Source organism: Ahaetulla prasina, chromosome 4 (genome assembly GCF_028640845.1).
Source record: "Ahaetulla prasina isolate Xishuangbanna chromosome 4, ASM2864084v1, whole genome shotgun sequence".
NCBI lineage: Eukaryota > Metazoa > Chordata > Lepidosauria > Squamata > Colubridae > Ahaetulla > Ahaetulla prasina.
The window spans coordinates 51,255,312-51,369,795 of record NC_080542.1 but is presented as its reverse complement, the minus strand read 5'-3'; the positions used below and the strand labels follow the sequence as shown (position 1 = coordinate 51,369,795).

General features: G+C 38.8%; 2 protein-coding genes across 3 annotated transcripts; one reads left to right on the top strand and one right to left on the bottom strand.

The window, feature by feature from the left end:
- Positions 1-9,280: 9,280 nt before the first annotated feature.
- On the bottom strand, positions 9,281-29,127 carry BTC (betacellulin). The gene is made up of 6 exons (XM_058183309.1): positions 28,941-29,127; positions 24,035-24,133; positions 19,899-20,004; positions 17,998-18,144; positions 15,958-16,065; positions 9,281-14,794 (listed from the first exon to the last, which is right to left on the bottom strand). Exons 1-5 carry the CDS (start codon positions 28,987-28,989, stop codon positions 15,960-15,962), a joined length of 507 nt encoding a protein of 168 aa, XP_058039292.1. The 5' UTR covers positions 28,990-29,127; the 3' UTR covers positions 9,281-14,794; positions 15,958-15,959.
- Positions 29,128-54,235: 25,108 nt separating this feature from the next.
- Positions 54,236-114,197, top strand: PARM1 (prostate androgen-regulated mucin-like protein 1). Of its 2 annotated transcripts, XM_058183280.1 has the most exons (4): positions 54,238-54,515; positions 105,198-105,863; positions 109,528-109,606; positions 112,129-114,197. In XM_058183280.1, the coding sequence occupies exons 1-4, from the start codon at positions 54,458-54,460 to the stop codon at positions 112,211-112,213; spliced, it is 888 nt and encodes a 295-aa protein (XP_058039263.1). In that variant the 5' UTR covers positions 54,238-54,457; the 3' UTR covers positions 112,214-114,197. The 2 variants fall into 2 exon arrangements, with proteins under 2 accessions (XP_058039262.1, XP_058039263.1); XM_058183279.1 differs by lacking the exon at positions 109,528-109,606 and having other exon boundaries at positions 54,236-54,515.
- The last annotated feature ends 287 nt before the right edge of the window (positions 114,198-114,484 follow it).

Genomic DNA, 114,484 nt, shown 5'->3' with positions numbered 1-114,484 from the left:
ATTATTTCAACACTTTTTCATTTTTATTGGACATCTCAGAAACAGGTTGAAAAGAAATTGACTGTCAATTTCATTATGCTGGAAATATAAAATGATGGAATAGATCATAATGCAGTGGAGGGCCTTGTTGGTAACTTTCATTTATGGAATTCCAATCCTACAGAGGTTCAACCAGTTTCCTCTCAGTTGAGCTCCAACATATTAAGACATTTTAATTTTATTGAGTTTTATTTGTGTTTTACCACATTTGGTGAAATATTTGACCATGTTCTTCCTTCATTACATTAAATTAGATTCTGTAATTGTGCTTAATGTATATTTGATAGGTTATTTTGAGTTTTTAAATGAGGAAGAGAAATAAAATCATCACTGTCCTGAATTTTTATAAAAATTATTATAAAGGGGTCACCAGAGCCCTAAATGTGTTACTCATCATACTGCCAATGTAAAATGGAAACAAATTTCATGCTGTGACAACTATATGCTGTAACCTATATTACCTAAGATCTACACTAAAAGAAGGGACATCATCAGCTAAGTCACATCTTATTTCAATTGTTTTTTTCCCTGATTTTACCACTGCCAAGTAAAATTCTCCATCTCCTGCTGGAGTTCAATAAAACATCTGTTCTGCTTTGTAATTAAGCTTTCCCTCTACATTTTCTGATAGATCTCTCTAATTAATTGCATTGGATAAAACAGCAGGAAATTGGTAAATGAAGCAACTGGTTGCAAGTTCAGCATTGAAAGCAACTCTGAAATTCAACATGCATGTCTTGGGAACCAAATATTACACTAACATTCCAGATATACTGGTAAAAGCTCTTGCTATTCCCCACTGGTTAAAGAAATGTCTTCCAATCCCATTCCTAAATTTACTGTTTTTGGCAACAATATCGATATCTGCTATTGTCTTCTGGATTTAATGCTATAAGAGGTCCACCTGATGTTAGCCATGCTGTGAATTAATTTGAAATTTCTAACTTCAGTTTCAACCTTGAATGCAAGAAAACCCATCCAGAAGAATTGCTATAAGGTTTGCTATAAGAATGGAAACAATATCAGAAAGAGCATAGGAAAATAAACCTGCCTTGAAATGAGAGTTTATTAATCTAACAAAATATGCCATGGAGACAACTCAAACAAGCCCTAAAAATTTGATAATATAGCCCCACCATGTGGCATAACATCAACCACTGCTGTGTTTTAAATCTGATTAAGTCATTGAAACTCACATTTTTAATAATGTTAGTTGGAAAAGGAACTACTAGACTCCTGATTTATTTATTTATTTTGCTATTGTAGACTAACATGACTCTTTTCCTATAAGGTATTTTAAAATAAATCTTAATAAGGATTATTAACAAAAAAAGCTTCTTCCAACATGTTAAAAACAAGAAAAAAGTCAAGGAAACAATTGGCCCATTGCTGGGAGAAAGTGGCAAGAAGATGACAAGCAACAGGGAGAAAGCAGATCTACTTAACTCATATTTTGCATCTGTCTTTACACAAAAGGAAAAAACAATCCAACCTATCAAAAACAGCACTACAAAAAACAGATTAGAAACACAAGTTAAAATAGGGAAGAAAATGGTAAGTGAACACCTGTCTACCCTAGACGAGTTCAAATCACCAGGACCGGATGGATTACACCCCAAGGTTCTGAAGGAACTGGCAGACGTGATCTCAGAACCACTGAACTATATCTTTCAAAGATCCTGGAGCACAGGGGAGCTGCCAGAGGACTGGAAAAGAGCTGATGTAGTTCCCATCTTCAAAAAAGGAAAAAAAACAGATCCAGGAAACTACAGACCTATCAGTCTGACCTCAATACCGGGGAAGATTCTGGAAAAGATAATCAAGCAACGAATCACCGAACACCTAGAAGCAAACAAAGTAATAACCAAAAGCCAACATGGGTTTGTCAAAACAGATCATGCCAGACTAATCTTATCGCATTCTTTGACAAAATGACAAAATTAGTAGACCAGAGGAATGCTGTCGATATAATTTACTTGGACTTCAGTAAAGCATTTGATAAAGTAGACCATAACCTACTACTAGATAAAGTAGAAAAATGTGGGTTAGACAGCACCACCACCAGATGGATTCGTAACTGGCTGACCAACCGCACTCAACGTGTAGTCCTCAACGGAACTACATCCACATGGAGGGAAGTATGCAGTGGAGTACCCCAAGGCTCTGTTTTAGGCCTAGTACTCTTCAACATCTTCATCAATGACTTGGACGAGGGGATAGATGGGGAACTCATCAAATTTGCAGATGACACCAAGCTGGCAGGAATAGCCAACACTCCAGAAGATAGGCTCAAATTACAGAAAGATCTTGACAGACTTGAACATTGGGCGCTATCTAACAAAATGAAATTCAACAGTGAAAAAAGTAAGGTTCTACATTTAGGCAAAAAACCCAAAATGCACTGGTACCGTATATGTGGTACCTTGCTCAATAGTAGTACCTGTGAGAGGGATCTTGGAGTCCTAGTGGATAACCATTTAGATATGAGCCAGCAGTGTGCAGCAGCTGCTAAAAAAGCCAACACAGTTCTGGGCTGCATAAACAGAGGGATAGAATCAAGATCACGTGAAGTGTTAGTGCCACTTTATAATGCCTTGGTAAGGCCACACTTGGAATATTGCATCCAGTTTTGGTCTCCACGATGTAAAAAAGATGTTGAGACTCTAGAAAGAGTGCAGAGAAGAGCAACAAAGATGATTAGAGGACTGGAGGCTAAAACATATGAAGAACGGTTGCAGGAACTGGGTATGTCTAGTTTAATAAAAAGAAGGACTAGGGGAGACATGATAGCTGTGTTCCAATATCTCAGGGGTTGCCACAAAGAAGAGGGAGTCGGGCTGTTCTCCAAAGCACCTGAGGGTAGAACAAGAAGCAATGGGTGGAAACTGATCAAAGAAAGAAGCAACTTAGAACTAAGGAGAAATTTCCTGACAGTTAGAACAATTAATAAGTGGAACGACTTGCCTGCAGAAGTTGTGAATGCTCCAACACTGGAAATTTTTAAGAAAATGTTGGATAACCATCTGACTGAGATGGTGTAGGGTTCCTGCCTAGGCAGGGGGTTGGACTAGAAGGCCTCCAAGGTCCCTTCCAACTCTGTTGTTATGTTATGTTATTTGATTTTACTGCAGTCAAAAATATGGAATTGTAACAATGACCACAATAATAACAAAGTAATTCCTGGTGCCAGTTGTGATTACTAAAACAAAACAAGAAAATTAAGTTAATTTAATTCAAATCTCAGTGTATTCAGCTATAAACTACAGCTGAATAGTTGTGTAAATTTTCTGTAAATTTTTCCCTGTAAAGGAAAGAAGATTGTTCAAAGACTGATATGTATATGACTTTTTATTCGCACACCAATTTCAAGGTGTTCTGTTTCCTCAGATATGTGAAATGTATAGTTCCATTATTTGCATGTCTGTGGGAAATGTGTGTAATCCTTGGTTTACACTAGTTCATTTAGTGACCTTTTAAAGTTATAATGGCACTGAAAAAATTGGCTTATATTGGTTTTTTTACATTTTCACATTTACAACTGTTGCAGCATTCCCATGGTCAAGTGATTAAAATTCAGAAGCTTGGGACTTCTGGTAGCGACATCACAGCGAAGCAGACTGAGGAAACGGGGTTCCTTTATTCCTGCCCGATTTCACCTGTCGGGAGACTTTTAATGGTCACAGTTAACCCTGGAGGGGTTAACAAAGATAGGGGGGAAGCCCCAAAGACTACTCAGAGAAAGGCAATCTCCCATATCTTGTATTTATGACTATTTTTGTGTCCCAGGGTCATGTGATCTGTTTTGTGACCTTCTATCAAACAAAGTCAATGGGGAAGCCAGATTCACTCAACAACTGTGCTACTAACTTAACAACTGCTGTGATTCACTTCACAACTGTGGCAAGAAAGGTCATAAAATGGGGCAAAATTCACTTAACAATGGACGTGCTTAGCCACAGCAATTTTGGGCTCAATTGTGGTCATAATTTGAGAATTATCTGTAATGGCTGAATTTGACAATTTGCTTTGACTATTTTATTTAATTACATTCAACTAGTTAACAAAGTTAAAAACATAAAGCAGAGATAACGATATAACTTTAAACGTAATCATAACAATTATTTTAAAGGAAAGAAAAGGGCCCTGGCAAATTGTTATGAGCAAAAGAACACTAAAACTCACACACCTGAAGCAATATGCAGAGAAAAGAATAACACACTAATGACAGACAAATTATAAATTTAGAAATGGTTATTAAAAGAACCATGAACTCAAGAAGAATCAATAAAGAATGACATAACAAATCCAAAGTAATGTCACAAAAGACCAAGCAAGACAGAATATTCTGGGAATTCACAGAAAACCACACCAACAACTGTGGGCACGAAATAACCAATTATTCTTTTAAATACATCCATAAATAGGAAACATTTTATCTGGAATTGGATTTGTTTGTCCATCTTTGAGGAGTGGAGAGAAAAGATACAGTTTTCGGCGAACACAAATCCAACATAAAGTGCTTGGTAGAGATCATATAGCCACTTAGCAGAGCTCCTGAAATGAAAATCATGGAGGAAAGCAGCTATCTTGTGAAGTGAGTATATCAGAAGACGCATAGATGAGAGTAAAACATGATAGTTGTCATTTTTTCCATTTAAAAAACACTGAAGTAGAAGATAATGCCCCTAGACGAGCTTTAGAAGGCCAGGGCTACACAATGTTCCAAGCAAAATAGGTTGCACTGTCCAGGTGATATGTAAGAGTATGAAAGTCATGTTTCCAACCATTTAGGAAGAAAAAGCAGGAAATATAAATAAAGGAGTACTTTGCCCCTATAAACAATAAAGGCAAGAAGATACCCAGTTCCCAACTTAATAAGATGACAGAAAATGATTACCCCTGATATAGGAGTAAATTTGGGTGTGTCATATTTTAGTTACAATAATCTTCTCAAATGGGGAAGAGCATAATGAGAAGGCAGCCTCAAAAGCAGAACTTATGTGGCAATGATTATGAGCCATCAACCAGCCCCATCATTTCTGACCTGGAGCCAGCAAATGCAGAAGCTTCCTCCACCCAACCCTTGGGAAATTTGATAAGATGTCTCAAGAAAAGGTAGCGATGCATAGATGCATAGACAGGTTCAGCCACACCTGATCAAATCAGCTGTGTTTGGGCAGGGTTGGAAACTGCTGGTATTTAAGGAGGAACTTTGGCTTAGCAAAGCTACTGGAATAGCAAGTCTTGACTATCAAATCCTTTTCCTAAAAGGATTACTGTCAGGGTTCTCCCACATACCCATAGCAAACAAAACTCTGAGGCTTTGATGTCATATTGGCACAGGCTGGTGAAGACCAACTCTGACTATTCCCGCAGTTTTCACCTAATTAAAAGTAGAAGTTTTTCACTTTCTCAAAACAGTCACATGGTCCAATCAGGATGCTCTCCAGTTGCCAGGTGACTCCAGTCCCCTTCTTCTGAGCACCTGCAGGGATGTCCTTGGTTTCCAAGAGAAAGTATTTTGTTTTGGCTACAACATCCCAACTATCTCTATCCCTCCGTCCCTGTCCATCTTCTCCAGTGTATTAGTACTGAAGTCTCAAAATGGCCTCAGTCAGGCCAGCTTCAGGACTGACAATTACTTCATCATCTGATTCTTTCTCTTGCTGATTTTTTAGAAGCTTTTGGTTTTGGTGAGTTCTAATTTTATACATATGCAAAACCTTGACTGAATTTATCATCTTGAGTAACATGAAATGTTTATTGTACCATTAAATCAAATAAGAACCACCATTTTTGAGTCCAAATGGACAGTAGTCATGGGCCTGAATTGTTTTGCCATTAATATAGATGAAAAAAAGAGAGAAGTTTCAGAAGCAATATTGGAAGACGGAGATATATTACACTTTTACTGAAATGCTTTATCACTGAGCTAGAGAAAAAAGAAGTATCTTCTAATCAAAGAGAAAAGGAAGAGATGACTGCAGAGTACACTTTTATGTGACCTCCAAGCTCAAACCAGGAGAAAGCCCAAAATATGAAGAACCTAATATTGCAAAGGATTGAATTGTTTTTGGATTATGTCATCTAAGGATTTCGACTTCTGAGAAATTTAACCTACTTTAATTTGTCCCAGAGGAATTATGGAATCAAAAACTGAACAATAAAGCAGAAGGAATTAAACTCTGTATTAAGCTCTCTCAATGGCTCAGAAGTAACTGTCAGGCTACTTGGTAGGGTTTATTAGAATGAATATCATGGTATTTTAATTCATATATACCAAAAAGCAATACATGACCAGTTTTGCCATATATTTTATTTCTTTTACATGGTGTTTTTATATCCTTGTAATGTAAGCTGCCTTGAGTTGCCACATACAAGGAAAGAAAACCTTGGTTCCAAGGATATGGCATAAGCTATTTCTCTGAGCATTTAAGGGGAAGTGGGGCATATACCGGTATATTTTTCTGATACCTCAGTATTCAACGGCTTCAAAAAAAGAACCTTTGTTTTTTGGTACTTGACACATTTTGACACAAAATTTTTGTCTCATTTGTTTGGTACTTGATGCGCTGCAATAAGAACAGGAGGGCGGCTGTGGAGAATGGACAGGAAGATGATCATGCCAGGAAGATTGCTGCAAAAGGAAAGTGGGGATGGCCATAGAGATTGGACAGGGGATTGGCCATCTGGGAAAGGTTCCTGACATAGGAAAAGGGACAGACAGGAAGTTTTTCCCAGCTGAAATAAAGGATCATGTGGTAAGTTACGTGATTTGTTTGGTACTCGTTTTTAGTACTTGTCACACCTCCTGGAACCAATTAATGACAAGTACTAAGGTACTGCTGTATTATATTAGAAGGAAGCCACTTAAAGCAACTCCTTGCCCTTTCTCATCATGTGTACCGAGGAAGGAAGATTATCTATTGCTCAGGCAATGAGGGGAGAATACTTTGACTCCTCAACAAAGATATAACTCTTAATTCACTAAAGTATAAGAAAGGGGAAGATGTACAATTAGATTTGCAAGATTGTGTTATTACAGCCAATCTCAATAAAAGTAGTTTTAACCTTCCAGTGGAAGTGGTCTCATTGTCTTATCTACATAATGGGGCTGACAATATTAGACCACAGTTCTTTTTATGTCCATCGGACTTTAAATTGCGCATTTCTTTTTTCTTCTTAATGGACACTTGTTGTATACTTGTCATGTTTGATGCTAGACTGCAGTTGATCCTGAAATAATTACATTACTACTCTGGGAAATTATAGTCAAGACATGATGCCTACAGTCCAGTCAAAGGGCTTTCTCTGATGCAAGTATTAATTTGGCTATCATAGCTGTCAAGATGTGAAAAATGTAGTTGGATAGATTTCTACAGACCTTCACTAGGATTGTAGCCAGCAGAATGAGTAGAAAATAGGAATCCATTCCAAGAAAAACAGAGATCTTCAAGAAAATACTATTCTATTATTGTTGCTATGAGGAATTGGTTGTTGTTCCATATTAAGAATAAACTAACCTTGGGGTTGTTTCTACATGATTTATTGCCTTCATCAACACATGCAGTTTCTATTCATGGTGTCTCTTCTGCTATGGCTGGCTGAGCTGGTTGGCAAGAACGTTTTCACCTTCAGGCATGTGGATTGCCAGCATAAAGATAAACTTGATGGAAAAACAATGCTAAATCTGTAATGTACAGTGCAAATGAGGGCTCCATTCTTTAGTTACATCAAGGATTTCTCCAATTAGAATTGAATATGTTGGTCACAGACACAGCTCTTTGAAGGCCCAGGGTTCGTTCTAAATTATGAAGAGCTTAAGTCTACTGATGCCTCAAAAACAATTGTTAGAAAAAAGTAATTAAAAATTATACAGATTATTGGGAAATCCAGAAAAAATAAATTCTGCTCTATCATTTTGTAGATATTGTCAACTTAGTTAACAGGTTATCTAGTAATTTTTAAGAATACTAGGTAAACCACATTACATTTTTACTACTTTATCATAAGTTTGTAACAAAGAACAGTTGTTTTTTCAATTTGCTGAATGGTATTTGAATGTAAAATTTAAAGAAATTTATCCTCCAAAAGGGCCACTTTTTATCATATGTATGAACATATTCTTATCATGCCAACCCTTTCATCAAAAATATTACACTGATTTTTGAAATTTTCTTTGCATATTATTTTTCTTCTGTTCAATCATGTGCAGTTCTCAAAGAGACAAATACCTACAGTTTTCTTGGCAAGGTTTTTCAGAATTAGCTTGCCATTGTCTTCTTCCTAGGGCTGAGAGAAAGTGATGACTCAGGGTAACCCAGATGGCTTTGTGTCCAAAAATGAGAAGTCATGGTCTCCCAGTTTCTAGCCTGGTGCCTTCACCAGTAACCAAACTAGTTGTCATAAGATATATATAACGTATTATATTGTGCTATGCTTTATTACCTTGCATTACATTATATATTCTTTTAAATGTGTTCACTTTATTTCGGAGAAGATTGATTTAAACTAAGCCAAATAGAAGCTCAAATCTTTTCCATACATTTGGTGGTGATATTAAAGAAGTAAATGGGAATACCTCCAATGATTTAAAATAGCCAATGGCAGAAAAATTCTGTAATAAAAACCAGAAACAAGGAGAGTTTGGCCTCTTAGCCAAGATCTTGTAGAAGGAAAGGTGGCTCTCGCCTGTAAATTTACAGGAAGTACAATGGTATTTAACTGGTTCCCTACAAACATCATTTCATAGTAGAATATAGATATTAATCAATTGCATGTCTTATTATTTCATTTCTCCACAGCCCCAAGAGTTAACATAACATAACATAACATCAGAGTTGGAAGGGACCTTGGAGGCCTTCTAGTCCAACCCCCTGCCCAGGCAGGAACCCTACACCATCTCAGTCAGATGGTTATCCAACATTTTCTTAAAAATTTCCAGTGTTGGAGCATTCACAACTTCTGAAGGCAAGTCGTTCCACTTATTAATTGTTCTAACTGTCAGGAAATTTCTCCTTAGTTCTAAGTTGCTTCTTTCTTTGATCAGTTTCCACCCATTGCTTCTTGTTCCACCCTCAGGTGCTTTGGAGAACAGCCCGACTCCCTCTTCTTTGTGGCAGCCCCTGAGATATTGGAACACAGCTATCATGTCTCCCCTAGTCCTTCTTTTTGTTAAACTAGACATACCCAGTTCCTGCAACCGTTCTTCATATGTTTTATCCTCCAGTCCCCTAAAGTTTTTTACTTCATTTCTCTGCCTCCAATATATCATTTCCCCCTTGTCTTATATTTCTATATTTATCATATTTATAGATCACCCATGCTGAACTATCTGGCCATTTAGCAAGTTCTGCTTCTATAATGCCCCAGCCTCTAAATGAATGGTGTGAATTCTTCCCTTGTAGTGTATATGAAAATGGCTGATACTTTTCTCCCCTTGCCAAGCTATGTTGCAGGAAGTTATATACCCAATTTCCTCCTTTCCAAAGTCAAAATTCACATAAATCTCCTGTGCTCAGCCATGGGATGGCAATGACCTTCACAAGACCCCTTTATACGCATAGTGTCTCTGCTCTGCTGGATGTAGACATCATACACTTCTTTTTTAAAGTATTCTATAGTTTATTATAACACAAAAATGCAATTGAAAAATAAAAATTAAGGAAAAAAGGGGGGGAATGCAAACTGTAAGGGGAAAAAAAGAAAAAACAAAGGCTGACCCTGGCTCTTACCAATACAGTAAAATACTAATACAATTATAGATAATGTAAGGTTGAAATTATAATTATTACAAGCCAATTCTATAATTTACCCAATTCTAAATTTAGTAAATTTTTAATAAAATTTTAAATATCATTTTTCCAGAGGTGGGTTTCAGCAGGTTCTGACCAGTTCTGGAGAACCGGTAGTAAAAATTCTGACTGGCCCCGCCCCCATCTATTCTCTGCCTCCCAAGTCCCAGCTGATCGGGAGGAAATGGGATTTTTGCAGTAACCTTCCCCTGGAGTGGAGTGGGAATGGAGATTTTACAGTATCCTTTTCCTGGAGTGCAGTGGGAATGGAGATTTTACAGTATCCTTCCCCTGCCACGCCCACCAAGCCATATCCACTAAGCCACACCAACAGAATTGGTAATAAAAAATCTTGAAACCCACCACTGCCATTTTTCCCTATATAAAGCATAAAAAACCAGAAGCAACATCTCAATAGAAACAGGACCAAATAAAATTTCTGTGTTTAGAACAATTTACATCGCAAGCTTAACCAATCCATTTTTCTTTCTTTCTTTTCCATTATTGTGAAAAGTAATATATATTTCTATTTAAGCTTATTAAACTTTGTAGATGATCTTCATTCATATTAACAAAATTCACTGTACTCTTTCAATTTCTTTAACCTTACAGGGAAAACTTATTTTATATCCATTTTAAAATTCCAAATGTTTCTTTAATTTTTTTTCCAAAGTTAACAAATTCTAATACATCTTTTCTTTAACTTCCTCTTAACATACTATATTTACCTTCAAATTCTATTTCAATAAAATGTAACTAACTTTAGGAATTTTTGAAGCACTACATATAAGAAAAAGAAAGAAAAATCAAATCCATTTATAAACATGAAACCATACATTGGAACTTTCTTTCAGTTACACAAATCAGACCAGTAAAAAATCAATCTTAACTCAAATTAGCTTATTAAGTCACTCCTTCCAACTTGTCCTCATAAATTAAAATCTTTTTTATTTGGAATGTCTATCAAACAAATATAAACTTTTCATTTGCTCAGGAGATTCTTAACCTTGTTAGTATCCATAAAGAAAAAGTCCCAAACTTTTCTTGAGGATTGTTGATTTACTTGAAATAATTTTTCTTTCATTTGCACTGGAAAGCTTAACATTTAAACCATCTCATAATAGGTATAATTGATTGGTGTCAGATTTGTATTCCAAAATTACAATTATGTCCTTTGCATTGTTAAATACTTGTGGAATATCCTTTGTGGTTTGCTTAGCTTTCTGCAAATAATTGAATTTCTGCATTATTCAACTTTCTTCCAATAGCTTAAGTAATTTTATTTCTCTTGCTCCTCTTTCATACATCTTTAAAACATACCAGTAATTGACTTATATATAACTTCTTAACATCCATCCCTAATTTGGTAAACATCAAACTACCATTACAAAGCATAGTTTACATATACAATTACATTCAAGTCAAAAGGCTTTCTTAATAGCTTATAAGATTTATCATTCTTTTCACATTACTGAACACAATCTAAGTTTCTTCTCTCAAGTGTTCTGGAAGAGTAATATGCTTCATAAAAAATAATAAAGACTCCCATCCCTCCATATATTGAAAGATGTTACACATAGTGAAGCATTATATCAATAGTGGACTGCTACCGGTTTGCCCCAGGTCGGACAAACCGGTGGCAGAGGTGGTGGGAGGCTCTGCCCACCTGCCCGGACATCTCTGCACATGTGCAGAAGCATTGCACGTAAGCACGCACACATCCACGAGTGAACTGGTAGCGGCCGAAATTGAAACCCACTACTGCATTATATAAACCAAGATGCCATATATATATATGAAGCACGAAGCTGAAGCCTGAAGATGACAAATGAGACTTTGTCGAAACGTCGCCAAGACACTTCCAATTTTACGCGGGAGAAAACCCAAATAACCAAAGACCTACATATCAATAGAATATTTATATTTGTAATAAGACTTGCACTATGTACATGAACATTTAATTTAGGAGGCATGTGGAAATCACATTGTGCAACTCCAGGACATCAGATCATATCTTAACACCAGGTTTGACACCAGGATCCAGCACAATTAGTTGACAGAAGCCTCACCTCCAAGGAGGTCATATTGTATATGGTGTCAGTGACCCCAATGCAAAGTCTGGCATGCTCCTGAATGCTGTAGAGCAGGGGTGTCAAACTCAAAGCCCGGCCCGAAACCTGCCCATGTGGTGCTTAGATCTGGCCCAGGGGGCAGCCCTGGAAACAGCGAAAGACTGGCCCAGGGTCCCTCTGCCAGTGAAAACGGAGCTGCGTGCAACCCTCCCAAGCTCCATTTTCGCTGGCAAAGGGTTGCAGAAGGCCGTTGCAGCCTTGGGAACCTGTTTTCTCTGGCAGAGCACTCAGGGCACCATAGGCACCCCTGATACAAGTGACATCAAGCTGGCCACACCCACCCTGACTATACCTACTCCAGCCCCCGAAGTCAAACACAACCCTGATGTGGCCCTCAATGAAATTGAGTTTGATATCCCTGCTGTAGAGCGTAGGCCCAACGATTGTGATTAAAACAAACAAACAAAAGATTATTTCAAAATTGAAATATCATTTGCACATGTCTTACTTAGAACCTTTCAGGTACAAAAATGTGAAGCTGTACAAACATGTTTATACTTTTTACTTCAGGGGTCTTACATTGAAACCAGGGGTGGTATTCACTTACCTTTGCTACTGGTTTGCAAATGTGAGCACGTGCATATGCGCTAGCTTCACTCACAGCCGCCACCACCACACACGTGCAGAGTCTTCTGCACATGCGCAGAGCATCAAAAACAGGATGTGATGATGTCCGGGCAGGTGGGCAGAGCCTCCTGCAGTCACCATTATCAGTTCACCCAAACTGGATAGAACTGGCTGAATACCACCACTGACTGAGACTCTAGAACAGGGCTGTCAAACTCCCAGTCAATGAGCCAGATGCGTCACACTCTGGCCATGCCCATGCCTGGTTTAGCAAAGGCGGGGAAGTCCTGATATGTCATGTGACACTGCTGTGACGATGCAAGTTTGACACCCCTGCTCTAGAAAGAGTGCAGAAAGAGAAGAGCAACAAAGATGACTAGGGGACTGGAGCAGGGGTGGGTTCTACTTACCTTTACTACGGGTTTGCATTGTGCCCATGCGCGCGATCTTCTGCACATGTGCAGAAGCTTCTGCACATGCGCAGATCACTTTTATGACATTCAGGTCAATGGGCGGAGCCTTCCGCCGGTTTTACTACTGGTTCTATAGAACCGGTCCAAACCGGGGGCAACCCACCACAGGACTGGAGGCTAAAACATATGAAGAATAGTTGCAGGAATTGGATATGTCTAGTTTAAAGAAAAGAAAAATTAGGGATGACATCGTAGCAGTATTCCAATATTTGAGGGGATGTCACAGAGGGAAGGGGTCAAACTATTCTCCAAAACACCTAAGGGCAGAACAAGAAGTAACAGAATGAAACTTATTAAAGGGAGATCCAACCTAGAACTAATTACAAATTGCACATCAGTGAGAACAATTAATCAGTGGACCAGCTTGCCTTCAGAAATTGTGGGTGTCACTGAGCAACTGAGAGCCAAAAGCAAAACTGCAGCCCAGCTGAGCCAGCCTAAAGCTGCTGTTATAAGAATAAGCCCTGTCAAGGCTAGAGGGAATCCTACTTGCAGTTCAGCAGGTCCTATGACTGGGAAGGATCCCTTCTGATTAAAAAGACTGTAGAGTAGTGCAGCCGCCAAGGTACAAGAAAGAGGCCTAATAGCAGGCCAATGCTGTGGCAACTGAGATCTGCCAATGTGGTCGGTGGCAGAAGCTAAGGAAAGTGGTCACCACAACTGTGAGCCATCGCTGTGGTGCAGCTGCAAGGCAGACTAAGATTGTCTGGGAGAGGCCTGAGTCCTAAACCTAGATTAGGGCTGGCCTTAATTTGGCCTTATTTAGTAAGCTTTTAGCCTACTGAAATCTAAATCCTAGAGTTCATAGAGGGGCTACAAAGATACTCCCTCCCCCAGTTAATTGGGGAAAAAAGAATAGGCACCTAGATCTTTACAATGCAATATGGGGAGTAAATTACATTATGTACAACCAATTTACCAACAAACTATGTATCACCTCACATGCATGATGCCATCCTAAATCCAATCTAAAGCATAGACTCAAAACAGTGAAATTTTGCAAAGCCACATTACTATGCTTATATTCCATTTCTCAGTAAAGATGACAGCAAAACTAAATGTAAAAGAAAATAGGTAGTTCAAAAAGGCCACATAAAACATGAAATCACCAATTAAAATTACACCAATCCTTGGTGCTCTCTGAGCTTGTTTGCAGACATTTTGTTATCTGAATATGTAACATCTTCATTGTTACAAGGAAGTAATTTGCTCCCTGTTTATATAAACCTGCCCCCACCAACACTGACAGGGCAAATTACTGGATATAAACAAAGAGTAAAGCTCATTCTCTTCTAGTACTGAAAATATTACCTGCAAAAAAACAAACAAGCTCAGAGAGCACCAGAGACTCCACAGTTCAATTCTGAGTTATTGATATTCTCTTCTATTGATAAAATTATAGCTATTAGTGAAACTATAACTAAACATAACTACCCAAGTGCCTATTTTAGTTACTCTAGAATATGCAATACTACCAGACATTTTATCTGTTTTGACTGCGGAAAAAACACCAAGTTGCTTTTCAGGTTGACAAATTTAAGAGTGTTAAATGTCAAATACTATGCTTCTAACATCTTTCAGACATATAATAAAATTCCTAGATTCCCAATATTATCACTATTATTCCCATTATTATAATAGATTTTGTCAGATATCATACAAGTGACTGAAGTTATGTACCCATGTCTATTTTTTCTTTATTTATTTTCATATCACTAGTCCTCAGGAAAGTCATTAAAAGGAAAAGGGCACAAGTCTTTGGAATCTGTCAGCAAGCACTTTTGTTTACCTGTAGAGTTAAGAAAGAAAGCAGTTGTTAGAATTATTATTCTGTAGAACAGATGCTCAGCAGATCTTTGCAGTTGCTTATTATGGGTTACTGTAAAAATACAGAGAACCACAGATTTATTTCTCATCACTCTGGTGCAATATAATGTATAAGATGAAAAGATTTCTGAAAATTATCCTATCACAAAAAAGTGAAAGCACGATAATGTAGTTTTTCAGCAAATCATTGGGCTCATTAGAACTACTCTTTTTTTCAGCCTTTGATGGGGAAAAAGTCACAAACTGATGGCAAGCTGAATTCAGGTGAATTCGGGCTGAACATGATACTATCATCCACATGTTTGGTTTTTTTAAGTGTCTGTCATAAACTCCGAGGGAGGGGGGGGAATCTGTTTGTTTTTAATATCCTCTTTGACTACTCACTTTTCCAGAATGTATTGGATGCATGTATTGGAAGAATAACTTCTCATTTGCTTTCATTTACAAATCAAACTGAGCAGAGGGTGTATGTGCAAAATCCCTTGCTATGGTTCACAAAAAGGAGAGGCAGTGCAGGCCAGTCAGGTTTCTCTTTTTATGCCTGAATACTAAAATTAAAATGACTCTGCTGCACTCTTTCTTTTCTTTTTTTCTGCCATCATAATAAAAAAAAAATCCTCATTTTCTCATTTAATTTCACTGTGTACTTTCTCAATGGAACGTATGTATGCAATGTAAATAAACATCATCCATTTGGTATGTGATTATTTGCTTTCTCCTATGTGAAATAAAATAATATTTAGGAAGAAAAGAAACCCTCAATCTAGAAAAAATCTTAAGAAACAAAATGAAGTCATGTCCTGATTACATCTCCATCAATAATGGCTAATAAAAAAGGAGATTATAGCCACTATGTCAATAAGTTAAGATACCTGGGAAAACTATCAGTTAACTATGAATGACTTGCCTGTTCACATAGAGAAATATTGCTTTCTCAGTACATAACGATAAAACATTCATTTGGTAAATATCATTCAGTATAGTAATCCATTAAACTAAAACAAACTTGCATTAAAGAAAATATTATGAATTCAAATTAAATTTTTGGAAATAAATTTTGGAAATAAAATAAATTATCCCTCATTTTCACATTTCCAGGATGTAAAATTTCAGAACCATCTTTACCTTCATTCAATATTTGTCTCAAGTATATCATCAGTTTTCATTGGCTGCTCATTATCACAAGTCCCGCATTCTTCCTGTTTCCTCTTTATACGTTTTTTCCGACAATAACTTTGAAAAGAAGTAAAAAATTAAGTCTATGAGATACATACATTCATACATACATACATATATATATATATTTGTTTTCTGAGGTTTTCACAGGTGTTTGTATGTAGGTCTTTGGTTGTTTGGGTTTTCTCCCATGTAAAATTGGAAGTGTCTTGGCGACGTTTCGACGAAATCTCATTCATCATCTTCAGGCTTCAGCTTCGTGCTTCTGGGAGCAATGTGTGATCGCAGCTGTTTCTTCCTTTTAACTGCTAGTGGGGATTTGAGCTGATTGGGTGGGAGCTTGGCTGTGCTCTGATTGGATGGGGGGTTTTTTGTGCTCTGATTGGCTGGGGGTGTGTCCTGTTTGGGTGGGGACTTGGTGATGCTCAGTTTAGTCTGTGTTGCAGGGGGATTTGAGCTGGTGAGCTGCATTGCTGTTGTTTGGCTTCGTGGTCGTGCTACATCTTCATAGTGGGTGTCAGTCTGCTGCATGTATGGATTGGAGGTGTTTAAAATGGCTAATGTTGCAGCTGCGGTCTGGCTTCTGGTCCTTGGTCATGCTTCATGATCAGTGTGGGTTTGGGTCTGCTTTCTGGGTGGATGTGCGGTTGTGACATCCTGTGTAGACCTCGTGAGTATGGGTCTGGTGTCATTGCTCCTGTTAGGGACTCGTTTGTTAGGGACTTTAAGGTGTTGGACCAGGTAAGAAGTCCCTAACACGAGCAATGACACCAGACCCCCTTTATATATTGCTGATCTATAATTTCTGGTAGCCCCAGCCAATATGACCAGTACTCAGGAATATTAGAGATGTCATGAAGATTATTCGAGATGTCATTATATACTATCACAGATTGTCTATCCCAGGCTCAGAAAAAAGGCTACCAAATTTGCAACTGATAAGAAACTGGGAGGAATAATTAAAACAAAAAAGCAGGAATCAATATATACTGATAAGTTGTAAGACTAAGTCCAAATCAATATTATAAAAAGGATAATCTGTAACATGTTTCAGCTATAAAAATTATATATATACATACATGGATACATACATACTTGCATACATACATACATGCATACATACACTTATCCTAGGCAAGATCAAAGCTTCTAGTCCAAAATTCTACATGGGCTAATCCAGATATTATGGATCATCCATAACAGACTGTAAATCAGTAGTATAATGCAGCTATTAAAAAAGGTGAAGCTCAGATACTTTGGCACCAAATGAGAAGAGAGGACTCACTGAAAAAAAAACCTTGATGCTGAGATTTTTGAAGGCAAAAGGAGAAGGGACAGCAGAGAATGAGATGGATGGATAATATCATTAACACTGTGGGCACAAGTTTGAACTCAGGGAGACAATGGAGAACCAGGAGACCTAGCATGCTATGGCTCATGGGGGACGGCACAGTCAGACAGGACTTAGCAACTGAACAATAGCAGTTAAAAAAGCTACAATAAAAAGAAAGTACATTACTAAATTACACAGAATTCTATTTCTCTGTCCATTTATTATATTATATTAAAAAGAATTACATGGAGTTTACTATTTCTTTGGAGCAATAGTGTAATAAAAGTATTGTACTTATACCTAAAGGTATCTAACCCACTTAAAAAAATAGATGTGGAAATAGGTAGATTTATAACTTGATTCAAAAAATCTCTTTATGAATTTCTTCTACAGCTTTATGTAAACGAACAATACTGAAGAACATAATTCTAACATAGCCAGAATTAAGGAAGAAATTTTACTTCAATCGGGAATAGTAAATTCAGTTTTATTTTCTTCGTAGATATTGCATGTGGGAATGCATGTACGTGTGCATGTTATACAGTATTAGAAACTTCTATAAGTTATAATTGCTAAAGGCTGATTAACTTAGTAACTATATTTGTAGTTTCATGAAAATACATATAGAAGCCAAATTTTCATTTGGGTGTACTCACTGAGTGCAAGTGCAGATAAATGCAGTCAGGATGATAAGCATTACCATAACAGCTATCAAAGAAACCACCACAATTTGACTTTGATCTCCTCTTAAATGAAATAAGTCCAATCGCTCGCATCTTTCCCCAGTGTAGCCTGTCTCACAGCTGTAAAAAATGTAGAAAAAATGTTTTGCAAATCAGTTTTCTTTTTTCCTTTAGGACTGAAGTCTATTTCTGCAGTAGCATCTATCCCACATAGACTACACACTTGTGACTAAAGCAATCTTTCCCAGCCTGGTTCCTTCAACATGATTTAGATCACAATTCCATCACCATTAGCCATGCCACCAACCGATGATTATGAAAACTATAATGTGACACAGCTGACAGGTACAGACTGGGGAAACCTATGAGATCTGCAAACGAATTGCACATGCAGATGAATCTTAGGGCTTGAAAACTGCCATCCAATGGAGTTCCTGATCTAGAAGAGCTTCAGCTGCATTCAGGGAAATATCACCAGAACATGATAGTGTTTGGCAACCTAAGCAACTTAATGTGTGGTCTTCAACTTCCAGAATTCCCTAGTCAGCATGCTCTGTGTCTCCATTTATGCTTGGGGTTTACTGTATAAGGAAAAGATTTGGAAATAAATGAACAGTGGAAGATTTGGTATATATGCTGTTTTTCCACATGTGTTCAGTTAAGGCATTTTGTGGCTAAGCACCCCATCAGTTGGACTAAATCAGTATTCCCAGATCAGTATTTCTCAATCTTGGCAGTTTGAAGATAAGTGAACTTCAACTTCTAGAATTACCCAGATAACATGCTGGCTAGGAATTTTTGAGAATTGATGTCCATACAGTTTCAAGCTGCCAAGTTGAGTAACTCTGTTCCAGAACAACTCATCACAAAAGAAAGTAGTTCCAGTTTATATCCTATCCAAATTGAGTAATTTCTGGTGGTGTCGGAATCTTAAAATAAAGATAAATGATAATAAAATAAATTAACAATGAAGACACCCAGAATTATTTTTCTTATAGAATAGTTGGCCCATCAGGAAACTTCAGTTGTCTTTACTGAGTAACTAGTTGACAAATCTTTACTTTCTGTCAGTCAACAATCCTTGAAGCCCTACCACGGCCACAACTAGTAAGTAATGGAGAAGGTATACCATAATTATAAAATCAGGACAGATCAATTACCCCCACTATCCCCTAAGCAGATAGATAAAAATAATAAATAAAAAATTTAATAAAGTTATATTAACTTTAACTCTAAATCTTTTTAAAAAAATCTTATGCATGGGATCATATTGCATATTGAAGGTATGTATGAAATAAAGGTTGTGATATAGATATGATTAAGTCCAGAATTTTGCAATACTAAATCTAAGATATTACCTTTTTTAATCTGAGAAAAAAAGTAATTTTAAATTATAGCTTTAAAAGGTTAAAATAAATCAGCTTGCTCCACCTCATCTTCAATCTCACAGATTTGTCAATGCAAAGTGGACAAGTAAACTAGGGAGACTCCTCATGGGCATTCTTTAGGCAACATAAACCACTGCCTAAGAAATTTTATGAATTTCTTAATAAATAATAAATACTGTAAAGTTTTCGCATTTTAGCAATCATCCTTGCACAGGTAAGATTTTGTCTACTAATCAACATTAAAGAGAACATGGAGAGGAATCCATAATTGGAAGACTGCATTTAAAGAGTTCTTACAGTATTCACTCCAGAATTGAAAGAAACAAACCGATTCAAATAAGTAAGACACTTGGCCATTAGTAGAAAACAGAGTCAAATAAATACATATTTGGCCTGGGCATGACATATTCTTTGGAGATATTTGGCCATTAAAGTCATGCTCAGGTTTAACTCTTGGGAAAAGGCATGTTTAGTTTTGGAACCTACATGCAGGATGGAGTTTTTACTGCATCAACATAGCGGCATCTTCCCTTGACACAGAAGTACTTGTACTCCTCAGGACATTCAGAAAAATGCCCACTCAATCTCAAATCTAGAAATAACAAAATAAAAATAAAAATAAAAATATATATTAGATTCTACTTAAAATACTTGTTCACCTGGATTACTAGTGACTAACTTTTTCCTGCTGTGCTATCTTTAATAATTTCCTCATTTTGAAAAATGTTTTCAGTAATTCTTAATTATTTTAATATCAATTTGAGTGGAAAATTCCACACGAGCACTCTCTTTTGATTCCAATTCTGTGTCCCATTCCAAGATAGCATATAGGGTTCTCAGGAGCAATAAATAAACAATAAAGACATTAGCAGTACAATCTTATTCATATCTGCATAGAAATAAGTCAAAAGAACATTAAAAATGTGTTGAATCAAATGAAAGTCGCATCAGGTCCAACAGTCTGTTTCTGCATTTTACCAGTAAGACAGGAATGTAATGCTAACCTATGTTCCCTACAATTTTGTGAAAAAGCTACTGCATCTGTTACTGAAATAATGATGCAGCTATGATGACTTATAGCCACAAAGGAACTTATTTTTTCATTTGTTTAATTTTGCTTAACTGCAATACAACAGAATAACAAAGTTGGAAGGGGCCTTGGAGGTCTTCTAGTCCAATCCCTTGCTCAAGCAGGATACCCTGTACCATTTCAGACAAATGGATGTCCAGTCTCTTTGTAAAAGCTTCCAGTGATGGAGCGCCAACAACTTTTGAAGGTAAAATGTTCCACTGGTTTATTACTCTCAGTGTCATTGTCATTATTCTCTCCTTGATTAGTTTCCAACCATTGCTACTTATCTTCCTTGGTGCTTTGGAAAATTAGATGATCCTCTTTTCTTTGTGGCAGCCCCTAAATATTTGAACTCTGTTATCATATCACCCCTAGTCCTTCTTTTCACAAGACTAAACATACCCAATTCCTGCAACTGTTCTTCATATGTTTTAATCTACAGCCTTCTAATCATCTTTGTTGCTCTGTTACTCTTTCTAGTCTCAACATCTTTTTTACATTGTGATGATCAAAACTGGATGCAGTATTCAGTGTGGTCTTAAGGTAAAGGTAAAGATTCCCCTCACACATACGTGCTAGTCGTTGCCAACTCTAGGGGGCGGTACTCATCTCCGTTTCAAAGCCGAAGAGCCAGCACTGTCTGAAGACGTTTCCGTGATCATGTGGTCAGCATGACTCAATGCCAAAGGTGCATGGAACACTGTTACCTTCCCACCAAAGGTGGTCCCTATTTTTTCTACTTGCACTTTTACGTGCTTTCGAAACTGCTAGGTTGGCAGAAGCTGGGACAAGTAACGGGAGCTCACCCTGTTACACGGCAGCACTAGGGATTCGAACCGCCGAGCTGCCGACCTTTCAATCGACAAGCTCAACATCCTAGCCCCTGAGCCACCGCGTCCCTGTAGTGTGGTCTTACCAAGGCCTTATAAAGCAGTATTAATATTTCATGTGATCTTGATTCTCTGTTAATGCAACTTGGGATTGCATTGGCTTTTTTGGTGGCTGCAACACACTGCCAGCTGATATTTAAGAGATTATCCACTAGGACTCCGACATTCCTCTATGGTTACTGCTATTAAGCCAGGCTTCACCTGATTTGGATTCCTAAGCCTATCTCCGAGAGTGTTGACTATTCTTACCAGGTTGGTGTTATTCCTCTTCTTTTCCATCTCTAAATTATTTATGAAGATATTGAATAGTACTGAGTCGAAGATAGAACCTTGGGATACCCCACTGCTTCCTTCCTTCCATGTAGATTCCTTCCTGCCATTAAAGACTACATGTTGTTTGTGGTTTGTCAGCTAGTTACAAATCCATCTGGTGGTGCTATCTATCGTGGTCTACTTTGTCAAAAGCCTACTGAAATCCAAGTGTACTAAGTCCATTGCATTTCACTGATCCACTAATTTAGTCACTTTGTCAAAGAATGAAATAGGATTTGTTTGGCATGATCTGTTTTTGACAAACTCATGTTGGCTTCTGTTGCTTGCTTCTAGGTCATAGGTGTCAAACTCGATTCAATTATGTGATGTATCATGATGTATCACAACTTTTTGCCTTTGTGGAGCTGGGGTGGGCATGGCCTGCATGTGATACATCTGCCCCACGGGCCGCCAGTTTGACAGTTTGCGAGTTCTAGGTGTTCTCAGATTTGTTACTTGATTATCTTTTCCAAGATTTTCCCAGGCATTGATGTCAGGCTTATTGGTTTGTAGTTTAATCACATCAGCTGTTTTCCAGTCCTCTGATAGTTCCCTGGTTCTCCAGAATCTTTGGTTCCGAGATCTCGTCTGCCAATTCTTGCAGACCTCTAGGATGTAATCACTCAGGTCTATTGATTTGAACTCATCTAGAGTGGACAAATTTTCTCTTATCATTTCTCTCTTTTTTCTCCTATTTTAATCTGAATTCCTAGACTTTTATGGTTCTGTTTTTGATAGGTTGGGCTATTTTTGTGTGAAGACAGGTGCAAAGAAAAAATTAAGCAGCTCTGCTTTCTGCCTTCTCCCTGTCACTTTCTTGCCATCTTCTCCCATTAGTGGACTATTTGTTTGTTTGACTTTTTTCTTATTTTTATATGTTAAAATAAACTTCTCTTATTATTTTTGACACTTGTTGCAAGTCTTAGTTCATTCTGAGGTTAGCTTTCCTGGCTTCATTTTTGCAGATTGAGGTTATATGCTGATGTTCTACCTTAGTTATTGGTTGTTACAGCAAAAACACCTGATGAGTCTTAGCTGCAGAGAATGAAATATAAATAATTGGAAGAGAGAAAAGCAGGGCAAAAGAAGGGGAGAGAAATGGTTTTATACTCAATTAAGAAGATTGACAAGTTACAACAAGAGCAATTTAAAAACAACTGATGGATGTAAAATAAAAGAGATTTATCAAGATGGGAAATAAGCCTAGTGAAACTGTGAACTTGGTGAGGGATTAGGCAAGGCAAAAGTTGAGAGAGATTTAAATCTTACATTATGCAGAGAGTCTGATTTGGTTCTTAGAGGTCTCATCAGCAAGAGAATATACAGAACATGAACATATTTCTTTCCCTGTCAGTCTCTGCATGGCAATAATTATGTATCTTTGATCATTTTGACTTTATATTTGTTTTTTGCCATGGGTTACATCTACCTTTGAAAATTCAAAAATATTTGCATCCTCAGACCCAAGGATAGTTCTTCGAAATCCAGATATTTTCCAATTCTTGACAACCATCTCTGGGTTTGAATTAAAAACTGCACTGCTGTATTAAGGGCCTCTGTGGCTCAGACTGCTAAGACAGTCTGTTATTAACACAGCTGCCTGCAATTACTGCAGGTTCTAGTCCCACCAGGCCCAAGGTTGACTCAACCTTCCATCCTTTATAAGGTAGGTAAAATGAGGACCCAGATTGTTGGGGGCAATAAGTTGACTTTGTATATAATATACAAATGGATGAAGACTATTGCTTAACATAGTGTAAGCCGCCCTCAGTCTTCGGAGAAGGACGGGATATAAATGTAAATAAATAAATAAAATAAAAAATAATAATGTCATCTTAAATATTACATTAATACTTGAGGGATTATTAATAATTGGACAGGAAATGGGAAGCAAATAAATTTCATAATAAATAAATTCAAAGTTACTGATGATCAGTAAGAATTATGCATCTATATTTCTTTAAAGAATCATTAAAACAGGATATATTTATAATTAACATATTGCAAAATGAGCTTAATTGTGATTGCCAGTATCCTAAAATATTGTGCATTGTTACATGTAATTACAATGAAAATATTTATTCATTAGATTTCTTTCCTGCCTTTATTTTCTATATAACTCAAGATGGCAGAGATGCTAGCTCCGCTTATTTTCCCCATAACAAATCTGTGAAGTAGGATGGGCTCCTAGTTACTCAACTACCCGTACTCAATGGACAATTAGAACTCCTAGTCTCTTGTTTTCTAGTCTGTAACCTTAATTACTATGTCAATTAATCAGTTGAACAGTCTTCCTCCCCATTATTGAAAAACAATGCCGTTGTCAGGAATTAAAGTCCATCTGTTACCTGTACATGTTCCATTCATGTAATCACAGGAAAGCTTCTTGGTTTCTGGGCCAGCTGTTGCATTTTCACTGCTAGTCACAGAGCTGAAAATGACTATGCCTTTAGTTGGGGAGGAGGAGAATGGAAATTATTTCAAAAGTATATTTCAATTAACTCAAATTACAATAATATTTTTACCCAGTGTACTGTTTGTCTCTTGTTTCTAAAGATACAATTCCCATTTCATTATCTTAATCCTCTAACAATGTGGGTTTTGCTATGCCTTAAGAAAATTTTCAGTTTGAAAATTTTAGATTACTTACGTTACCTATGTTCAATAATGCTTTAAAAAGTACCTCACAACATTTGCTCTCAACTGTTTGAAAGATCTACTTCTAATAGCACAGTGGCAGATTAACACATCTTTGTTAAACAGCTAACAGAACTTCCCCAGACAAGGAAAAACTGAGAAAGTGCCCATTTTTACTCCACAGATTTGCTCTATGAGAGAAGCTTGACAAGATTTGAAGGGGCTTTATCAGCTACACGTGAATAAAGCACCAAGAGTCATGGAAATAAACAGTATGCTCAAAGCGTCTATAAATATAAATTTATTTATATTGTTTATTTATTTATGTTCACATTGCAATTTAATGCAGTTTAATGCAAACATCTGAAGATAGTAGCAATTTTCCTTATTTATTTAAATTGATAAAAAAGTACTGAAAATTGTTCACATAGATTCTGTTAGGTTTCCATGTAGATTGTTCTAATTTATTAGTTCCATTTTTCACTCTGATAGGTCTGGTGGTGTGGTGGCTCAGTGGTTAAGATGCTGGGCTTGTTAGCTGGAAAACCGGCAGTCCAGATTTGAGACCTGAGTGCCATGCGATGGGGTAAGCTCCTACCCTTGACCCAGCACCTGTGAATTGTGAACTAGCAGTTAGAAAGTATGCAAATGCAAGTAGATAGATAGGGATAAAAGCACTCCGTGATGTCATGCTGGCCACAGGACCACGGAAATGTCTTCGGACAGCATTGGCTCAATGGCCTTGAAACAGAGATAAGCACTGCCCCCTATAATCGGCAATGACTAGTGGAGTTGAATCTGCAGGGTCTCCTTTACAAACTTTTTATGTCCAATTTAAAACTACTATAACTATGTACCTTTCCTCTAAAAGTTAGCTGTTTATACTTGAGACTAATTTTCCAAAAGCTATCAAACTGTCAGATACACTAGAATTTTTTTTACAACTGATTAAATTAGTATTTACCAAACTTACCTTTCCCCACAGAAAATAGACTGTGTTACTATGTATAAATGTAGATATTTTAGCTAATTTAGCTATATATAACTTTAGCTATTTCACTGTTGAAAGTTTCAACATAAGACAGCAAATCACATTGGATCACTTATATTAATTTCTAAACAAGCATGTATAAAATTAATCTCACATTTGTTTTTATTCACTGATATCAATATAGCCTTCCAAGTCAGCCTACAATCACTATTACTAAATAATATTTTCATCACAGGAGGCCTCAAATAAACATTTGTAAGAATTTCTTCAGCTGGTGACCTGGAATTAACCCTCAATCCCCTTTATTAGCTCTTCCAAGAGTTGTTTTTTTTAAATCACTGTTATGCCCAAACATATATCAACTGTACAAACCAAGTCCCTCTTACTAAAGCTTTCTTAGACTAGATAATGATATTTATAAATTATTTTTCCTCACCCTTATTCTTGCCTACAGGATGCAAATTATTCAAATATTTCCAATTTTGCACACCTGCACACTCTTTCACAAATTTGCATGTAATGAAGAAGCCACAAAAAGTAAAAAAGAAAAAAGAAAGAAATAACTGCTGCAGCAGAAAAAGAATTCCCTGGAGGCAGTGTTATTCCCACTCCCATTTGTCAAATTGATAAATCGATGGCAATTTCAGGAGTATCCCTCTGTCTCTTTTCAATGATCGGTCCTTCTATATTAGGACACCATATAAAATTCAGTAAATAAATAAAAATTGCCAAATATCAAGAATTTATTATAATATAAATATTAAATGTCAACAAGATTATGGGAAGTGTTATAATTCCAAGTTTGGTAACTAAAATGAGAATACCGTTAAGATAAGTGCATACTTACAAAGTGCTATAACAGAAATGTAAAATTTGTCCTAATCATGACAGATGTGCAGGAAAATAGTACAAATAACTTAGTAAAGTTTAAAATATTATGTATCATTAAACTTAAATTTCACTTACGTAAATGAAGCAGTCTAATAAAATACTTATTTACTGGAAAAGCCAATGAATTCCGTAGGTATTTAACTAAGCAAGGACTGCAGCCTTCAAAAAGAAGCATAATTCTGCTCAGTCACCTGACATATTAAATATGAAAGGTTTTTATTTTTAAAATATAGAGCAAGTAAGATAATAGGGGAAAATATTGAACTAAATATGCTTGAAACACAAAGCCAGAGTATCTTTTTGAGATTTTGAAGGATACAGCAATTAATAATGTAATGAATAAAGAAATAAACAAAGAAGCTACCATATGTACAGTTCAAAACAAACACAAATATTGCTAACATTGCCATACCAGTATCTCAAAATTACCAATATAATTATAAAAAAAAATGTGCTGGACCCATACCATGGCTGAAACTTTTGTAGACAGGATGCAAATTAAAGAGTTGCATCTGTACAACAGCTGTGTAGCACTCTCTCACTTTCGCTCTTTCCCTCCCTCCCTCCCTCCCTCCCCCTCCCTCCCTCCCTCCTTCTGTTTTAATAGAGACAAGTAGGAATTCCTAAGGAAAAACTTCTGAAATTCAGCATATTTTGCAATTGCTGTTTTGAGATTAAAGAGAAATCTAGATTTTGGAAGATTAAGGCTGAATTAGGCAGTGAACTTCTGACTGCATGTTGCATTCATCTTTGTGAATTAAATAAATAGCAGAAAATATTAATATGTTTAAATTTTCAATCTGTTATAAGCATAACAGTATAATTACTGCAAGTTATAATTAAAATGGAATTATCCTCTTTCTCACACTTCCCTTTTTCCCTGGCTTAAGTCATAGCCCTGTTTATTCCATTAATTGTCTTGTTGCCAATTTATTTTCCCAAGTTCTGTTAGGCATTTCACAGTACCTGAATGTGAGTTTTCTGAGTTGGTAGACTAGAAAAGAAATATCTTGGGGAAAATATTCTAAAACACAGCAAACCACTTCCACACTATTGTCAAAGAAGCAATATGAATGTCTTAATTTTTTCTCAGGAGTTGAACTTAACTTGAGAGACACTTTATCTAGTCACCAGATATATGAACAGGTCTTTGTCCTGAAAGTAAACTTCATTTCCAGGGAAAGCAACAACACAACAGTGTCCCAACAAAGCAAGTAAGTAGGAACAGAAAGGCATGGATGTTTTTTAAAAGTGTGTTTCATCACTAAGCTTTGACTACTAGTATTAAAACATTCCAGGAGTTCCAGAAAAACATGTAATCCAGTTAAACCACTTGCAATATCTCAAGGCAAGTGTCATAGAACTAAAAAATATTCCACTATTGAAATTGCTATCAATATAAATAATGTGATGTTTAGTAAAATCAATTGGCTGAAAGTATTTCCCAAAGACTATTACTATCAGATAAACAAATCCAGACATATGTTCTGTAATGCCAATATTTTAAAATAACCCTAATTAATATGTTGTGGATTATAAATTATATGGATTCTCTTTTGCTGAAAAACAGATGCTATTAAATGCCATGCGTTTATAATGCAATGCAAATTAACACAATAATTATTTTCAACTCTCTATAATGTAATAGATTGTTAGTGATGTGTAGTGATATTATTGCAAAATTTAGTTAATAAGTAATATACCTTAATAAACACACAAGCCCACATTATAACAAAAACATTTAAATGAGAAATATTGCAAACTATTTAGGCTGGTTTGTGATTAAACCAGAGCAGTCTTTCTTTACCTTTTAACTTGTTTACCTTTTAACGTGTTCTAAGGCCCCTTAAAATAAACACACAGGATAAAAATAGACACTTAGGTACTCTATTTAATGGGTATCCTGCCAAGCAATGCTGTAGCAAAGGCAGTCTAATCTAATTGATGATATACTTGGCACCGTAAAAAATCCTACTTCAGATTTCTCTAGCCATAACAAAGTGGGTACTTGGTTTCCATAGCAAGGCCTGAATGCAAAACTTGGAAGGAAGGAAAGAAGGAAAGAAAGGAAGGAAGAGTCTGACTTTATCATTAATGAACAAGGCTTTTCAGTTGATGGAATAGATTTGACCATATTCCAAGAGGGTCGGGATGAAGTCTTGTCAACAGCAACCTAAGCTATTTTTTTCCATAGAGCTTCCTGTCTTTGAAAAAATTGATCTCTCTTTGTATTACAAAAGTTACAAACAGTCATAACTGCAAACACTTTGCTGTTCAAATAGATTGAAGACATGGATAAGTTGATTTATTTATTTCTTTTTCTGGCAGAATTCCTATCCAGGACAAGCAACAACACTGCAAGTGAAGCTGACCCTGCTGGGGGTTTGCTTACTAACTTACTTGCTTATTAAATTCATATGCTATTATTGATTTGATTTAATTTATATGACGCCCCTCTCACTTATAAGACGACTCTTATAAGCGTATAAATTGATTGGAAATCCCTGCCAGAGAAGAGAAATAATGACAGCGCGATTGAGTTAGAAATGTTATTCTCTTTTCCGACAAGGGTCCCCGGGTATATTAGTTGCATGACTTATGTCAGAAAAGGACGCACCTGTTGAACGTCTACCTGTCGTGAAGCTACCGAAGAGTGTTCTATGCAAGAACAGCAGCAAGTAGCCAGGAACCCACCCGACAACCGTGGTAGGTAGAAAGGAAACGTCAATCCTCACCCAGGAGCAGCAGAGGGCCAGAACCCAGAAGCGCGTCTAGGGCCATCATAGCCGGGATTCACCTCCACTAGCCAGCGGACTGCAGCAACTTACACGAAACAGCCACCGCCCCACAACTTGGAAAAGTCAGGAGGCGCCGCTGAGACGGAAAGGCGCAGCCTCTCCGGCAACCTGAGACAGGGGTTCCCCCGCCTCCTGCTTCTCCTGGCTGGAAGGCACAGAGCTAGCTGTTCGCCGCCCGCCCCCTTTAACGCCTTGCATGAAAAGAAGTATCAGCCATCTCTGCCATCCGGAATCGCTCGAACACCTGGCGCCCTTGCTGCTCCTACTCCTCCTGGCACGGACGGGGCGGGGGTTGGCGTCACCGTCTTTCCTTCAGGTATATAGGGAAATTTTTCCCAGTCCCTGAAGAGGATTATTACTTCTTACTCTTGAAATATTTACGCCACCGGTCAGAGGACTCCTGAAGACTTCCGTAGCGATCATATCAGGCGCAAAAAAGGAGGGGGGAGGCGATGATTAAAAGAACAGACCCAAGGATGCGCTCAGTTGGCAGAAGCAGGATCCAACCCTAACTGCAATGGCGGGAGACAAAAGCGATGAGATCCAAATATCATGTCATTACCGAGAATAGCAACTCAACCCTTTGCTCAGATTATTTAAATTGAGGAGCCTTAATGAAATCCATGTGCTGTGATTCCATCCTCCGGAAAACGCCTTTGTGGATCTCAGCTCAAAAAGCATATTGTAGAAAAGAAACAGCAAAGACGAATAGTTGATCTATAGGAAACGAATGGAAAATCATCAAGGGGAATTTTTAATTATGTAAAGAGATCAATTAAGGATATAGTTATCAATGGTTTCCCATTTGCAGTTATCAAAAAGATTCAAAGTGGACAAAAAGATTTTTTTGAAGTACAATTGTGCATGAGGATGAATTGTTAAAAATTAAACACTTTTGTTAAAATTTGATACAGAGAAAGACCAGGTTAAAGAATGTATGACTAAAAATTTTGATTACAGTATACAGATTGATCGATGGGAAAATATGTGATGAAAAACAATGAAATTTTATTGTGTTATGATCTCAAAGAAAATTGTTATAAAATAAAATAGAATAGAATAGAATAAAAAATTTTATTGGCCAAGTGTGATTCGAAAAACAAGGAATTTGTCTTGGTGCATATGCTCTCAGTGTACATAAAAGAAAAGATCATGAAAAATTCATTATCATGAATTTTAATGATAGTCATAGGGTACAAATAAGCAATCAGGAACCAATCAATATTAATATAAATCGTAAGGATGCGATTTATTGTAAAATAATGTGTAATTAATCATAAAATAATGTATAATTGGTATATGCCACCATAGAAATTATCCAGAAGGTATTTTAGATTATGTCTGTTACTTACTATACCCTGTATTCTGTTCTGGGAAGTCTCGGGGGGGGGGAGTAATGGGGGGGAATGGGGAAGATTATAAATTGATTGATTGCCATTGTACAGGAATAATGGTAGAATTAAATAAGTTGGAATGGTGTAAAGTCGGGGCTGCTTGGTAGCCACTCCGGAAGGGTAAGGGTAAGGAAAGAGGAGTAAAGAAGGAAGAAAGTAGGTAGGCAGGTAGGTAGGTAGGAAAGAAGGGAGGGGGAAGAAAGGATAGGAGGAGAAGAAGGAGGGGAAGATAGAGGTTAGAAAGGATGGAAGTGAGAAGTGGGAAGGAGGAGGGGAAGGAGGAAAGTGAGGAGGAGGATGGTGGGGAAAGTAGAAGAAGGATGAGAAGGGTAGAAAGGATTAAGGAAGGGAGTGGCGACCGAGCAGGCCCGATTGAGCATAATTTGAGTATAGGATTGATTGTTGGATAAGTGATTGTACTGTACACTGGTCAAATTGTGGGAATTATTATGGAAAATGAAAACTTTTTTTAAAAAAAAAGAAAAGAAAAGAAATTATCCAGAAGGTACGAAGGCACTTCAAATCTATCATTTTATCATGCTTGGTGAATATTTAAGAAAGCTAAAAAGTTTTGTATTCAAATACATATTTTTATATAGAGGTTTTTAAATAGTAATATTCAACTGAAGCCAGAATTTTTACTTTTAGGACTAATGAATATTCAGAAAAGAGCCCAAAAGATTATTTTAGTATATAATTACCAAGGCAAGATTATTACATATCCACAAAGATGGAAAAATCAAATGCTACCCACTATGGAGGAATGGCTGACAAAATTGAAAATCTTGCTGAGAGGGATAAACTAATTTTTTTGCTTACAGAAAAGACACTGTCTACATTTATTGGTGACTAGAAACCCCTTATGGATTCTTTTTGCATAAAAATGACTAGAAAGGACACATTGTAATAAGAAGGCAATAAGTAAAGAGAAAGATTTAAGATATAAGTGTGAAGAATATTGGAAGTCTGTATCTTTTTCTTTCCCTTCTATTCTTTTATTTTTTTTCCTTTCCAAAAACTGTGTCTTTGATTCCTTTCTCTTTTTTTCCTCTCTTTATATTTATATTAGATTGATTTTTTAAAAATTTTCTTTAAAAAGGTTTAATAAAAAACTTATGGTGTATATTTTATATACACAGTATATATACAGTATTATATAAATTATATAGGTATAAATATTATAAATAAAATTGTTCCTTTCTATTCTGAATAACTGCAGTTTGCAAGGGCTACTGATTGTAGATCTTATATCTAACAGCTTTTGGGGGTGGAAATTGGGATAATAACATCCTGCTTTCATAATACATGCAATCCCCACAGATCAGAATGAAAGACTTAATGCTTCATTTCTGGGTTTCTTTTGGGAGCAAAAGCCTGCCTTAGGCTTAACTCAGAGAGCCAGAGCAAATATGAAGAATTTTTGTGTGTTTTAGTAAGAGGTTTTGTTTTGTTTTTTCTCAGGCTGATTTTGTCTAGGCTCCTAAACTAAGCAAGTTTGGGCCTTATCAGTACTTTGATGGAAGACTACCAAGTATATCATGGCTGTAAACTGATTTAGAAAAACAAAAATAATTTTGGAAGAGCCAATGGAAAACCACTTCCACTATTATTGCAAAATAAACTATATGCATGTAGTCATCAGGATTCGAGAATAATCCCAAGGATACTTCATTTTTGTCCAAATACTTTATTTTTGTTCTGGTGAAAATGAGAGTACCTTAACTCTTAATTATAGGCAAGCTTTTCTAAAAGATCCTCTGGGACTAGGTGACTATTAGGACCTAAAGGATAAAGACAGAGTTTGGGATATAAATAATAGATAGGCTGACTCCATGGCAGAGAAGGCCTATCTCCTGGGATCCACCAAATTTAGGTCCTTAGCAAATGGTATCCAGAGCATCCCTGCCAGATCTGATCGGATGGGGTGATGTAATTAGAGAGAGATGGTCCCTTAAATAACCTTATTTGTTTGATTGTTTTCTTTATTCCTGCAGTTCATGGATCAGAGATGTGACACAGAGTATTCATACTGTAGTTGCCGACAGCCCTGCATTATGCATCATGGATGGAAATAATTTTTCACTCCCAATCTTTCACCTTTCCTATTTCTTGATGATTCTCCTTTTAAGTATGAGAATAAATATTACTGAATATGTTTTGCACAAAATCAACTTGTCTCAAAATATTTATTTAAAGTATTTTTCTTTTGGTAAAAGACTTATATTCATAAATTAAAATAATACCATTAATTGAGTACAGCAGTCTACATCTGTTGTTTAATTATTTATATTTTTAGATTTGATTCCCATCTTTTCTCCTGGAGTTCAGAGTAATTTAAATAGATATTTCTCTTCATTTTACCTCTATAGCAGCCCTGTGAGATAAGATGGGCTGAGGAAATATGACAAGCAAAAGTCATTCACTGAAGATTGACTTGAATCGTGATCCCTTGAATCTTTGTCCAATACCTTAAATAGAATAGACTAGATTTTTTTATTGGCCAAGTGTGATTGGACACACAAGGAATTTGTCTTGGTGCATATGCTCTCAGTGTACATAAAACAAAAGATACCTTCATCAAGATACAACACTTAAAACAATGATAGTCATAGGGTACAAATAAGCAATCAATATCAATATAAATTGTAAGGTGAAATTATGTGCAATGATGTCATGAAACGAGTGACATGTATTTCATGACATCATTGCACATAATCAAATATAAGCACATAAATGTGTGACTTGTATTGGATGCCTAAATAAGTTAGTATCTCGTTTGTTTATATATTTATATATATAATTGCTACCAACCTGCCTTCCATTGAGGACCTGTATACTGCACGAATCAAGAAGAGGGCCGTGAAAATATTTGCAAATCACTCGCATCCTGGACATAAACTGTTTCAACTCCTACCCTCAAAACGACGCTATAGAGCACTGCACACCAGAACAACTAGACACAAGAACAGTTTTTTCCCGAAGGCCATCACTCTGCTAAACAAATAATTCCATCAACACTGTCAGACTATTTACTGAATCTGCACTACTATTAATCGTTTCATAGTTCCCATCACCAATCTCTTTTCACTTATGACTGTATGACTATAACTTGCTGCTGGCAATCCTTATGATTTATATTGATATATTGACCATCAATTGTGTTGTAAATGTTGTACTTTGATGAACGTATCTTTTCTTTTATGTACACTGAGAGCATATGCACCAAGACAAAATTGAGTTAGAAAATCAAGGAGTATATTTTATTTATTTATTTATTTATTTATTTATTTATTTGATTTTTATACCGCCCTTCCCCCGAAGGACTCAGGGCAGTGTACAGGAAGCAGTAAAAAATAACAATACAATGTACAATTTAAAATAGAAATTATTATAATTAGCCTTGCATTTTAAAAATTTATAAAACTAAACCCCGTTTAAAATAAATAACAAATTTAAAATCAATTAAATTTAAAATTTATAAAAATTTAAAAAAAAAAAATTAAGCCAGCCCCGCACGAATGAAAAGGTGTGTCTTCAGTTCGCGGCGGAAGGTCCGAAGGTCAGGTATTTGGCGTAAACCCGGGGGAAGCTCGTTCCAGAGTGTGGGAGCCCCCACAGAGAAGGACCTCCCCCTGGGGGCCGCCAGCCGACATTGCTTGGCGGACGGCACCCTGAGAAGTCCCTCTCTGTGAGAACGTACTGGTCGGTGGGAGGCATACGGTAACAGCAGGCGGTCCCGTAAGTACCCGGGCCCTAAGCCATGGAGCGCTTTAAAGGTCGTAACCAAAACCTTAAAGTGCACTCGGGAGGCCACAGGTAGCCAGTGCAGCCTGCGCAGGAGCGGTGTTACGTGGGAGCTACGCGAGGCTCCCTCTATCACCCGCGCGGCTGCATTCTGGACTAACTGAAGCCTCCAAGTGCACTTCAAGGGGAGCCCCATGTAGAGAGCATTACAATAATCCAAGCGGGAGGTAACGAGCGCATGAGTGACTGTGCACAAGGCATCCCAATCAAGGAAGGGGAGCAACTGCCGAACCAGGCGAACCTGGTGGAAGGCCCTCCTGGCGACGGCCGTCAAATGATCTTCAAACGACAGCCGCTCATCCAGGAGGACACCTAAGTTGCGCACCCTATCCTTTGGGGCCAATAACTCGCCTCCAACAGTCAGCTGCGGCTGCAGCTGACTGAATCGGGATGCCGGCATCCACAGCCACTCCGTCTTGGAGGGATTGAGCTTGAGCCTGTTTCTCCCCATCCAGACCCATACGGCTTCCAGACACCGGGACAACACTTCAACAACTTCATTGGGGTGGCCCGGGGTGGAAAAGTACAGCTGAGTGTCATCAGCGTACAGCTGGTATCTCACCCCGAAGCCACTGATGATCTCACCCAACGGCTTCATGTAGATGTAGATATGAAATCCCATGCACCGCCTGCCCCACCACATACATTGGACAAACCAACAGAAGAATAAGTGCACGCATTGAAGAACACAAGAACTCAATCAAAAAAGAGGAACCAACTTCTTCCCTGGTCCAACACCTTAAAGCCACAGGACACGATATTGACTTTAAAAAGACCAGAACTATTGCCAAAACTGAACACTTTAACAACAGAATAATCAGAGAAGCCATCGAGATAGAAAAACGCCCACACAGCATGAACAAACGAGATGATACCTCCCGCCTACCAGCCATTTGGAAACCCGCCCTTATTGACAAACGAGTCCCTAACACGAGGAATGACACCAGACCCACACTCACGAGGTCCACACAGGATGTCACCACCACACATCCACCCAGAAAGCAGACCCAAACCCACACTGATCATGAAGCACGACCAAGGACCAGAAGCCAGACCGCAGCTGCAACATTAGCCATTTCAAACCCCTCCAATCCATACATGCAGCAGACTGACACCCACTATGAAGATGTAGCACGACCACAACCACGAAGCCAAACAACAGCAATGCAGCTCACCAGCTCAAATCCCCCTGCAACTCAGACTAATCTGAGCACAACCAAGCCCCCACCCAAACAGGACACACCCCCAGCCAATCAGAGCACAAAAAAAACCCCATCCAATCAGAGCACAGCCAAGCTCCCACCCAATCAATTCAAACCCCCACTAGCAGTTAAAAAGGAAGAAACAGCTGCAGTCACACATTTCTCCCAGAAGCACGAAGCTGAAGCCTGAAGATGACGAATGAGACTTCGTCGAAACGTCACCAAGACACTTCCAATTTTACGCGCGAGAAAACCCGAATAACCAAAGACCTACATATATTATATATATATATATATATATATATATATATATATATATATATATATATATATATATATATATATATATATATATCCAGTCATCATGGCTAGTTAATGTGATTTATGGTTTATTACTATTTGTGGATATTCATCTACATTTATTTGTATTTAATGTAGCTTATTCAATAACTTAACAATTAACCAAACACATATCAGATAACATATAAACCAGATCACAGTGAGAATAGTTTCAAATTCTGATTTCCTTACAATCAAAATGGTGGCCATTTCAGATTCAGATAGGAATAAGCCACAGATGAACTGAACTCTGTTTAATGAGTCATTGAAGACCATTTCCTGTGTCCATCCATGCTGTTTTTAAAAATTTAAGACAATGAAATTCCTTATTCTTAATTGAGGCATAGTATGTGTAAGCATTCCAGATCAACAAGTGCTCAGCTTCATACTAAAAGTCTGTAGAAATTCTTAGTCATCCACGTCATGATTGTCCCAAAGGTGCTTTTTCGGGAGACAACTAGACTTCCTTGTTTTTTGTTTTGGTTTTTCTTTTGAAGATGTTTCGCTTCTCATCCAAGAAACTTCTTCAGCTGTGAAAGGATACTGGGAAATGGAAGGATTTATATTCCTTGCAGACGGCTGGTAATTTGCATCCTTTTAGAGGGTCACTGAAGCACTTGGAGGTCTATCTGTGTCCTCAGGGTCACCTGAGTAGTGCTCCTGGTTCCTTCTGCATTTTTTCTCCCTCTGGAAATCTATCCCTACCCCCATACCATTCAAAGGGTGTTCATCCCAAATTGTAAAGCTAAAAGTCCATAGAGATTCTGAGTCATCGAGGTCATGGTTATCCCAAAGGTCCTTTTTCAGGAGGCAACTGGGCTTTCTTTTTTTTCTTTTGAAGATGTTTCACTTCTCATCAAAGCTGTCTGCAAAGAATATAAATCCTTCCATTCACCACTATCCTGTCAGAGCTGAAAAAGCTTCTTGGATAAAAAATGAAATGTCTTCAAAAGAAAAAAAAAAAACCAAGGAAGTTCACCTTTGGGTCAGTTTTATACTATTCAGCTGTTAGGTTGTTATTGTAAAGCACTCCTTTTCTGTACTAAATCTTTACAGTATAATTCCTATTGTATCATAACTCTCATGATCAAAATATAATATACATGATAAAGAGAACTGCCCCAATTTGTTTACCCTATAATTTATTATTTGTCCAGCAGTTGAGATGCAGCTGTCAGTATATTATGATAAGGTTCAAAGTTACGTTACGCCATGTTGAAACAGGGTTATTTATAAAATATAAGGAAGAGATAGATGGAGCCATCTTGGATTTTAATTATTTCTCCTCCTCCTCCTCCTCCTCCTCCTCCTCCTCCTCCTCCTCCTCATCTTTCTTTTCTATCTATCTCTCCCCCCCCCCTTTTTTTTTTTTACTTCTGTAGCTTTTATCTGGAAGTAAAAGTTGCACAGTTATCCATAGGAAGATCCTAATAGCTATGGAAGAAATGTGTCACTTCCTTAATCAAAGAACCATGTTGCTATACTGGTTTATCTAAGACAGAAGAATTAAAACTGACTCAAATCAAAAAATGATAATTGTTAAGGTCATAATAATTTCCAAATGCCAATTTAACTTGACGTTACTCCAACATGGAGTTTAATCATAGTACAATGTTATCTTCTGGGTAGCTATTTAACTGAAGGTCAGATTTGGATCACAGACCTTTAAGTAAGACAGCTGTCTTTATACCCTTGGATGTTGTGTATTGAAATGTTGTGCATTGAAAGGATCATTGAAATGATCCTTTGATTTGAAAACTAATCTAGATAAAAAGGAAAGAAATAGCTCAAATGCTGAAACAGATCTTTCTACACAACTATTCTTAAAAGTAATATATCTAGTAATTTGAAATAACAGGAAAAGGTAGGATGAGACTTTCTGCATCAACCTAGGTTTCTCTGCTGAATCTGGCAATGAAAACAAGGTAGCATTTTGGGAAAAGACTGAATAAAAATATTTTAATACTAATATGAGGGGAACACCATGAGCTACCTCAGAGCTGTCAAATTGTTTTTTAATATTTTTTTTAATAATTGTCTTTTTACATATATATATACAGGGTAAAACATTAATTTAAAAAACTTATTACATAGGCCGAATATTTAAAATAGAGATATAAATAATAAAACCCATTTAAAACCAAATTTAAAATTTAAACATTTAAAATTTAAAATTCTAGTCCAGTCCTGCAGATAAATAGATGTGTCTTAAGCTCGCGGAAGGTTCAAGGTCAGGAAGTTGGCGAAGACCTGGGGAAGCTCGTTCCAGAGGTGGGGCCCCACAGAAAAGGCCCTTCCCCGGGGTGCCGCCAGCCGCCTCTGCCTGGCCGACGGCACCCTGAGGAGTCCCTCTCTGTGAGAGCGCACGGGTCGGTGAGAGGCATTCGGTGGCAGCAGACGGTCCCGTAAGTAGCCCGGCCCTATGCCATGGAGCGCTTTGAAGTTCATTACCAAAACCTTGAAGCGCACCCGGAAGGCCACAGGCAGCCAGTGCAGTCTGCGCAGGAGAGGTGTTACGTGGGAGCCACGAGGGGCTCCCTCTATCACCCGCGCAGCCGCATTCTGAACTACCTGTATCTTAGAGTGCTGTGAGAAGAGTATTATATACACATAGCCAAACACAGAAGTAGAAGGGGAAAGGGAGAATGGTGAAAAAAGAGATAGAAAATACATTTAGTTTTCATGTAGGTCATAAATCTGCCAGTAGTGTGAAACAGAATTTCCTGCATAGAATAAAAGTTAATAAATGTAGTTTGTCAGAATGCTTTCAACTTCATTTAATCCCTGGGAAATAGTGTTGGATCTATGTATCTAAAGTAGCATATGCAGTTTTTTAGATCTTAAGGGGGAAAAGTTCTTCAGAGGAGATACTAATGTGCTTGCTTGCTGAACCTGCTGGTGTTCATTTAAAGAAATTTCATTCTCCCTGATCCTGTTGGCATCTTCTTAACTCAGATACGTATTTCCCTGGGAATGCCATCCAAGAAGAGGTAAGGCTTCTTTAAGAACAATTTTGATTGGAACCCAAGCAAACTATACTGCTTTCTTTACTCAATATGAAATGTCTCCCTGAGAATAACTTCCCTAACATCTAAGTTTATAAAAGATATATAATTTGCCTAATGACTGAGGGAGCTATAATATGAGCAATTGCCCTTCTTTGTGAGCTGCTCAGATTTGAACAGCTACATTAGTTTTTATGGCATGCCTGAAAGCTAAGTTGATCTGGTCAAACCAGTGACTGCCCATTCTGAAACCTGAAAGTGTTTGGTGCTGTTGTGACCCACGCCCAAGTAGTTAATAGGAAACTCAGTCCGTGAAAAAACAAACAAACTTTATTCAAACAGCTGAGAATTACTTCACTCCCAGCATAGTTCAACTAAATTAAAACAAATTCCTCCCAACACAAATTCCTCAGTCCTTTCACAAACCTTGGTCCAATTAGGCAAACTGCCAAAGGCATTTCTTGGCAAATGTTCAGAAGTCACAAGAATAAATGCAAGATGTAGATGAACTAGAAGACACAGCTACCAACATTGTTTTCTGGCAAAGCCCAAATGCCGTTACTGGTCTGTTTTAAGCCTTATGGGAGGGGTCAATTATCTCTTGGCCCTACTCCTGAGTTGTCTTTTTTGCTTGAGCTACTCTTGCCTTCTGGCAACTCTTCTCATGCGTGCATTAGGAACAGGCTCCTCCTGTTCCTCTGCCTCATTACTATTAGTCTCTGGAGGCTCTGGAGTCCGCACCTCACTCCCTGATGGCCCTGGCTCCATCTCAGCCTCATTGCTGACCAACTCCATTGCCAGCAGGTGGACCATAATAGGTGCAGGAGAATGCTATTAGGTTGAGCTGTTAGTTCAGGCTGTGGTCTGGCATACCTTAAAAGTTGTTTACCTTAAAATTTTAGAGAGGTATTGCCAGATGAAACATGTGATAAACTCATCTGTCAAACATACTAGCAACTATGGCAGCATTAACCCACCAAAGACAACAGCTGAAAAAAACTGGATGGTTGTTTTGCTAAAAATCTGCATCCATTTGTATTTGATCTGCTCATTATTTTGGAACAGTGAGGAAAAAAATCCGACTTACTGATTTGGCTCGTTAGAGCCAAGGCAAGTTTTATGATCCCTTGTGGAATTCTGCAAGGTAGAAAAGTACTGATAAATTAATCTAAAATTAGAGCTTTAGGGTTTTTTTCATAAATGACAAGTAAATAGGTAAAACATTGAATAAGAAAAATGTGTTGTAATTTGTGGGCCACTGATGCTATTGTTAGAAATTAAGACACTCTTCCGTTGTCTAGAAAATATAGGAACCTCTAGTTCTTTATTCCTATCATTTCTCTGCAATTGAATTAATTTATTATAATAAATATCTATAGAAACTGATAGTAGGTATTTTTGTTTTAAAGGATTTACTAAGTTATTCTAGTATCTCAGGTGTGTCAGAAACTGAGAATGCTGCTGGTCCATAAAATGTTAACAAATGTTGTAGTGCAACTATTGTCATTGGGTTTATTAATTTAAAATTATTAAATTTATATGTTGCCCATCTCCCTATCCAGGGTTACAACTGATAATTTACATAAAAATAATCTGTCCATCTCTTCAAGACCACTTTTTCATTTGGAAGCCATCAAAATGCTTTAAGATAGGAGCTGATTTTATTTACAAAATAAAAAATGAACAAATATACAGATTAAATAGCAGATGGAAATTATCAGGAAAAAATTAAACAAATTTGTAAAATCATGAGAAAAAACAGAATAAAAGTATTATTTTTTTTCTGATATGAAAACATTAAAAAATGGTGCCGGGTCATCTTAAGACAGAATTATGGCATCTTTCTTAGATAACTATTCTAATAGCATTTTCAAATTTAAAAATTGTATTGAATTTTGAATGTTCCTACTGATGGGATGGGACACTATTGAGATTCTTTGACCAGTAAGTGACACCCAAAATTTAGCACAAGTCCCAGACAAATACAGATTTTGTATGCATATTACATAACCCTACAAAATCAGTGTTGATAAAAAATTAACTCCAGGTATACAACTATTTTAAAATTCAGAAAATTGGGATGTTCATTGGTAATCTATGAATTTGTTTTACTAGTGGTACATTTGAAGAGGCATTTAAAATAAACTGATACTAGCAGAACTTTTTTAAAAATACTGTATGGTATTTTACAAGTGGTGGGTTGCTACTGGTTCACCCCAGATCAGGCAAATCGGTGGCAGCAGCGGGAGGCTCCGCCCACCCGCCTGAATCTTGTGACCATGCGCGACAGCCCGTGTGCCCAAGAGCAAACCAGTAGCGACAGGTTTTGAAACCTACTCCTGTATTTTACCATTACTGTATGATAAAGTCAAAACCATGACATTAGCTATTTTAATACTATATTACTTCTGTGTTATATGTACAACATATTTTTGATCCTGGTTCCCAATAACTTTGAAAGGACTCTGTGCACCTGAAGATTTCTTGAAGTTCACCTCTTGATTTCTTGGTTAACCAGCAAGACAATAAATCAGATTTTGGACATGGAAGGAACACAGAAAGCAATCTTTCAAACTTTTTCTGTGGGAGTATTACAAGCACTGAATAAATAATACACTGTGTTCAAAAGAGTTGTTCTGCATGGTGCAGGCTTTTCTCAGCTAGGTCCATCAGGCTATATTAATATCAGTCAACACTAAGTTCTTATTAAACATATGAAAAAATAAAATTGTCCATACTCTGCAGTTTGTAAAATAAATTTAGTGTTAAATAATTTATAGTTTCTGCAGTTTGAAGATATGCTTGGGGGAATAATCCATTACCTAATCTATTAGTCTAACCAGCACATTTACATTTCAACGTTGTGCAACACCTAGCTGCTTTGAAAGAAGCAATGGCAAGTCATTCACAGATCTCTCAGAGGGGGGCAGGAGAGGATAAATGACAAAGCATGTCATGCCATGCAAATTCCATTCTCATGTGCAATAAAGCAATGCAAATACAAATAGGTGAAACTTATATTGCAGTATGACACATTTCATCATTTCGACATATATAAAACCACTCTGATAATTCTTCTGAGAAATCTACTTGGATGGTCCCTGAAGTCATTAGGAGAGTTGGCTTTTACCTGGAGTCTTTTTGATATATGTACCTGCTTTTAAACTCTGCAGATATGTAACTATTATGAGGTGAATGCTCTATGGAAACCTCCTATAATTTCTAAAAATGTAAACAGTAGTTACATAGTAGTAGACATTTACTCCCTAATTATTGCACTGATTAGTTGCAGTATCATATAATTAATGAACCAGATCAATTTCTTGAAGTCAGGAAAATAAATGATGCAATATGATATTGTTTTCACTATCATCACATACAATGATCATCACACACAATTTGGACGAATCCAAAGCTTTGATTTGTCTTTGGTTCCAAGACATAACCAAAGTTTCATGGCCTTTAGTCCTCTTCTAGCAAAGCCACCATTGTTTCCTCCTTTGCACCTCGAGTGATGAGGTGCTGTCAAGTTTTCATGCTTTGCAGAAAATCCAAGTTCTATTTATCTCCCAGCTAATCAACACCTACATAAAAACATTGGATGAAGTCACTTAGAGACCTAAAGTAGAGTGCCATGGGTAAGCAATAGTGGAATCAATATTTGGTGATACCACAGATTTGATGAACCCCAATAATTGAAGGTGAGCGTGGATAAGATAGTTATTGGCTCATCCTACTCTAAATAGGATTCAAACTGTGTCAACAGTAAAGATAACTGAGGGGCAAAAGTTATCAACATTGAGTGATACAGCATGTAGTTTTCATGGTAACATCCCAAAGTGATTTACCTACTTTTTGAAATAACTTAAATGAATTTCCCACCTCAGAGTGCATGGTACCAAGAGAGGCCATGTACGATAACATCACAGAATAGCAATGCCTTTCTGCTAGAAGACAAATATAAAAACAATCACAATCTGCTGCCTTTTTATTTTATCTTATTTTAGCTAGATATGTCTAACCTATTGAAGAGAAGATTAGGGTGACATGAGAAATGCCTTCCAGTACTTGAGGTGTTGCCACAGAGAAGAGAGAATTGACTTATTCTCCAAAGCCCTAGACAGCAGGATAGAAATAAAGGAAGCTTGTTAAAGAAGCTTGTTAAATATTTCTCCTTAGAACTAAGGAGAAAATTCCTGACCATGAAAACAATTAATAGTCAAATAGCTTGCTTCCAGGAGTTGTAGGTGCTCCCTTGCTGGAGGTTTTCAAGAATAAACTGGACAACCATTTGATCAGATTGGTATAATGAGCAGGAGATTGGTCTAGAAAACTGAGATCCTTTTTTGTGACCCAGGCCCAAGTAGGCAGTAATAAACTTAGTCCGTGGAAAAACAAACTTTATTCGAACAGCTGGGAATTATTTCATTCCCAGCATAGTTCAACTTAAAGTAAAACAAATGTCTCCCAACACAAATTCCTCAGTTATCTCACAAACCTTAATCCAATTAGGCAAACTGCCAAAGGCCCTTTCTGTCAAATGTCCAGAAGCTACAAAAACAAAGACGTAGACGAAGCAGAAGACAAAGCAGAAGACGCAGCTACAACGTTGTTTTCCGGCAAAGCTCAAATGCCAGTGCTGGTCTGTTTTAAGCCTTATGGGAGGGGCCAATCATCTCTTGGCCCTACTCCCGAGTTGTCCTCTCTGCTTGAGCTGCTCTTGCCTTCTGGCAGCTCTTCTCAAGCATGCATTAGGAACAGGCTCCTCCTGTTCCTCTGCCTCACTACTATCAGTCTCTGAGTAGGATCAGTCTTCCCGATGGCCCTGGCCTCACCTCAGCCTCATTGCTATCCAACTCCGTTGCCAGCTCCATAGGCTGCTGACAGACCACAACATCTTTCCAGTCTTGAAATTCTGAGTTCTATGTCCTATTATAAATCAAAACTACCTCCTGAGTTTTGAGGCTAAGAAAATTTATCCCTGAGACCTGAGAGGGTGCTTGCAGGTAGACTGAGTATCCAGGAGACCAGATGGACGAGTATAAGAACATTCATCTGTTCACAAACAGCAGCAAGACTTGAAGCCCTCTAGAGCAGTTTTTCTTAGATTTGGTAATTTTAAGATGTGTGGGTTTCAACTTTAAGAATTCCCCAGACAGCTCTAAGCAGCTTTAGTTTATTTTTGCTGGGATTTCTTTAACTGCTGCTTTACCAAGTAAAGCCATGAAGTGCTAACGTGAAGAGCCTACTATAGTGCTTGAAGCAGTCACAGTATTTCTGTTTTGATCTTTCGTTTACAGTGCCTTATTTATTTTTATTATAAAGTGCTTTTATACCACTTATCCTAAGTACTTTATCAAAATTACACGTAGCCCAATGCCCATATATATATTTTAGGAACATGCTACGCAAAAAATTTACAGTGCTTTCTAGCCACTACTGTTATGATATCATGTCTTCTGCATTTGTGATTTAATGCCATAGAGATGGTTTAAATTGCCTTTGCAGTAATCCATGTTTACTGTTGACTTCTTGTGCATTCTAGGTGCTCTACTCTTGAATACAGGTTTCATCTGTAAATAGAAAATGGGAGCTGCACCTAACTATTGATTTCACACTCACTCAACAACCTTCCCACATTTACACTGTCTCTTATAAAGTGTAGGAGTCTGATTAGGAAAGTTTACTTCTCAGTAGTACTTACATATTAAGGATCAATGGATTGGGACATATGTCTAAGAATAAGGCTCATTTAATTCTGTGGGACTTATGATGATGTGGATGAAATTATGCCATTGGTTATGCAAGTAAGCAATATGTGAGATTTTAGCTTGTTATCACAGTATGAAGGTTGTCTGAATATGTTATTATTGTAAAATTTTGTTATACTACAGGTAGTCCTCAATTTAAAACAGTTCATTCAGTGACCATTCAAAGTTACAATGGCACTGAAAAAGTGACATGACCATTTTTCACAGTTATAACGTTTGCAGATTTCCCATTTTTTATGAGCAAAATTCAAATGCTTGGCAACTGATTCATACTTATGACCATTGCTATGTCCTGGGACCATGTGATCACCTTTTGCGACTTTCTGACAAGCAAATTCAATGGGGAAGCTTAACAACCAGGTTAAACTTATCAATTGTGGTGATTCACTTAACAACTGTGGCAAGAAATGTCATAAAATGGGGGCAAAGCTCACTTAACAAATTCTCACTTAACAACATAAATTTCAGGTTCGTAATTGTGGTCGTAAGTTGAGGACTACCTGTATTAAATGTGTAAGCATGTTAAAGCTTAATGTCTATGCATCCATTTTCCATCAGTCTTTCAGCAGCAATCCTTTATCTTTGCACATTGTTAACATTGAGCTCAAGGCCAAGTTGCTGTTTTTATACTTTGAGGCTCTCTCAGATCTTAACTAATCTTCCAACATATTCTTAAGAACTAAGGTGGAGCAGCTTATGGAATTCCTTCCCTCTTATCAGCAATGGCTAGAGGAAGCATCTATGTTTTGTTCAGTGCACCAAAGTAATATGTTGAAACTGTGTGTGTTTTCGCTTTCCTCTTGTGTTATATCCGCAGGTGTTTATGAGCAGACTATATATGCTCTGCAGCATGTAACCAGGAGGCGAATGGTGGTGATGGTAGAATGGAACAGTCCAACTAACTGCCTCTCTCCCAGAGATATTATATTGAGAGTTTTCTCTATGGCTCATTTTTAATTTGATCATTCTTTGGTTGGTTCTTCATATATTTCAAAGTTGAACCATTTCTCCTTGTTTTCTGAGATTATCCTGCTGGCTGATAGAGAGATGGAATCCCAGAGTTCCTAAGGCACTTTATATAGTTTCTTTCCAATGTTTCTTTTGATTAGGTCAGTGTTTCTCAACCTCAGCAACTTTAAGATGCATGGACTTCAGTTCCCATAGTTCCTCAGGCAATGCTGTGCTCGAGGGAGAATTCTGGAAGTTACCAAAGTCCTTACATGTTAAAGTTAATGGGTTGACGATGACTGGATTTCAAAAAAATGAAAAAGTGCTTTCATCCTGGAATATCCTTGATTTTTTTAAAGTGACAATCATGGAATTCATATGATTCAACTATATGAATACTAGCAGCAACATTCATAATGACTATTCACTATGACTATGCAGGGGGGGGACCTTTTTAAGACCTTTTTAAGATCCTGCTCCCCCCCCCCGGACTTTGGGAGAGACATGGCTTAGCGGCTGAGCAGCCTGGCCTAGTGGATGCCCCTGGCCTAACAGTGTAGCAGCTTCCCCCTTCCTCCTTTAACCACCCCTCGGGACTGTAGAATGAGGGGTTGGTGAAACTGACTGAATCATGGCGGTGTTATTCATCTACCGCCCAAGAACTATTTCTCAACTGTTCTTACCCGGAATTGCCGGAATTATCAATTATCATCTTGATTGGTCCAGGATAGGCTTGTTTGCCGGACTCTTATTATGCGGACATTCACAGCGGCTGACCTTCTTGCCCTGCGAGATTCCCCTCTCTCGCGGGTTTGGCCCCCTACACTATCGAGGACCCATCTTGAGGATGGGTTTTGGAACCCCGAGAGGTGGCATGCCAAAAATAGGAGACTTAGGGGATTTTTAATTAATTGTTTTAACCGTTTTTTTAAGGGGAGTTTTAATGGGAATTTTAATGGGGGGGGTGGATGGGTGGGGGGGAAAACCCGTCAGGGAGGGGGCTAGGTCCACCATGTGTTCACGGCGGTAACTTAATAGGTCCTGGGGTTGTGGCGAGGGGTGTCGTTCCAGTTTGTCAGGGTCGAGCTATTACTACGGTAAGTGGGAGAGGCAGATATGATGGAAGGGGGGGGCCACATCAGGTTTCGGGGGCTCGCCCTCACTGTTTACAAGCGATTGTGTGCTCCGGCCCCCCAGGAATTTCCCGTGACCCGAGTGGCCAGAGTAATCGGGACCTGGGCCTTCGGCTGATGTTATGTAATGCCAGGTCCGCGGTTAATAAAGCCCCCCTGATTTCAGATCTTATTCAGGAAGGGACCGCGGACGTTATGGGCATTACGGAGACCTGGTTGGGCACCGAAGGGGGGGTCCCCCTAGTGGAGATGTGCCCACCAGGTTTCCGAGCATTCCATCAGCCGAGGGCCCAGGGTAGGGGTGGAGGGGTGGCGGTTATTATTAAGGAGAGTCTCGAGCCGAGGGAAACCACTGTGCCTCAGATAGCTGGGTGTGAATCCCTCTACGTGAAGTGGGGTCATAGGACTCAGGTGGGCTTGTTGATCACGTACCTGGCTCCTTGCTGCGTGACTACAGCCCTGCCTGAGCTGTTGGAGTTGCTGGCCGGGTTGGCAGTTGAAACCCCCAGACTGTTGGTCATGGGGGATTTCAATTTGCCATCAGCCGGCGTAGCATCTTCGGCAGCTCAGGAGTTCATGGCTTCCATGATGGCCTTGGACCTGATTCAGTTAATTGACGGCCCTACCCACATCGGGGGAGGCACCCTAGACCTGATTTTTATCTCTGGGCAGTGGTCTAATGATCTGGTTTTAAATGATTTAGTTGTTGAACCTTTGTCATGGTCAGATCATTTTCTCCTTCGTCTAGACTTTTTGACCGCTACCCACCACCGCAGGGAGACGGAACCAATGCGCTGGTTCAGTCCCAGGCACCTGATGGACCCGGAAAGGTTCCTGATGGAGCTTGGGCCGTTTCCCGAGCACCTGGCCCACGACTCGACTGAAGAGCTAGTTGCGGCCTGGGAACGGGCCGCGGCTGGAGCTTTGGACCGTGTCGTGCCTTTGCGGCCTCTGACCCGGCGTCGGTCTCAACCAGCTCCTTGGTTCTCCGAGGAGCTGAGGGAGATGAAGCGCCGGAGAAGACGCCTAGAGAGTGCCTGGAGATCCAGCCGCTCTGAGGCTGACCGGAAACTAGTTAGGTCTATAGTAGGACCTACCTAGTGGCAATAAGGGTTGCGAAGCATTCCTACGTTTCCTCCCTCATTGCGTCGGCAGATAACCGCCCGGCCGCCCTGTTTCGGGTGACCCGCTCGCTCCTTCAACAGGAGGGGCGGGAGGACCCCCTACAAGGGCATGCCGAGGAGTTTAACGGTTATCTATACGACAAAATCGTTCAGCTTCGGGACGGATTGGATCAAAATTGGGTAGATCCAGGCGAGGGTTCTGAGGCCCGTCTTGTTGAGGTGGTTTGGGATGACTTTGATCCTGTGACTCCCGAGGACATGGACAGGTTGCTGGGTAGGCTGAACGCCACCACATGTTTACTGGATCCGTGCCCCTCCTGGTTAGTACTGGCTACTCAGGAGGTGACACGAGGCTGGCTCCAGGGGATTACAAATGCTTCTCTGCGGGAGGGGTCTTTCCGCAGCCTTGAAAGAGGCGGTGGTGAGACCCTCCTCAAGAAGCCTTCCTGGACCCAGCTGTTTTAGGGAACTACCGCCAGTCTCCAATCTTCGCTTCACGGCGAAGGTTGTAGAGAGTGTGGTGGCATGTCAGCTACCCCAGTACCTGGATGAAGCTGTCTATCTAGACCTGCTCCAGTCCGGCTTCCGGCCCGGATACAGCACTGAGACAGCTTTGGTCGCACTGGTGGATGATCTCTGGAGGGCCAGGATAGGGGTTACCCTCTGCCCTGGTCCTATTAGACCTCTCAGCGGCTTTTGATACCATCGACCATGGTATCCTGCTGCGCCGGTTGGAGGGTTGGGAGTGGGAGGCACCGTTTATCGGTGGTTCTCCTCCTATCTCTCTGACCGGTCGCAGACAGTGTTGACAGGGGGGCAGAGATCGATCTCAAGGTGCCTCATGTGTGGGGTGCCGCAGGGGTCGATTCTCTCACCCCTCCTGTTCAACATCTATATGAAGCCGCTGGGTGAGATCATCAGTGGCTTTGGGGTGAGATACCAACTGTACGCTGATGATACTCAGCTGTACTTTTCCACCCCGGGCCACCCCAGTGAAGCTGTCGAAGTGCTGTCCCGGTGTCTGGAAGCCGTACGGGTCTGGATGGGGAGGAACAGGCCCAAACTTAATCCCTCCAAGACGGAGTGGCTGTGGATGCCGGCACCTCGGTACAGTCAGCTGCAGATGCGGCTGTCTGTCGGGGGTGAATCATTGGCCCCGATGGAGAAGGTACGCAACTTGGGCGTGCTCCTGGATGGTCGGTTGTCCTTTGAAGACCATTTGGCACCGTCTCCAGGAGAGCTTTTATCAGGTTCGCCTGATCCGCCAGTTGCGTCCCTTCCTGGACCGGGATGCCTTATGCACAGTCACTCATGCTCTCGTTACCTCTCGCCTGGACTACTGCAATGCTCTCTACATGGGGCTCCCTTGAAGGGCACCCGGAGACTTCAGCTAGTTCAGAACGCGGCTGCGCAGGTTATTGAGGAGCGCCTGAGCTCCCACATAACACCTATCCTGCGCAGACTGCACTGGCTACCTGTTGTTTTCCGGGTGCGCTTCAAGGTATTGGTTACCACCTTTAAAGCGCTCCATGGCTTAGGACCGGGCTATCTACGGGACCGTCTACTGCCGGCCTCTATCTCCCATCGTCCGGTACGTTCCCACAGAGAGGGACTCCTCAGGGTGCCGTCAGCCAAACAGTGTCGACTGGCGGCCCCCAGGGGGAGGGCCTTCTCTGTGGGGCTCACCCTGTGGAACGAACTTCCCCTCGGACTTCGACAATTACCTGACCTTAGGACCTTTCGCCGCGAACTTAAAACTTATTTATTTCGTATGGCTGGACTAGCCTGATTTTTATCTTTATTTGATGGGTTTTTAAAGTTTTGTGATTTTATGGGGGAGTATGTTATTTTAACATTTGGGCATTTAAATTAGTTTTTTAAGGGATGTTTTTAATTATTGTGTGTATTTGTATTTTATCTGCCTGTTCACCGCCCTGAGTCCTTCGGGAGAAGGGCGGTATACAAATTAAAATATTATTATTATTATTATTATTATTATTATTATTATTATTATTATTATTATTATTATTATTATTATTATTATTTTATATTATAGATTTTATTGTATTTTATATTCTTATGGTACAATGCTGTCTAACAATTCAATTCAAATCTTATTGTCAGTGCACAACATATGTACAATGAGATTGGTTGAGCTCCCTCAGTGCACACACACCAATACAACTCACAGTGAAGACAGAAAATCCCTAACCCAATAAATCATTTTAACAAAACACCAAGTCCTATTGCACCAGTGTGAATATGTTACACATTGCACTGGCCCTGCAGTCCATCATACTACATAGTTGTGATGTTATTTCTCATTCAGGAGTCTGACAGCCCACTGATAAAAACTATTCTTCAGCCTGTTTGTGCAGCTGGCTATGCTTCCACATCTCCTTCCCGATGGTAGGAAGGTAAAGAAGTGGTGGCCAGGGTGAAAGTCATCACTTTAACAGATTTATGTAATATAACAGGACCAATTACCGAGGAATTATATAGGCATAATATCTAAAAAAGTGAGCTATTGGGTTATACATCTTTCACTCAGGACATTGGAAGATTCTATGAAAGTTAGCATCTGAACTTTTTGGATAAAAAATATGGAAAATGTTTTGGAAAAAACTTGACTCTGCTGACATGTCATAACCTCCACCCCCAAATAAAATAGAAACAACTCTCTATTTAATTTCCATTTAGGCCACCCTCAACAGCAGCACACAGTGGCAGCACTGAGGCTGAGCCTGAAGTATGGGCTCAGGCAGTGGTGGGATTCAGCCAGCTCGCACCACTTCGGGAGAACCAGTTGTTAACTTTCTGAGCAGTTTGGTGAATTGGTTGTGGGAAGAAATCATTAGGGCAGAGAACCGGTTGTTAAATTATTTGAATCCCACCACTGTGCTCAGGCCACAATTTCAGCCCCAGAGCCACATCTGTCATTCAAAAAGACCACCATGTGCCACTCTTCAAGGTATACAAATCTTGGGGAATTGTACTATTGCCCCCCCATGGCAGTGCTCCCCAGGAACTACATGCCACTTACTTTCAAGTAATATTTTCTTTCCATTGACAGGACTCTGTGGCCTACCTAAGGCTGCTTCAAGATACACAAGACCTTTGTTTTTGAAATGGCTTCAGAGAATACTCCTTTGCAGCCTCTGTAGCTGCCAAATCCCTACAATAACGTGCCCTCTTCTTACATGCTTTTTAGAGGCTCTTTGCAAATGCATGACCCTCTAGCACAACTTTCAGAGTGTCCAGAGACCACATGAGAGATCATCCTGCTCTTGCACAGCTTCCAGAACCTCCAAAAATATGCAAAAGCACATCCCATTCTCCCGTGACATCCACATCTTTCCAGGTTCATTTTGGTTAATGAGATGGGTTCTTAAATTTAATAAGTAAAATTCAAGGGTTATCCACATGGAATAAAGCCCTTTATGGCACAGGACCTGGTTCTTTGAGGTCTTCTGTCTTCCATAAGTGCTACCAATCCTATATGATCCAGAAAAACCACCATGCTCTGGAACCCATCAATTAAACAATGCCAGCTGGCGTGACACAGGAATATTTGCCCCTCTTGGATAGTATTTCCCCTAGAGATTTATGCAACCCCACCCTGTTGTTATTAAAATGAACCCTTAAGAACTAGTTCTTTCCTAAGCCTTTGACTGGGGACGGGTCTTGGATATTGTGTCTGCTGTTTTCTCAGGACTTTACTTTTTTATTTATTTATTTTGTATTGTGTGGAATGTTCTTTTTAAATTTTGAATGTTGTACTCTGCCTAGATTTATAATAGAGCTGGGCAGCCTTCAAATTTAATTCAATTTAATATAAGTAAAAATATATATTATATGTTAGGTTTCTGAGTGCAATTCAAGGTGCAGGTCACTACCAACAAACTCCTATATGGTTTAAGATCTAAACCATTTTTAGGAGCCATTTTTCTTCAGCAGTTTCTGCCTATTGTGCCCAATCAATTTGGAAAAGTCCCACCTACCCTGCCAGGAAGCATGGCAGGCATTCTCTGTAGGAGTTCTTCTGCTTTGGAACAAAACTTTCAGTATTAATTTAAATGTAATCAGAGTACTACTATACCAGAGAAAGAAAGGGAGAGCGGGGAGGGAGAGAGAGCGAGACAGACACTTAACAGTTCCCCCCTCCCAGTTCCCACATACACACACACACACACTGTTGCCCTTCAGAAAATCATTTTTCCTCCAGTGTTATGATCAGAATGGCTGGGGTTCCCATCCTGAGGGGGATAGAGGAATGTGAGTCATTGGCTGCCTCTTGAGATCTGGTTGGATTTTATCATGTTCTGTTTTTGATTTATTGTACGCTACCCAGGGTTGCAATGTTTGAGTTGGCCAGCCATATAAATTCTATAAATACATAAATAAATGTTAGATTGCCTTGTATTGCATTATATGTAAGTTGTGTTAGCCGCTTAGAATCTTTTTGATTCCATACTCATAAATAAATAGATAAGGCAAGACATTTAACCTGCAGCTGGGCCCACAACATGAAACATACTATTTTTGCAGCATTTCCCCTCAAGCAGCAACTAATGTACCAGTACTCAGTAGCTGAACTTTCCCAATGTCCAACATGTTGTGGGGAGACAGGAGTCAATGTGAATTCCACAAAGAGAGAAGTCTGTGTATACAAATGCCGAAGGACAGTTTTCAAAAGAGAATCTTATTTTTGTAATGGGTCTAAACCAAAGCACTCTCACAGCAAATCCCAAATTTCTGAGGGAATTGGCAGACATGATCTCAGAACCACTGAACTATATATTTCAAAGATCCTGGAACACCAGGGAACTTCTAGAGGACTGGAAAACAGCTGATGTAATTCTCATCTTCAAAAAAGAGCGGCAGACGTGCAAATGGACCCGTGTGTGTGCACCTGCCATTCAAAATCATCTCCTCTACTCCCCTCACTGGTCTGCCAGCCCAAAAAGTTTGGGGGCCACTGGAATAGGTGGTACCTGGCTCAATAGTATAACTGCAAGAGTGATCTTGGTGTTCTCGTAGATAATCACTTAAATATGAATTAACAGTGCTCTGCAGCTGCCAGAAAAAGCCAATTTATTTCTAGTTTGCATTAACAAAGGGATAAAATTTAGATTGCATGAAGTGTTAATACCACTTTATAAAGCCTTGGTAAGACCACACTTGGAATATTGCATTAAGTTTTGGTCACCAGAATATAAAAAAGATGTTAAGACTCTAGAAAGAATTTAGAGAAAAACAATAAAGATGATTAGGGGACTGGCAGCTAAAACATACAAAAAATGATTGCAGGAATTGGGTATGTCTAATTTAATGAAAGGAAAAACTGGGAGTGATAGCAGTGTTCCAATATCTAAGCGCTGCCACAAAGAAGAGGAGGTCAACCTATTCTCCAAAGCACCTGAAAGCAAGACAAAAAGCAATGGATGGAAACTCATCAAGAAAAGAATCAACCTAGAACTAAGGAGAAAATTCTTGACATTTAGAACAATTAATCAGTGGAATGGCTTACTTCCAGAAATTGTGAGTGCTCTAACACCAAAGTTTTTAAGAAATTGGACAACATTTTGTTTGAAATGGTATTGAGTTTCCTGCTTGAGAAGGGGGTTGGATTAAAAGATCTCCAAGGTTGCTTCCAACACTGTTATTCTATTTAGAAAAATTAAAGTAGTACAGAAATCCTAAAGGTGCTTTTTTTCAGGAGGCAACTGGATTTTGTTTTTTGAGGACATTTTGCTTCTCATCCAAAAAGCTTCTACGGCTCTGAAAGGATAGTAGGGAGTGGAAGGATTTCTGAAGTATTGCTATTTATCCAAAGTAATATGTGTGAAAACACTCTGGGATGCTTTATGCTCATGCTTTACAAGTCTGGATATTAGTTATAATTTGCAAACTATCAAATTGGAAGACAGTAATCTTTTTGTATGAGCTTGCAAAAATAAATTTGTTTTATATGATAGAAATTTTGAGCAATCAAAGCTGTGCATAAAATCAGCCTCTCTTTCAGCAAAGGGTGAGAATTGCAGACATCATTTGCCAGCTGAAACTTGCAAATTGGGGACAAAAGTCTTCGATATCACATTACAAACGCTGACGTGTTATTTTGATTTGCGCATAGGCTTAATAAACTGTAATATACTAAATTTAATTCATTTATTTGTAAGAATAAAAACTTGAGACAACTGACGGTTCGTTTTTCAAAAATATTTTTAAAGCTAAGCTATTTACTATAGTAATAGTAAAGCTATTACTATACACTATCAGGAAGCCGGCAGAAGGGGGCGGGGGATAAAACTCTGCAATTCGAAGATGCGAAGACATAATCAGCCGGAGCAGGTAGCAAGGCGTTGTAACGACCACCTATCCTCCCGACTAAGGGCGGCCAATGCCTGGTTCGACCTGCGGGCACTTGCTAAATCTGTTCCGCACCGTCCAGCAGGGGCCGCCCTGGAACAGAGCGCGGACGGCGGGGCCGCCAGCTGCGAAGGGCGTTAAGTTGGCAGTGGGCGGTGGACGGAGACCTAGCGAGGGAGGCGTTTCATTGCCGCAGTCCTGGACGAAAGAAAAAACGCTCTTCTTGAAGTGATCAGAGGAAGTGCTCACAATTCGGGTGGTAGCATTTTTGCCCGCCTCTCTCAAAACCAAACGACTCGGAAGCCAGCAAGGCCGCCTTGCCGTTCCAGGACTTCAGCTCCAGCCGGTGGATTGGCACGACCATGTCTCCTGAAGGTGGCAGGGCACCCTCCCTGCTTTGCCTGATTGTCATAGCGGCCGGTAAGGAAGCGGGAAGTGCAGTTTTGTTAAAGAAAGTTTACCAGCGAAGCTGCTCGCGCGCAGAGCCTTGTATTTAACCAATAGCAAGTGGCCTGTATTCGCACTATTCGCTTATGCTTAACTTATTCGGGTTTTGCTACAGCCAGTTTTCTGCATTTTCAGAACCCGGCGACGAGCCATAAACTAACCGGTTGGATTAGTTAGTGTATAACAGCTATGCTTAATTTATGGTTCAGACCGTCATGTAAACGCAGCTAGCGTGTCAGTGTTACGTTACAACCTATTAGTAAGATCAGAGGCACCAATTCTGGCCAGGTCGGGATATAAATAGAGTTGATCAAAAGCTGGACGTGAGTCAGCAGTTCGATGCAGGAGAAAAAAAGAAAAGCTAATACTTGGTTTGAATTAAGACGACCTTATTCGCTAAGTCATTTGAAATAGTAGCTCCTCTGGAGACTCCTACCGCACGGAGTGGGTGCATCGCAGTGAGAAGATTGTACAAATAAGTAAAAAGAGTTCAGAAGAAAGTGTGTGTTGTGACAAAAGGAAATACTGTTGTGACAAAATGAAATTAAAAAAAAGTGTAAAGTGTTATGTATTAACAGTTGTGCCTTTAAATATTTGAGCGGGAAATCAGCACGTTGCTGATTGGACGAAGCCTCCAGCAGAACTGTATAAAAGGAGAGGTTTTTCCCCCAGCCTGTTGCTGGGTTCACCATATATTAAAGAGCTGTTGTCACTACCCTGGTCTCCAGCCTCGTTACTTCCCGAACTTAACATTGGCGACGAAGGTGGGATGTCGAGGCTAAGGAGAACCAGAACCGAGCTGAAGCACGCTAGTTCCGAACCCAGCAAACTCAGGGCAGAAACGCGGAAATGGCAAACACGCCACCCGCACCGTACAACCCGGGCAAGGAGAAATGGGGAACATATATGACCCGTTTCGAAAGCTTTCTAGAAGCCAACGAACTACAGGGGATCCCTGATAACCGCAAACGGGCTTACTTCCTAAGCCATTGCGGGCGGAGGTAATCGAGATTGCGGAAGCCCTGGCAGAGCCAACGCCGATACAATCGGTATCGTGGCCGACTCTGCAGACTTTGCTGAAGAACCATTTCGCACCGGCGCCGTCCAAAATACGTGCAGCGGTTTGAATTGAGAACGTAGACAGATGGAGGCGAGTCCATCGGTGACTACATGGCCGCTTTAAGAAGAGCGTCCAAGGACTGCGGATACCGAGACTTAGGCGAAGTGCTACTCGAGCAACTCATCCGAGGTCAAGGACATCCGCCCTGGCGGCGACTGCTAGCCAGGAGCAACCTGACACTAGCCACCGCTCTGGGCGAGGCCAGAGCACACGAAATGTCTACTAAAGCAGCAGAGACTCTGCAAAGCCTCTTCAATCCAAAGGCGCAAAGCCAACGCCAGTACACCAGGAGGAGATTCAGTCCGAATCCGAAGGTGAGGCGAGGATGAGGAAGGGTCTGCCGGACCGAGAAGCGACACTGAGGACCGTGGCGAGTGCGGAAGCTGCGGAGGGCAGCATCAGCGCCAACGCTGCAGGTTTAAAGGCACATGCGGCGGTGTGGGAAGAAAGGACACTTAGCTCAGGTTTGCAGGCGGCCCAACCTTCCGCCGAAAATTCAAATCGGCCAATCAAAGCGGAACCGGAAAGGCGGCCCGCGATTGGTTCAAACAAGAAAGCGCAGTCTAACCAACGACTGTCATTATAGGCGCGCCTCAACCAAAGTGGAAAGAAGATTTTCACAAAGCCCAAGATCGAGGGAGTACGGTGCAGGCTTGAAGTAGACACGGGATCAGCGATCACCATCATGTCCTGGGACACCCTGGCGAAGTCGCTGCCGTCCGTCGCGGCGCCATCTGCAAGCACAGCGGCTACGAGTGCACGACTACCAGGGAATCGCATCCCTGTTCGAGGACCACCTCCGTCCGAGTCGATCGGCCACACAAAAGACCCTGCCCATCACGATCGTCGAAGGAACTCTGCCCAGTCTGTTGGGACTAGACTGGTTTCGTGCCCTGGGCATGGGGTGACTGGCATCTACAGAAGTGACTGCAATTTGAAAGACATTCTCTTTAACGAGTTCGAAGATGTCTTCAAGGACTGCCTGGGCAAGTACAAGGGACCCCTATTTCCTTCAACTTAGACCCCAGGTAGCCCCATTAGGCTTAAGGCGAGGAGGTCCCTTTTGCCCTAAAACCAAAAATTGATAAGGAGCTGGACAAGCTCATAAATCAGGGGTTTTGGTGCCAGTCGATCACGCAAAGTGGGAGGCGTAATCGTCACCCCATCAAATCGGACGGGTCAATTAGAATTTGCGCTGACTACAAGGCGGCGCTTAACAAAGCCTTACAGAAAAGCGCTTACCGGTTCCGTGGTGCAACATTTATTGCACTCTTTGGGGCAAGGCAAGTCTTTGCAAAGTTAGACTTGGCCCAAGCCTACCAACAACTGCCAGTAGGCGCCCGCTGGCGAAGCCCAAGCGATTGTGGCGCAGGGGGCATTCAAGTGCACCGATTGCAATTTGGGGTTAGTGTGGCACCAGGGCTGTTCAAAACCTGATGGAGCGACTACTGCAAGGGCTCCCAGGGTAGTTCCCTACTTGATGATGTCCTAATTTCAGGGAAAACATGGAGGAATTGGGGAGGCGGTTAAGAAAGGTCTTGAGCATTTTCCGGACAGCGGATTAAAAGTCAAGACAAATAAATGTCAGATAGGGTCGAATCGTCGATTTCTTGGGCTACGGATAGACAAGAAGAATTCACCCTACTGAGAGCAAGGTTAAGGCAATTAGGAAGGCTCCAGCGCCCAAAAACAAAGCAGAGCTGCAGGCATTCCTGGGATTGGTTAATTTTTACGCGGTCTTTTAAAGAACAAAGCAACCGTTCTTGGAACCGCTGCATAGGCTCTTAGGAAAAATACTGTTTGGTCTTGGGAAAGTCAGAAAATAGGGCTTTTGAAGCAGTAAAGAACCTGCTCTCAAGTGATAGCCTGCTCATCCAATATCACGACTCACTACCCTAGTGCTGGTTTGCGATCGTCCCTTATGGGGTGGGGCTGTACTCAGCCATAGACTTCAAACGGCACAGAAGCCCTATAGCGTTCTACTCTAGAGCGATGTCCTCCCCAGAGGAACTACAGCCAATTAGACAAAGAAGCATTAGCCATTGTATCAGGGTCAAAAATTCCATGAGTATGTCTTTGGGCGGAATTTTGAAATCGTGACTGACCACAGACCGTTATTGGGATTACTGGCTGGCGACCGCCAACACCTGTGGCACTGTCGCCACGTTTGACTCGATGGACTATATTTTAGCCGCTTACTCATACAAGCTGCAGCATCGACCGGGAAAGAAGTGGGGCATGCAGGCGCTTTGAGCCGATGCCCACTGCCAGGGCGACCGAAGACCCCACTCCGGGACACCCATCCTCCTTATTGACTCGTTGGACTCTGGCCCAGTCACATCAAAGGAAGTGGCTCGGGCATCATACGGGACATTGTGTTAAGGACTGTACTCGGTTGGGTACAGAGAGGGTGGCCCGCTGCGGTGAGCAGTTCAAGAATTTGTTAAAAGCGTGATGAGCTCTCGGCTCAAGGGGTGCCTGTTATGGGGTGATCGTGTAATAATTCCTGTTAAGTTAAGGGGCAAGGTATTGGACCTCCTCACGAGGTCACCCAGGCATCGTAAGGATGAAGGGTTAGCTAGAAGCTATGTATGGTGGCCACTCATGGGCGCAGAGATTGCTGAGAGGGTAGGGAAATGCCAAGCTTGCCAAGAGTCCAGACCGCTACCCCAACAGCCCCAGTCAGAGAATGGGAAAAGCCCCAAGGGCCTTGGTCAAGAATCCACATTGACTTTGCTGGCCCTTTCACGGCCAAACGTTCCTAGTGGTGGTGGACGCATTTTCCAAATGGTTAGAGATCATACTATGAAGTCCACCACAGCCGAGCAGTAATCGCAACCCTGCGCCACCTATTCGCAACTCACGGGTTGCGGACACTCTGGTGTCCGACAATGAGCCCCAATTCACGGCAGCCCAGTTTGAAGAGTACCTGGCAGAGGAAGGCATCCGACATGCCCTCTCTGCACCTTTCCACCCTGCGTCGAATGGCCTTGCAGGCGTTCCGTCCGGGCGCTAAGGAGGCGTGTCAGGCTCAAGCCAGGTGACTGGCAAACAAAATAGACTTTCCTAGCCGTCCAGCACAGAACCCCAAGCACAGCCACTGGGAAAAGCCCAGCCGAATTGCTAATGGGACGAAAACTCCGGTGCCCACTTGACCGTTTGAACCCCATTACACACCGAGGGTTACAAGGGGAGCTAGAAAAACAAGGAAATGAGCATAGGCGACCGGGTGTGGGCCCGAAACTATGGGGACGGCCCTAGTTGGTCGCAGGACAAGTAACAAAAGTAACAGGGCCAAAATCGTATGTGGTAGAGCTACCAGACAACCGAATGTGGCGGCGCCACATAGATCAGTTAAGGAAACGAATAACTGACCAAACCAAACCAACAGAGACAGGTAATGACCAATACCACTTTGAATCCACAGCTGACAATGACCGGGAGGCGCAAGACTTAGCTGAGGTCCCAGAGTTCCAGCGACGCCATCAGGTCCCCGAGGGAAACAGCAGGAAAATTCAAAATTAATCCAAGGCCGGATGGCCAAGAAAAAGTCGGCCAATAATCCAGAGCCCGATGGCCCAGAGAAGAGCTGGGAGGAAAACAGCCCCTCCGACCAGCTCAAACACCACCAGAACTGAACCGCGCAGGTCAGAAAGAACTAGGAGGCATGGGTTATTTGCGTGACTACGTCGAAAAATAACATGTAAATAAATATGTAAATAAGACCAAGTGTTTTCTGGGAGGGAGGAGTGTTATGTATTAACAGTTGTGCCTTTAAGTTAAATTGTTGCTGAGAATTGGCTCTGTCTAATATATTTGGCTTTGTCTAATAGGTGTATTACTGGAGGCATATATTTTAATCTATTCTTTATAAATCCATATTAGTTTGCAGCAATTTAGAAGTTTTATATCATAATAAAACAATGCATTTTAGTAATAATCATATGTATAGTCCAACATTGTAGTTGTAAAAAATATTGTATAAACTTCTGAATATGTTTGTGAAAATGTACTGATGAGTCCATTTTACTGTGGTACAGCAGTTCTGTTATTTATATTTCCATTAGCATTTTCTCCAATAAATACACTCTGATGTACATATACAGCTAGTTCTCAACTGGGACCAGAATTTCTGTTGCTAAGGAAATGATCATTAATGGAATCAGAACTAATTTTACAGCTTTTTTTTTTTGCTAGGGTTGCTAAGCAAATCACATGGTTGTTAAGTGAATCTGGCTTCCCTGTTGACTTGTTTGTCAGAAGCCCCTCCAGAAGGTCACAAATAACAATCACAGGCCCCTCCCCCAGGCACTGTAACCCGTCCAAAATACATGCTGGTTGCCAAGTGCTTGAATTTTGATTGTATGACTATAGGGAACTGCAGTGGATTTTAAGACACTCTGATGGTCTTAAGGGCAAGGATTGGTTGTAAGTCACTTTTTTCATCACCATAATAACTTCAAACAGTTGTTAAATGAATGGTTCTAAGTAGACAACTACCTGCATATGAAACACACCTTTCTTCTACTTGCCACATTCCACATATATTCCTACAGTTTGGAGAGTTGAAGAGCAAGATAACTAGAGAAAGCTGTTTCAGTGGATAATGAGCAACTACTCAGGTTGACATGCATGCAATTGTACATAACAGAGGTAGAAAAGGTCTCCCCATCCAATAGCTAGCAAGTATGCATGGAGAGTTCACATCTATGATGGCACAGCGTTATTTTGGGTGACCATTAATCACCTATGTAATTGCTTAAGGTTTTTTTAATTGGGTTGAAGAATTACTAGGGAAATGAGCATAGGCGACCGGGTGTGGGCCGAAACTATGGGGACGGCCCTAGTTGGCTCGCAGGACAAGTAACAAAAGTAACAGGGCCAAAATCGTATGTGGTAGAGCTACCAGACAACCGAATGTGGCGGCGCCACATAGATCAGTTAAGAAGCGAATAACTGACCAAACCAAACCAACAGAGACAGGTAATGACCAATACCACTTTGAATCCACAGCTGACAATGACCGGGAGGCGCAAGACTTAGCTGAGGTCCCAGAGTTCCAGCGACGCCATCAGGTCCCGAGGAAAACAGCAAGGAAAATTCCAAAATTAATCCAAGGCGGATGGCCAAGAAAAAGTCGGCCAATAATCCAGAGCCCGATGGCCCAGAGAAAGAGCTGGGAGGAAAACAGCCCCTCCGACCAGCTCAAACACCACCCAGAACTGAACCGCGCAGGTCAGAAAGAACTAGGAGACGCCCAGGTTATTTGCGTGACTACGTCGAAAAATAACATGTAAATAAATATGTAAATAAGACCAAGTGTTTTCTGGGAGGGGAGGAGTGTTATGTATTAACAGTTGTGCCTTTAAATATTTGAGCGGGAAATCAGCACGTTGCTGATTGGACGAAGCCTCCAGCAGAACTGTATAAAAGGAGAGGTTTTTCCCCCAGCCTGTTGCTGGGTTCACCATATATTAAAGAGCTGTTGTCACTACCCTGGTCTCCAGCCTCGTTACTTCCCGAACTTAACATAAAGATGATCAGCCGCTAGATCAAAGCCTATAAGGTGGAACTGAGTGGGCATGATCAACTCTGAGGAGAGAGGAGGTAGAAAGATGAGCCTGGATGGCAGATATTTTGCCAATATCCGAAGCCTCTTGCGCAGGTTTGGGCAAAGAAGGCAAGGTTGTTAGAGCGTTGGGGGGGGGGTCACTATAGCGGTAGCAACTGTTTAGCTGTGCCGCCAATTACTACTGGAGAGGGATCTCTCTGCCCGCCCCGCCCCCCCGCCCTTCTCGATAAAACAGCCATCTGTTGGACAACTAGTATTTCTGGATTTTTTACATTAAAACAGTACTGTAACCTTGATGGCCTCAAAAATTCTCATGCATTCTCTGGCAAGTGAACATAAATGATTTTTTTGAAGCTGCTAGCCAGTATGAGTCAACTGAAGATCTTTTCAGTTGATTTGTTGTGTAAAAAAAATAGAAAGTACTTCCCCCTCTTTTCATTTTAAAGCCTACAAAGTAAGAAAGCATATTCTATTTACCAAGCAAATAGAATATGCTTTCTTAATAGAAATGCTAGAACTGAAAGATAATGTCAAAAGAATATTCTACTTCAAGTTCTCTTAAAAAGAGAGCGTGTGATGGGAGGGAAGAAGAGGGCAGAGCATCTAGGGCAAAGCTCTTCAAAGAAACAAAACAGAAATCAAAAGGTGGAAGAGATAAAGTTGGAGAAACCAAAACTTAAACCATTCCAAACTACTTTCATAATGAGAAAGAAGTAAAGAGCAGGAGATCTAGATGATGATGGCTTGAAGAATAAGTACAAGGATTCTATTTGGTCTCCATTTAAGTTAAATTGTTGCTGAGAATTGGCTCTGTCTAATATATTTGGCTTTGTCTAATAGGTGTATTACTGGAGGCATATATTTTAATCTATTCTTTATAAATCCATATTAGTTTGCAGCAATTTAGAAGTTTTATATCATAATAAAACAATGCATTTTAGTAATAATCATATGTATAGTCCAACATTGTAGTTGTAAAAAATATTGTATAAACTTCTGAATATGTTTGTGAAAATGTACTGATGAGTCCATTTTACTGTGGTACAGCAGTTCTGTTATTTATATTTCCATTAGCATTTTCTCCAATAAATACACTCTGTGATGTACATATACAGCTAGTTCTCAACTGGGACCAGAATTTCTGTTGCTAAGGAAATGATCATTAATGGAATCAGAACTAATTTTACAGCTTTTTTTTTTTTGCTAGGGTTGCTAAGCAAATCACATGGTTGTTAAGTGAATCTGGCTTCCCTGTTGACTTGTTTGTCAGAAGCCCCTCCAGAAGGTCACAAATAACAATCACAGGCCCCTCCCCCAGGCACTGTAACCCGTCCAAAATACATGCTGGTTGCAAAGTGCTTGAATTTTGATTGTATGACTATAGGGAACTGCAGTGGATTTTAAGACACTCTGATGGTCTTAAGGGCAAGGATTGGTTGTAAGTCACTTTTTTCATCACCATAATAACTTCAAACAGTTGTTAAATGAATGGTTCTAAGTAGACAACTACCTGCATATGAAACACACCTTTCTTCTACTTGCCACATTCCACATATATTCCTACAGTTTGGAGAGTTGAAGAGCAAGATAACTAGAGAAAGCTGTTTCAGTGGATAATGAGCAACTACTCAGGTTGACATGCATGCAATTGTACATAACAGAGGTAGAAAAGGTCTCCCCATCCAATAGCTAGCAAGTATGCATGGAGAGTTCACATCTATGATGGCACAGCGTTATTTTGGGTGACCATTAATCACCTATGTAATTGCTTAAGGTTTTTTTAATTGGGTTGAAGAATTACTAGGGAAATGAGTCTCTAGAAATAGGCAACCATCAGTCTTCATCACTTGATTGTGCTTGAACAATGTGGCCTACCTTGCTTTTTAGTGAATTTGCATAATTTGAGTTTTGTTTATCATGAACAAGCAAAGGAGTTGTCCTGGCTTAAAAGAAAGCTTGTTCAGTAACTTTGATTTCAGCAAGTGCTGAAAGATTAGAAAAGTAGTGTTGTTTTTTTAAAAATGTCAAATAACTAAGAATTCCAAAGTGTTCAGTTACTTTTGCTCTCTCATACTGTTAATAAACAGTAATGAAGTGAGAAAGAGAACGACAAGAAGCATGAAGGAAGTACATAAGGTCCTCATTTGGAGATTCCAATTGGGAAAGGTAATTTGGTTGTTAAGCAAAGCAATCACTAAGTAAAACTGCAGCTATGCTTATGATCTTATTTCAGCTTTCCTTCACTTTTATAGACCTATTAAAGTTGTAAATGTGACTATTGGCTGTAAATTTACTTTTAATCGTCATTGTAAAGCCAACAATTGCTAAACAAGGAGTTGTAAAATGAGGTTTATATAACCTGTGTACGGAAATTACCCAGAATGTAACCCCCATAATTGATGTGACTTTGACGTGGAAACAGAAATTTCCTCAGATGCTTGAGCAATGCCAGAAGAATCATCTTTTATTGGATATTTCATACAATTAACAGTCAATATACAAAATGATTGCTTTTAGTGTCACCATAATGGATTAAAGTACCTAATACTGTGAAAGTGTTTCCTTTCCCCTCAAGAATTCATGGATTGTCAATGTACCTTATTTAAAATATCCAGTAAATATTGGAAAATTGCTAATATTATAGCAGTGAATCAAAATGTTTATCTCAGTACTAAATGAATTGTAAGTTATTTTGAGGCCAAGAATTGATGTTACTTAATGTCTGTGTAGCATGTACTAAGCATGGCATGCCTATAATTCTCTAACCTTTTAATCAGCTGACCTATTCCAGGGCTGTCAAATTTGTGGACCGTGGGCTGGATACATGACGTGCTGACGACGTTCATGCCCAGTTAAGTGAAGGGGGGCAAAGTCCCAATACATCACGTGACGCTGCTGTGACGATGTGACTTTGACACCCCTGACCTATTCTATAACTTCATTCACTATCAGATGTTCAGTTTATTTTAATAAAATTGTTAGGATGCTTGCAGATTTTTATTAGAGCATCAGTTCAAGGAACTGATAATTTCAAGGAAATTATTTTTAAAATGTTTCCTCTCTTATTATTTTCCTGGTTTCAATTGTCCTAATTGTGAGATTAGTTAGTATAGAGGGGAGTTTTGGGTTATTGTTGGGTTTTGTTTTGTTTTGCTGTATTATGCCAATGTTGTTTATTACCTAGGATATTTTTTTTGTATTCCACCCTGTAAGGGAAAGATGGAGAGAGGAACCATTTTGCCATTAAGGTGGTTGTTGCCTCAGATGACAGTTGGCAAGAAACTGTTGCACATGTATCCTGCCCTGCTGCCTTTCCATCTGTTTGCTTAGCTGGCTTTTACAGATGGATTCAAAATGGGATGTTGGCTTTTTCTGTGCTTCAGACTCAGTCCAGGATTAGGAGAAAGGCAGGGGTGGGTTTCAAAACCCGCCGCTACCAGTTTGCTCATGGATGCTCGCACACGACACTTCTGCGCATGCGCAGTAGCATCCAGGCAGGTGGGCGGAGCCTCCCACTGCCGCTACCGGTTCCCCTGATCCAGTGCGAACCAGTAGCAACCCACCACTGGGGAAAGGAAAGGACACCAAGGTTAAGCATCCATTCCCTTTTTTCATCCTTGCTGCTTCCAAAACAAACAGAGACCTTTTCAATACCTTAGCGTTAAAATAAGATTAGAAAATATAACTGTGAAAACTTTATACCAAATATGGTTTTTTATTAAACAAAGAAAAGCTAGGCAAGAGAGAACTAACTGAAAAATAAACTTCAAATGGACAGAAGCAGAGGAATAATGTATTGATTTATGAACAGTGAACTAACCAAAGCAGTCTGTGATTGGGCTTCATTAATGATGTTTATTGAAATTTTTAGGACAGATATTTAATCAGCTTGTACATCTCCAAGTGACAAGTTTAGCAATTTTTCCCACCATGACAATATCCTTCCAATATTTATGCTAAAATTTATAAAGATGCTGTGGTTGCCTGGGAACAGAAAAGCTTTTTTGCTTGTTGCCATAATTTGGGGTAATTAGTCCTTTCCTGTGTTATGACAATATTGCTGTTTTGTATATAAAGCAGCCTCGGTACACAAGACTTTCATGAAGGTTTGAGACAAGGCATATTTGGTGAAAAGAGGGTAACAGTTCTTGCAGGCCCCCAGAATTATACATGTTTGCTTAAGGCTGATTCCTTTCTCTCCAGTGTGCTATATAAGGTAACAGGCTAACAAGGACAACTAGTTATACTTCTCAGATAATCTGCTCTTGTCACTCAGTTCTTATCTTGCATTTGGATTCAATATAGGAATGGCATAGGAGTTTAATCTAGCAACTCCTGTGTTTTATTGCTTCTTGCCAAAGAGTGTTTATATCTGTATTGAGATAAGTATGTGTGTCCATCTGCCAATTAAACGTTACAATAATTCTGAGTATTATAATAGTACTGAGTTTATAATACAGGGTGGTTGCTGTGAAGAAAATAAGAAATAAGAAGAAAATAAGGAGTTGTTTATAAAAAAGATGGAATATAATTTAAATAAATAATAAGACAGGACAGGCTGCACACTAAAGAGATATTATAGCAATAGCACTTAGACTTATAGTGCTTTACATCTCTCTCTGAGTGGTTTACAGAGTCACCATATTGCCCCCAACAATCTGGGTCACCATTTTACCAATCTCAGAAAGATGAAAGGCTGGGTCAACCTCTTAAGCTGTTAAGAATCGAACCCCTGGAGTGAGCAGTGAGTTAACCTGCAGCACTGCATTCTAACCAATACGCCACCACTGCTTTCATTATGAATGCAGTTCCCATAATTCTGAATCATTTGATGCCCCAATGCATCTGCAAAATATTAGGTAAAGGAAGGTTACATTTCCGGTAATTTTGAAGCAATTGGAAATATGGGATGGGGTTTCAAACAAATCAAAAATTAATAGATGTTTGCTTTTTCAGATTTCATAGAAGTTTAAACAACATTTTATCCTTAAGTTTCTTTTATATTTTATTGCCATTATTAGAAAAGCCCTCAGAAGCAGAGGAAAGCCTTGCATCTTAGAGTTGTATAATTTGTCTTCTGTATAGGAAGTATAATGATTCTGAAACTGTACATTGTCTTACATAAATGTTTCTGTACAGTATTTTCTCTTGGGAGGGAAACAAAAACTCCTAGAGAACCATTCTGCCTTTAAAAATGGAAATATTGGAACTATTGCCTTAAATTCATTTGTTCCCGGTTCAAAAGATTCATAAAGTGATGCTTTGGTTTTTGCACTGAATCTTGTTTCAGCTCAAATACAGCACTTAGTATAAAATGCAGCAAATTGCTGGCTAATTTGGTAATCTGCTCTGGGTTGTTCATCCAATAGATTTGCTAAATGTTTATGATCAAGTTTCATCAGGGAGGAAATAGGTTCCTCCTTAAGGAAATTTGTGAGTCTTGTTTAAATCTCTTAATGTGTCCCATTTAAAAAAGGCATAGGAAACAGTCCTTTGGGTAAGTGGCCATGGTAGTGGACAATCAGTTTACTCATTCCTTACAGTAGTCCTTCACTTACAACAGTTGTTTAACTATTGGGCAAAATTGTGATGGACTTCTTAAAAGCTTATGACCCATCCTCAAACTTACAACTGCCAAACCCCATCCTGTGGTCATGTTATTGTATTTTAGGTGTTTTGCAACTGACTCACAACTGATTGCAGCATCCTTTGGTCATGATTTGTTATTATTATTATTATTTTTGCCAATTTCCAGCAAAAATTTTCCGTTCAAAAGAATAGATTTGCTTAATGACCTTGTAATTCACTTTACAACTATCTGCAGTAATTTGCTCTACAAAGTGCAAAAGCAAAAATGGCCATTGAATCGGGTCACATGATACCTTGACTTGTAATCAAATTTTCTGGCTCCGTTAATGGTTATAAGTCAAGAATCACCTATATTGGCTCCTTTCTTACTGTACTAAATTACAACTGTCACTTCTTTGGGGCTTGGATTTGATTTTTAATAAAGTGGACAAAAGTAGATAAAATAATTTTCCTAAATGATTTAAGGAAGCTAACTCAGGTCACATGTAATCAGTCCATTTACATTTCTCATTTAGCTGAAAAGGGAGAAATAGTTAACGAATCCCTGATTACAGACCCATTTTCTAGAATTTCAGTTTTCAAGGCTATTTTAAAAAATCTCAAATAAAATATAGTTAAACAAAAAAATAGAATCAACCTCAATGATTTGATTCTGGCATTAATTTCTTATACTTTTAAATTGATTGTCAATGTAATTTCTTGGCAATAGTGGAGTTCTGCAAAAATAGTCTGTAGCAAAAGTAAACATAGAAATCAGGGCTTCATGTTACACATAAAAGACGATGTGACTACAGTCATATAATTGCAACCACCGTCCTGAATTTTTTACAGTCCCCAAAGATGTCCCTGATTGTGATCATTATAGGTTTATAAACCTCAATTCCTAGGCAAATAGTTGTGACTATTAAATATATTAGAAAACTGAATAGAACTGTGTGGACTGATTTATTAACCATCAGTTTATGGTCAGTTACTCCAAATTATATTAATATTCCATGTCTTTTATTGGTTTCCTACATGCTGCATTTATCAGTCATCAATGTATCTGAATACAGAGATACATTGAATTGAATTGATAATGAGGGGAAGTTTTGGCACTCCCTGTAATTGTGATTCCAGAATATTGTTTCTTGCTAGACTGACTAAAAGGCATTCAGATTTAATTTTATAGGAGAGTTTGTGCTGTAGATTATTGTTTCTCTTCTAGGCATGTATAGTTTCATTTCTTATCCAGCAACAGACATTTCCTGTCTTGGGTATGTTTCTGTCCTATGCCTTTCAGTCCTCACTGTAATGAAATCTCTCTTTCAGCAGATCTGCCCCACCCAACCAGGCAATGGAAAGTGATGCAGCAATTACTTATTTTAGCTTGCGTTGTGTTAATACCTTCCTCCCCAGGTCATATGAGCAAAGTCCAAAGAAAAAAAATGTCTTCTCCTGTGTTAATTGGGAATTCCAGGAGATCTTTATTATTTATTTTGGTAGTTAATTTGGAGAGGCCTAGGCATTTTGACCCATGCTATCAGATTATAGTTTCAACAAACACAAATAGATATGAAGGGGGAAAGTATTTGCAAAGCAAAAACGAACATTTTTTTTTAGATTTGTTTATCAAATGTTACTATTTTTATAAATAAGTCAAGGTGACATTCATACCTAATATTTGTTCTTCCTCCTATTTTCCCCACAACGACAACCCTGTGAAGTGAACTGGGCTGAGAAAGAAAGTGACTGGCTTAACCGGTTTGCATGCCTAAGGCAGGGTTAAACTTGCAATCTACTGGCTTCTAGCCTGATGCCTTCACCAATAGACCAAAGTGTCTCTTAAAAAAATTCAGAATATTTTAATACAATAAAACAATCAAAAACTAACATGGTTGCTATCCACAGTCATAACAGGAATTGAAGGACTCTCAAAATAAAATAGTCTTCAGAGACTTGGAATGAAAGGAGAGTCAAGATCAAATTTAACTTGGTTGGTTGGATTTCAAAATACAGATGCTACAAAGGCCTAATGCATAATCTGTATCTTGTACCTCAATGGGGTCAATACTGTTTTCTAGCACATCAGGCTGGATGGGCAGAATCACACCTGACAGGGCACATCTTGTTGATAAATACATTTTAAATAATATTTAGAGTTTTTAACAATCCACGCAGCAAAGGGCCAAAAATGGATGGGTTTTTTTTTTTTTAAGATTAGGCTTCAGAGAGGCAGAGTGACCCAAATAAGTCCATTCAAGGAACATAAAAATACAACCATTGAAAGAAAACATGCCTTATGAACGTTGCTTATGAAACACTCCCCCCTCTTTACATGCTGTCGTCACAGCCGTTTTCAAGTGATATGCATTATCTGAGGAGAAGAATTATCCCATGTAAAACTTAAAGCCTGCTGTGCTTTGTGAGTTAGGTCTCAGCTTATTACATAATTCCTTCTAGATCTTTGATAAGTGATGTAGTAAAACACTCCAATTTGCTAATCACAAGTCATGCAATATAAGGAAGTAACAAGTAGTCAGAAAGGAACAATAGATCACTAGATTTTTTTCCCTGCTATCTATGGACTAGTAAATTTAGACAGCTTTTCTGTGAAATGGTATATTTAAAAAATGAAGAGTTTTGCCAGTTTTTCTTTTGAGACAGGTAGCAAAGTAATCCTGTTGTTGTTTTTCAGGGTTCTGTTGGTAGGTAACCCAAACCAAAATTGAAGGGAAATTAACAAAGAGGGAGTGAGATAGAAGGTTTCTCCATGGAAACCACTCCTGTAAGAACCACCAAGGAAAGAAAAGCAGTTTGGGCTTGTTTTTCAGACACAAATAGGGGAGGCAGAAAAGCTGGGAATTCACCTGTCAAGAGCTATGGTGACTTCCATCTAGGCAGAACATATAACCAGAAGAGTCAAGCTGGAGAGTGGATTGAAACTTTGGAGCCTTTCTTATGCCAGCTGCATTTCCAGCTCATTTGAGATGGGAGACAAACAACTTAAGTCCATTATGCAATAGAGCCCTTAGATGCGTGAACCAAGTCACATGATCTTTGGCAAGTATCGAAAATGGCATTTTACTTTTTCAGTCACAGAGGTATTAAATTGATCCCTCCCATTTTGGAAATATACAAAGGAAAGTTTTATCTTTTGTTTTTCATGGTGCCCTTTTGAACATTGGCTAAGAGAGCACTGCTGATAAAACTTGGAGTGTATCAAACCCAATAGAATAGAATTTTTATTGGCCAAGTGTGATTGGACACACAAAGAATTTGTCTTGGTGCTCTCAGTGTACATAAAAGAAAAGATATGTTCATCAAGGTACAACATTTACAACACAATTGATGGTCAATATATCAATATATGACAGGCCTTAAAATTAAATAGCTGGTTTTAAAAGTTTGCAGTGCCTTTTTAGTTAAAACTATTGTTTTTCCTCATTAGCAGATCCTTTTACATTATAAATTATACATTTTTAAGCAATGGTTCATAACCTTTTAAATTTAAGGGCTTTGTTATTCTCTTTATTGTCTAGAGGTAATGTGAAGAGACCAGAGGGATCAAAACTTTCACAATATGCAGCTTAAACTTTCAAATAATGTTAAAAGCTGTACATCAAACTGTACATAAAATGTTTCTTATAGGGATTTATCAACTGATATCAGTTTTGAAAAATTGCTGGACTTTGCAGAAGGTTAAAAAAATTTGCTAAATCTCCAAGGGCCAAAGTATTATATAGGCATAGGGACGGGGGAAATGTAAAATTTGTTACCATTGGTTCTGTGGGCGTGGCTTGGTGGGGGCTAATGTGACTGGGTGGGTGTGGCCAATTTATTTTTTACTTTTAAAAGCATTTTTTCTACAACCTCTTTGGCTGAAGAGATTGTAAAAAATGCTTTTAAAAGCCTCTGATCAGGCAACTCAGCTGGAATTGCCAGAGGAGCCTTTTAAAAGCAATTTTTCTACAACCTCTTTGACCAAAGATGGGGGGGGGGGAGAAAGTTCATGCGCAACTTCCGAATGGACAGGAAGTGACATTTTTTTATGTCCCCTGCCTCCAGAGCTCTCTAGGAGTTTCTGGAGGTTGGGGACAGCAAAAAACATCACTGTCCAACCGGAAGTTAGGAAATGGACCATTTTGGGCCTCCAGAGGACCTGGGGAAGGCTGTTTTCGCCTTCCTTAGATGCATAGAGAGGATCTGGAGCCAGGGGAGAAAGAAAAACGGGCCTTCCTCACCCACCACAGGCCCTCCAGAGGCAGGAAACAGCCTGCTTCCCTACTTCTGGTGGGCCCAGAAGGCCCAAATATCAGCTGGCTGGCGTGCCATACGTTCGCCATCACGGGCCTACAGTATTACTAAAAATGATGGGCAGTGTTCTCCTTCAAGCTGACAAAGCGCTGAAGCTGTCAGTGCTTTCAGGAACCTCTGAAGCATACGTTTTAATACTGTCCACCAGTTCTAGCAATAGGCAATCTGTTTTTAAGTACGATTTTCATCTTAAATACAAATTCAAGTTAGACAGAGTTCAGGAATAGGATTCATTGTTAACCCAGAGATTACCGGTAACAGAGATGGTATCCAGCCAGTTCAGATCTGTTTGGGCGAACAGGTAGTGGAAATTTTAACTGCTTCACCGAACCGGCAAATACTACCTCTGGCTGGCCCCGCCTGCCCAGTCGCCACTTGCCCCCACTCATCTCGCCCCACCTTACCCAATATATGTTGCCTTCACCCTGCTAATCACTGCACCTGCTAATCACTGCACCTCACTCACTCTGCTCACCAAAGATAAGCATGCCACCCACTCACCATTCACCTTCGCCTGATTGGGGAATGAAAAACGCCATTCCCGGCTCTGGCCTTCCCCAGGGCCTCTGCCCGCATGCCATCTGCTTGCCCTCCATCTTGCTCACCTTCATCCACACCTTGGTGGGGGTCCCCGGCAAGGCTCAGCCAGCAAGCCTCCAGCCACTGGTAGATTTTGGCTGCTTCCAAACAGTTCCACTGCAACGCCGTCCCTCAAGTGCAACAGGCCCTTCTCCTGGCCAGGTCTGGCCATGAACTGGCAGGAAATGGGGTGCACGTGCGCGGCCGGCACAAAGAACAGGGTAGCAATGGCGGTGATGGGACTTTTTCAGGCCTCTTTTTCGGCCTGTAGTTTTCCGTAGTTTTTGGCACAAAAAGCCTGCAGTGGCTACCTCTTTTTTGGTGCAAGAAGCCTCTAGCCACCACTGCCGGCTTGGTTCTGGCTGGCAAAGAGGCTTCTCACGCCAAAAAAGAGGAGGCAGCTGCAGGATTCTTGCGCTGAAAACTACAGGCCAAAAAAGAGGCCTGAAGTCCCGTTGCCACCATTGCTGCCCTGTTCTTGCTGGCCGCACATGCACACTCCATTGGCTGCCAGTGCACGTGTGCAGCCGTACCCCATTGCCAAACCCAGCCAGGAGAACAGCCTGCTGTGCCAGAGGGATGATGTTACAGCAGAGCTGCTCAGAAGGCAGCCATACTGCAATGTCCTGTTAAAGTACTTCAACAGGGGAGGCGGGACCATAAAGGGGCAGACTGCAGGAGCTGCCTTTTCTGCTGGTACTGTGGGCGTGGCTTGGTGGGTATGGCTTGTTGGGGGGAGTCATGTGACTGAGTGGGCATGGCCAACTCGCCACTCACAGCAAGGTGCTGCCCCACCAAGCCACACCCACCAAGCCACGCCCACAGAACTGGTAGTAGAAAAAATGGAATCCCACCACTGACCGGTAATTAGGTTATGATAAATATTTTCTAAAAAGTGGTTATTTTTAGTTTATTAATGGAATGTCTGTTTTATCCATTAAGGAACCTTTTTTTTTTTTATTGAAAGAGTTTTAAAAAAAACAAAAACATTTTCCCCCTTTTTTCCCCCTCCCTCCCAAAAAAAAAAAAAACAAAACATCCCCCTCCCTCCCCCACCCCCGGCTTCCCGGGTCAATCACAAGGTAAAGTCCAATCCAAATAACCACATCCAAAGCTTTTCGTCTCCCAACCCCCTCCCCATTACATAAAATAACTTTCTAATTATTCAAAGGCAATCTGATATTTCTTAATCTGATATCTGTTTTGTAGATAATCAATCGATTTTTCCATTCAATTAAATATCTTTCCTGCGTATTGTCTTTTAAAACGCTGAGATTTTAGCCATCTCAGCCAAATTAATAACTTTCAATATCCATTCTTCTATTGTAGGTATCTCTTCTTTCTTCCAGTATTGTCCAATCAACAGTCTTGCTGCTGTTATTAAGTTCAAAATCAGTTTAGTCTCAATCCCTGTACAATCCATTATAATTCCCAAAAGGAAAAATTGTGGCAGGAACTTTATCTTCTTCTTCAGTACATTTTGAATAATCCACCAAATTCTTATCCAAAAGACCTTAATTTTCTTGCAAGTCCACCAAATATGAAAATATGTAGCATCATCACAATCACACCTCCAACATTTCGCTTGGATATTAGGATACATACATGATAATTTTTTGGGATCTAAATGCCATCTATAAAACATGTTATAAAAATTTTCCCTTAAATTCTGTGCTTGTGTAAACTTAACATTTCTAACCCAAATTTTCTCCCATGTTTCCAACATTATTGGTTCCTGAATATTCTGTGCCCATTTTATCATACAATCCTTTACCAAATCCTTTTCCGAATCTATTTCAAGCAACACATTATACAATCTCTTTATATGCTCCTGGGTCTGATTTCTAATTTGCTTTATTAAATTTTCCTCCCTTTGCATTATACCAATTTTTTGATCTTCTTTCCATCTAGCACTTATTTGCCCATATTGAAACCAAGTATAATTCCTCCCTTCTTCATTTAATACCTGTAATGATTTTAATTGCAATCTACCTCCTTCAGCATACAAAAGTTCTTTATATGTAATCATTTCCTGTTTCTGTTCTATATTTATATTCTCTATTGCATGTCTAGGGCTCGCCCATATAGGAATCTTATAATCTAATTTATAGGAATATTTGGTCCAGACCAAAAGAGCACTTCTCAACACATGATTCTTAAAAGCCCTATCCACTTTTTCCATAAAATAAGTACGCATGCCATCCATATAACAAGTCATAACCTTCTATATTCAAAATTCTTTCCTCTGTTAAGTTAAACCAGTCACTTATTACTGAGAGGGTTACTGCTTCATAATATAGTTTAAAATTAGGCATTCTTAAACCACCTCTTTCCCGTGAATCCTGTATTATTTTCATTTTAACCCTCGCCTTTTTACCCTGCCATATAAATTTATTAATCCCACTCTGCCAATCTTCCAAATTTTTATCCTTTTTAATTATAGGTATCATCTGGAACAGAAACAAAAATCTAGGTAACACATTCATTTTAATAGCCGCAATCCTTCCCAATAGGGATAACTGCAATTTCTTCCAGCCATTCATATCATTCTGAACTTTTTGCCATAGCAAGTCATAATTATTCTTATAAAGTTTCTTGTTCGATGAGCTAATATAGACCCTAAATATTTAACCTTTTTTACTACCTCAAATCCTGTCATTTCCTCTAGTTTTTGTTTCTGTTGTATAGACATATTTTTAATTATCACTTTTGTTTTTTTCTGATTTATTTTAAATCCTGATACCTTTCCATATTTATCAATTACTTCCAACAAAAATCTACTTGAATTTATAGGATTCATTAACGTAACCACTACATCATCTGCAAAAGCTCTAACTTTGTACTCATATTGTCTAATCTTAATTCCTCTATTTCCATTAATTCTCGTATTTTATCTAATAATGGTTCCAGAGTCAAAACAAACAATAATGGTGATAAGGGACATCCCTGTCTTGTTCCTTTCGCAATCTTAATAACTTCTGTCAAACTACCATTTACTATAATCTGTGCTGTTTGCTCTCCATAAATCGCTTTAATTATTCTAATAAAACAGTCTCCAAATTGCATTTTCTCTATTAATTTAAATAAAAAATCCCAATGCAATCGATCAAAGGCTTTCTCTGCATCCAAAAATAAGTGCCGCTGAAGTATTCTTCTTTTCCAAATATTCCAATATATTAATAATCTGTCTAACATTATTCCTTATCTGCCTCCCTTTTATAAAACCAGATTGATCAGTATGAATTCTTTGTTGTAAAACTAACATTAATCTATTTGCTATTATTTTTACAAAATCTTATAATCATTATTTAAAAGTGAAATCGGCCTATAGTTACCAGGTTTAGAGCAGTCTTGCTCCTCTTCGGTATCAGTGAAATAAAAGATGTTTTCCATGACGGGGTATTCCCACCCTAATTGTATCTGATTAAATAATTCTTTAAGTGGGCCTAATATTTCATCCTGTGTTTTTATAATAAGTTGCTGTAAGACCATCTGTACCAGGGTTTTCCCATTTTAATTGTTTAATTGCCTCCACTATTTCTCCAGTAGCTATCGGCCGGTTCAGCTCCTCCTCTGTTCTAATGTTAGAATATTCACCTTATAATCTTTCAAATAATCATAAATATCCCTATCCAATATTTTGTCTTTTTGCATATAGTGCAGTATAAAATTCTGAGAATGCCTTTTAATTTTATCCTGTTGATATGTCTTTACCTTTATATTCTATTTTTGTATGACACGTGCTTTCTGTTTCTTCCTTAAATTATATGCCAACCATCTCCCAGGTTTATTTGCATTACAAAAGGTATTATGTTTAGCATATTGTATATTCGTTGCCACCTGGTCTGCCATTAACATATTAAATTGACTCTGTAATATTTTATAGCCTCTTTAAGTTTATGATCTTGTGGGTTTTGAATTAATAACTGTTGCTTCCTTTGAATTTCTTCTTCCAAATATCTACGCTGCCTTTGTTTATTATTCCTTTGCCTGTTGTCCAAATAAAATCAATATCCTCTAATAAACGCTTTGCTCGCTTCCCACACAGTTCCTATAGGTGTCCCTTTGTACATATTAAAATCAAAAATTCTTTTAACTGTTTCTTACAATAAGTTACATTATCCTCATATCTAAACAGATTTTCATTCAACCTCCATGTTCTACCACCTTTTTCCCTTGTAATAATTGCATCCACACTGGGCTATGGTCAGTTAAACACCTCGAAAATATCTTCGCTTTTCTTCACCCTAGAAAGCAAGTCATTAGAAATTAAAATAAAATCAATGCGTGAAAAAGATTGATGCCTATCAGAAAAAAAGTAAAATCTCTCTCATCTGGATTCCGTAACCTCCATATATCTCTAAACTCAAAGTCTTCCATCATTTCAAAAAAAGATTTTGGTAATTTTGCATGTATAGGTATCTTCTTGGAGGAAGTTCTCTTATCCCTTCTTGTATCAATTACTCCATTCCAGTCTCCTAATAAAATAAACGAACTATAATCCCAGAGGGTCAACCTCTCATGTAACATTTTGTAAAACTTTTCTTGTTGCTGATTAGGTGCAAATACCTATCAACAAAGTCTTTTTTGCATCTATCACCAGTTCAATAGCAATAAATCTTCCTTGAATATCTGCCTCAATTAGCTTAGCTGGTATATCCTTCCTGATATATACAACAATTCCATGCTTCTTTTCCAAAGCTGATGCAACAAAATGGTTACCCAATTTTGAATTAACTAAATATTTTTGGTCTGATAATTTTATATGTGTCTCTTGCAAACAAATCACATCATTTTTAATTGTTTCAAGTAGTGAAATATTTTCCTTCTTTTCTGAGCTGAATTCAAGCCATTAACATTCCATGACAAGATTCTATTTGCCATTACTGGCCTCCTGAAGCTTTGAAGCAGACAACGAAGCTCCTCCTCCGGTATCTTCCGTCTAGCTCCTCCCACAGCTTCCATAATGGGATCCTGACTTTTACTTTGAGACTGTTGCTCTTCTTTACGCTTAAGGGCTCCTCTTGTCACCCTTTGCTCTTGTGGTTCCTCTAATACTGGCAGCAATAAAGGCTCTTGGGTCACCACGCCTTCTTGAGTCTCTTGAAGTTTTCTATCACTTCTATTTCGACTTTCAAAACTGTAGAAAGAAAATCCTTTGCCTTTAAAACCGTGTCAATTCTATATCTCCTTCCTTGATAGAATAGTGTCAGTCCAACTGGCACCTCCCATCTGAATTGAATCTGATGTTTTTTAAGTTCTTGTGTAAAAAGCAAATTGCTTCCTGTCTCTTAACATCTTTGAAGGAATCTCTTTCAACACCTTCAACTCCTGTTCTCCAATTTTTAAAGTTGTCTGATATGAAACTTGCAGAATTTGATTTCTCATAGTCCTTTTCACAAAATAAACCACAATGTCCCGAGGAAGCTTTCTCTGTCTTGCAATCCAAGAATTAACTCTATATATTTTATCAATTTGGTAAGCTACCTCTTGGGGTCCGCTTCAATAAATTCAGCCAATGCTTCTGATATAATTTTTCTTAAGTCTTCTCACGCTCTTCTCGCATACCACAATTCTAAGAGCTCCTTCCATAAGTTTATATTGTAATATCACAACCTGATCTTCATTTTGATCCACTTTTTCTGAACACCTTTCATTTCATCTTCTAAATACTTATTTGACTGAGAGATCTGTTGCATTTCCACTTCCAATCCTTCAATTTTTTACTCAGTCCTTGAACTGCCATAAGAATATCTTCTCTTATTTTTGCATTAAAATTCTCCATCATCTCTTTTGCCTATCTTCAGAAAGTTTTAATTGTTCTTTCAATATTTCCTCAAGACTTGGTTCAGATCCCTTCTTCCAGAAGGCTTTAAAGGTTTAGCTGCCATTCTGTCTTCAAAAGAATCAGGAATTCAAACTTAATAACTCTCCTTCCCTCCTTTCAGTATAAAAACTCCGTTTGTAACAATCCACAAGTAACGCTGCTTCATCGTACTAAAAAATTTTACTTTCACTTTTAGACGCCATTTTAAAAGTCAATTAATCAAAGACAAAGAAAGGTTTCAAATTTCAAAAAGGGAGTCGGTACTTGCCGTACTGATTCTACATCAAAGTTCGAACGCTTGTGAAATTCCCGTCTGCTTGGAATATCAATCAATTTAATAAGTTCTCTAGAGCAGAAGCAACATTCCTCTCCTTTTCCCTGATAAAAACAGGGGCGTGCTGAAGTTGGAAGGAGTGGAATTCGGTGGGGTCATAAATCCAGGAAAATTCGCTCTTAAGAGCAAACCCCCTGTCAGACCTGCCACTCTTCCACAATTCTGATAATCTCTTTCACCCAGAGATTATGCTAAACTCAGTGAACAGTGATTTATTTTCTGTTTCACTGACTTTTACAATCTTCTAACACGGAGTGCTCTGTTTGAGCACCCAGCACCCACCTTTATCTGATGTGATTATGGTTTGTGTATTAACAGTATTTTAATTCTTAGTTTGCGCACCACCTCCTAAAACATGTTGAAAGAATAGTTCAATCTCAAAAGTGAGAGGAATAGAAAAAATCTTGCCTAGCAGAACAGAGTAAGCCTGAGTATGGCTAGCCTTTGTGAGGAAACAATTCCAAACTTAGGGCATTGCTACTGAAAATATCCATTCCTATTTTCCTTTACACGGTTGGAATCAAGACGATTCCACCAGGTTCAGAAGTCAGGTGAAAAATAACTCCACAGACCCAGATAGATCGCCTACTTTAAATGCTTTAAATTTGTTTAAGTCCCAGGCTGCCAAGTTCTTACCCACAAGCATCAATATAAAAACAGGAGATTGGTACTTTTACATTCTGGATCTGGAATTGCATTCCCTCTTAGGCATTCCCAATTCTGCTTCTCTAGTTGTTGCAATGCCAAAATTGCATCTTTGGTTGCAGCCCTAGTTCTTGAAAAAGAGTAGATTGGTTATTTATACACTTGCTACGTATTGACCATTCCCTGAGGATACTTTTGAAGCTGTGACTGTTCTAGAAATTAGGACAGCATGAGTAAAGCCAGACAAGAGGCAGCAGTGGCAGCCATAGAATTTGTGGATCTGGGTTACTTTAAAAAACTATGTTGCTAAAGAGGCAGCAGATAGGTAGATAAGTAGGTAAACTGCCATATTTGCCATATTTGACCACGTGGCAGGACCAGCTTTTGAAACAGCAGTAGAGAAGATAGTTTAGAATAGATGGCATTGTCATAAGCATAGTATTAAATATAAGAAATGGCTAGAATTAAGGAAGTACAGTAGTCTGATAAGTAGCCCGATACGTAATCTTGATGTTGTTCTGTTATTTCCTATTAATGTACATTACTTGAGAAATATTTCAGACCAACATAGATAAAGTACCATTGTATTTCCTTTGTCTAACATTAGCAGGATAAGGCATACATTGGTGTAACTTGCTCAACTGACACACTTTATCTCAAAATTAATAGAGAAGCAAGATCTTCATTTTAAATTGTAAATATGCTACAGAAAGATCCATCATGGATCTGATATAATTTTTATTTATTTAAGCATGGAAAGTCATGTGTCTTGGCAAACATACAAAGAAAATGGTTATTTATAGGAACTATGACTAATTAAATCTATGGGTAATTAGATCTTATTCACTGGGTATACAACTGTATTATAGTTTTAGAATAAATCTTTCAGCCCAGTTGTATGCACTGATCATAGAACATAATTGCTGTTACTAATCTATTCAGTCATGTAATAATTTAAGCCATGTGGGGCTACTGTATTTAATTCTGTTTGAAGTTTGCAGCAGCCTTATTCCAGCAAGAATGAGAAATTATGGGAATTACGTTCCAGCACATCTGAAGAATTGGGAAGCTGAGGATGTGCATTAGAAAATAATTAAGTGAAAAATAGTGCTCAGATCTGTTCTTTCTCTTCCTCCTCTCTTTTCATAGAATATGTAACATTTAACAAGAATCGGAATACAGTAGAAATCATTTCATAGTTATTACTTTTCTCTCTTTTTTCCCCACACTTCTTTTTCAAAGGAAAATTCATGCTGCACCATGAGATTTTTGGTCCATCAACATAGCAGGACCTTCAGAAGTAGAGGAAGCAAATTATAAAATGAAGACCTGTTGAAAGCCATTGTACTTTCAAACTGTTTTCTCTCTTTTCTGAGTACCTCAATAAATCACACATAGGTATAATTTCATTTTATTTCTAATTGTACTTGTATTTGTACTTAAGCATTATAGCCCATTCAGCGTTCCCCAATCTATTGTCTTCCCTAGATTCCCCATCCAGGAATGAATATATATATACCATTTCAATATATAGTTTAGGAATAACACAAGGTTTCATGTCTTATTTTCTTCCATCCTCAGGAAAGGAGTAGATGATTATTTGTTCCGACTTACTAATCAACATGTATTAGCTCATCAAAGTGGCTTCTACATTCAGTCAATCAATTATTTTTTATTGTGGTCACAAACTACAAATAAAAGCATTAAAATAATTGTAATAAAAATAAAAAACAAAGTAATATATTACAATTACTGGTGGATTATGTCAGTAGACAGTTAAAGTCTGCCTAATTTTGCATACAGTATAAAAAATTGGCCACATTAAAAAAACTATGGACTGATCTGATAACAGCAGTTATACATAGAAGAAATCAGTATTTCCTAGATGTTTTGTTAGGTGAAGTGTTACAACTTGTGTTGGTGAGTCCTTATAGAAGAGACAGTATAGTACAGTGATGGCTAACCTTTTTGCCATAGTGTGCCAGGATGGGGGGGGGGTCACATGTGTGTGTGCCCAAACCCATAATTTTATACATCCCACCCCCGTGCATGCACGCATGACCCCCCTGCTCCCCAGCTCCTGGCACGTGATGGCCCAGTAGGCTTGTTTTTCTCTCTCTCCTGGCTCCAGAGCCTTTCTAGGTGTCTGGGGAGGGCGAAAAGTTTCCCCCGGAGGGCTTCCGGAGGCCAAAAATGGCCTGTTTGCCAACTTCCAGTGGGACCGGAAGGCCTGTTTTTTGCTGTACCCAATCTCCAGGCCTCTCTAGGGGAGGGCAGACCCCCCCCCCTGGAGGTGCTCCAGATGCCAGAAACGGCCCGTTTCTGGGACCGGAAGTTGGCAAATGGGCCATTTTTGGCCTCCGGAGGACCTCTGGGGAGCATGGGGAAGGCCATTTCCCCAGACTCCTAGAGAGGCTCTGGAGCCAGCTGAGATAGAAAAATGGGCCTTCCCCACCACCACCATGAGGCCCTCTGGAGGCAGGAAACAGCTTGTTTCCATATTTCTGGTGGGCCCAGAAGGCGCGCCGGAGCTGAGCTTATGTGACCACTGATATGGCTACGCATGCCACCTATGGCACACATGCCATAGGTTCACAATCATGGGTATAGTAGGACATGAGCTATAGTTTCGATAGACCTTTATTTATAGGGGCACAATCTCAGCTCATATGGTTTGTTTTTGGTTTCGGGGTTTGTTTGTTTGTTGTTGTTGTTTTGCATTGGCCCTGCGAAACTGCTGTGGGAATACATTGCAGTGAACCTTCAGATTTTTGAGATATTTATTAATATAAGCATCTCACTGCTTTAAAGGAAGGGTAGTGTTTGACTGTTCAGAAAAAAACTTTTTTGGGAAGAACAGACTGCTCTTGTTGCATTTCCAGATTTTTGGTGTGTTGTTTGAATGCATTAAGTGCACACTCATATCCCATCATTACAAGCATTTCCCTGGAGAAGCTATGATGCTAGAGTTTTGTAAAATGGTCCTAAACATACTGATTTGTAATTATCTTCTATATTAATAATTGTCTCAAACCTGTAGGGGAAAAAAGTAATTTTAACCAATATGTTGAAATGTAAATTCATGCACTTGTTTCTACTTAAGATAATCCTGCCTCCCTCCTTAGTACTATACTTGGGATACAGCATCCTATAGCTGTTAGGTATTTGGATTACACATTTTCCAGAGGAATAAAAAAGGAGTAAGGTCCCAGCTAAGTATCAAAGAGTAGTTGTGCACAAGCCTTAGCTGAATAAAACTTCAGTGCTACTGGAATATACTGTTCTGTTGAAAAAATAAAAGATTGAATTGCTATCGCTGTTCTGGGGGCATTTTGATTAATATAGTTTTGATATGCACTGTGTTTAGTAGAGCTATGGAAAACCATATTCAGATATTTAAAGAATTTAGCTTGTTCAATGTTCTGGCCATTTATCTTCTAGGCAAGCAATTTAGGTCTTTTTGCAAAAACAAAAACTACATGATCTGTAGTTGGTTTCACATTGTGTATCCTCAACTGGGAAACACAATTAGTCATAACTAGGGATTATGTTCAATATAGCTTTTTATTACTATTACCAGTCTTTTTGTTTGAAATGTTGCTGTTGTACAGGAAAAAAGCTTCAGTACTCTCAAGAGTTCATTTAAAATCCGCAACACTGCAATTTTCAGTCACAGTAACTATAAACAAGACATTTACATTTATTTCTTATAGAGTTAAGCTAGCTATGCAAATAGCTGTGGAATCACCCTTGCTTGCTTTTTTAACATATATTTTATGGAACAATTGATACTTGGAACCATTTCTGTTGTTTTCTTGTGTGGAACAGCAAGCTAAACTCCTTTCTCTGACTACTAGGTGATTTGTTCAGCATTTACTTTGATTTCTGGTATTCTCTGAAATCCTAGGGAAATAAAATTCTTTGTTCACTTGTTCAGAAAAGAAAAGAAAAGAAAATGAATCAGTCCAGTAATAAAAGTCTCAGATCAATACTATTTTACTGTTGCTTTTATGCAGAAATGTGGAATAGACCTAGGACCATAGTGGAATTACAGATTAAATTAAATGTAATTAAAATACATTGTTAAATATGTTTATGCTGAAAGCACAATTGGATTTGAAAGCATTTTCGTTATAGCTGATGTTAATTGTAGATTCTTACAGGAAGTATAGTTAAAAAAAACACAAGTCATTCCTCATCACCTTCAAGGACTGCATGTTGAAATATCAGCTGACTTGTCAGAATGACTTAGTGACACAAAGCAGACTGTTCTGCTCAACAGAATAGGCCTGGCAGAGAAGCCTATTTATTAGGCTGGCAGTTCTTTTGGGCCTGGTGAAGGGATGTGGTCTCAAGCAGCAGCTGGCCAGAACTTGGAAGGATTTATGCAAGGAAGATAGGGATGTATGACTCCTGGTAGATGAAAACCAATTACTTTGGGGAAATGCAGGCTGTTTTAAATCATGAACAAATAGATTGTGGAGGGTGAAGCTTAGAAATCTCTTCTTTTCTCCCATATCTCTTCCAGCATAGTGAAACATGTTCAAGCTTTTTATGGCTCTGTACCTGAATCACTTAGCAAAATTCCCAAGCTGCAACTTAAATGCTCCGCATGTCTTTATCTAACATTCAAGGCCATCAAGCTCTTGAGGCACTGATCGATGTCTCAGTGAAGCGGTAATCTTCTGTCTGGACTATGCTTTCTCAGTTTTTAAAAATGTGCTTATAGAAAACAAATGGATCTCTACAAATGGACCTCCATATGAAACCTTTACTCCATAAAAAATAGCTTTCTAAATATGTGGATTTATGGTTTATGGAAAAGCAGTAGAACTACTGCCAGCCTGAGATGCGAATTTGAATTAAGCTAGTGTTTCTTAAACCACTTTTCTCTCAAAATTTATACCCACTTTTAAAAATATGGAGGACCCCCAAAAAACTTTTTTTTGTAGAGGTTTTATTTATTGACATTTGCCCTATTGAAATTAAAATGAATGCATTATCTGCTGCTACTAGTTATGATTGTTTGATGGGACAATTTAACATATTATTTTTCAGCAAAAAATGGCAAATGGTCTTGAGGATTCTTGAAAGGGTCTTGAGCAGAGGTGGTATTCAGCAGGTTCTGATCAGTTCTGGAGAACCGGTAACAGAAATTTTGAGTAGTTTGGAAAACCGGTAAATACCACCTCTGACTGGCCCCGCCCCCATATACTATCTGCCTCCCGAGTCCCAGCTGATCAGGAGGAAATGGGGATTTTGCAGTAACCTTCCCCTGGAGTGGGGAGGGAATGGAGATTTTACAGTATCCTTCCTCTGCTATGCCCACCAAGCCACGCCCACCAAGCCATGCCACGTCCACTAAGGCACACTCACAGAACTTGAGGAAAAATTTTTTTTAAATCCCACTACTGGTCCTGAGGAACTCCCAGGGATCCTACAACCACATTTAAGACATACTGAGTTAAATTATTCAAGAAGTAGGTAGCCTTTGTATTCCTAGGTGGCTCAGTACCTAAGACACAGCTTGTCGATCAGAAAGGTCGGCAGTTCGATGGTTCGAATCCTTAGTACAGGTCTCCTGCATGAGCAGGGGGTTGGACTAGATGACCTTCAAGGTCCCTTCCAACTCTGTTACTGTTAATTTCTCTAGTTGATAGAAACTGTTCAGCCCATTAATTCAAAGTAAGCAACAGAAATTGTGATGCTATTGTATAAGGGCCATGTTTCTTGACTAACTAATGATGTGGAAAATTAATGAATAGTTGTTATTTTGGGTCCAGATATGGGGTAGCAGGTTATGTACTATTGGGTCCTAGATCCGTGATGGCGAACCTATGGCACACGTGCCACAGATGGCACGCAAAGCCCTCTCTGCGGGCATGCCAGTTGTCACCGCAGCCCAGCTCCACTGTGCATGCATGAGCGCCTCCCGCCAGCCAGGTGGTCTTCGGGTCTCTGCTGTGAATGTGCAGGGGCGGGGCCTTCCTTGATCTCTGCAAGTTCCACCCTCTGCAGGTGCTTCTCCATGGCAGGAATGGAGGAGGAAGATAGGATGTGGTGGGAGTAGAAACTGCAAAGATTGGGGAAGGCATGGGAGGCAGGAATGCAGGAGAAAGCTAGGACGAACTGGGGGGAAAAACTGTGGAGATCGCGAGGCCCCCCCTTCCGTTTTGGGCCTGAAAAGCCTCCTGCACCAACCTGGAAGCCAAAATGGGGGCCAGAGTGCATGCGCGGGGGCGCATGCGCCGGGAACGTGTGTGCATGTGAAGGGGTGGGGCGCATATGCAGGAGCACTCGCATTGCATTTTGGGTGTTGGGATACATGCATGTGCATTTCTGCTCATGCGCTTTGAGCACCTGGCACCAAAAAGGTTAACCATCACTGTCCTAGATCAAGATGGCTGTAGTTTAACATTGGATTTTGTAAAAATGGGAAAATAATTTATATCTTCTTTTGCTCCAAAAGGTAGTTTACATTCATCTTTGTTAATATTTTTATTATCTCCACAAATTTTGGACAGTTTAATTAGATGTTACTCTTCTAATTATTAGCATAAATTTCTCCACTGAAAATTATGTTTTATTAATATGCAAAAATTGTGCTTAATTTGGAACCCTGAGACTACTAGTTTCCTTAAATTTGATGGACCCCAATTGGTGGAGACTCCCATAACATATGGGTTATATATCTTTAGTAAAACAACATTATTTGCTTCCATATAGGAATTGGCAGTCTTGAACTGCAAGAGTCTACAGAGGAATATGATTCCCTGAACTAGATTCCTGCATTATGACAGTGATGTCATTAAATTAAAAAACCTAAGTACTTTTTATGGGAATGATTAGCAGAACTTAAAGATAGATTTAAATGAAAAACTATGCTTACTTTAAAAAAAAGTATATTCTTAAAATATTCTAAGCTTGTGGATGTCAAGCCCTAAGGAGATAATATATAAATAGACGAATGAATGAATAAATAGCAATAAAGGGAAGAAAACCTTTGGTCTCACAAATCAATGCTTACTGTTCTTCTGGGTGGATGAATATGTGACTTGGGGTTATAATCAAATGTTTTGTACTTAGTTTTTATGCTGTAAAACAAAACAATTGACTTGCTTACCTTTTTTTAATTGAGAAAAGCTGTTTGAGGTTGTTAATTTGATTAAGACATGGACGGTGAGAAGAGTGAGACTTTTTCTCCCAAGCTATTTTGCTAAGCTTACCTCCTTCCTACAAAGCTGGAAGGAAAACTAATAAGCAGGTACAGGAGTTAAACTTTTCCCCTTCCCTTTCTGCAGAATAAGTAATAACTTCAGGAAGATAATGTTAGTTTAGGATCCAGTGTGGGAGGAAAAGGCTAAATATTCCCACTCTGCATGCCAGGTCTCTGATCAAATTTAGTCCTACCTCCAGCAAACATTTTGTTGAGCAAGTTGCTGGCAAAGAAGTTCATAAATACAGAGTTAAAAGACAGATAAGTGGGAGTTTTTTGCTTGATGTTTCTTCTGAAAGCTGGAAGGATAAGAATGTTTTAGTTTCTACCATGTAAACCAGAAAGTGTGATATTTTGTGCTAATAGTCACATCAAACAACAGTTGCATAATCGTTCCTTTTCAGATCTACAGCTGCTATGTTTTCTTTTTGCAACCTTAAGTTTTTCATGTGTACTGTCAACTACAGAATGTTGCTACAGGTGTTTTGGCAAGCTAAATCTAGTCACATTTGATTAGCTTCTTAGCTTAGTTTGTTCCTGATTCCAGAATTCTTCTTGATTCTTTCAGTTTAGAATTGTTCATCTGTTCATTCTATTTGTTGATAAAATTCCTAACATCATTCAATCAGAGGCATTTTTACAATCTGTTGTAAAGCACAAAGGTGCTTTTTCAAGAGGCAGCTGAACTTTCTGGTTTTTCTTTGAAGGTGTTTCACTTCTCATCCAAGAAGCTTCTTCAGCTCTGACTAGATAGTGAGGAATAGAAAGATTTATATGCCTTGCAGACAGCTGGTAATTTGCATTCTTTTAGGGAGTCATTGAGGCCTCCTGGAAGTTTATCTGTGTCCCCAGGGTCACATGAGTAGTGCAAATGGGTGTGGAACTTTCTTGGAACTGTTGAAAGAGCTGTGTTGTATACTGGAGATAGATGATGTCGTATCCGTCCCCTTCTGTTCAATTTTGACATAAATGGCCTCAACAGAGGGGAAGGGATATGACATCATCTATCTCCAGTCTACAATACAGAACAACTTGGTTTTGATTTAAAAGAATAACAGAATAACTGAACTGCATGGGATTTTCGATATCTTCTATCAAATCTTCAGCTCAAGCTGTAATCTTTCTCTTCATTAGAAATGGAACATACCCAGTTCCTGCAGCCGTTCATCATATGTTTTAGTCTCCAGCCCCATAATCATCTTTCTTGCTCTTCTCTGCACTCTGAGATGTTTGGGTCTCCACATCTTTTTTATATGGTGGCGGCCACAACTGAATACAATATTCCAAGTATGATCTTACCAAGGCAGTATAAAGAGGTACTAACACTTCAAATGATCCTGATAGTACCCTTTTGTTGATGCAGCTTTGGACTTCATTGTCTGACACCTGCAACACACTGCTGGCTCATATTTAAGTGGTCCAGTAAGACTCATAGATCCCCCTCACCTATTCTGTACCTGTGCATTTGGTTTTTCTTGCCTAAGACCTTATTTTCTCACTACTGAATTGTGGTTTGTTGGATAGAGCACAGTGTTCAAGTTTGTCATTCTCAATTTGTGCCTATCTTCTGGATTGTGGCTATTCCTGTTAACTTGGTATCATCTTCAAATTTGATGAGTTCCCCTTATATCCCCTCATCTAAATTGTTTATGAAGATACCAATAAAGGAGAATATTTGTAGCTCAGGGTTGAAATGAGGGATCCTTGGTGCTCTTTGAGCGTGCTTGTTTTCTTGTAAACATTTCATTACCCTACCTGGGTAACATCATCAATGCTAATAAACTGTTTGCCGTAAGTTTATATTCTGGTGTCTTGCTTGTCTGTGTGGGTTTGGGTGGCCTTAGAGATTCTTTGGTTGGGCTGTTTACTGATGGCTCTTTGGCAGTTTCTTGATTGAGGTAATTACTTACTTGATTGTTGGCCTGAAATTAACTTTGGAGTTAATCTATGCTGATCTGAGTGCTGATTACCAATGGAGAAGTGCTGGAGTCTTTTTTTCTTTTGGCTGGTTAATTATCTCTTTTGCATAGTCTATAGATGTTATTAATCTAGGTTATATAACTATAGTATAATCGAAGGTTAATTTATGTTGTTGTTAGTTGCGAAGTCATGTCCGACCCATCGCGACCCCATGGACAACGTTCCTCCAGGCCTTCCTGTCTTCTACCATCCTCTGGAGTCCATTTAAACTCATGCCTACTGCTTCAGTGACTCCATCCAGTCACCTCGTTCTCTGTCGTCCCGTTCTTCTTTTGCCCTCAATCTTTCCCAGCATTAGGCTCTTCTCCAGTGAGTCCTTCCTTCTTATTAGGTGGCCAAAGTATTTCAGTTTCATCTTCAGGATTTGGCCTTCTAAAGAGCAGTCAGGGTTTATCTCCTCTAGGACTGACTTGTTTGTTCGCCTGGCAGTCCAAGGCACTTGCAGGAGTCTTCTCCAGCACCAGAGTTCAAAGGCCTCGATTCTTTGGCACTCAGCCTTTCTTATGGTCCAACCTTCACAGCCATACATTGCAACTGGAAAAACCATAGCCTTGACTATATGCAATTTTGTTGGCAGGGGGATGTTTCTCCTTTTTAGTACGCTGTCTAGATTTGCCATAGCTTTCCTTCACAGGAACAGGCATCTTTTAATTTCTTGACTGCAGTCCCCATCTCTGGTGATCTTGGAGCCCAGGAAAATAAAATCTGTCACTACCTCCATTTCTTCACCATCCATCTGCCAGGAATGGAGAGGGCCAGATGCCATGATTTTAGTTTTCTTAATGTTGAGTTTCAAGCCAACTTTTGCACTCTCCTCATTCACCCGCATCAAGAGGCTCTTTAGTTCCCCTTCACTTTCTGCCATTAGAGTGGTATCATCTGCATATCTGAGGTTGTTGATATTTCTCCCGGTAATCTTAATTCCAACTTTTGATTCATCTAGCCCTGCCTTTCTCATGATGTGCTCTGCATATATGTTAAATAGACAGGGTGATAGTATACAGCCTTGCCAGACTCCTTTCCCAATTTTGAACCAATCAGTGGTTCCGTGTCCAGTTCTCACTGTTGCTTCTTGATTCGCATACAGGTTTCTCATGAGACAAATGAGATGGTCTAGTACTCCCATCTCTTTAAGAACTTGCCACAATTTGTTGTGATCCACACAGTCAAAGGCTTTAGCATAGTTAATGTAGATGTTTTTCTGGAACTCCCTAGCTTTCTCCATGATCCAGCGTATGTTGGCAATTTGATCTCTAGTTCCTCTGCCTCTACGAAATCCTGCCTACACGTCTGGTAGTTCTCGATCGACATACCGCTGGAGCCTAGCTTGTAGGATTTTAAGCATAACCTTACTAGCATGTGAAATGAGTGCAATGGCGCGATAGTTTGAACATTCTTTGGCATTGCTTTTCTTTGGAATTGGAATGTAAACTGACCTTTTCCAGTCCTGTGGCCATTGTTGAGTTTTCCAAATTTGCTGGCAAATTGGGTGTAGCACTTTTACTGCATCGTCTTTTAAGATTTTGAATAGCTCAGCTGGAATACTGTCTCCTCCACTAGCTCCACTTGTTGCTCAGATTTCCTAAGGCCCATTTGACTTCACATTCTAGGATGTCTGGCTCAAGTTCAGTGACCACCCCATCGTGGTTATCAGGGATGTTAAGCTCATTCTTGTATAGTTCTTCTGTGTAATTTTGCCATCTCTTCTTAATCTCCTCTGCCTCTGTTAGGTCCCTGCCATTCTGGTCTTTTATCCTGCCTATCTTTGCATGAAACGTTCCCTTCATATTTCCAATTTTCTTGAAGAGATCTCTGATCCTCCCTATTCTATTGTTTTCTTCTATTTCTTTGCACTGTTCATTTAAGAATGCATTCTTATCTCTTCTAGCTATTCTCTGGAATTCTGCATTTAACTGGGTGTATCTTTCTCTTTCTCCCTTGCCTTTCGCTTCTCTTCTTTCTTCAGCTATTTGCAAAGCTTCCTCAGACAGCCATTTTGCTTTCTTGCATTTCTTTTTCTTTGGAATGGTTTTAGTTGCTACCTCTTGTACAATGTTGCGAACCTCTGTCCATAGTTCTTCAGGCACTCTGTCTATCAGATCTAATTCCTTAAATCTATTTGTCACCTCTACTGTATATTCATCAGGGATATGATTTAGTTCATACCTGAGTGGCCTGGTGCTTTTCCCTACTTTCTTCAGTTTAAGCCTAAATTTTGCAAGAAGAAGCTCATGATCTGAGCCACAGTCAGCTCCTGGTCTTGTTTTTACTGACTGTATAGAGCTTCTCCATCTTTGGCTGCAGAGCACATAGTCAATCTGATTTCTGTGTTGACCATCTGGTGATATCCACATGTAGAGTCGTCTCTTAGGTTGTTGGAAAAGAGTGTTTGCTATGACCATCATATTATCTTGACAGAATTCTATCAGCCTGTGCCCTGTTTCATTTTGTACTCCAAGGCCAAACTTGCCTGTTATTCCGGTAATCTTTTGGCTTCCTACTTTAGCATTCCAATCTCCCATGATGATAAGGACATCATTTTTTGGTGTTAATTCTATCAGGTGCTATAGGGCTTCATAGAACCGGTTAATTTTATCCTCTTCCGCACCAGTGGTTGGGACATAGACTTGAACTACTGTGATATTGAATGGTTTGCCTTGGATTCAAACTGAGATCATTCTGTCATTTTGGGGATTGTATCCTAGTATTGCTTTTCCTACTCTTTTATTGATTATGAAGGCTATTCCATTTCTTCTAAGGGATTCTTGCCCACAGTAGTATACCTGATGGTCATCTGAATTAAATTCACCCATTCCTCTCCACTTTAGTTCGCTGATTCCTAAGATGTCGATGTTCAGTCTTGTCATTTCTTGTTTGACCACGTCCAGCTTGTTTGATCACATCCAGCTTGATTCATGGATCTTACATTCCAGGTTCCTATGGAGAAAAAATCTTTACAGCATCGGATTTTCCTTTCACCACCAGATAAATCCACAGCTGAGCGTCCTTTTGGCTTTGGCCCAGTTGCTTCATTCTTTCTGGCGCTACTAGTACTATTTATTTATATTTATTTATTAAATTTTTATACCGCCCTTCTCCCGAAGGACTCAGGGCGGTGTACAGCCAAAATAAAAACAAAGATGTATACAATTTAAAACCAACAATTAAAAAGAGCAAATTTTAAAGGCTGATTATTAAAATTTAAATTAAGAAGTTAAAAATATTAAAAAACCCAATTAAAATACATCACTAATTATGCCAGTCCCGCTTTAATGAATAAATATGTTTTGAGCTCACGACGGAAGGTCCGAAGATCAGGCACTTGACGCAGGCCGGGGGGAAGTAGCCCTCCACTAGCCCTCCACTCTTCCCCAGTAGCATATTGGACACCTTCCGACCTGAGGGGCTCATCTTCTGGCGTCATATCTTTTTTCCTTTTTGTTCTGTCCATGGGGTTTTCATGACAAAGATACTGGAGTGGGTTGCCATTTCCTTCTCCAGTGGATCACGTTTTGTCAGATCTCTCCACTATGACCTGTCCGTCTTGGGTGTCCCTGCACGGCATAGCTCATAGCTTCATTGAGCTACGCAAGCCCTTTCACCACGACAAGGCAGTAATCCATGAAGGGGAAGGTTAATTTATAAATGTGTCTATTGATAGCTGATTTGTAAGAGTGCCAGGCTTCTAGAAATTCCCTGGCATTTTTGAACTTGGCCTGGTCCAATTGAAACTATGGTTAAATCTGTCTATATGCTGTGAAATTAAAATATTTTCATCATGTCTTTTGACTGCCAGTAGGTGTTTATGGATGAGTTCTGCCAGTCTTCTGCCTGTTTGTCCTACCTAATGGTTGTTGCAGTTCTTATATTGTATGTTGTAGATGACTCCTGTTTTTTCTTCTAGAGTTGCTAGACCACTACCTATAGATAGCTAGAACACTATCTGTGAAGATTTTGAAGAGTACTGAACCCAAGAGAGAATGTTAGAGTACCCCAATGCATGCTTCCCTTCATGTAGATGTAGTTCCAGTGAGGTCTACACACTGAGTGCAGTTGGTCAGACACTTACAAATTCACCTGGTACTGATGCTATCTTTGTATTTCATAGTTTTCTATATTACCAAAAAGTAGACGGTGATCTGCTTTGTCTGATGCCTTAATGAAATCCAAATATACTGTCCATAGTATTTTGCTGCTCTGCTAATTTAATCATTTTGTGTCATGATCCCATTGGAGCTGAGTCTGAGGAAGTCTGAGGAAGAAGACAAGACAAAGCTAGGGCCAATGGAGGAATGACCAGAGGAGCAGCCAGTAGGATGAGGCAATTCTGGGTCCCTTGGGCCTGGGAAGGGTTGCCAGCAAGGAAGAGGGGTGCAGGGGACCAGGCCAAGAGGGGAAGACATGGCAGGCAGTGGAGAAGAGGAGCGATGGAACTGTGGTGATGAGCAATTACTTTACCTTGCTGATCCCTGAGAATGAAGAATCGAGTGGAGGCAGGATCAGCACCGGGCAACCCAACGACTCAGGAGGAGGGCGCCTTGCCTCTCTTCACAAGGCTAACCTGTGGATTGAGATTTAAAGAGATACTGTTGGGAGGGGCGTTTGTCGGGAACAAGTGTTGAATCCATGGAGCCTCACATGCAGTTGCTGAAGTCTGGATTTAGCTGTGCTTTGTTTTGTGTGCCTTGCCCGGTTTGCCTGCCTTGCTGGACTTCTTGCCTTGGTTGCTGCCTTGCTAACTTTGCTTACTGGACTACTCGCAGCCAGAGGCTGTTGGAGGTGCATGTGAGAGCTTTGCTCCAGGACTTGCAGTAAATGTGGAGACGTTTGGGGGAAAGTTAGAGCAATAAAGGGGTGTTAGAACTGATCTCTGATTGTGTTGCTTCTGTGCCTCGCCCTGGGTCATCACACTTTGTCAGAGAATACAATAATGTTTTTCTGGCATAGTCTGTTTTTGAAACATTCATGTTAGCTTCTAATAATAGCCTTGCTTGTTTGTAAATGTCTGCACATCTATTGCTTGATTATTTTTTCCTGGATCTTCACAAGTATTAATGTCAAGCTGATTAGCATGCAGTGGTATACATACAAAAAGAGGCAGGGCTTGAATCACAGCGTTCTGTTCCCATCTTTCTAACTTTGATTTGCACAACACTTCCCAGAAGCAAATATGTTGGTGAATGATTGAAATCTTCATACTGAACCCTGAAATGAGGCATGAACACAAATGAAATCAAACACCAAAGAAACAGCAAATCTAATCAGAAAAGCCTCAAGAAAGAATTTTTTCTCTATATATTTTCTACATTTTCATCTCTTCACTGTATAATTTCCTCTTTTTCTACCCTGCAAACTATCTGAGAGAACCCAGGTTTCACAGCAGACAGAATTGGTTTCATAGGGAAAGGACTTATAAATTTCAAGAGTGCTCTTATCAATGTCAATTTTTCATAAAGTTCAGATAGCAGATTCAGATATAAATGGAATACCTATGCAACCGTCCCCGAATGACAGACACATGTGTTTCCTGACGTGCAGGCTGGAGAATCTGCTTGGCTCTTGAGTTTAATGTTGAAGTAAATATTAGGAAGCTTAACCTTCATGGGAAAACAACCAATGCACGTCAGAGTAATTCTTACTCAGTGTTTCATGTCATTTCACGTGGCAGCAAAAATCCTTTCGTCAGCTTTTCCCCATAATTCAAAAATGGGATTGGAAAATTTGTGCACAATCTCTCTTAATCTATTCGTATTATATCAGTGACTTACATGTCATGCTATTATTTTATACTTTTACATTGTATGATTTATTCTTCTGTTTGCATTGAAACACGTATGAATTGTCTTCCCTGTGTTAAATAACAAATGCTTTAAGAAAAAAAAATATTTCAATGGAAAGCTAGGGGTTCAGGAATGCAGACACAAACAATGGATAGCAGGCAAGTCAGTTGCCTCATAAACAACAAATTATAGCCAGATGAAAGAAGAATCTGGAAAGAAACATTTCAAGCATTCAAAGAGATTAAATCTTAATCCAGTCATTGTAAATGAATTAATACCCATTACAGTTTCAAGATTGTCCCTTTACTATTGCTGTGCACCTTATCTGCACACGTTAGCTAATTGATTAGCAGGAAGTTCATCTATTTTCTCTGTAAATGGGGGCAGATACAACATTGTTGCCATTACTAAAACTTGGTGGGAAGAAACGAGCCTAATAAAAGGGGAAATGGAATTGCACTATATATATAAGAAATAAATACAGCAGAAAAATGATCTTGTCTTAAATGCATTTGGGTCATTATAAAAGGAAAAAAGAATGACATTGCCAGGTGTGTCTATCTATCAAAATGGACCCTATGTAACAAAATGAAATTTAGTGATGAGAAAAGTAAGGTTTTACTCTTAGGTAAGAAAATTGCACAGATATAGAATAGGTGGTGCTGGACTAAACAGCAGTAACTATGAAAGGGATCTTGGGGTCCTGGTAGACAGTCACTTATATTTATGAGCCTTCAGTGTGCTGCACCGTCAAAAAAATCAATGCAGTCCTAGGTTGATTAACAGAGGGATAGAATCAAGATCACATGAAGTGTTAGTACCACATTATAATTTTCGTTTTATTTATTTGTCAAGAATGTACTAGGTAATAAGTATAAACATGAATTGGATACATAAAATAGATACAAATAGAAGAAACATTAGGACAGGGATGGTAGGCACGCTGGTGCTCTTATCCACGCCCCTTATAGACCTCTTAGGAATGGGGTGAGGTTAACATTAGCCAGTCTAAGGTTAAAATTTTGGGGGCTTTTGGGATGAAACCACAGAATCAGGTAATGTATTCCAGGCATTGACCACTCTGTTGCTGAAGTCATATTTTCTGCAATCGAGTTTGGAGCAGTTCACTTTAAGTTTGTATCTATTGTGTGCTCATGTATTGTTGTGGTTGAAGCTGAAGTAGTCATTGACAGATAGGACATTGTAGCAGATAATTTTATGAGCTATGCTTAGGCCATACCGAAGGCGACTTAGTTCTAAGTTTTCTAAGCCCAGAATTTCAAGTCAGGTGGCGTAAGATATTTTGTTGCAAGCAGAGAAGTTGAGGACTCTTCTTGTGAAATATTTCTGGACATGTTTAATTGTATTAATGTCCGATATGTAGTGCAGGTTCTAGAAGATGAGCTGTATGTATGTATGTATATATGTATGTATGTATGTCTCTGTAAAACACCCTTGGAATAATAGACCCAGTTGTGGGCGCCACCACATAAAAAAAAAAGATGTTGAGACACTAGAAAGAATACAAAGAAGACCAACAAAAAAGATTAGAGGCTAAAACATGAAGAACAGTTGCAGGAATTGGGTGCATCTAATCTAATGAAAAGAATTAGGGTAACATGATAGCAGTATTCCAATACTTGAGAAGCTGTCACAAGAAGAGGGGGCTCAACCTATTCTCCAAAGCACCAGAAAACAAGACAAGAAGTAACAGGGAAATTTACCAACGAGAGGTCTAACTTAGAATTAAGAAGAAATTTCATGACATTTAGAATAGTTAATCAGTGTAATGGGTTGCCTCCAGAAGTTGTGGGTGTTCCATTACTGGAGGCTTTTAAGAAGAGATTGGACAACCATTTGTCTGAAATGGTATGGGGTCTTCTGCTTGAGCAGAGGGATGGACTAGAAGATCTCCAACTCTATTATTCTGTTTCTCAGGGTGAAAGTAGAAACCATATATAGACTCTACTAAATGAGAAGCAATTGCAGTTGCATTAAGCTATTTTTCTCTTGCAACAGTTTCAAAGTCTCCCTTGTCAAAAATGACCTAGAAGTAATCTGACCTGGACGTTGCAGTTGATTATAAAACTCCAGATCAAAACATTACACTTTCTTGCAATTAAGACAGAGAAATGTTAAAACTGAATTTTAGCCAACTTGAAAGGTATCTAGAAAGCAGGTTAGAAAGACAAGGATGTTTATTAGCATCCTTAAAAATATTTTTTTTAAAAAAAAACTAACCGCAAGCAAGGCTGATTGATTGTAGGCACTGCTTATTTTCTTCTTAGATGTCAGTTTCAGAATAACTCTAGTCAGAAACATTCTTAATTACTGTTTTGGCATTTAAAAGCAGCTGAAGCATGGCAAAGACATTAAAGCTTAACAACAAAGAAACCAAAGTATATTAAGTATTATTCACATTAACTATCAGCAGCTCCCTAGAGCTTAGAGAAATATGGAAATTGAACACTTTGCATTGAAAACATGCACAAGTAAAATGGGAATGAGATTTTTAATACTGAGGATTTATTGTAAGCCACCTAAAGTCACAAGAAAAGGTATCATCCAAATAATATATATGGTTTTTTGGAAAGGATCCTGAAAGCTTAAGCCTTTTAATAAAATTTGTTATTCTGAAAGGGTGCCATTAAGATTTTTTTTTTTTGGCTGTCATAGATTAACATGGCTTTCTTTTTACAAGTCCTTTATTTAGATTCAATTTATATCCAATTCCATTCTGAGTCTCAGCAGCTTAGGGCCACTCGTGATATTTCTGAAGATCCTGGGAACCACAAAGTAGAAAAGGACCACTCAGTGCACATAGAGACAATTCATTCTAGGGATAGAATGTGGATTTTTATTTTTTCATTGTGATATGAAAGTTTCAGAACTTAAAATGCACAATTTTAAACATAGTTGACTTCACGTTGTGATTTAGTTTTCATCTCAATTACTGGGAAACAAGTTTCTCCTTTGTTGTTTGATGGATATCTTAAGACCTGCAAAATGTAGTTGAGGGCTGCATGTTGGTACTACAGATTGTCCATACAGTTTTTGAGTCATGTGGTTTTTTAGTTTGCTTGTTGCTCTCCTAATAACTTGAGAACACATTTTGACATATATCTCTAATTTCTTAAGAGGGGACCAAGTCATGTTGATTTCTTCAGCCACCTCTTCTGGCAAGAGAAACTAAAATGTTCAGGTTTATTCATCATTAAGACAGAATTTTTAAGTAATATCCAAACATAACTGTTATATAAAGAATCATAGAATTGGAAAAGGCCATGAAGTCTAAATCCTGATCTAGCCTGCTCCTATTTCACCTGTAAAACCAGAGGAGAATTTACATAAACACACGTACACACACACAGACAATTCTATTATCAAACTGTTTCTAGTGTTACAAATTTGTTGCACTGTTACACTGTCAGTACACACATGACTTAAAATAACTGCCTTAGGCGGTTTCTTTTGTGAGATCTAAATGATGATTCTGTGTTCCAGTGATGCGAAATAATTTCCTTTGTCAACTCCTATTATAGGAGTTTGTGCTTCATTTGTTGGCCTAATACATACTTTCATTAGCATAACTGCACACATTTTTGTGGCACTCCATAGTATAATTCATACGTTTTTTAAGCAGCTTCCATGTCAGTTTTTTTTTTTTTTTGCAGCCAAGGAATGTGGGATGACAAACCCCATCTTTATGTGCCACCAATATTTGTGATTCCATTTTTTGGTGTATTCCAGAAAGTCACAATCCATAATTGAACAACCTCTCATATAATAATCTTCCTCCTTTTTTGTCAGATTAAGTGTAGCAGCTTTTTCAGTATGATACTTTTTCTTCAAGTGTGTTTTCCATTGTATTTGTGATAAAGATATGCCAGTTTCTTTTTTTAGGCTTGTAGACAAACTTCCTCCAAGAATTGTCACAACTGCTGGTCCAGGTCCAGAGTATCACTATCTGTCCAGTACTGTTATCCACTTGGAAAGAAAACTTGTTAGGAACTCACTATGGGCAATCAGCCACTGTTAAAATGTCTTTCTTACAGTTAGCAATTATTCAGGGGATGATGTTTTCACTCCATAAAGCTGAACACAGCATTCCTAAGATTATAGATTTTTTTCTAGTCAGTCATCTTCTCTTGCTTCTTCTTCCTGCTTGAATTTCAGTTGAGGGCCACCAAACCTATTAGTGCCTTCTGTTCATTTGTTTAGAAAGGGTTGTGAGAGGAATATTGGAGTCCTAGTGGACAACCATTTAGATATGAGCCAGCAGTGTCCAGCAGTGTGCAGCAGCTGCCAAAAAAGCCAGCACAGTTCTGTGCATAAACAGAGGGATAGAATCAAGATCACATGAAATGTTAATACCACTTTATAATGCCTTGGTAAGGCCACACTTGGAATACTGCATTCAGTTTTGGTCGCCACAATGTAAAAAAGATATTGAGACTCTAGAAAGAGTGCAGAGAAGAGCAACAAAGATGATTAGGGGACTGGAGGCTAAAACATATGAAGAACGGTTGCAGGAACTGGGTATGTCTAGTTTAATGAAAAGAAGGACTAGGGGAGACATGATGGTAGTGTTCCAATATCTCAGGGGCTGCCACAAAGAAGTGGGAGTCAAGCTATTATCCAAAGCACCTGAAGGCAGGACAAGAAGCAATGGGTGGAAACTAATCAAGGAGAAAAGCAACTTAGAACTAAGGAGAAATTTCCTGACAGTTAGAACAATCAGTAAGTGGAACAACTTGCCTGCAGAAGTTGTGAATGCACCAACACTAGAAATTTTTAAGAAAATGTTGGATAGCCATTTGTCTGAAATGGTGTAGGGTTTCCTGCCTGGGCAGGGGGTTGGACTAGAAGACCTCCAAGGTCCCTTCCAACTCTGTTATTATGTTATGTTATGGTTAAATATAGGTTTCATCAGACTTAATGCTGAATTCTTTTCATAGATAAAGTTCCTGTCAGAAGAAGACCAACCATGCTGGACCAATTCAAAGGACTTCTAATCCAGACTTTTGTTCATGTAAAGACCCACAGGAACCTAGGCAGGAGATGAGTGCAACAGAAGTCTTTTTTTTTTTTTAAAAAGTTTTTTATTTTTTAAAAAATAGAAAATCATTTTTGAACAGGATATCAGCCAGGTACATCATTGAACATATTTCAAATTTCACCTCCCATTGCATTATATCCAATATGTTTTCTTCTCCCTCTTAAAATTATTATTATTTGCACATATCTATCAAAAAATCTGTTCCATCCTCCCATTCTGAAATAATATTTAAATCAAGTCTAGTCACCATATTTTAACCCCCTTTTTACCCTACCCTCCTTTATTCCAAATATAATAATCATTTTAATTTCATCAAGACAATTGTTACCCAAGAGAAACAAAGAAGATGAACATAAAGTCTTAATTTTCTCTTACATATCATTTCAATTTCAATTTCATATTTAACATAATTCTCTTCCCCAAGACATCATTAGTAATTATTCTATTAATTATCTCTTAAATTCTTAAATATCACAAATCTCAACTTGTTCTATACTGCTTTTAAATCAGAGGTCACCCGTCTAATTTAAAAAAAAAACCTTTCTTAAAAGCTGCCTTGCACTCGCACAGACATATCCATCTTACTTGGGGATGTCCTGAGATCACAGAGACATTCCCTTCTTATCATCTTCCTCTGCCTCTAAGTAACATCTTTAAGTATATGTTAATTTCCATATAATCAATTCTTGATAAGAAACATAAAGATTAAAAGGGGCAAGTACTTCTTATTTCTCAAAGAATTTCCATCATTGTGTTCAACTACTCCTTTGGAAGTTTTATCACAAATTGTTTCAGTTCCATTACATATTCTTAAAAAAGAAAGGGGAAAAAAACGTATTTCCTTAACATAGATTCCTTAACACTCATTTCCCTCTTTCCCCATTATTTTTATAATTTTTTTTCAATTCCCCAAAACATCATTAATAGTTATTCTATAATTATCACTTATATTCTTGCTTAAATATAAAAATTCTTTGCTTAATTCTTTAATGTATTTAAATCTGAGGTCAGCCATCCAAGATCCTTTCTTAAAGCTGTCATGCAATCACACTGAAATATCCATCTTCCTGGAAATGGTCCTGAAATCACGAAGACAATTCCATTCTTGTATTTCTTCTCTGCCTCTAGATGTCACTCTTTAATACAGTTGCAGTTCACAAATAACAAAGTGTCCATTTTGTTTCAGTCGTGCTTAAATTACAAATTACTTCTTGTTCTTGGATGTTTTAAATCATAAAGGTCAGCTTTCTTATTCAAAATCCTTTCTTAAATATATCCTGCAATCACACAGATATATCCATATGTCTTGAAATTATCTTGAATCACAAAGACAATTCTTTCTTTCATATTCTTCCTCTGCCTTTAGGTGTCCTTTAATTTACAATCACAAATAGCATAGTGTCCATTTTGTTTCTTTGATACTAGACCACACCTTTCCTTTGTCTCCACTTGTTTCCCTTTTTCCAAGTCTTATCCCATTTTAATAATTTCTTTATATTTCTTTTAGTCCCAAATTACAGAAAATAGAGGGATTTAGGGTATTCCATTAAAATCAATGTAGTATTTCCTTTGGCTCCTTTCTCTTTTTTCTTTTTTTATGTATATCTTAAATAGTCAATCAAAACTTCCAAAAATCTCAAACAATTGTTTAATTAAAAAAGAACTTATTTTCCTTTATTTAATTGGGGCTCTAAACTTCAATTCCAAGCCCTCATTGTCAGAATTCAGGTATCTTTTAACTTATTTCCTTCCGTTTTCACTTTCACTTAAAGTTAGCTACTATTTCAATGTTTCTTTTAAGCTTGTGCTTATTTCCTCAAAAATGCCTCTTTGTGAGCTGGTATCAATTCACCCGGCTTCAATATCCTGATCAGATTTTATGCTTCACCTCCTGCCCGTTCTTGTGGTCGTCCTGACTTTGGAGCAGCTGATGGCAGCTCCAATTCCTCCTCACTGGATTGAGGGGAAAAAGCCGGAGCTACAGGGAATTTGCAACTTCCCTGTTCGCTCTAGCAGCTCCCTCATTCTTCGCTGCCTCTACGGGCAGCTATGGTCCTAAACGGACCTCCATTTCAAGGTGGATATCGGTGCTTATCCTGGAGTTTTTGGGCTTGCAACTGTTCCATCGTGATGCTGGCCAAGCCTCTCGAGTGCAACAAAACTCTTGTGCTTGTGTTCCCTATACCTGAGCTAAAGAAGCTTAAAATGCTGAACTTGAGGGTAACCACTTATGGCTAGTAGCCATTGACTTCCAAACCTTAAGTATGCTAAGGGAAAGCATTTGACCTAATTGATTAGTAAAACTATTAAGATTACCTGAAGTATTAGTTCTGCTATATGCTGCTTTTGTAAGACCACACTTTGAATCCTGCGTTCAACTTTTGTCACCATGGTAGAAAAAAAGGTATTAAGTCCAGAGATGAGCAACAAAAGTGATTAGAGGGCTGCAGGCTAAAATATACGGTAGGAAGTGTATAGGAAGTGGGAGTGTCTAATGAGGGAAAGGAGTGGGGATGACAGCAATCTTCCAAATATTTGAGATCCCTCACAAAGAAGAGGGTGGAAGAGGATGACTTATTCTACAAAGCACCTGAAGGTGAGAGAAGAAATAACAGATGGAAACTTACCCAAGAAATATCCAACTTAAAACTAAGAGTAAATTTCCAAAGAATGAAACAACTAATCAGTGGAACATGATTAGAAGTTGTTCGCTGGAAGTTTTCAAGAAGAGATTGGAGAGCCATTTGTCTGTATAAGGTCTTCTACTTGAACAGGGAGTTGGACTAGAAGACCTCCAAGGTCCCTTCCAACTCTGTTATTCTATTATTCATGATCTGAAGAAGTCAAAGACTGTATGATTAATTGGATGCAGAATTTGACTACAGTAATAGAGTTACATACAACAGTAGAGATTTCAAGGAAAAATATTGGCATATTATTGCAGCTTTTATTGTTAAAATGACCAATGCCTTTCCTAGTTTTGAAATGTAATGAATAGATTGGATTGTTTTTGTGTCTTTCATCATATGTAGTCCCAATGGTATACAATCAAAGAATTCTGGAAAATTACTCATAGTAGAATGGAACAGAATTTGAGTGTTGTAATTAAACTGAACATTGTACAATATATATATTTTATAGAATTTCATGAAATCTTGTATTGTTTTAAAATATATTCAACTAGATTAGGATATTCATTAATGGCTGCAAGGATTTTGCATTCTTTTACTGAAAAGAATTTTTGATTCCTTCCTTGAAAATGATTATTGTTGATAATTATTGATAATTGTGAGAATATACTTCAATGTCTAGAATAATTTTGTATTTAAAAAGAAATTTTAACATAGATTTTAATTCTAACTTGAAACTATTATGGACTATCTTGTAACTGTATTTGTACTGCATCCATGATTGCAGTGGCAAATGGGTTACATGTAGACTTTATATTTTTAATTTTAGTTCTTGAGTAGTTCATAGTTTTAAGTGAGATATAATTTATAATATATTTAATTGAACTATATTGAGTGAATCAGTTTGAAAATTAAGGAGGTGCTCTTGGGTTTTGTTCGAAAAATAGAATAATTAACAATAATATAAGTTACTATATATTGGAAGGTAGTTTTATGATACCTTAGATTTTGTAACAATTAAAATGTTTTTCACTATCTGTATTTTGTCTCTTTTCCCTTCCATATCCTTTTACTTTCCTTTGTTTACACTTTTTTCTGATTTATAAAGTTTATAAAGTAACAATTAAGCAGAGTGAAAAAAGCCCATGAAAATGGAACCAGTGAGTTCATGCAGTTTCTCTTTCAATCCTGTAGTAGATCTTCACGTTTGGTTTTATGTTTTGTTTAGTTTTAATCAAGTGGCTGAAGGTGAGCTTATGACATGCATGCTTTTTTTAAAAAAATTAAAAAAACAATTTGTGTAATGCGGAAGTTTAAGGGGGCAAGATCAAAAGAGGAATAAACCACAATTAGGTCAAGTGTAGTAGTGCAATCAAATTGCAAAGTCAGACTGAAGTTGACTTCACTCTCTAGATAGAAATGCTGAAGCTGGCAGAGATGCAAAACAGCAACTCATGGGGCTATGGGTACACAAGGCAGCCTGAAAATGAGAAAGCATAAGAAGTTCATATGAAATAGGGGTTTGTCTCAAATGTAAAACAAATCACATATTCCAAAGATTTTGCCATACCATTTTAGATCAACACCATCTACTCATTTTACAGATGCAAAACCCAGCAGATTGGGGATATTTCAGATGTGGATGGAAACCAAATCCAGAGGGCATGCTTTAAGCATTTTGCTTTTATATCAGTTTCTGAACGATTTCTCCATCTTCTTCTCCCTACAAATACCCATCCCCAGTATTGAAACCATTCTGGATTTTTTACTAAAAAAAGAGATGTACCTTTTTCACTGAGAAAAATGCAGTGGTAAAGTCTGCCTGAATGATGTAAACATGTGATGCTGTTTATTTTTTTCCATGAATTCTGGGTCTTCCAATAACCATCTGGTAGAACATCTCTGATTCATTTACTCCTTAAATTTCATAGTCCTTTCTCACTGCTCACATTCTCTTAGTTTTGCATCTACGGGAATTAAAGCCTACCAGAATGTCCTAGAAAGTGAATTCTGTTTTTAATTGGGGGGAGAAAATGCTAAATATATGGTTAATGCTTTGATGATAATCTCCAATATTTAATAGGGATGTTTTATATATAGGTAGTCCTCTACTTACAACAATTCATTTAGTGATTGTTCAAAGTTACAATGGCACAGAAAAAGTGATTTATGACTGTTTTTCACAGCTACAACATTTGCAGCATCTCCATGATCATGTGATCAAAATTCAGATGGTTGACAACTGGTTCATACTTATGACCGTTGCTACATGTCAGGGTCATGTGATTACTTTTTACAACCTTCTGACAAGCAGTCAATGGGGATGGGGAAGCCAGATTCACTTAACAACCAAATTACTAATTTATCAACTTCAGTGATTCACTTAACACAGTGGTAGTCAACCTGGTCCCTACTGTCCACTAGTGGGCGTTCCAGCTTTCATGGTGGGTAGTAGGGGTTTTGTCCGATACTGAAGCACTTTCCTTTTTTTAAATTTAATTGACTTTTTAAAAAATTTCATACCATAATTTTAAAAAAATTTCATTAGGTTTTCATAAAATTCCCCATGACAATTTAAATTTCTGAAAATATACTATTTGTATCACCCGCGCATAAGTTTAGTTCATGTTACGTAAGTGAAACTAAATGGCACTATAGTTTGACCACAAACAAAAGAGCCTCATCCCAGAATAGCTCGCGCATCTCTCCCTACACCACCCATCTGTAACAGATAAGCAGAGCTGGTAGCCAGTGCCCCCCCAACCCAATCCATGATGCCCGAGAGGCATGTGCAGATGACGATACACAGCGCATTACTGTGGAACCGGTGGGGGGTTAGAAAATTTTACTACTAACAGAGATACAAGAGTGGGTGGTAGGTATAAAAAGGTTGACTACCCCTGACTTAACAACTGTGGCACAAAATGTCATAAAATGGGGCAGAACTCACTTAACAAATTCTCACTTAACAACATAAATTTTGGGCTCAATTGGGATTGTAAATTGTAGAGAGAAGATGACTCTCAGGCTCAATAGGGCAGGGATCTTACAGCAGATAGTGGGACCTGGAGGCATTGCTGCCAGCAACAGACAAGTCATGTTACTATTAAAAAAAACTTATCACTAAAGAAGCTTAAAAGGAACAGAAATTGAATTGTTGCTATTGGCAGTAAATCATATTTTCTAGTTTGCTAGTGTTTTAAGGAATTTGGAGAAATTCTAATTGTCTTCTAATGCCAATTAGAGAAATATTTGTTCTACATTGTTCATAAGTTTGCAGGTCTGCTTTTCATTCGAATGCACCCATTTCACTGAGTAATATTGATAAGAGTATTTATCCAGTATTCAGTATTTTTGAACCCCTATTTTGATGAGTGTAAATACTAACATGAAAAGGTAGTTCTCATCTGAATAATTTATTAAAGTACTGTTTTTTTCATTTTTCCACAGGACTAAATAGCGACTTCTATTTTGTTTTATTTAAGAGTTTTTTTCTGTCCTAAGTTTATCTTCAGGATTGGATAATGATAATTAACTTACTGAAAATAAATCAAGGCAAGCAAAATAAATAGCCATTTAAAATAGCTATAATATACTATTATGGTAAGAAAAGGTAAAGGAGTCCTTGCGGATTTTATTCCACTAGTCATTGCCAACTATAGGGGGTGGTGCTCATCTCTGTTTCAAGGCCATTGATCCATGGTCATGTGACTAGCATGATGTCACAGTGCTGTGATCTTCTCATAGAAATGGTATCTATTTATCTACTTGCATATGCATACTGTTGAACTGCTAGGTTGGCAGGAGCTGGGGTGAGGACAGGAACCCATTCCTGTCCTCATATAGCTCAGGTTTCAACTGGGCTGCTGGCTTTCCAGATGGTAAGCCCAGTTTCTTAACCGTTGAGCCACCATGCCACCCCACTAATAATCGTACCTGTATTAATTCAGATATCTAAAAGAGAATGATGCAAATAAATCTGTTGTCTTGGAGACTACTAATATAAATGTTCATATTCATTTATGCAGGACTAAATATCTACTCCATCTCCTCAGTGAATACATCTATCATCTCAAACATTTTAAAAACAGAATTAATCAATCAGACCCTTAAACTCAACAGCAGTTTATCAACAAATATTGCAGAAACAGTTACAAGTCCTGTTACTCTTTCCTTTATAACTACACTGACACCTGTTGAAAATGATACAATCTCATTGTCTACACCTAATGAAACATCAAGTACATCAGTGATGACTGTATCAACAACTAATTTGTTATCAAAACCAAGCACTGGAACACAAAGCCCAGAACACATTCCAACCTCAGTGATGCCAGTTCCTAGCTCAGCAACAACTAACATTTCCCCTGCACCCACCACCACTTCAGGTATTGTGAGTGTATCATCCATCAGCAGCAGTTCATTTGCTCCTGAGAATTACACCAGCTCTTGGGTTACTAAATTATCAAGTACAGAAGTGTCCACAGTACCTGTGACCTCCAAGAAACACACTGTTGAAGGCATCACATCTGGAGTTACTACTAATCCACTCACCTCATCAAGCTCTGTGGGAACGTTTACATATTCACAAGGGACTTCAGCAAGTAAAGCAACTGTTGAGACCATTCCTACTGGCAGTGCCACACTCTCCTCAGAGGTAACCATGCAAGAGGTTCAGCAGGCTTTGAGTTCAGGTGAGCCAATATAGTTAACTACCTATAATATAATACCTGATATATAATATAATACCTAATAATACAATATTATTATATTATGTCTTCTTTTCTCTCCATTACTTGTCAATGAGAAAGAATTTCTCTTTCTAGTAAAATATTTTAAAATAAAGATCTGTTTATTATTCATATTTTATTTATTTATAAATTTATATAGCCTCCCATCTTATGCAATGTAACCTTGGGTAGCTCACAAACGAAAGAAAAATAAAATAGCAACATAGAAACCACTCACTCATCGACTACATTTGGAAGCATAATGAATAATCAGTCTTTTGAAAATGCAATGGCTTTTTAAATTGCATATTATAGAAACCCCTTAATCCCAAAATAAAGCCAGTTGGGTTTAAAAGAGGAGAGCTTTTTTGGTTGTTCAACATGGTCAGTTATGTATGAAAAGGGATTTAAAAGCATGTCCATTTTAAAATATTTTTAATGTCCTACTTTATTTTATAAAAGAGAGACTTTCAAATTAGTGAGCAATAAATACCAGCAAATTTCAGGTTTCCAGGATGCGCTATTTTAGATCTCAAAGTAGTCAAACTTGTGGGAAAAAAGTATCAGCTCTATTGAGCAAGAAATTCATAAAAATTCATAAAAAGATTGTAGATGATGCTAGAAAAAGAAATACAATAGGTGTTTAACACATGGATGAAATGCTCCTGGATCGGACTGGATCGCGCGATCCGGTAGCGATGGCAGTGGGTGGTTCGGAGAACCGGTAGCAATAATCCCTGCCCCCACCCATGCCCAGCTCAGCCGCGCGATCATCAGAGGGTTTTATATATATATATATATTTGTTTTCTGAGGTTTTCGCGGGTGTTTGTATGTAGGTCTTTGGTTATTCGGTTTTTCTCCCGCGTAAAATTGGAAGTGTCCTGGCGACGTTTCAGCGAAGTCTCATTCGTCATCTTCAGGCTTCAGCTTCGTGCTTCTGGGAGCAATGTGTGATTGCAGCTGTTTCTTCCTTTTTAACTGCTAGTGGGGGTTTGAACTGATTGGGTGGGAGCTTGGCTGTGCTCTGATTGGATGGGGTTTTTTTTGTGCTCTGATTGGATGGGGGTGTGTCATGTTTGAGTGGGGGCTTGGTTGTGCTCAGATTAGTCTGAGTTGTAGGGGGATTTGAGCTGGTGAGCTGCATTGCTGTTGTTTGGCTTCGTGTTTGTGGTCATGCTACATCTTCATAGTGGGTGTCTGTCTGCTGTATGTATGGATTGGAGGGGTTTGAAATGGCTAATGTTGCAGCTGCGGTCTGGCTTCTGGTCCTTGGTCGTGCTTCCTGATCAGTGTGGGTTTGGGTCTGCTTTCTGGGTGGATGTGTGGTGGTGACATCCTGTGTGGACCTCGTGAGTGTGGGTCTGGTGTCATTCCTCGTGTTAGGGACTCGTTTGTCAATAAGGGCGGGTTTCCAAATGGCTGGTAGGCAGGAGGTATCATCTCGTTTGTTCATGCTGTGTGGGCGTTTTTCTATCTCGATGGCTTCTCTGATTATTCTGTTGTTAAAGTGTTCAGTTTTGGTGATAGTTCTGGTCTTTTTAAAGTCAATATCGTGTCCTGTGGCTTTAAGGTGTTGGACCAGGGAAGAAGTTGGTTCCTCTTTTTTGACTGAGTTCTTGTGTTCTTCAATGCGTGCACTTATTCTTCTGTTGGTTTGTCCAATGTATGTGGTGAGGCAGGCAGTGCATGGGATTTCATATACTCCTTGATTTTCTAACAACATCAAGACAGCATATATATATATATAAAGCATTTTTTCAGCCAAAGAAAAAATGCTTTAAAAGTTAAAAAAAAAAAGCCTTTAATGATTGTGCAGCTCAGCTATGTGCTAGCCAAAAAATGGGGGTCCGTTTTCTTCCCAGCAGTCTTCCCTGAAATTTCCCTGAAGCCTGCTGGGAGGAAAAACGGACTCTCCCCCACCCCGTTTTTTGGCTTGTCCAGTAAGCCTCCTGGAAGAGGAAATGGACTTCCCACCCCCACCCCCCACCCCGTTTTTTGGCTTGTCCAGCAAGCCTCCTGGAAGAGGAAACGGATTTCCCACCCACCCCCCACCCCGTTTTTTGACTTGCCTAGCAAGCCTGCTGGAAGGGAAAACGGGATGTATGTGGGGGGGTTCGTTTTTGAGAGAGAGAGAGAAAGAAAGGAGGCAAGAAAGGAAGGAAGAGAGGAAGGAACCTGGCACTAGACACAGCTTCAGAGGATAATCCAGGGCTGGAAGGGACCTGGAGGTCAACTAGTCCAACCCTGCTCCAGCAGGACATTGCTAGTGAGTTTCTGTTGTTTGATCCCCCAATCACATAGCCACGCCCACCCAGTCACATGAACCCCCCACCAAGCCACGCCCACAGAACCAGTAGCAAAAAAATTAGATTTCACCCCTGGTTTAACATATTACCATTGTTAATTCCTAAGGCGTTTATAATTTGCTTCATATGTAATTTTTTTGTCTTCCCCTTTTCTTCTCCCTCCTGTACATCATCCCAATTTAAACCCTACATATCTAGTTACTATTGCATATGATGAAGATAACACAAAATATTGTACCTTTGATAACATGTGTTGGTTGGCAAAGATACTACTAGGCTTTTTCTGAATTAAGACAAAAGATATTCAGTTCAGTAATCAAACTAAATCTTAACTCAAAAAAGCTGGAAATGTGATTTAGAAGGGCTTTTCTTATGCCTATTGTTTAGCATTTATAAAACCTGGTTCAGAGTTATTCTTTAACTGATTTAAATGGTTTCAAAGAGTCCTTTCTTGTTAGATTAGGAAAATGCAAAGCAAGAAACCCTTTTAGTTCTGACAAGGATCCACAGAAATTCTAGGATGCTACTTTTGTCAAGAAATTACTCCCTCCCCTCCCCACTTGTTTACATATGTGAAATAACTCCAAGGAGAATAACTAACAAGTACAACCTTTTAAAAGATACGTTTATGTGTCAAGTACCAATGAAATGGAAAGCACCAAGTATGGAAGTTGAGGATTTTTCTTCAAACTTGGCAAGCAACTAAGAAGACATTAAAAATTTTCAGGACTCCAGAGGATCATTCACTACCTGCTTTCTGAAATTCTTTTTCTTCTTTTCTGATAATCTAATTTAGAAGCTAGAAAGGTGTTTAGCAACCAATTAAGAATATGAATTTGAGATTGAAAAGTGTATAGATCATATCTTGCCACAGTGAAGTCATTTCATGGCTTAAGGCAAGGAGCCTTGGCTTCACTCTGCCATTTTTAGTATGTGCATAACAGTACTGATCTATGGGAGCAGCTTTTACTAAATTATGTATGTGCAATTTGCGATGATTGTACTACATTATTGAAGTCCTTTTCCTCTTCCAGGAGGCTTGCTGGACAAGCCAAAAAACAGGGTGGGGGGTGGGAATGTGAGACAATAAGAAAGTATGCAAAGAATGTATTTACAGTATGGTGATGTAAAGAGTTGTAGATTACACATTTTCCAGGTAATTTTTGTCTCACTGTAAACCTAAAAACTAGTTTTGCATTGCTAAGTTTTTTACTCCAGAACACATTGTGCACATTGTGCACACATTGATATGAATCCAAAGAATACTTTGAAATGATAACTAGTCATCCAACCAATTTATGCATTCTTTTTTCCTATGCAGGAAGCATTGCAGCTATTACTATAACGGTAATTGCTGTGGTTCTATTGGTATTTGGCATAGCTGCATTTTTAAAAATCAGGTAAGATTTGGCAAACTCTTATTCAGAAGAGAAGCAATCATTTGTTTGGAAGATTAAGATGGTTTTTAGAACTGAAAGTGGGTGCCCCCCCCCCCATGTCATAGACCATTGCTGATTTTCTCTCATTCTGTATACAGTTTAAATAACTACAAGACATCATTCATTTGTACATTGCCACATATTAACTGTTTCTTGCATTAAATCCTTCATTGTTCTGCATTTACATTATTCCTCCCGATGGTTCTTAGGCTTCCCCTTCTGTCTCTCATTTGCTGCACCATTTGAAGCTAAACCTCTGTTGTCTGCTTATCTGCAGGTTTTTACACTCCTCGTCTTTCTCCTGTTGCACTCCTGGCATTTTCTTCTGTCTCTGTTCTATTATCTCTTGTTACCTATGATATTTTTCTACAACCAAAATTGTGATATTGTGATGATCTTCCCTCCACAACCACAAAAGTTTCTGCCTTCCCATCTTCTCCTTCGTTCGTTCCTTCGTTCCTTCCTTCTCTTTCTCTCTCTCTCTCTCTCTCTCTTCTTCTTTCTCCCTTTCTCTTTTTCTTCTTCCTATTTGAGTATCCATCTTCTTCTCTGTGCAAGTATAAACTTTCCATCTGAAACAAAATGCTGCTGTTGATAGGGAGATTGATAAGGGAAGCAGTGATTAATGCTTCCCCCTCCCCAAATGCCATAATCGCAATCTTGATCCTTCAACCTTTGTCTTTTTCTCTAAACTACCATAGTTGATTATATTTATTATATGGATTTTGGTCTGTCATTCTTTTCCGGGAAGCTAAAGAGTAACTGTTGCTGTTGCTGCTAAGCAAGGTAGAATTCTCTATTGCTGATGGTTTTCCTGAACCTATTCCTAAAATTGACAGGATGATAACTTCATGATTGAAATAAGTACTGAACTAAGAAGAGGGGTGTTCCTATTAACAATGTTGATTCTCCAAACGATTTTGAAGAATGAAACTACTATGTCTCATTAACCTGGCAGCTGAATGACTCAAGGACAGGTGGACAGAGGGGTTTATTTTCCAGAAGTATAGCAGGAAAAAACCGAATAACAGAATTGGAAGGGATTTTGAAGGCCTTCCAATCCAATCCCCTGCTCGAGCAGGAAATCTATACCACTTCAAACAAATAGTTGTCCAATCTCTTCTTAAAAACCTTCAAAGTTGGGACATCCGCAACTATTTTTTACCATTTTCTTGCTTATTTTGACTTACATTCCTAATCTGCATTTTACAGTATTTCTTTTTGATAGATTGGACTGTTTTTTTCTTTTAACGTAAAGAGAGATTCAGACAATGAGTTAAGCAGTTCGGCTTTCTCCTTGCTTCTCATCACCTTCTTGCCATTTTCTCCCATTAATGGATCAATCATTTCCTTGACTTTTTTTCTTGCTTTTAACATGTTGAAAGCTTTTTTGTTATTTTTGACTTTTGTTGCAACCCTTAGTTCATTTGAACCTTAGCTCTCCTGACTTCATCTTTGCAGGTTCAGGCCATGTGCTGATATTCTGCCTTAGTTATGTGCCCGCCTAATCACTTTTCATACTTGTCCTTTTTGTCTTCCATTTTATAGAGAGTTCTTTGTGCAGCCATGCTGCTTTCTTTTGAGATCTCTTATTTTTCTTCATCACTGGAATTGTGCTAGACAGGGCCTTTATAATCTCACTTTTCAAATTTTCTTAAGCTCCTTGGGTTGTTTTCCCTTTGAGGATTCTTATCCATGGAATCATCTTCAAGGTCTCTCTAGGTTTATTGAAATCAGAGTCTATAGTTTGACTTTGTTCTATTGCTTGTGCTTGCATAATGTTGAATTCCAGTGTTGCATGATCACTACCCACCAACCTCCAAGGTGCCTGTAACTTCAACATCTTCTACCATTTCACCTCTATTAGTGAGAATTAAGTCCAATACAGCTGAACTTTTAGTTTCCTCCTCTACCTTTTGGGAGACAGGTTTTCTGCTCAGTTTGTCAGGAATCTATTTGATCTTCCACTAGCTACAGAGTTTGTTTCCCAATTGATATCAGGGTAGGTAAAGTCCTCCCTTACTATCATGATGTACTTCCTACATATCTTAGTTAATTTATTAGCAAAAAGTTCATCTATCTCCTCTGTTTGGTTGGGTGGCCTACCTACAGTATACACCTACAACAATATCATTCTTTTTTTCTTTTATATTGTCCCAAATGTGTTCAAGATGGTTTCCAATACTGTTCTGCTGTATTTCTGTAGATATGTAGTTATTTCTTTTATAAATGCAACTCCACTTCCTCCTTTATTAGGTCTTGGTTTTTTAAATAATTTAAATCCATCTAGCTGTATATTCCATTTATGGGTTTCATCGCACCAAGTTTCCGTATTGGCGACAATATCATGTCAGCCCTCATGTACTAGGATGTTGATTAATTTCTGTTTTGCTCTGCATATGATAATGAGAAACTTCTGTGATGAAGGCACAGTGAAAAAGATGGCTAACTAGAGTAAGATACTGTTTCTTTTTCATTCATAGGCATTCTTCATATGGCAGACTTTTCGATGATCATGATTATGGATCCTGGGGAAACTACAACAATCCACTTTATGATGATTCCTAATCTAGGAATATCAGCCATGCCAAAGCTGTTCTTGTTTCATGACGCACCTAATTCACCAAAAGCACTATGTTCCAGTAACTTTTGACATGCAATTCTGTATTTTATTCCTTTTGCTGTTTTTCCATTGAATCTTTGAAGTTTAATAGAAGTCAAACTCTATAATGTGAATCCGATTCAAGTGATGCTTATAATAAATAACTCAAGTCTTATTTAATAAGTTGGTACAGTTGCTGGAAAAAGATGAAGTTATGTAGAATACTCTGATAAAACTGAAGTTTTAGCAGCTTAGGACAGATGAACCTTTAGTGGCAAATTTGGCATGAAGAAACAGTATGGCCTTTTTAGCTGTCCATTAGCAAACCTTTAAGGTAAAAATTGCTCAAAAGATTAATACCAACTCTTGTTCTTGTTTATTTGCTTCACCAGGCTGTTGTTGTAAGAAGAGTGTTCTTATTAACATTCGGTTGAATATAGTACTATCTTATATTTCACTGAGTTTTTGTTAACTGCTTTGTTAAGTAGTTGCTATAAATGGCAGTACCATGTCAATTGCTTCCCTCTTCTATCACACCAATTCAACAAACCCTTAGTGCTCTTTAATAGAGGCAACAGCTATTGGTACACTGATAAACACACAGATATATTTAAGGAATGAAATTAATAATTCTTCCCCACCAAAACTAGTAGATTTCATATGTAAAGAATGAGATTATTTCAAAAAATAAAATATTACCTCTTTGATTTGTACCAAGTATTAACTATTCCATATTTTCTGGGTTCAGTATTAATATATTAATATCCAGGCCACTACTGACCTTGATTTAGTTCATCACTTCTATCACAATTCATCAGCTGGATGAAAAAAGAAAAATAGATGTCAATATTGGAATATCAATGATACTTCACTCTTTAAATTAAATTTCCCAGCAGTTTCTTGCTAATAAATTGGGGGTGGAGAGTGGGTGGGGAATTACAGACAAGTGGAATCTCTTAAATGTTTTCTTAACTTCTCTAAACATAAATACCTAAAAAAGGATTGGACAAACAGACTCCACTTCACAAAGTTAGGCACAACTATATTTCAAGTTACATCTGAAAACCCTCCAAACAAGTAGCATCCTTAAAATCCAGATGCCATACTATAAGAATAATGTACAGGTAAATTTTCAACAGATAACAGTCTCTTTAAATCTCATCTGCAACTATAGAAGACTGCCCTTGAATGTTTGAGATTGTTTAGATTTTCCATCTAATTATGTAATCAGTTTTAAAACCACCAATTTAGGTGGTGATCATTCCCCTCTCTAGTAAATATGAATCACATTTTAAGCAGATAATAAATACTTCTTGAAAAACAGTTTGTCCACATCTCATGACCTACATGTACAGTACATCTGCAGATGTACTGCATCTATGAATGTCAAATTTTAAAACTTTAATTAAGAAATTAATCAGATGAAACCATTACAAGGTTTTCCCTTCAAGATTTTAATCTTTACATTATCCATTGCTTTAGATAACAGCTACTATTATTTTCCTTTGCCAATTTATATGCTACCAGTTTGGGTAAATAAAAATGGTTTGATTGTGAATTTCTATGATTTTTTCTCTCTCCTATTTTTCAACATATCTGTTTTATATATAATAAAGTTAGAAGTATGAACAATTTTAGGATAATTTAAGATGTTTTTGTGTCTTTTCATGCTCTAATTATTACATAATATAATGTAATATACATATTTGAGATATAGTTATTTAAGCAGCATAACAATATTTTAAAATTGACATTTTCTCAGCATTCATAATGTTTACTTTTATATTTTATCACCATGCTCTGTTTAATGTTTTACAAATCATTTGGTTGCATGACATTCTATGTACATGCTTTGTGCTGTTATCTAAAATGTCAGCTGTCTTCAATTTTGTCATTATTCAGTTTTTAAAGACTGCTTTTTCTTACTATTTTACCATTAAAGCTGATTAAATAAAATACAATGTACAGTTGCAGATTTATGTTGGTATTCAACATGGTGGTTGTGACCCAGGCCCAAGTAGGTAGTAGAAAACTCAGTCAGTGAAAATACAAACAAACTTTATTCAAACAGCTGAGAATTACTTCATTCCCAGCATAGTTCAACTAAATTAAAGCAAATTTCTCCCAACACAAATTCCTCAGTCCTATCGCAAACCTTGGTCCAATTAAGCAAACTGCCAAAGGTCTTTGTTGGCAAATGTTCAGAAGTCAGATACAAAAATAAATGCAAGATGTAG

Coding starts and splice junctions, on each gene's coding strand:
- BTC (XM_058183309.1), bottom strand. CDS start 28,989: ATGATGGCCCTAGACGCGCTTCTGGGTTCTGGCCCTCTGCTGCTCCTG. Junction 20,005..24,034: donor CATGAATGGAACATGTACAG/GTAACAGATGGA, acceptor TGTTATTTCTAG/ATTTGAGATTGAGTGGGCAT. Junction 18,145..19,898: donor GTAAAAACTCCATCCTGCAT/GTAGGTTCCAAA, acceptor CATTTTTTACAG/CTGTGAGACAGGCTACACTG.
- PARM1 (XM_058183279.1), top strand. CDS start 54,458: ATGTCTCCTGAAGGTGGCAGGGCACCCTCCCTGCTTTGCCTGATTGTC. Junction 54,516..105,197: donor CCTGATTGTCATAGCGGCCG/GTAAGGAAGCGG, acceptor TCATTTATGCAG/GACTAAATATCTACTCCATC. Junction 105,864..112,128: donor TCAGCAGGCTTTGAGTTCAG/GTGAGCCAATAT, acceptor TTTCATTCATAG/GCATTCTTCATATGGCAGAC.